The sequence below is a fragment of the Indicator indicator genome, chromosome 23, assembly GCF_027791375.1.
Source record: "Indicator indicator isolate 239-I01 chromosome 23, UM_Iind_1.1, whole genome shotgun sequence".
Lineage (NCBI taxonomy): Eukaryota > Metazoa > Chordata > Aves > Piciformes > Indicatoridae > Indicator > Indicator indicator.
In genome coordinates this window covers 16,475,337-16,609,773 of record NC_072032.1, presented here as the reverse complement: position 1 = coordinate 16,609,773, position 134,437 = coordinate 16,475,337, and the positions used below count along the sequence as shown (strand labels likewise).

At 49.2% G+C, this 134,437-nt stretch overlaps 2 protein-coding genes across 2 annotated transcripts; one reads left to right on the top strand and one right to left on the bottom strand.

Annotated features, from left to right (window-relative positions):
- Nucleotides 1-30,035: 30,035 nt before the first annotated feature.
- LOC128974880 (maltase-glucoamylase-like) lies at nt 30,036-103,305 on the top strand. The gene is made up of 47 exons (XM_054391635.1): nt 30,036-30,159; nt 32,671-32,744; nt 34,335-34,455; nt 35,294-35,403; nt 36,102-36,253; nt 37,629-37,800; nt 38,603-38,702; nt 38,881-38,993; nt 40,279-40,404; nt 41,193-41,324; nt 42,139-42,258; nt 42,606-42,719; nt 45,313-45,397; nt 46,331-46,448; nt 47,933-48,104; nt 48,837-48,953; nt 49,162-49,316; nt 50,617-50,701; nt 54,063-54,119; nt 55,888-56,012; nt 57,339-57,427; nt 58,337-58,386; nt 59,650-59,820; nt 61,627-61,776; nt 62,457-62,669; nt 68,413-68,567; nt 71,298-71,466; nt 72,913-73,009; nt 74,386-74,498; nt 75,470-75,595; nt 76,542-76,670; nt 76,755-76,862; nt 77,882-77,944; nt 79,045-79,179; nt 80,750-80,834; nt 84,637-84,775; nt 85,683-85,816; nt 86,945-86,979; nt 87,075-87,191; nt 88,232-88,380; nt 90,007-90,091; nt 90,237-90,293; nt 91,768-91,892; nt 93,823-93,911; nt 95,297-95,346; nt 101,483-101,653; nt 103,243-103,305. Exons 1-47 carry the CDS (start codon nt 30,036-30,038, stop codon nt 103,303-103,305), a joined length of 5,439 nt encoding a protein of 1,812 aa, XP_054247610.1.
- Nucleotides 103,306-113,282: 9,977 nt separating this feature from the next.
- Nucleotides 113,283-115,827, bottom strand: LOC128974761 (zinc finger protein 883-like). Its single transcript, XM_054391459.1, has 3 exons — nt 115,661-115,827; nt 114,938-115,417; nt 113,283-114,658 (listed from the first exon to the last, which is right to left on the bottom strand). Exons 1-3 carry the CDS (start codon nt 115,825-115,827, stop codon nt 113,569-113,571), a joined length of 1,737 nt encoding a protein of 578 aa, XP_054247434.1. The 3' UTR covers nt 113,283-113,568.
- Between the last annotated feature and the right edge of the window lie 18,610 nt (nt 115,828-134,437).

The following is a 134,437-nucleotide window of genomic DNA, read 5'->3' as shown; positions in this document are numbered from 1 at the left end:
CCTCGAGTTTTGGCTGGGTTTGGTGCATTTTTACTCTTTGTATTATTGTCTTCCCCCTTCTAATTCACTCTGCTTTGCTTTTCTCACCAAGCATATCTGTTGGAGGAGCTGTGCTCCTTGTTTGGCTAAACAAAATAAAGGACTTTTTGGTAACTTTTTTCCTCCAGAGTTCTTTCCTCCTAAATTTTCTGGAGCTTCAGGGGCAATTCCCGTGTGCAGAGTTGGCAGAGAAAAGAGTCCCAGCCCAGCAGTACTGCTACAAAAATCCAGCACTTACTGGACCCCCTGCTCCCCTCCCAGTACAGACTGGCCCCTTCCAGTACCAGTTGGGTCTCCTAAACCCCTCCTAGCACAAACTGTTCCTCACCCCAGTACAAACTGATCCTCTGACTCTTTCCCTACCAACTCCCTCCATCCCATGACATATTTCATACCTTGATCCCTCCTAGTACAGGGTGGCCTCATCCCAGTACAAACTGCAGACCCTGATCCCATCCCACTATAAACTCTCAGTCCAAACTGGGTCCCATTAAGCCCTCCACTTACAGACTTGGCCTTGTCCCAGAATAAACTAATTCTCCTGATCCCATCCCAGTATAGTCTGAGAGACATCCCAGAATAAACTGCAAACCCCAGATAGGTCTCAATATCAAATGAATCCCTCCCAAGTGCGAAGCCAAGAACACGAGCACCCTCCCAGTACAGGCTGTGCCCCTTCCCAGCAAAAACTGCACAGCCTGAGCTGCTCCCAGTGCAGCTGTGGCTTCCTCCCAGACCAAACTGCATCATTTTGCCCTCTCCCACCACAGTGTTGGTCCCACCCCAGTACAAAATGCATGCTCTGGCCCCCTCCTAGTACTGACTGCAACCATTCCAGTACGAACAGGACACCACCTTGCCCTCCCACTTTAGTCTGGTTCCTGACCCAATCCAAACAGGGACCCTTTAACCCCTCCAAGTAGACTTTAGGCCTGTGCCAATATGAACTGGATCCCCTTATCCCCTCCCAGTACTGACTGACCAAGGCTTATGTTAAACTTAACCTCTTGTCCCCTCCCAGTACAGAGCAGGACCCAATGCATTACAACTGCCATCCCCTTGATCCATTCCAGTAAACTCAGGACCTTGCCTAGTACAAACTGGATCTCTTGATTCCCTCCCAGCACAGCTGTGGCCTCATCCCAGTACAAAAGGATTGTTTTGCCATCTCCCAGTAAAGTCTGGGTCCCACCCTGGTACAAAGTGCATCCCCTGGGAACCCTCATTCCATCCCAGGACAGATTGGGCCCTGTTGCAGTTCAAGCAGATCACCCAATGCCATCCCAGTTCACACTGGGCTCTCCTCTCTCTACAAACTGCAGCTCTTTAACCCCTCCCAGTACAGACTGGGCAAGTCCCAGTGCAAACTGCATCCCCTGCTCTCCTCCCAGTACAGGCTGCGTCTGGGCCGAGTACAAACTGCATCCCCTGAGCCCATTCCAGTCTCAGCTGGGCCTTGTCCCAGAGCAACTGGGTCCCATTAACATCTCCAAGTACAGCCTTGGCCTTGGCCCTTGGCCCTGGTTCCACTCATCCCCTCCCAGTACAAACTGGGACTCAATTCAGTACAGAGTGGATCCCCACCCCTGTGATGGTTTGAAACTGTCTTTTTAATTTTTCCTTGCAAAGTTCAGAACAGAGAAAGTGAAAGAATGTAAATAAGTCACTATTGGGTGTAAGAAAGCAAAATAACGATTGTTCTAAACACTTCCATTGGATAGATAGAAATGTTTAAGAACTATTACCCAAAACAAAGTAGGCATTCTGCACATTCTGCGTTCGGCAGTGGGGGCAGTTGCTGGGCTGTCTGGCTGCTGTTTCTTCTTCTCTTCTGGCTGAAGATAACACACTGACCTTGGCAGCTAAGTTAACAACTTTCTGCTTAACTAACTCTGCTTCTATGTCCAGGGGGGTCTGGGGGGGAAGCTCCTGGGAGAGAGAGAGGCCCCTTTGGGAGGGTCCCCTTGGGGGGAAGCAAAGGGAGATCGGTTGTGCTTTTCTGTTGATTGTATATATTTGTGAATGTTGTGAATTTTGTATATTTGCACATATTCATTGCATTTCATCTGCTTGTAAATACAGCTTTTCATTTGCTTCCAGACTGAGCTAGCCTGGTTATTGTCGGTGTGGGGGGAATTTCAGCTCACACCGACACAACCCCCTTCCAGGAGTGGCTGTGTCCATTACAGTACAAACTGCACATCTGACTCCATCCCATTATGGTCTGGCTCCTGGCCCAGTCCTAGCAGTGTCCCTTTAAGCCCTCCAAGGACAGACTAAGCCTTGTCCCACTGTTAACTGGATGCCTTTATCTCCTCCCACTGCAGACTTGGCAACATCTCAGTCTGAACTGGGCTCCTTGAAGCCCTCCCAGGAAAGACAGGGCAGGTCCTGGTGTAAACTGAATCCCTTCCTCCCTCCCAGTACAGCCTGGACTCCATTCCTGTCCAAAGTGGATCCCATTGAAATCTCCAAGTTATCCCAGTTTCATTTGTTCATTTGATCCCATCCCAGTACACACAAGGCTTCAATCCAGTACACACTGGATCCCCTTCACCCTCCCAGTACTGACTGGATCCCTCCAGATGGATAATGGACACTCTGACCCAGTACAGACTCTACTCCTTCCCAGCACTAACTGCATCCCTTGGCACCATCCCCCTTCAGTCTGGGATCTTTTGAAGTGCAACTCAGATTTCCTTATCCCCTCCTAGTCTAGACTGGGCCGTGTGCCAGTAGAAACTGGTTTGCTTTTCCCCCTCCCAGGCTGGATTTGGCTCAGTACCACTACTGATTGCTGTTGTAGCCCACTCCAGGTACAGAATGGGCTTCCTCCCAGTCCTGACAGGATCCTTTGGGGCTTCCTACTGCAGTTTGTGACACCTCTCTGTAAAAGTGGACCCCGTGGCCTCTCCCAGTAAAGACTATCCCACTCCCAGTACATTCTCAATGCCCTAGTCCTGTCCCACACCAGGCCTTGTCCCAGAACAAACCTCATCATCTGATCTCCTCCCAGGAGATACTGGGACTTATCCCAGCACACACTCCTTTCATTTGCCTCCTCCCAGTACAGACTGAGTCCCTTCCCACAATAAACTGGATTGCTTTAACCTCTCTCAGCACAGCCTTGTGTGCTGGGGCTCACCCATCCTGGATGGGTCTGAAAAGAACCCAGCCCCAGGTGGACAAAAGAAACTTAATCCAGGGGGGACTTGGCCCCTCCCCTGCTGGGAGAAGGTGGTCCCCTGACTCAAAGGTCACTCCCCCTTCCTGTCCAGCAAGCCTATAAAAATGGCAGACAGGTTGCTGCTCCTCTCTCTGTCCTGTCTCGTCTGCTCGAGAAGATCTCCTGCTGCTGTTGCTGCCACTCCCTCCTGCACCGGACCACGTGGCTGGGGCCCTTTCTCTCTCCCAGCTGAATCCACCGACATCCAGGGGAACACAAGGCCATCCAGGCTTGGGTTTGTATATTTTTCTTCCCACTTACCCTCATCCCTCACCTCTGTGAACCCCCCCTGTTATTGCTATATATATATACAGAATTATTCTTCCTTTCCCTTTTGTAAAAAAGTAAAATTTACTTCTCCTACTTCCAAACCGACTTCAGGCTATTTCTTTCACGAATTTATTTTTTTTCTTTCCCCTACCCTTTTTTTTCCCCCCTTTCTTCTCTCTCTCCACCCTGCCAAGAGAAAAGGGAGAGGGGCAGGGGGAGAAATTTCAATCTATTATCATTTGAGCTCCTAAACTCAGAGCTCAAACCACCACACCTGGCCTCTCTCCCAATGCAAACTGCATTCTCAGACACCTTCCCCATACACACTTGGCCCCATCCCATTACAAACTGCATCCCCTGATCCCCTCCACTACATCCTGCTCCCCTCACACTCTTTCTGGCCAGTGGCCCCAAGCCTCACCATTACCCCCTGCTCCTGCCCTACCTCCAGGCTCCTGCTGTCACCCAAAGGAACTGAGCTCATTCCTCACCTCACCTCTTCCTGCTCAGCCCATCCCAAACCCACTCCTGCCCCTGTCTCTGCCTCCATTCCTCACCCTGGACCCAGCCTTTACCCTCATCACTGATCCCTTGGCTTTAACCCCAACCCAAGTACTGCTCCTCCAAGCTGGCCCTCACCTGAGCCCTGCCCAGCACCCTCAGCAGGACACCAAAGCCTCTCCTCAGCCTTGGCCTGAGTCACAGCCCTGAAAGGCAGCTCTGAGTCCTCAGCCCTCCCCTGGATACCTCAGCCCCAAACGTCCTTCCTGTGCTCTGACCTCTCACCTGCATCCCCTCCCACCTTTGAGTGACTCTGCTTGGCCCCTGGCACAGGGCAGGGGCTGGGAGCTCCCAGAGCAGCCTCATGGCTTTGGAAGAACAGCAGGAGGTGACCTGTGGCTGAGCAGCTGCTGGAGCCCAGGAGCAGATGGGTGGCAATGCCATGGGCAGCTCAGCTGTGCCTCAGCATCTCCTGCACAGCAGCAGGCACAAGGCTGTGCAGGGGCTGGGAGGTCACTGCTGGCTCAGCAGCTGCTAGGGCAGCAGCAGCAAGAGGGCAGCAAAGGCACTGGGAGGTCACTGCTGGCTCAGCAGCTGCTAGGGCAGCCCCTGACTCCTGCCTGGCCTCTGTGCTTTTGGCCTGCCAGCTGCCAGAGTCCCCAGCAGGCCAGCAGAGGCATGTGGTGGGCAAGTGACTTGTGGCACTCCCTGTCCCTAAGCAGCTGCAGCTGGCCCCTGCAGGAAGAGCCTTGCAGCTGGCTTGGCACCTGCCTGCCCCTGAGTGCCTGAGGGGACAGCAGCAGGGACAGGCCTGGGCTGTGGCCAATGCAGAAGCTGAGAGGCAGCAGCAGGGAGCTGCCTTGGGGCTTGCTTTGCAGCTGGAGCTTGTGCTGTGTCCCCAGGCAGAAAGGCCTCTGGCAGGGACCATTACCAATGGGCTGGGATGGAGCAGAGCCTGAGCACAGTGCAGAAGGCCAAGTGCAGCTGGGCTGTGGCAGGAGGAGTGTGGCTACCCAGACACAGGGGTTGTGCTCCCTGCACTCAGCACTGCTGTGGCCACATCTGGATTCTTGGTGTCTGGCTTTGGAAATTCTTCTTCTGGAAGAATGGAGAAGTGAAGAGGCTATGTGGTAGGGTATGTGCCAGGACTGGGGTGGAGACACAGAGGGCTCAGGGCTTCTGGAACCTTGTGAAGTGCAAGCTCAGGGCACAACAGTTGCAGTGTGCACCTGCCTGAAGGCTGCTGCTGATGGAGCTTTTGGTGTTGGTGGGAAGGGAAGGGAAGAAAACCTCCATAAGGTGCAACTTGTAAGGTTCAGAGTGGAGGTGAGGACAAAGAAAAGTCACTCCAAGGGTATCCTTGTGCTGTCTACGGCAGTTGCCTCTGCCACCAAGGCCAGGGAGATGAAACTTGACTTTGAGCCTCTCTGGCTCTGCCTGCCCAGGCTCTGTGGTCAGGGCTTGGCCTTTTTGCTGCAGAAACCAAAGCCAGTGTGTGGCACAGTGTAGGACAGCCTGTGGTGGACATGGCAATGGATGCTGGCAAGGCTCAAGTGCTCAAGAGATTCCAAGGCTTTGCGTTCTTGGCTGTGGCAATCATTCAGCACCAAGGAATGGGGGAATGGAACAAAGCTGGAAGTGGGGAGATTCAGGCTGGACGTGAGGAAGAAGTTCTTCCCCATGAGAGTGGTGAGAGCCTGGAATGGGTTGTGCAGGGAGGTGGTTGAGGCCCCAGCCCTGGAGGTATTTAAGGCCAGGCTGGATGAGGCTCTGGCCAGCCTGATGTAGTGTGAGGTGTCCCTGCCCATGGCAGGGGGGTTGGAACTGGATGATCCTTGTGGTCCCTTCCAACTCTGACTGATTCTATGATTCTATGATTCTATGTCTGGGATCAGGTACAGAGGCACATTAACAGCAGAGTGCTTACCAGCAATGTGGATGATTCTGGTCCACCTCAGGGGCCAGACTGGGATCCTAATGGTGAACATCATCCTAGAGTTTTAAAGCAATACGGAGATTGGATTAAGACAAGATTGGAAAATGCAATCTCCAAAGCAGTAAATTGGCCAGAACTATGCTCTGTAAAACAGGAGCCACAGGACTCCCCCACAGAGTTTGTAGAATGATTGCAAATTGCTATGAGAAAAGACACAACATTAGGTCCTTCCTGGGACATCAGGAGGCAACAGCTTATTTGCCTGTTCTTTGGACAATCATCCACAGAAAGTTGGAAAACTTAGAGAATGTGATGTAAAGGATGTAGAGAAACTGGTGGAACAGGCTTGGGGGGGTGGGTTAGCAATCAAAAGGTGATAGAGAGGGAAAAATGTGTAAAAGCCTCGGTGGTAGTTAATGTGGCAGCCCTGGAACAGCAGGGAGAGGTGAAAAGGGAAGGATTCAGAGGATGTGGTAGAGGGAAACTTTTGGCAACAGGGCAAATATGAGTGACTGAAAATGACAGCAGCTGAGGCATTGAAGAGTTGTGCCATATGTTAACAGCATGGTGACCCAACCTGAATTGGCTCCAGCAGCTTTTTGCAGGCAGTATTGTTTGGATAGTATTAAGGCCTGCACTCATGGCCTCCCCTGAGCTGCTCCTAGGAGCCCTTGGGAGCCTTTCTTGCTAATGACCCTCAGGGAGGCCAATCAATGCTTCAAGGTACTTTGTGTTTTCCTTCTGACTTCTTTAGCAGTTTCTTCAGTCTTCTCTCAGTACCTGAGGATCATGCAATGAGTCCCAAGTGTCCTAAGGAGCTGTTTGTGTCTCTGTTGTTTTCTTTGATGTCTTCTTCAAGATTTCAAAGTGCACCTCACAAAGCCAAATTCTTTATGTCAAAGATAAAAGATTTTATCAGTTTTCAGTTTAGAGCAGAGATGATAATTCCCCAAGTGACACTGCCCCAGGCTGTCTCTCCAGGACATCTGCACTTGCAGCAAAATCTGTGCTTCAGGTCTGACACTGAATGGACAACTTTGCTCCTCACCCTCCCCAGCCTCCCCATTCCTGGTCATTGCCCACCTGGGACTTCCATCACTGCTCCTTGCATCAGACTTCTGCACTGCTCTCTGCAGCTGGAGCTCACAGCTCCATGGCACCAGCTCCCCCCTGCTCTCCTTACACAACTGGCTGCACACAGCCACAGAAGAATTGTTGCTCTTTGCAAGCAAGGCAAAGCAAAGGCTGAGAAAGTTCCCTCAGCAATCCAAGCCCTCTGGAGCCATCTGCTCAGCACAAGCTGTCTCTCAGCAGCTTGCCTGTCCACAAGGATGAGGCAAAGCCAACAAGTTGTGAGCTGGCTGTGATTTCTCAGCCAGTCAAGAGTTCTTGAGAATGAGAAGGAGATGCAAAGGTTGGATCAGAGCAGCCCTTCCTCATTAACCACTTTGCAATTTAAAAAGCAACTCAGCAGAAGCCTCTGAATTACAGAGTGGAGAAGGACAAGGCTCACTCTGCCCCCTTGGTCCCTTTTCAAGCCTCAATGTATTTCTTCAGTGTCAATAGTGGACTGTGAGAAGTCTTTTGTCCTGTTTCTCCTGGTTGCTGTAGCAGGCTGATGAGATTCAGGGTGGTTGTGGAGGAGTTGATGGATTGCAGTGAAATTCATTGTACTGGGTGTAGGTTGTAGCTCCTGATAGAACATGTGAGCAAAGACACATCCTGGTGAGTAGTCACTGGTGCAGAGAAATTAAAATCACAGCAAATCATCACAGAGGAATCAGACAGACAGAAATTGAACTGATTGCTTCTGCTGTAAACTAAGTCATCCCTCAACATGGATCTGCAGGCTGTCCCCATGCAGACACAACCTTTCCCAACACATCTCACTATGGTTTCAGGAATGTCCTCTGAGTGGGTTCCAAGGGGGTCAATGTTTTTTCCCCATCCAAACAGATGTCTTGAGTTTCAACAGGATTGCTTCCCCCAATGGAACCTTGTTGTTCTTGCCCAGTGCAGGCATTTCCATCACTTCTGGGCTACTTCCCCTCCTTTGGATGCTCCCACACCCCATGCTCCCAGGGACAGAAGGGGGTTCCATTGGGATTCACTCCTAGGGCAGTAGCTGGGTCTGTATTGGGTACTGAATCCTTGTGTGTGGGGGGGACCCAGGGGACAATCTCATCACTTTCTGTCTGAGGTGGGAAGTTCATTGTGTCCATGGATGAAATGCTTCAATTCTGAAGGATTTTCCCATATCAGTTGAGTCTCAGCAGGCTGGGTTCCTCCATCCCCTGCTCTGATGATGGCTGCTCTTCCAGACTGTGGTGCTGGGACACAACTCAAGGCAGGAGAGGTGTTACCTTGGGGTTCTCCAAGGGCTTTGCTGATTGATTAGTGATCATTTTCCTCAATTTCTTCCCAGGGCAGTCTGACCTTGGTGCTAGGAAAGGTTCTGGAGCAGGTCACCCTGCACTTACAAGATAAGCAGGTGATCAGGCCCAGTCATGCAGGGGGTTATGAGAGGCAGGTCCTGCCTGCCTGAGCTGATCTCCTTCCACAATAAGGGTAGCTGGCTAGTGGATGAGGGAAGGGCCATGGACATTGTCTGCCTGGACTTCAGTGAAGCCTTTGACACTGTCGCCCTGTTACAAAGGAGAAAGAGCAGTCAGGAGAGTTATAAAAAACTCAGCCAGGTGGAGGTCAGGGACAACAGAGTGTACTGGGATGTGTTTGTGAAATGGCCTGGCACTTCAGAAGCCCTGAAGTACCGAGCTCTGGTGGACACAGGGGCCCAATGCACCCTAATACCATCAAGCTACAGAGGGACCGAGCCCATAACCATTCAAGGGGTCACAGGGGGCTCACAAGATCTGACTGTACTGCAGGCTGAGATAAGCCTGACTGGGAATGAGTGGGGAAAACACACCATAGTGACTGGTCCAGATGCACCTTGCATTCTTGGCATTGACTTTCTGCGGGAGGGATGTTTTAAGGACCCTAAGGGGCACAAGTGGGCATTTGGGGTAGCAGCTGTAGGGACTGCAGACAAGGAACAGCTGTCTGCCATGCCTGAGCTGTCAGATGACTCCTCCGTAGTTGGCAGCCATAAGGTGCAGGATTTGAAGTTACCAATTGCTTCTCACATAGTGCATCGCAGGCAATACAGGACCAACCGAGACTCTCTGCACCCCATACATCAACTGATTCGACGACTGGAGAGCCAGAAGGTAATCAGCAAAGCTCATTCACCTTTCAACAGCCCAATATGGCCAGTGGGGAAGGCAAACGGGGAATGGAGATTGACTGTGGACTACCGTGGCCTGAATGAAGTGACTCCTCTGATGAGTGCTGCTGTGCCAGACATGTTGGAGCTCCAGTACGAACTGGAATCGAAGGGGGCCAAGTGGTATGCCACAATAGACATTGCTAATGCTTTCTTCTCCATTCCCATTGCAGAAGAATGTAGGCCACAGTTTGCTTTCACCTGGAGAGGTGTCCAATATCAATGGAATCGTCTCCCCCAGGGGTGGAAACACAGTTCTACCATCTGCCATGAAGTGATCCAAACTGCACTGGAGAAGGGTGGAGCCCCTGAGCACCTGCAGTTCATTGATGACATCATTGTATGGGGTGAGACAGCAGAGGAGGTCTATCAGAAGGGTAAGAGGATAATCGATATCCTGTTGGAGGCTGGCTTTGCCATAAAGAGAAGCAAGGTAAAAGGGCCTGCCAGAGAGATCCAGTTTCTGGGAGTTCGATGGCAAGATGGCCGTCGCCACATCCCTCAGGATGTGGTGAATAAGGTAGCCACTATGGTGCAACCCACTAGTAAGAAAGAGACACAATCCTTCTTGGGGCTTGTGGGCTTCTGGAAAATGCACATTCCTGGGTATAGTCAAATAGTGAAACCCCTCTTCCATGTAACACGGAAGAAAAATAGTTTTGTGTGGGGATCTGAGCAACAGGTAGCATTTGACCAGATAAAACGAGAAGTGGTCCATGCTATGGCTCTGGGACCTGTTCGAAGTGGGCCAGAGATCAAGAATGTGCTGTATACTGCGGCTGGTGAGAGTGGTCCTACATGGAGTTTGTGGCAGAAAGCTCCTGGTGAGACAAGGGGCAGGCCCCTAGGTTTCTGGAGTAAGGGGTACAAAGGTTCTGAGGCCAACTACACTGCAACAGAAAAGGAGATCCTAGCTGCCTATGAGGGAGTCCGAGCTGCTTCTGAGGTAATTGGGACCGAGTCACCACTCCTTTTAGCTCCAAGGCTTCCAGTCCTGACTTGGATGTTTAAAGGGAGGGGCTCAACCCCACATCATGCCACAGATGCCACCTGGAGTAAATGGATGGCCCTGATAACTCAGCGAGCTCGAATGGGGAACTTTGAACGCCCTGGCATAGTAGAAGTGATCACCAACTGGCCAGAGGGTGCTGACTTTGGGATGCCACCAGAGAAGACAGTGACCCGTGCTGAGGAAGCTCCCCCATATAATGACCTCCCTGATAATGAAAAGGGCTATGCTCTATTCACAGATGGATCTTGCCGTCTTGTAGGGAGCAAGCGGAGATGGAAGGCAGCTGTCTGGAGCCCAACAAGGCAAGTGGCAGAAGCAAGGGACGGAGAAGGCGAATCCAGTCAGTATGCAGAGGTAAAAGCTGTCCAGCTGGCCCTGGATATAGCAAAACGGGAGAACTGGCCGGTGCTTTACCTATATACTGACTCCTGGATGGTGGCAAATGCCTTATGGGGGTGGCTGAAGGAATGGAAGAAGAACGGATGGCAGAGGAAAGGAAAGGCTATCTGGGCCGCAGACCTGTGGCAAGACATTGCTGCCCATCTGGACAAGCTGCCAATAAAGGTACGGCACATCGATGCACACATTCCCAAAAGCAGAGCCACTGAGGAACACCAGCACAACCACCAAGCAGATCTGGCTGCTAAAATCTCCCAGATAGACTTGGACTGGGAACACAAGGGTGAGCTATTCCTAGCTCGCTGGGCCCATGACACTTCAGGTCACCAAGGGAGAGATGCCACACACCGGTGGGCTCGGGACAGGTCAGTGGACATATCCATGGAAGCAATCTCCCAGGTTATTCATGAGTGTGACATCTGTGCTGCCATAAAGCAGGCTAAGCGCATGAAGCCTTTATGGTATGGGGGGAGATGGTCAAAGTATAAGTACGGAGAGGCCTGGCAGATCGACTACATCACCCTTCCTCGATCTCACAGTGGCAAGCAGTACGTACTGACCATGGTGGAGGCAAGCACAGGGTGGCTGGAAACCTACCCAGTACCTCATGCCACTGCCCGCAACACCATCCTGGGCCTGGAGAGACACGTCCTGTGGAGACACGGCACCCCAGAGAGGATCGAGTCGGACAATGGAACCCACTTCAAGAACCATCTCACAAGGGACTGGGCAAAGGAACATGGGATTGAATGGATTTACCATATCCCATATCATGCACCAGCTGCAGGGAAGGTTGAACGCTACAATGGCTTGTTGAAGACCACCCTAAAAGCCATGGGGGGTGGAACCTTTAGGAACTGGGAAAGACACCTAGCTCAGGCCACTTGGTTAGTCAATAGCAGAGGGTCTGTAAACCGAGCTGGTCCTGCCCAGTCCAACCTGCTGCAAACAGTGGATGGAGATGGAGTTCCTGTGATCAATGAGAAAAACCTACTAGGAAAATCAGTATGGGTTTTCCCTGCTGTTGGTGGGGGCAAACCAACCCGAGGGGTGGTCTCTGCTGAGGGGCCTGGTCACACATACTGGGTCATGCTAGAGACTGGGGATATTCAGTGTGTGCCACAACGAAACGTGACGTTGGCTGAAAAGGTATAGCCTCTGAAGGTAACACCAATTAATGTAATGTAATCACTGTATAATAGTTATAAGTCGTTGTAAGTTTTCTCTCCTAGTTTGATAACAACCTGGTGTCCAGGATCCAGCATGAACCCACCGCACACAAGCATCAGCTCAAAAGGACTTCTGCATCATCTCGCCTACACCTGCTCCTGCTTCCCATGCAGCAATAGACTGTTCCTGACTCCCCTTCAGAGGTGAAGATGGTTTCCTGTTCTCTCTTATTCTTCTCCACGTTCCTGCCCAGCTCAAGCACCACCTGCATCAACTGGCACCAGAGAGAGAGACTGCCCTGTGAGAGACACAGCTGGGATAAAGAGGGACTTACAACATGAACTCTAATACCACAACTCATGACTGGATAAAGAAACTGTGACAGGAAAGTGGAAGTGAAATAGAAGAGGTGGACTGTGCTGGGGCACACCCATCCTGGATGGGGCTGAGAAGAACCCAGCCCCAGGTGGACAAAAGAAATTTAATCTGGGGAGGGCTTGGCCCCTCCCCTGCTGGGAGAAGGTGGTCCCCTGACTCAGAGGTGGTCTATTCCACTTCCCCTTCCTGTCCAGCAAGCCTATAAAAGGGGCGGATAGCTTGCTGCTCTTCCCTTTTTTCCTGCCTCGTCTGCTCGAGAGGATTTTCTGCTGCTGTTGCTGTCTCCTGCACCGGACCACGTGGCTGGGGCCCTTTCTCTCTCTCAGCTGAATCCACCGACATCCAGGGGAACACAAGGCCATCCAGGCTTGGTTTTGTATATTTTTTTCCCACTTACCCTCATCCCTCACCTCTGTGAACCCCCCCCCCTGTTACTGATATATATATATGTAAAAAATTATTTTTTTCCTTTCCCTTTTGTGAAAAAAGAAAAAAAAAATTACTCCTCCTACTTCCAAACCGACTTCAGAATATTTCTTTCACAAATTTTTTTTTTTTTCCTTTCCCCTACCCTTTTTTTTTTCTTTTTTCTTTCTTCTCTCTCTCTACCCTACCGAGGAAAAAGGGAGAAGGGCTGGGGGAGGAATTTTTATCTATTATCATTTGAGCTCCTAAACTCAGAGCTTAAACCACCACAGGAGGCCTCAAAATTCAGGGGACCCAAAGCAAACTCCAGGGAGGTGAAGCTGCAACCTTCTGTGGGGCAGCACAAGGGGGCAGAGGCTGGGGGGCTGCCTGAAATCAAAGGGTACCCAAAAACATGAAGGGGGTTTGGGAATGGGGGGAGAGCCCCTGAAGTTTGGGGTAAGGAAATTCATTGGTCCCAAGTTTGGAGGGGAAATCCTCAATTTAAGAGGCCCCAAAGATGGGATGATTAAGAGGAGAAATTTGGAGGGTTTGGGGTCTGCAAAATGAGAGGTCCCCAAAATGGAGAAGGCCCTAGGGGACACCCCAGAATGGGAGGAAACTTGGGGGGAGGGGAGGTAATGGCGGTGAAATAAGAAGGGTCCCCACGGGGCAGGGGGTATGGTACAGGGGCAACGAAGGTGTCCCCAAATGGAGGAAGGTGGGGAGTAAGGGGAGAGGACACAAAATGCTGCCTCTTCCCCAACCTCTGTTGGATCTGCTGAGACCTCCCCTGCAGTGCTGGGGTACAGCACAGCACATCCAGGGACCTGCTGGAGCAGGGCCAGAGGAGGTCACAGCAGTGCTGGAAGGCTGGAAGCCCTCTGCTAGGAGGCTGGGAGTTGGGGGTTGTCAGCCTGGAGAGAAGGCTCCAGGAGACCTCCTGGTGGCCTTGCAGTGCTTGAAGGGCCACTCAGAATGCTGGGCAAAGAGCTTTGAGCAGGGCCTGTTGGGACAGGACAAGAGGGGATGGTTGAACCCAAACAGGGAGAGATCTACCCCAGATTTACACCCCTGGACTCTTTATTGGACCCCCCCCCCAGCAAGGGCAGCGCTCAAGGAGGTGTCCTGCAGCTTGTGCCCAGCTGAGAGTAGCTGAGGAGAAAGGAGAGAAGGCAAAGAGAGGGCAAAGAAGCAGCAGCAGACAGCTCAGCACCACCCCAGGCTCCAGCAGCCTGCATCAGAGCTCCCATCCAGAGGAGGCAGGGCCACTGCTGGGCTGGATCCTTGTCAGAGGCCCAGGCTCTGCTGGAAAGGGGCAGGAGAAAGCCTGACAGGAGCCCTGGGCCCTCTGGAATCTTCCATGGCCACTGCTGGGGCAGGGAAAGCTCCTTGGAAGGCCTGGACTGGCTGAAAAGCAGCAGGGCCAGGGGTGGGCACTGGACAGCCTGTGGGAACCCTTCTGGGAGGCAGCAGCAGCAGTGCTCAGCTGGTGGAAAGCTCAAGGGCATGCCCAGGCCCTCTGGAATGGAGCAGGCTCAGCTGTGGGGCTGCGGAGAGGCCACTGAGTGCCTCTGGGCCCAGGGCTTGCCTCGGATACTGCACAGCCCAGCAGTGGCCCTGCTGCCTTCCAGTGCTCCCAGGGCTGCCATCAGCCGTTCCAGTAGCCCTCAGGGGGCCCTGCTGGCTGCCAGCCTGCCTGGGCCTTCTGTTAAGCTTTTAGGTGGCCAACAAGTAGCCCTCAGGCCTTCCAGCACCCCAGCAGTGGCCCTGCTGCCTCCCAGGGGCCATGGGGCTGCCATCAGCTGTTGCCCAAGGTGTCCATGGACCCTGAGGTCCTGAGCCTCTGCTGAGTTGCCAGCAGCCCTGCAGTGCCATTGCAGCAGGCCTGAGGTCCTGAGCCTCTGCTGAGTTGCCAGCAGCCCTGCAGTGCCATTGCAGCAGGCCTGAGGTCCTGAGCCTCTGCTGAGTTGCCAGCAGCCCTGCAGTGCCATTGCAGCAGGCCTGAGGTCCTGAGCCTCTGCTGAGTTGCCAGCAGCCCTGCAGTGCCATTGCAGCAGGCCTGAGGTCCTGAGCCTCTGCTGAGTTACCTCCAGGCCTGCAGTGCCATTGCAGCAGTCCAAAGGCCCTGAGCCTCTGCTGAGTTGCCTGCAGCCCTGTAGTGCCATTGCAGCAGTCCTCAGGCTTCCTCTGGGATTTGCTTTCTCCCAGCAGTGGCACTGGAGGACTTGAGCTGGCCAGGAGCTGCCAGCAGGATTGCCAGGAGCCCACCAGCAGCCCTGCTGCAGTCCAGTGGGCCCAGAGCTTGTGCCTGGCATTCTGTGAGTGCCCATCCTGCCTGCCAGCAGCCCTGGGGCGTCCTGTGGGCAGGCCATGAGTGGCCCTGCAGCATTCCAGCAGGTCCAAGACTTCCCTTGGGCATTCTAAGAGGCTCCAAGTTCTTCTAATTGATTCCAGAGCCCCCAGGGATTCCCACAGGATTTCCCCTGGCCCAGCAGTGCCCTGCAGCACTCTAGCTGGCCTCAGGCTTCTCTCAGGCTTCCCCCTAGCTCAGCAGCAGCTCTGCTGCCTTCCAGAGGCCCTGGAGCTTCCATCCAGCACTCCTCTGTCCCAGCTGTGCCCCTCTTGTCTTGCAGAATCCAACAGCAGCCCTGATAACCTCCATGGAGCCAGTGGCCCTGCTGCCTTTAGGCAGTCCCAGGCCTTCTGTCAGTCTGTCCAGGAAGCCTGAAGTGCACTCATTGCCTTCCAGCAGGCCTGGGGTTCCTTCAGGCTTCCCAGGAGCCACCAGTGGCCCTCCTGCCTTCCAAAGAGAGTGGTGCTTAGCTTGGACTTTCCAGTGCCCACATAGTGGCCATGCTGCCTCCCAGCAGGCACAGGGCTCCTCTTGGGCTTTTTGGAAGCTCAGCAGCAGAGCTGATCCCTTCCAGCAGGCTGGAAGCTTCCCTGCAGCATTCCCAGCAGCTGCTCAGGGACCATGATGCATTCCAGCAGGCCTGAGGATTGCAGTGGGATTTCCATTCCCCCACCAGGAGCAGGGTGGCCTTCAGTGAGCCCTGGGCTGCCATCAGCATTGCAGCAGCCAAGCAGTGGCCCTCAGGGGTTCCAGCAGGCCTGGGCACTGTCAGTGGCTTTCTACTGCCCCTTCCTGCTGCTTCCTTCACGCCTGGGGATGCCAAGAGGCTTTCCACTGCCCCAGCATTGGCCTTGCTGCTGTACTGCAGCCCCTGGGGATTCTGCTGCCCCCCAGCCCCCAGAGCCCCTGATGGATTCTAGCAGCCAAAGGCTTCTGACAGGATTCCCATTGCACTCCCTGTGGCCCTGCTGCCTTCCAGCAGTTCCAGGGCTTCTGCCTTCCTTCCCACTAGCCCTGGGGAGAGGGGAAAGAAGTGCCCAGGCCCCTCAAGAAGGACACCCTCACCTCTCCCAAGCCCCTTTGCCAGCCCCATGGTGACACCAAGGAGACCTTTCTCCACCCAGCTCAGCCTTGCTGCTGCCTGGAGCAGGCAGGGCCAGGCCAGCACAGGAGATGGCTCTGGGACAGGCACCCACAGCCCCAGGGGCCCTCGTACATGGCAGCAGGCCTGAGGCTCCCAGCAGCATTCCACTCTCTGCCCAGTGCCAAGCTGCATCCCAGCCTGCCTGTGTGAGCACAGCTTTGTACCAGCCAGCACTGCCCCTCCTGCCTTCCAGAGCTGCCTTGGACAGAGGAATCTTGAGGTAGATCCTGGCAAGGGTTGGGCTGAAGCTGAGGGAAAGGACATCACTGCTGTGCCCCTGGCACCACTGCAGCCACTGCACCTTGGAGGCCATCAGGTGGGTAAGGCATGGCTGAGCCTTGGCAAGTCCATGTTGATGTTTCTGGGGCAGGCTCTGCTCTTTCAGGTGCCCAGAAAAGCCTCCCCAAAACGCCTCCCAGGTAGTGGCTTTCATTGCTCATCCAGCTGAGCTGGCACGGCCTGGGCTTCCCTGGGCTGCACTTTGGCCTCTCCCAAGGATGAGAGACATTGGTTTGTCCTCTCACAAGAGAGGTCTGCCAGTGCCAGGACATTCCAAAGGGCTGTCCCAAAGGGATATTGATCTCCTTCCTGAATCTTCCATGCACTGTCCCTTCCAGCACACAGTGCCCACCTCTGGAGTCACCTTTCCAGGTGCAGGCTGTCCAGCCAAAGGCCCTTTCCATCACTCCCCAGTTTGCCTCTCCCCTCACTCTTTGTTTATTCAGGTTCCTCTCTCCTGTGCTGTACTTGGACCTTCAGGGAGGCCAATCTGCCACTGTCCCCTGAGCTTCCTCTGTGATTGTTTTCCTCTCTATCCCTGGTGTCTACCTCCCTGAAACTGTGCTGATCAGATCCTGCCTTGGAGAGAGGCAACCTGCTGAGAGACAGCTTGTGCTGAGCAGCTGGTTCCAGAGGGCTCTGCTTGCTGGTGGAACTTTCTGAGACTTCACTTTGCTTTGCTTCTAAACTCCTCCTGTGGCTGTGTGCAGCCAGGTCCCTATGGAGAACAGAGGGAAGCTGGTGCCATGGAGCTGTGACTGCAGAGAGCAGGGGAGAAGCCTGATGCAAGGGGCATTGCTGCAAGGCCTGGGTGGGCAATGAGAGGAATGGGAGGCTGGGTTGTGAGGAGCAAGGCTGTCCAGAGTCAGGCCTTGCTGCTCCTGCAGGTGCAGATGCCCTGAGGAGAGAGCCTTGGTCAGAAGCACTTGGGGAATTCTCAGCTCTTCTCTGAGCTGAAGAGCAAAGAAATATTTATTATTGTTTGTCAGAAAAACCTCAAACAAACAAACAAAAACCCAACCCACAAAAAGACCTCAGAAAACCTCAAAGCCATTGGCTGACCCAGGCTCCATCTGGATTACCTCTTGCACCACAGCTCTGCTCTCTTAGGCCATTTCTTTTTCCTCAGCCCCAGGCTGAAGGTTCTCATCTGCTGTTTGGAGGTTTCCTTCTCTTGCATCAGCTCTGGCCCCATGCTGCAAGCAAGGGCAGGCTGAAGCTGCACTGCCCTGAGCTTGCACTTTCAGCAGGCTGAAGAATCTCAGGTTCCTTAGCTCCCTCACACCAATCCTGGCAGATCTCCTCTGGAGCCTCTCCAGCTCCTCCAGATCAAGGAACCCCACAGCTGGACACCAGGAATCCAGATGTGGCCACAGCAGTGCTGAGTGCAGGGAGCACAAGCCCTGTGTCTGGGTGGCCACACTCCTCCTGCCACAGCCCAGCTGCACTTGGCCTTCTGCACTGTGCTCAGGCTCTGCTCCATCCCAGCCCATTGGCAATGGTCCTTGCCAGAGGCCTTTCTGCCTGGGGACAGAGCACAAGCTCCAGCTGCAAAGCAAGCCCCAAAGCACCTCCCTGCTGCTGCCTCTCAGCTTGGCAGGCACAAGGGATGGCACAGTCCCCAGCCCAGCCCTGTGCCTGCCCATGGCCAATGGCACCAAGGGATTGGAGTTTGCAGTGCCCTCCCCCTCCCCTCCTGCCCATCTGCCTCCTCCTGCCCTAGAAACTTCTCAGCCATCCCTCAGCTCCCAATGCTGGCCCAAGCCCTCAGCCTGCTTGTGGCCTGGCAGCTGAGCAGCCACAAGAAAGCTCTGCAGGGCCTTGCAAGGCAGCTCCCTGCTGCTGCCTTTCAGTTTCTCCAGCATCCACAGCAGATCCTGAGGTACAGCTGAGCTGCCCATGGCATTGCCACCCATCTGCTCCTGGTGTCCATGAGCTCCTCAGCCACAGGCCACCTCCTTCTCCTCTTCCTCTGGCAGCTCCCAGCCCCTGCCCTGTGCCAGGGGACAAGGAGAGTCAGTCAGAGGTGGGAGGGGCTGCAGGTGAGAAGTCAGAGCACAGGAAGGAGATTTGGGGCTGCGGTGTCCAGGGGAAGGTAAGGGCAGGGCTTGGGGTAATGGGTAAAGAGAGTGTGAGGGGAGCAGGGATCCAGTTTGTACTGGGATGGGGCCAAGTGTGTATGGGGAAGGTGTCAGAGGATCCAGTTTGTACTGGGAGAGAGGCCAGGCTGTGCTGAGAGGGGTTAAAGCAATCCAATTTATACTGGGAAGGGACTCGATCTGTGCTGGGAGGAGGCAAATTAAACTAGTTTATTGTGGGTCAAGTCCCAGTATCTCCTGGGAGGAGATCAGAGGATGAGGTTTGTTCTGGGACAGGGCCTGGTGTGGGACAGGACTAGGGCATTGAGAATGTACTGGGAGTGGGATAGTCTTTACTGGGAGAGGCCACGGGGTCCACTTTTACAGAGAGGTGTCACAAACTGCAGTAGGAAGCCCCAAAGGATCCTGTCAGGACTGGGAGTGTTATAAACGATCCTCACACTTCACGATTTTAAGAATGAGGATATTTTATTTTGAGTAAAATAAGTAAAAGCAGCGCTGGGTGTCCGGGGGGGTTCTCCTGCCCCTCCTCCGAGACGCACCAACCAGACCCTGAGACCCCTTTCTATGGTGTGTGAATTTCACAGCATTAGCAGTTTTCTTATCAGTTCCTTTTTATTGCTCATCCAATTGGGCCTTTTATGATGGAAGCAGATGGTCTTTTTCAGATGTCTCTCTTCTGATCCTGGTCTGTGCACATGCTTGGTCAATACATCACGTAGGACTATGTTATGTGTCCTTGTGCCGCCTGGTACCGCTACCTAACTTGGCAGAAACCGTTCAAGATAAGATATACAGGGATTATGTCATGGGGCCCTGATGCTACACACAGCTGTACATTGTAACTAAATCTCTACAAAAACAAGCATGCTTTTTTTACATTTTAAGCTCTGCACTATATAATTAGCAAATAACTCTTTTCTTACTTATTACAGGAGGAAGCCCATTCTGTACCGGGAGTGGGCTACAGCAGCAATCAGTAGTGGTACTGAGCCAAATCCAGCCTGGGAGGGGGAAAAGCAAACCAGTTTCTACTGGCACACGGCCCAGTCTAGACTAGGAGGGGATGAGAAAATCTGAGTTGCACTTCAAAAGATCCCAGACTGAAGTGGGATGGTGCCAAGGGATGCAGTTAGTGCTGGGAAGGAGTAGAGTCTGTACTGGGTCAGAGTGTCCATTATCCATCTGGAGGGATCCAGTCAGTACTGGGAGGGTGAAGGGGATCCAGTGTGTACTGGATTGAAGCCTTGTCTGTGCTGGAATGGGATTAGGGGAACAAATGAGACGTGGACAAGGCCAAGTCTGTCCTTGGAGACTTCTATGGGATCCACGTTGGACAGGAATGGAGTCCAGGCTGTACTGGGAGGGAGGAAGGGATTCAGTTTAGACCAGGACCTGCCCTGTCTTTCCTGGGAGGGCTTCAAGGAGCCCAGTTCAGACTGAGATGTTGCCAAGTCTGTAGTGGGAGGAGATAAAGGCATCCAGTTTGCAGTGGGACAAGGCTTAGATGTCCTTGGAGAGCTTAAAAGGACACTGCTAGGACTGGGCCAGGAGCCAGACCATAATGGGATGGAGTCAGATGTGCAGTTTGTACTGTAATGGACACAGCCACTCCTGAAAGGGGGTGGGGATCCACTCTGTACTGAATTGAGTCCCAGTTTGTACTGGGAGGGGATGAGTGGAACCAGGGCCAAGGGCCAAGGCCAAGGCTGTACTTGGAGATGTTAATGGGACCCAGTTGCTCTGGGACAAGGCCCAGCTGAGACTGGAATGGGCTCAGGGGATGCAGTTTGTACTCAGCCCAGACGCAGCCTGTATTGAGAGGAGAGCAGGGGATGCAGTTTGCACTGGGACTTGCCCAGTCTGTACTGGGAGGGGTTAAAGAGCTGCAGTTTGTAGAGGGAGGAGATCCCAGTCTGTACTGGGATGGCATCAGGGGTGCAGTTTGTATTGTAACAGGGAAGGGAAGGGCTGGGGGGACTGGGTAGAGAGAGTGTGAGGGGCCAAGGCTGTACTGGGAGGGGATCAGGGGATCCAGTTCAGAATAGGATGGGGCCAAGTGTGTATGGGGAAGGTGTCCAGGGATTCAGTTTGTACTGGGAGAGAGGCCAGGCTGTGCTGAGAGAGGTTAAAGCAATGCAGCTGATAGTGGAAAGGGACTCAGTCTGTACTGGGAGAAGGATAGTGGATCTAGCTTGGGCTGGGACAAGTCCCAGTATCTACTGGGACAGGATTAGGGCTTTCAGAATGCACTGGGAGGGGGCCATGGGGTCAAGTTTCATTGAGAGGTGTCACAAACTGAACTAGGAAGCAGCAAGTGCTCCAGTCTATACTGGGAGGAAGCTGTTTCTCTACTGGGAGGGGGATAGAACATCCAGTTAGTAGTGGTAGAGAGCCAAGTGCAAACTGAAAGGGGAAAAGCAAACCATTTTATACTGGCACATGGCCCAGGCTACACTAGGAGGGGTCAGGAGATCAAATTTGTACTGGAACAGGTGCAGAGTGAACTGGGAAGGTGCTAAGGGATCCAGTTTGTACTGGGAGGGGTTCAAAGGATCAGGTTTGTACTGGGAAAAGGCCCAGACTATGGGAATGGGGCCAGGGGATCCAGTTTGTACTGGGACAGGGCCCAGGCCATGGGACCCTGTGTGGGCACTGGGGCTGGGACAGGGACAGGAGGCATGGAGATGTTGCAGAGGGGGACAGTGCTCCAGGAAGATGCAGAGCTGCTGCTGGATGGGGAAGGGCATTGAAGGCCAATGGCACAGCCTGGGGCTGTCAGGCTGGGAGCAGCCCTGTGGGAAGGGTCTGGGTGGGCAGGAGCTGGCCAGGAGGCAGCTGTGGCCTGGCAGCAAGGGAGGCCAGCAGTGTCCTGGGCTGTGTGAGCAGGAGCATGGCCAGCAGAGCACAGGAGGGCATTGTCCAGGGGACTGCAGCCACATCTCAGATGCCCAGAGCAGGAGAGATGTCCCCAGGCTGGAGGCAGGGCAGCAGAGGGTTCCCAAGCTGCTGAGAGGCTGAAGCCCTTGGCTGTGCTCAGAGCTGAGGGAGCTGGGCTGGTCCTGCCTGCAGAGCAGCAGCTCCTGGGGGAACAGGCAGCAGCAGGGCTCTGATGCCAGCAGAGTGGGGCAGGCTCATGGCCATGGCACAAGACACAAGGACAAGAGGCAGCAGGCTGGAGCCAGAGGCTGAGGCTCCCTCTAGAGCAACACTTGTGCAGCATCAGGAGAGTCTCTCCCTGCAAGCTCTTGGCCAGGGCCTTTGTGTCCACCCTGGCCCAGCAGACACTCTCAGCCTCTCCCAGGAACAGCCACATCCATCCCAGTACAAGCTGGATCCCCTGGCCCCATTCCCATAGTCTGGGCCTTATCCCAGTGCAATCTTGATCCTTTGAACCCCTCCCAGTACTGATGTGGCCTCATCCCAGTACCAATGGGATCATATAGCCACCTCCCAGTACAGCCTGGGTCCATCCCAGTACAAAGCACATCCCCCGCAGACCCTGATTCTGTCCCAGTACACACTGGGCCCTGTTCCAGTGCAAACTGGCACCCTGATGCCATCCCAGTTTGGACTGGGCTCCCTCCCTGTGCAAAATGAATCTCTTTGAGCCTTCCCAGTACAGACTGGGTCTTGTCCTAGTACAAATTCAGTCTCCTGGCCCCTCCCAGGGCAGACACAGTCTCACCCCAGCACAAACTAGATCCTTTTGCTCCATCCCAGTACACTCTGGGAGGGGATCAGGGGACTGAGTTTGACACCTTCCCCATACACACTTGGCCCCATCCAAGTACAAAGTAGATCCCAGATCCCCTCCCAGTACAGCCTGCTCCCCTCACACTCTCTCTTCCCAGTACCTCAAGCCCTGCCCTTACCCCCCTGCTCCTCCCCTGACCCCAGTCCCCTGCTCCCAAACCCACCTTTGACCCTGACTCTGCCCCCATTGCTCACCCTGGCCCCAGCCTCCACCCTTGGCATTTACCCCTTGGCCTTAACCCCAGCTCTCAGCCCAGCCCCAACCCAAGCCCTGCTCCTTAGAGCTGGCCCTCACCTGAGCCCTGCCCAGCACCCTCAGCAGGACACCAAAACATCTCCTCAGCCTTGGCCTGAGCCACAGCCCTGAAAGGCAGCTCTGAGCCCTCAGCCCTCCCCTAGACACTTCAGCCCCAAACCTCCTTCCTGTGCTCTGACTTCTCATTTGCAGCCCCTCCCACCCCTGACTGACTCTGCTTGGCCCCTGGCACAAGGCAGGGGCTGGGAGCTGCTGGAGGAAGAGGAGGAGGTGGTGGCCTGTGGCTGAGCAGCTCATGGACACCAGGAGCAGATGGGTGGCAATGCCATGGGCAGCTCAGCTGTGCCTCAAGATCTCCTGCACAGCAGCAGGCACAAGGCTGTGGATGCCTCCTCCCTGGGGGTGTTCAAGGCCAGGTTGGATGAGGCCTCGAGCAACCAAGCCTAGTTGAGAGGTGTCCTTGACCATGGTGGAGAGGTTGGAAGCAGTGACCTCTGAGGTCCCTTCCAACCTGAGCCATTCTGTGGTGCTTTGACAACCTCCAAACCCAGCCCTTAGCACCTTGCAGATGTCCCCAGCTGCTCCATGTCCACCACCATGCTTCAGACCACCACAGGCATGGTTCCCACAGCTCCTCACCCTACCTCAGTTCCTGTTTAGACTTTTACTGGTAATAAAAATACAAACCACAGATCAATTTGTTTCCTTTCTTACCTCTGGTGACAGAAAGGTCATATTCCACCCATGGCAGCTCCTCGTGACACCTTGAGACCTTCGCCTCAGCTTCCCACAGTGAGGCCACCAGCAGCAGCCTCTATCTTTAGGGCTCCAGGTGGAGTCCTTCCCTTGGTGACACAAGGAGCTGAGGAATTTCATCCACCTTCAGCCCCGCCTGACTCAGAAAGGTCAAAGTATTGAGGAGGGACTCAGAACAGTGAACGACTGAGGAGGGTCTTGGAAGGGTCAAAGGATGGAGGGGGGACTCAGAAGGGTCAAGGGATCAAGGAGGGACTCAGAAGGGGCATTGGGGGACATCTGGGACATTTGGGGACATTGGGAGGATATTTGGGACATTGTGGGGCATTGTGGGGACATTTGGAGACCTTGGGGACACTTGGTGACATGCTCTGCTAAGTTCTGCAGCCACTGCCCAGCTGAAGCCTCTCCAAGGTGTGGGCACCAAAGAGGGAGGAGCTGGAAGCCTCTGGGAAGTTTAGAGTTTATGACCTGAAGGCCACTACTGGGACCTGCTGGGATGAGTCCCATGACTGCAGTGAGGCTATAGATGGCTGCAGGCCCTTCATAAGGGACAGGAGAGGAAGGAGGGGTGGAGGGAGTTGTCCTCTAGGATTTTGGGTGGAAGAAACCTTCAAGATCGTTGAGGCCAACCATGAACCCAGTACTGCCAGAGCACCACCAAACCGTGGCCCTCAGCAGAGGGCTTTAAACATCCTCCAGGTATGGGGATTCCACCACTGGCCTGGGCAGCCTGGGCCAGGCCTGGACACCACTTTTGGAGAAGAAATTCTTCCTCATGGCCAACCTGAACCTCTCCTGGGGCAACTTGAGACCTTTTCGTCTTGACCTAACCCAACCTCACTGCAACCTCTTGTCAAGGAGTTGTAGAGAAGGTCAAAAGAAGGTCTAGAGAAGAGAAAGCAGGAGTTGGGTCCATCCAGGAAGTGTCTCAAGGTTCTGGGCCACTGCAGGAGGTAAAGGTCTGACAAAGAAGAGGGGAAGCAGGAGCTGGGTCCATCCAGGATGTCCCCTCAACAGCAGAGTGGAGAAGCCCCATGGCCAACACAGGAGCCTCCTGCCCCTGGATATCTAAACAAAGGCCATAAACTGCACCTGGCACATTCCAGCTTCTCCTTATCTCCTACCCTTTGAGCTTCACGCTGGGCACCCGTAAGGAACCACAGCTGCTAGCTCAGCCCTACTCAGCTGCTTCCATGCCTAGTGGGATCAAGGAAGGGCTTGGAAGGGTCAAAGTGAGAAGGAAACTCTTGAGTGGAGATAAAGATACCTGGATGGGGACACAGAAGCCACGTGAACCGAGGGAAGCAAACCAAGCAGATCCATCAGCACTTCCCATGGCCAGGTTGAGAAGGGTCAAAGGATTAAGGAGGTATTCAGAAGGGTCAAATGGTCAAGGAGGGACTTGGAAGGGTCAAAGGATTAAGGAGGTATTCAGAAGGGTCAAACGGTCAAGGAGGGACTTGGAAGGGTCAAAGGATTAAGGAGGTATTCAGAAGGGTCAAACGGTCAAGGAGGGACTTGGAAGGGTCAAAGGATTAAGGAGGTATTCAGAAGGGTCAAACGGTCAAGGAGGGACTTGGAAGGTTCATGGTGGTGACTATGGGCAAACCTTGCCTGATGGTGGTTTCCTATGACAGGAGTTACAACATCACTGGACAAGGGAAGGGCAGCTGAGGGCATTTAACCTGGGCTTGTGTGAAGTGTTTGACCCTGTCCCACATGACATCCTGGTCACCATGGACTTGAGGGGTGGCCCAAGGAAGTGGCTGGATGGTAGTACTCAGGGAGTTGTGGTCAATGGCTCAGTGTCCAGATGGAGACCAGTGATGAGTGGTGTCTCTTAGGGGTCTGTTTGACATCTTTGTGAAGAGTGGGACTGAGGCACCCTCTGCAGGTTTGGGGCTGACACCAAGCTGTAGACATGCTGGAGGGAAGGGATCCAGAAGGACCTGGACAGGCTGGAGAGGTGGGACCAAGCCAACCTCCTGTAGTTCATCAAGGCCAAGCGCAAGGTCCTACAGCTGGGTCAGGACAATCCCAAGCACAAATCCAGGCTGGGTGAGGAGTGGCTGAGAGCAGCCTGCAAGAGAAGGGCCTGGAGGAGTCAGGTGATGACAAATCAAAAATGAGCCAGCAATGGTCACTGGTGGGCCAGAAGGCAGCAGAGTCCTGGACTCTGGACAGAGTCCAGAGTCCTGGTATCAGAAGTGAGACCAACAGGACAGGGAGAGGATTCTTCCCCTCTGTTCTACTCTGCTGAGAACCCACCTGGAGCCTTGCATCCAATTCTGGGGCCCCCAGCCCAAGAAGGACCTGGAGCTGCTGGAGAGGGTCCAGAGGAGGCCACCAAGATAACCAGGGAGCTGGAGAACCTCCCCTATGAGGACAGGATGAGGGAGTTGGGGCTGTTCAGCCTGGAGAAGAGAAGGCTCCAGGGAGACCTTAGAGCAGCCTTCCAGTACCTGAAGAGGCTCCAGGAGAGCTGGGGAGGGACTTTTGAGAAGGGCTGTGTGCCATGATGTGAGAGACGGGATGCTGCTTGGTGCAAGCAAGATGTCAATTTATTGTACAAAGGTTAACATAATATCAGAAGGCAGCTTGCAATTGGTCATTAGTATGTCCAAGCTACAGTTGTAAATTCATGATCGGCTACAGAGAGAAAGTATCACGTGAACGCATATATGTTTTCCAAGGCTTAAGCAAGAGTCAGGCAAGAGATAAAGGATTCCATAATTCTACATTCCTCTAACCTAGCTTTTGCTTTGTTCTTGTTATCAGGTAACTGCATAATCCCTGCAGGTCACAGTGACCACTAGGGAGTCCACCTGTCTGTGTTTTCCTTTTACACAGCTGCACTCTGTTCCCAGGGTTTGCTACCCATCAGAGATACAATGTCTCCAGTGTCTGGGGTGCTGATCCCTAAATCAATTCCTTCAGCTGGGAGTGCCAGGATGGTTTGAAACTGGAGCAGGGGACATTGAGGTTGGGTATCAGAAGTTCTTCACTCTGAGGGTGGGGAGGCACTGGCACAAATTGCCCAGGGAGGCTGTGGATGCCCCATGCCTGGAGGTGTTCAAGGCCAGGCTAGATGAGGCCTTGAGCAACCTGGGTGGGTGGGAGGTGTCCCTGCCCATGGCAGGGGGTTGGAACTGGATCTTTGATGTCCCTTCCAACCCAGACCATTCTATGATAGAGTCCAGGTCAGCTGGGAGGTTGGAGGTGCTGGGAAGAGCTTCTTCTTGTCCTGGGTTTTTGGTGAAGTTGATGAATGAGTCTCGCCCTGAATTCCTGGAGAAAGGTTTCCATCACCTTGGGGTGAAAGAAACAGATTTCAGGGGTGTCCACGTGGCTCTAGGCAGCTGCTTTGGGTTTAAGGGTGGATCCAGGGAGGTCCAAGGAACCTATGATGAGTTGGAACCAATTTGTCCTTTAGTCTTTCACAGAATCACAGAATCCCCCCAGGAAGGAACCTCTGGAGCTCATCCAGTCCAACCCAGTCCAACCCTGCTCCAGCAGGGCACTGACAACAGCTTGCCCAGGAGCACAACGTCCAGGTGGGTTTGGAGCATCACCAGAGAAGGAGACTCTGCAACCACTCTGGGCAGCCTGCTCCAGGGCTCCAGGCACCCTCAAAGCCAAGATATTTCTCCTGATGGAACCTCCTGGGTTCCAGTTTGTACCCCTTGTCCTGGCACTGGGCACCACTAGCAAGAACCCAGCCCCATCCTCATGACCTTCACTCTCTGGGGCTGCTCTTCTCCAGGCTCAACAGCCCAGGGCTCCTCACAGAGCTGTTCCAGGCCCCTCAGCACCTTCCTAGCCTCCACTGGACTCTCTCCAGTGGTTCCCTGTCCACAATTCCTTTGTCTTCATCATCTGGCTTTTTTCAGGTGATGAAATTCCTGAAATCAGGAAGACCACTCCTGATCTTACAGCTTTTTTTTCACCCATTTTGCAACCTCTGGTGGAAAACTGACAGATCCAGCAGGGCAGAAAAACCTGAATCCATGGAAACTCCCCCTCCTGGCAGGCTCTGCACCATGAGCAAAACAGAGCTGGAAATCCTTTTTTTTTTTTTTTTTTTTTTTTTTTAATGAGGAATAATAAAAGAAAAAAAAATCCTGGCCCCAGCTCTGGGTGGCAGCTGGGATTGGCCACGCCTGACTGATAAGGGAAGCTGATAAAACCTGGGAGCTCCTGGCAATGAGCACACAGCTAGAGGAGGAGAGGGTCCTGCTCAAGGTGAGTGTGGATGAGCAGATCCTGGGATTCTGGATCTTTTTGGACTCTTTTGTTTTTTTCCCCTGGAGGGGTTGAGGAAAGATCTTGAATTTTGGAGTGGGAATAATTGAGAGTGAATGGTTTGAAATCAGAGAGAAGCTTGAGGTTGGATGTTAGGAGGAAGTTCTGCACCAGTTCTATTGGTGGAACAATGGAAGAGGTTCTGAGGGTGGTGGAAGAATGGAAGAGGTTCTGAGGGTGGTGGAATGATGGAAGAGGTTCTGAGGGGGATGGAATAACAGAAGAGGTTCTGAGAGTGGTGGAATGATGGAAGAGGTTCTGAGGGTGGTGGAATAACAGAAGAGGTTCTGAGAGTGGTGGAATGATGGAAGAGGTTCTGAGGGGGATGGAATAACAGAAGAGGTTCTGAGAGTGGTGGAATGATGGAAGAGGTTCTGAGGGTGGTGGAATAACAGAAGAGGTTCTGAGAGTGGTGGAATGATGGAAGAGGTTCTGAGGGTGGTGGAATAACAGAAGAGGTTCTGAGAGTGGTGGAATGATGGAAGAGGTTCTGAGGGTGGTGGAATAACAGAAGAGGTTCTGAGAGTGGTGGAATGATGGAAGAGGTTCTGAGGGTGGTGGAATAACAGAAGAGGTTCTGAGAGTGGTGGAATGATGGAAGAGGTTCTGAGGGTGGTGGAATAACAGAAGAGGTTCTGAGAGTGGTGGAATGATGGAAGAGGTTCTGAGGGTGATGGAATAACGGAAGAGGTTCTGAGAGTGGTGGAATGATGGAAGAGGTTCTGAGGGTGATGGAATGATGGAAGAGGTTCTGAGAGTGGTGGAATGATGGAAGAGGTTCTGAGAGTGGTGGAATGACGGAAGAGGTTCTGAGAGTGGTGGAATGACGGAAGAGGTTCTGAGAGTGGTGGAATGACGGAAGAGGTTCTGAGAGTGGTGGAATGACGGAAGAGGTTCTGAGAGTGGTGGAATGACGGAAGAGGTTCTGAGAGTGGTGGAATGACGGAAGAGGTTCTGAGAGTGGTGGAATGACGGAAGAGGTTCTGAGAGTGGTGGAATGACGGAAGAGGTTCTGAGAGCGGTGGAATAACGGAAGAGGTTCTGAGAGCGGTGGAATAACGGAAGAGGTTCTGAGAGCGGTGGAATGACGGAAGAGGTTCTGAGAGCGGTGGAATGACGGAAGAGGTTCTGAGAGCGGTGGAATGACGGAAGAGGTTCTGAGAGCGGTGGAATGACGGAAGAGGTTCTGAGAGTGGTGGAATAACAGAAGAGGTTCTGAGAGCGGTGGAATAACGGAAGAGGTTCTGAGGGCGGTGGAATAACAGAAGAGGTTCTGAGGGTGGTGGAATAACAGAAGAGGTTCTGAGGGCGGTGGAATAACAGAAGAGGTTCTGAGGGTGGTGGAATAACAGAAGAGGTTCTGAGGGTGGTGGAATAACAGAAGAGGTTCTGAGGGTGGTGGAATAACAGAAGAGGTTCTGAGGGTGGTGGAATAACAGAAGAGGTTCTGAGGGTGGTGGAATAACAGAAGAGGTTCTGAGGGTGGTGGAATAACAGAAGAGGTTCTGAGGGTGGTGGAATAACAGAAGAGGTTCTGAGGGTGGTGGAATAACAGAAGAGGTTCTGAGGGTGGTGGAATAACAGAAGAGGTTCTGAGGGTGGTGGAATAACAGAAGAGGTTCTGAGGGTGGTGGAATAACAGAAGAGGTTCTGAGGGTGGTGGAACGATGGAAGAGGTTCTGAGGGTGGTGGAACGATGGAAGAGGTTCTGAGGGTGGTGGATAACAGGAAGAGGTTCTGAGGGTGGTGGAACGATGGAAGAGGTTCTGAGGGTGGTGGAACGATGGAAGAGGTTCTGAGGGTGGTGGAACGATGGAAGAGGTTCTGAGGGTGGTGGAACGATGGAAGAGGTTCTGAGGGTGGTGGAACGATGGAAGAGGTTCTGAGGGTGGTGGAACGATGGAAGAGGTTCTGAGGGTGGTGGAACGATGGAAGAGGTTCTGAGGGTGGTGGAACGATGGAAGAGGTTCTGAGGGTGGTGGAACGATGGAAGAGGTTCTGAGGGTGGTGGAACGATGGAAGAGGTTCTGAGGGTGGTGGAACGATGGAAGAGGTTCTGAGGGTGGTGGAACGATGGAAGAGGTTCTGAGGGTGGTGGAACGATGGAAGAGGTTCTGAGGGTGGTGGAACGATGGAAGAGGTTCTGAGGGTGGTGGAATAATGGAAGAGGTTCTGAGGGTGATGGAACAAATCAATTCAAATTTAGAAAATTCCATAATTAGAGACAAAACTTTGGGGTGAAAATCCTGGAATTTTGGCTATTTCAGCTTCGGAAGAGGAGCAGGCCTGGGTGATGAATGATGATGATGTCACCACCAGAATCCCTTCTGGATCTGGGAATGAGGAGGCTTTGCCCTCAGAGCTCCATGGAGAGGTGCCCAAGAGCCTGAAATAATTTCCCAATTTCCAGCATTTTTTGCTCACCAGAAATGGTTCTCTTTTTTTATGGTTTCCTTCTACAGATGGGGTGGAAGAAATTCAGCAGGTTGGAGATCACCTTGATGGTCCTCTTCTGCCTGATGGTGGCTGTGGCTTGTGTCTTCATCGGGCTCTTGGCAACCAAGGACCTGCCATCAGAGGATGATGGTGAGTGGCTGATTCCCACCTGGAGATCTTTGAGGAAAGAAAAAATCCCAGATTTGTAGAAAATTCCAATATTTGGGATGTGTGGGTTGGGTTGGAAGGAACCTTCAAGACCAGAAGGTCCATGGGCAGGGACAGTTGTGCCCCTAGCCAAAGAAGGACACAGACGCTGGTGGAGCGAAGCCAGAGGAGGCCACAATGATGATCCAAGGGCTGGAGCAGCTCTGTTGTGAGCATAGGTTGAGAGAGCTTGGGGTGGTCAGCCTGGAGAAGACTCTAGGAGGATTTCAAACTGCCTTCCAGTACCTGAAGGGGCTACAGGAGAGCTGGGGAGGAACTTTTGACAAGGGCTTGGAGAGACAGGATTAGGGACAAAGGTTTGAAACTGGAGCAGGGGAGACCTAGGTTGGACATCAGGAGGGTGGTGACACTGGAAAAGGCTGCCCAGGGAGGTCATGGATGTCTCCTCCCTCGAGGTGTTCAAGGCCAGGTTGGATGAGGCCTTGAGCAACCTGGACTGGTAGGAGGTGTCCCTGCCCATGGCAGGGGGGTTGGAAGTGGATGATCTTGAATGTCCTTTCCAACCCAACCCATTCTATGAATCCAAGAGGAGTGTGGGCAGCAGGGCAAGAGAGGGGATTCTGCCCTTTGACTCTGCTCTGCTGAGACCTCACCTCCAATCCTGCCTCCAGTTCTGGTGTCCCCAGCAGAAGAAGGACACAGAGCTGATGGAGTGAGGCCAGGGGAGGAGCAGCTCTGCTGTGAGAACAGGCTGAGGGAACTGGGGGTGTTCAGCCTGGAGAGGAGAAGACTCCAGGAGGACCTTAGAGTTGCCTTCCAGTACCTGAAGGGATCCTGCAGAAAGGCTGCAGAGAGACTTTTCATGAGGGTGTCTGGAGACAGGACAGGGGGGAATGGTTTGAAGCTGTGGGAGAGCAGGTTTAGACTGGAGCTGGGGAAGAAGTTCTTCAGGATGAGGGTGGTGAGAAGCTGTGGATGCCTCCTCCCTAGGGGTCTTCAAGGCCAGGCTGGGTGAGGCCTTGAACAGCTGAATCTGGCTGAGAGGTGTCCCTGTCCATGGTGGGGAGGTTGGAGGAGATGACCTCTGAGGGCCCTTCCAACCTGAGCCATTCTGGGGTTCTCTGATGTAAATGTGGTGTCTTGTAGATGTGGTGTCCCTAGGGCTCAGTCATGGGGCCTGGTCTCTTTAAGATCTTCTGGTTCTCTGTAACTCCCTGAAGGGAGGTTGGAGGGATGTGGAGGTTGATGTCTTCTCCTTGGTGTCAAGTGACAAGACCAGAGGAAATGGTTCCAGGCTGCATCAGGGAAGGTTCAGGCTGGATGCTAGGAAATATTTCTTCACTGGAAGGGTTCTCAGACATTGGAAAAGGCTGCCCAGGGCAGTGCTTGGGGTCACCATCCCTGGAGGTATTCGAGCAGCTGTGGGCCTGGTGCTTAGGGCCATGGTTTGGTGCTGACCCTGCAGTGCTGGGTCGATGGATGAGCTGGAGGGCTCTGCCAACCAGATGTTTTCTGTGATTCTGATGGGTCCAGGGTTGGACTGGAAGATCTTGAAGGTCACTTCCAACCAGATCTGTTCTGTGATTCGGTGCAGGGTCCAAGATCCCTGGGGATGCTCAAGGCCAGGTTGGACGAGGCCTTGAGCAACTGAATCTGGCTGGGAGGTGTCCCTGCCCATGGTGGGCAGGTTGGAGGAGATGAGCTCTGAGCTCCCTTCCAACCTAGGCCATTCTAGGAGTCTAGAATTCTATGATCCCAGAAGATTCTATGATCCCAGAGCATTGTAGGATTCCAGGATCCCAGAGCATTTTGTGATCCCAGAGGATTCCATGATCCCCAACACCAAAAAACTCACTTCCTAATCTCAACTTCAGCCCCCAGCCCAGGTCCTTTAACTTCCTATAGGAGTCAGGAGCCTTCAAACCTTTGGAAAATGGAAAAACCTCATGGGTCCCCCCTCCTCCCCCACCCCGCCCCGCAATTAATAATTAATCAGTTAACAATTCCCTCTGCCCTTGGCCCTTTTATGGCTTTATGGCAGCTCCTGATGTTGCTCTCCTCCTATCAGCAGGCAAAGGTGAAGGCGAGCTGGGTGCTGAGCTGGGTGCTGAGCCGGGCACGGATCCAGGCACTGAGCCAGGCACTGAGCTGGGTGCTGAGCCAGGCCCCGCGCCAGGCCCTGCCATGGCAGGATTTGATCTCCTGCTCTTCAACCAAAGGCCAGGGTTAGGTCCTGTCTGAATAACAGCCATGTAGGAACAACAGCAGCAATGCTGCCGCTGCTACTGCGCTATTAATGTGTCTAATTTGTTACCATGGAATAATTTAATGCTGAGAATAACACAAGCAATAGAATAATCACATGATCTATAACGTGTACATCCCATAATAACCTATAATATCATATACTGTTCGACCATTAGCTATTATTATTATATAATTATTTAATTCTTTGCATTAACCTCTTCCTTTCTCTGCCTCCCTTCCCCCCAGACTTTTCCCCTACCTGCCCTTCCCTGGACACAGCCCAGAGGGTCGATTGCATCCCGGACCAGATCGCCACCAAGGTCTGTAAAGAGGGGGACAAAAGAGGCCAACCCCCTGATAATTAATAATTAGCTGCTAATAATGGAGTGGAATTAATTAATATGAGTTAATAATGTATGAGATTAGTTAATATGAGTTAATTAGTTAATATTAGTTAATAATGGTGTGGAATTAGTTATCAGGAGTTAATAATGGTGTGAAATTAAATGATCATCCAACACCAGCCTCGCTCCAGCCTGCTCTGTAGAGAGCAATGAGGTCTCCCCTCAGCCTCCTCTTCTGCAGACTAAACACCCCCAGGTCCCTCAGCTGCTCCTCGCCAGTGCTGAGCAGAGGAGACCCCCATGGAGAAGACCTTCAGATCATGGAGTCCAACCGTGAACCTAGCACTGCCAGGTCACCACCAAACCATGGCCCTCAGCACCACATCTCCACAGCTTCGAAGACCCTCCATGGATGGGGACTCCAGCACTGGCCTGGGCAGCCTTCTTTTGGAGAAGAAATTGTTCCTCATGGCCAAGATGAACCTCCCTGGAGGCAACTTGAGGTCATTTCCTTTTCTCCTGTTGCTTGCTCTTCAGGAGAAGAGCCCAACCCCCACCTGTCTCCAACCTCCTTTCAGGGAGCTGCAGAGAGCAATGAGGTCTCCCCTCAGCCTCTTCTTCTCCAGGCTGAACACCCCCAGGTCCCTCAGCTGCTCCTCCCCAGCCCTGTTCTCCAGACTCTTCCCCAGCTTCGTTGCCCTTGTTTGGACCTGCTCCAGCCCTCAATGTCCTTCTTGCAGTGACGACCCCAAAACTGAACCCAGAACTCAAGGTGTGGCCTCAGCAGTGACCAGGCCAGGAGGACAATCCCTGACCTGCTCCTGCTGCCCACACCATTGCTGATCCAGGCCAGGCTGCTGGTGGCCTTTTAAGCCACCTGGGCACCCTCTGGCTCATCTTCAGCTGCTGTCACCCAGCACCCCCAGGGCCTCTTCTGCCAGGCAGCTCCCCAGCCACACAGCCCCAAGCTGGAAGCCTCCATGGGGTTGTTGTGACCCAAGTGAATGACCCAGCACTGGGCCTGAGGACTATAGAACTAGGGGCCAACAAATGGACCTGAGGGCCACCGAATACACCTGAGCTCCGCCAGATAGACCTGAGGGCCACCAAACAGACCCAAAAGGCCCCCAAATAACCTGAAGAGAACCAAACAGACCTGAGGCCCACCAGATGGATCTGTGTGCCACCAAATGGACCTGAAGGTTGTCAAAAGGACCTTTGTGCCACCAAACTCTCCTGTGGGCCACCAAACAGACCTGAGTGACAGCAAATAACCTGGGGGCCACCAAATAATCTGAAGAGAACTAAACAGACCTGAGGCCCACCAGATGGACCTGTGTGCCACCAAATGGACCTGAAGGCCATGAAACAAACCTGTGGGCCATCAAAGAACCTACGGGCCACCAAATGGACCTGGGAACCATCATACAGATCTGAGGGCCACCAAATGGACCTGAGGGCTGTTCAGAGTTGGGATTGGGCTGGTTGTAGACATCACAACAGGCTTCTGGTGGTTGCATTCCAAGGTGGGGTTCACCTGTCCTAAAATCTCCTCTCTTGGGCCAGAGCCTCTGCTCCCGCCGTGGATGCTGCTGGAGCCCCTTGAGTGAGACCAACGTGCCCTGGTGCTTCTTCTCTTCAGACCATGGCTACACAGTGGATGGGGACCTGGTGACCACACAGCAAAGTGAGTTGGCCTCTCCCTCTCCCTCCCCCTCCCCCTTGGTCATGGTTGATCAAGATTCATGGCTGATCATTTCTTCATCACAATGATCAAGCTCATTGGCTTTGTAAGGTCTCTTCCCATCCAAACCAGTCTGGGATTCTGTGATTATATAGTCCATAGACACTTGGATGGCCTCCAAGATGTCCATGGTTGATCACGTTTCATGGCTGTCACAATTCATGATTGCTCAGGATTCATGGTTGGCCATCATTCGTGGTCGCTCAGAATTCATGGTTGGCCATCATTCATGGTCGCTCAGAATTCCTGGTTGGCCATCATTCCTGGTTGGCCATCATTCCTGGTTGGCCATCATTCCTGGTTGGCCATCATTCATGGATGACCGTCATTCATAGTTGCTCAGGATTCCTGGTTGGCCATCATTCCTGGTTGGCCATCATTCCTGGTCGCTCAGGATTCATGGTTGGCCATCATTCATGGTTGACCATCATTCATGCTTGCTCAGGATTCCTGGTTGGCCATCATTCATGGTTGGCCAGGGTTCATGGTTGGCCATCGTTCATGGTTGGCCATCGTTCATGGTTGGCCATCATTCATGGTTGCTCAGGGTTCATGATTGGCCATCATTCATGGTTGCTCAGGGTTCATGGTTGGCCATCATTCATGGTTGACCATCATTCATGGTTGCTCAGGGTTCATGGTTGGCCATCATTCATGGTTGGCCATCATTTCTGGTTGGCCATCATTCATGGTTGATCATTTCTTCATCACAGTGATCAACCTGGTTACCTTTAGAAAGTCCCTTCCCACCCAAACCCTGCTTGGTCTCCTTCCCCACCAGGGCTGCAGGCCACCCTGACCCGGCTTCCTTCGCCATCGCTCTTTGGCCATGACATCAACAACCTTCTCCTCACCATGGAGCACCAGACCCCAAACCGCTTCCACTTCAAGGTGAGCTTCTCACCCCCTCTTTGGAAAGCTTTTGACCTCCCTGCTTCATCAGGAGATGTTCCACAGGTGTCTCAGTTCTCCTGTGACACCACCCAGCCTTGCTCCTCCAAGGATTTTGACTAAAAGAGGCTTTTATACCCCAAACCCAGCAGGGTTCATGGTTGAGAAGCTCCAAAAAACCTTCAGAATTGGTTCTTCCACTGGCACTGGAAAAGAGTTTTGGGGCCAAAAGCAATTCTTTAGGTCCATCTCATGATGCTTTTTGGGTTCTGGAAGGTTCAAAGCTTGTGGCAAAAATAAATTTAGAGTAAGGTAGAAATTTCTCCTAAACGAGGCCAAATCCCCTCCCCTCCTCTCGCCTTTCCTCTCCTCTTTCCTCTCCTCTCCTTTTCCACCTCCTATCTATTTCCCATGGGGAAATCACCCTCAGATCAGGCAAAAGTGGGAAATGTTCTCTTTATCCAGCCAAGGAAAGAGGCTGAGCAGGTCTGCACAGGCTTCGTGTTGTCCTTGATTGGTGTTGAGCCTTTCTTGTTGTGAAGCTGTTTGGACAACAAGTGGGGATGGGATTTTTTTTTCGGTCATCAAGTGCAATTTGGGTGGTCCTGCTGGAAGGAGATACTAATTACTAAATGTCTTCTTTTGTCCTTAAAATCATTTTGTCCTTTGACCTCACTTTGTCCTCTCAACCCACCTAGATCACCGACCCCAACAACCGAAGGTTTGAAGTCCCCCATGAGCATGTGAAATCTTTCACGGGTCCAGCAGCCTCCAACCTCAACTACAAAGTTGAGGTCCAACACAACCCCTTTGGCATCAAGGTGACCAGAGCCAGCACTGGAAAAATTGTGTGAGTAAATTCAGGGAGTTTTTATCTCCAGCTGTGGTGGATTTCATCTTCATGATGATTGTTATCTCAGAAGGTGCTTTCTTGGGCATAGGAAATGTGGTCTGGATGATTGGGGAGTGAGGTGGAAGTCAACTGGTTGAAGGAAAGAAGTCAGAGACTGACAGGGACAGGGACTAGTTGGAGGTCTGTATTCAATGGAGACCCTCAAGGGCCATTACTGGGACCAGGACTCTTCACCAAGGACCTGGATGAGGGTTCAGAGGGCACTGCCAGATAGTTTGCTGGTGGCACCAAACTGGGAGGAGTGGTGGCACCTCCTCAGTCTGTGAATTAAATTGAATTAAATAGAATGGAATTGATTTAGATTCAGTTCTGTTGAATTGGATTAAATGAATGGAATGGAATGGAATGGAATGGAATGGAATGGAATGGAATGGAATGGAATGGAACAGAACGGAATTGAATGGAATGGAATGGAATTAGATACGAGACACAACATCACAGAACCACAGAATCATGTTAGGGGTTGGAAGGGACCTCCAGAAATCATCCAGTCCACCCCCCCTGCCAGAGCAGGATCACATAGAGCAGGTTACACAGGAATGCATCTGGGTGGGTTTGCGATGTCTCTAGAAAAGGAGACTTGACAACCTCTGCAGGCAGTCTAGTCCAGGGCTCTGGCACCCTCATAGTGAAAAAGTCTCTCCTCATGTCCATGTGGAAGCTCCTCTGGTCCAGCTTGCGCCCAGTATCCCCCATCCTGTCACTGGACATCCCTGAGCAGAGCCCAGCTCTGTCCTCCTGACACTGCCCTGCACATCTTTATCAACAGGAATGAGGTCAGCCTTCAGGCTCCTCTGCTCCAACCTTCAAGCCCCAGCTCCCTCAGCCTGTCCTCGGAAGGCCTTGAGATGTTTCACTGCCTTCAGCAGCTCTGTGGCTCTGCACTGTACTCTTTCAAGCAGTTCCCTGAGGTCCTTCTTGAACTGAGAGACCCAGAACTGGACACAAGATTCCAGATGTGGCCTCAGCAGGGCAGAATAGAGGGGCAGGAGAACCTCTCTCAACTTACTCACCACAGCCCTTCTAATCCACCCCAGGATGTCATTGGCCTTCTTGGCCACAAGGGCACATTGCTGGCTCATGCTAATCTTGTTGTCCATGAGGACATCCAGGTCCTTGTCCCCAGAGCTGCTCTTCAACAATCTCCCAACCTCTACTGACCAGTTTTGGCCAAGTGACCAAATAGTGTCAAGTGGTGGCCAATCTCTCTATGTAAAGGCTTGGATGTCTTGTGGGGGTGGCTTTTGGCTCTAACAATGGACCCAAACTTCATGATCACCATTGTTAATGTCACCTTCTGGTGTTTCCCCAGCTTTGACACCACCATTGGTCCTCTGGTCTATGCTGACCAGTTCCTGCAGCTCTCCATCAGACTCCCCAGTGGCAACGTCTACGGGGTGGGTGAGCACGTCCACAAGCAGTACCAGCACGACCTCAACTGGAAGATCTGGCCCATACACAACAGGGACACAGCTCCTTCTGGGGTAACTCTTTCATTTTAGCACATTTTCTTCTTTTATTCAGGCAAATTCTGGACTCCAGCCACGGCTGGAGCTTTAAGGAGATCTTCTGAGGCCTGGAGAAGAGAAGACTCCAGGGGAACTTTAGAGCAGCTTTCCAGTGCTTCAAGGGATTCCACAGAAAGGCTGCAGAGGGACTTTTCTTGAGGGTGTCTGGAGACAGGACAAGAGGGAATGATTTGAAGCTGAGGGAGAGCAGGGTTAGGCTGGAGCTGAGGAAGAAGCTCTTCAGGATGAGGGTGGTGAGATTCTTGAGCAGGCTGCCCAGAGAGGCTGTGGATGTCTCCTCCCTGGGGGTGTTCAAGGCCAGGCTGGATGAAGCCTTGAGGAGCCAAGCCTCGTTGAGAGGTGTCCCTGCCCATGGTGGGGAGGTTTGAGATGATTTCTGAAGTGCCTTCCAACCTGACCCTTTCTGGGGTTCTCTGAAATTTCCCCAAATGTTTAGGTAATTTCCTTCAGATTTGGAGATTTCCTCAAATTTGGGGCAAATTACCCCAAACTTTCAGGTGCATTTCCTCGGATTTGAGGTGAATTTCCACAATTTTTTAGCTGGAGTCCTCAGATTTGGGTTCATTTCCCCCAAATGTAGGCCTTCAACAGAATTTAAGCAACTTGAAGGCATTCCCATCAAGGAGAGAATCAACCCCCTGAGGTCACCCTGGGTGTTCCTGAGAAGCTGTGACCTCACTTGATGAATTTTTGTGCTTTTTTTATTTTGTGATTTTTTTTTTTTTAACCAAATTCATTCCTTTTTTTCCCCTTGAAGAATGTAGAAAATTTATACGGTGCTCAGACCTTCTTCTTGTGCTTGGAAGATGAAAGTGGAGCTTCTCTTGGTGTCTTCTTGATGAACAGCAATCCCATGGGTAAGGAAAACATGGGAAAGAAATAGACAGTTTAAGCCAAAAGAATTACTGGAAACCACTGCTGCAAGCTCTAGAACAGGTTTTGGGTTTCCTTGACTATTTCTGGTTGTTTCTTTTCTCTCTGGGGTTGCCATCAGAAGCCACTGGGGCTGTCCTCAGTTGATTTTGTTCCTCTCAGAGGTCGCCATGCAGCCGGCACCGGCCGTCACCTACAGAACCATCGGGGGAGTTCTGGACTTTTATGTCTTCCTTGGGGACACCCCTGAGCAGGTGGTGCAGGAGTATGTGAAGGTAGGTTGGGGAACACCAGCCCAAGGCGTCCTCTAGTCTTGGAGACAGTCAAGGACAATCCTGGGTGATGGAGCACTGAAACAAGCTGTGCTGGAGAGGTTGTGGAATCTCCTTCTCTGGAGACTCTCAAAGCTGACCTGGATATGTTTTTGTGTGTCCTGCTCTGGCAGGGGGCCGGACTGGATGATCTCTGGTGATCCCTTCCAACCCCTAATGTTCTGTGATTGTGTGATTCTGGGCAAACAGCTCTTGCTTGTGGTGCTCCAGCCAGGGCTGATCATTGAGTTGATGGTCTCCATCCTGTGCTTGACCTTGAGAAATTCTGCATTTTCCTCCATGTTTATGTTTCCCCTCCTTTATTTCCACCACTCTTCACTATTTTCATGGATACAAAACTGGAACTCACCAGTGGGATTTTATGGCAGCAAAGTACCCAAAACTCCACCCAGCTATTGAGGGCTCTGTGGCAGCTAATTCTTATCTCTATTTTTGATGAGCTCCACAGTTCAGGTGAGATAGGGAACCACTGGAGAGAGTCCAGTGGAGGCTCTGAAGATGCTGAGGGGCCTGGAGCATCTCTGTGAGGAGCCCTGGGGCTGTTGAGCCTGGGGAAGAGCAGCCACAGAGGGGATCTGAACAATGCTCAGCAAGTGTTGGGGGGAAGAGGCTGGGGCCAGACTCTTGTCAGTGGTGCCCAGGGACAGGACAAGGGACAAGGGGAACAAACTGGAAGCCAGGACGTTCCGTCTGAAGATCAGGAAAAGCTTGTTGGTGTGAGGGTGCTAGAGGCCTGGAGCAGGCTGCCCAGAGAGGTTGTGGAGTCTCCTTCTCTGGAGAGCTTTCAGCCCCACCTGGCCACTGTGATGCTGAGCAAGCTGCTGTGGGTGACCCTTTTTGAGCAGGGGTTTGGACTGGGTGAGCTCCAGAGGCCCCTTCCAACCCTCACCATGCTGGTATTCTTGGATAACGTATCATGAGATGATGAGGTGAGATATGAGATGAAGATGAAATAAGACAGGACAGGACAAGAAAGACACAGCAAGTCAAGACAAGACAGGAGATGAACCAGGGTCTTTATTGGTAACAGTGGATCCCTGAGCCTTGGCACTATTCACATTTTGGTTTTGGGAGTAAAAAGAAGATAGAAGCACACTTCCCTCGTGGATACTCCATGAATCAGACGTTATGGTTCTCAGGTTGAGTCTCTGATTTGAGAGAGAATTGGAGAATTTAGGGGATCAGACCCAAAGGAGGAGGCTGACACCACTCTGTTTGATCCCCCCAGTTCATTGGGCTGCCAGCGTTGCCTGCCTACTGGACCCTGGGGTTCCAGCTGAGCCGCTACGATTACGGCTCCCTGGCTGAGGTGAAGACTGTGGTGGAGAGGAACAGAGCCATCGGCCTCCCTCACGTGAGTAGAAACCTCAAGGGTTGAGCCTCCCCATCTAGGGCTGCTCGGACTGCCGGCGAGGTTGCTTCTCAAGAAGGTTTTATCTTGAAACTTCCATCTCAAGAGGCTTTTTGGCTCAAAATTTCCATCTCAAAATCTTTTGTGGATCAAAATTTCCATCTGATGAAGGTTTTTATGGCTTAAAATTTCCATCTCAATAAATTATTTTTGGCTTAAAGTTTCCACCTCAAGAAGGTTTTTGGCTTAAAATTATCATCTTGAGAAGATTTTTGGCTTCTAATTTTCATCTCAAGACGATTTTTAGTTTAAATTTTCTATATAAAAAAGAATTTTTGCTTAAACTCTCCACCTCAAGAATTTTTAGGCTTAAAACTTCCATCTCAAGATGATTTTTGGGTTAAAATTTCCATCTCAGGAAGTTTTTTGGCTTAAAATTTCCACCTCAGGAAGTTTTCAGCTTAAAACTTGCATCTCAAGAAAATTTTCGGCTCAACATTTCCTCCTGAAGAAGATTTTTTTTGGCTAAAAATTTCCACCTCAGCAAAGCAGCTCGACAGAGAAGGAGCTGCAAGGTGTGGTTGTCCACAGGCCAGCAGTGTCCTCTTTTGGCCACAAAAGGGACCCATTTAGTGAGGTTTAAAAACTACTTCAGGTGCCCACATCCAGCAAAGGGGGGAGGGGCGGGAGGATGGTGGCAGCTGCTTTTCTGAGCAGCGTGTTGAGAGGACCTGATGTGGCTGGACCCTCTCGTGTCCCATCTGAAGTCCTGTCTGATGTTCCTCTCCCAGGATGTCCAGCACACAGACATCGACTACATGGATGAAAAGAAAGATTTCACCTACGACAAAGAGAAGTTCAAAGACCTGCCCAGCTTCCGAACCTACATGAACGACCATGGGCAGAAGTACATCATCATCCTGGTGAGCACTCCCTGCTGCCTTTCCTCCTCCCTCCCTTCTCCCTCCCTCCTGCCTTTTTTTCTCCCCTCCTTTCCCCCCCTCCTTTCCCCCCCTCCTTTCCCCCCCTCCTTTCCCCCCCTCCTTTCCCCCCCCTCCTTTCCCCCCCTCCTTTCCCCCCCTCCTTTCCCCCCCTCCTTTCCCCCCCTCCTTTCCCCCCCTCCTTTCCCCCCCTCCTTTCCCCCCCTCCTTTCCCCTTCCCCCCCTTCCTTTCCTTTCCCCTTTCCCCCCCCTTCCTTTCCTTTCCCCTTCCCCCCCCTTCCTTTCCTTTCCCCTTCCCCCCCCTTCCTTTCCTTTCCCCTTCCCCCCCCTTCCTTTCCTTTCCCCTTCCCCCCCCTTCCTTTCCTTTCCCCTTCCCCCCCCTTCCTTTCCTTTCCCCTTCCCCCCCCTTCCTTTCCTTTCCCCTTCCCCCCCCTTCCTTTCCTTTCCCCTTCCCCCCCCTTCCTTTCCTTTCCCCTTCCCCCCCCTTCCTTTCCTTTCCCCTTCCCCCCCCTTCCTTTCCTTTCCCCTTCCCCCCCCCTTCCTTTCCTTTCCCCTTCCCCCCCCCTTCCTTTCCTTTCCCCTTCCCCCCCCCCTTCCTTTCCTTTCCCCTTCCCCCCCCCCTTTCTTTCCTTTCCCCTTCCCCCCCCCTCCTTTCCTTTCCCCTTCCCCCCCCCCTTCCTTTCCTTTCCCCTTTCCCCCCCCCTTCCTTTCCTTTCCCCTTTCCCCCCTCCTTCTCCCCCTCAGGCAGCTGTGGTGCCCCAGTTAACCTTTTCCTGTCCTGCTCTCTCCACCTCAGGATGCTGCCATCTGCATGGAGGCTCTATCCGACGGCTCCCCGTACCTGACCTATGAGAGGGGGCAGAGCAGGGGCGTCTGGGTGAACGAGTCCAACAGCGACACGCCATTGGTTGGCCAGGTAACGACCCCAGGGCAGAGACCCACCGTGGGTTTGGTAACATTTTACTCTTTTCAGGCTCTTTCCTGGGTTTTTGGTAACATTTCCCTCTTTTAATTCTGTTTCCTGGGCTTTTTAGATGAGGCCTTGAGCAGCTGAGTCTAGCTGAGAGGTGGCCCTGCCCACAGTGCTCTGGGAAGTTGGAGGAGATGACTTCTGAGGTCCCTTCCAATCTTGAGCCATTCTAGGATTCTATGATAATTTAATTTAGTTGAATATAATTTAGTCGAATTTAATTTAGTCAAATTTAATTTAACTTTATTTTAATTTAACTTAGTTAATGTAATGATTTCCCCCTTTGGTGGCAGGTGTGGCCAGGACAAACAGTCTTCCCAGACTTTACCAACCCTGAGTGCACGAACTGGTGGGTGGAGGAATGCAAAATCTTCTATGACCAAGTGCCCTACGATGGGATCTGGATTGTGAGCAAATCCTGGTTTGGGGCTTTTTTAGCAGAGTTTGATACACTTGGGTGAAATTTGTTTCTGTTTATTCCTATGTCAATGGGATTTTTACAGAAATTACATTAATGTGACATGTTGGATGCCTGCTTCTGTCTGTAAGAAGTGATTTAATTAATCATCAAATTTTATTTCATTTATTTTACCCAAGAAGCTGACCCAGACCATTATTATCACACTTAATTTAAAGAATAAATTTAAGAAAATGGAAATTTCAGAAATTTCAGAAGTTATAAAATTGAATTTCAGAATTAAAAAAAAATGGATTTCAGAATGTCTTTATAAAATTTCATTTCAGAAGTTAATGTCAGAGTTTATAATATTTACTTTTGGAATTTATAAAGTTTAATTTCAGAATTTATAAAATCTAATATCTGGTTTTATAACTTTTAATTTCATAATTTGTACAATTTAATTTCAGAATTGATACATTTTAATTTCAGAATTTTATTTTCAGAATTTAGAAAATTTAATTTTCTATTTTAATTTCAGAATTTATGAAATTCAGTGTCAGAATTCATCAGATTTTGTGTCATAATTTATTTTCAGAATTCATAAAACGTCATTGCAGAATTTCTAATTTCAAATTTTGTACAATTTCATTTCAGAATTTCATTTCTGAATTTATAAAATTTTATTTCAGAATTTAATTTTTTTTCCTCCCCTTTAGGGAGAAACTCTTTTCCCTCCTGAGAAAAGATGAAAACCCTTCATAGGACTTGGGATTTCAACACATTAAAGCCATTTTTCAACCTGGGCGGGCTGGGGATTTGGTCAGTGAGGAACCTCATGAGGTTCAACCAGGGCAAGGGCAGGGTCCTGCTCCCGAGGAGGAACAACCCCCTGAACCGCCAGGACAGCTTAGGGGGGTGGGGGGGGCCTGCTCGGAAGCAGCTTCTCGGAAGCAGCAGGGAGAAGGACCTGGGAGTGATTGGGGACAAGAAGTTGTCCATGAGCCAGCAGCGCCCTCTTGTGGCCAAGAAGGCCAATGGTGTCCTGGGGGACATGAAAGAAGAGTGTGGCCCAGAGAACCTCTCCTGTGCACCAGTGAGGCTGTATCTACAGTACCGGGACCCGTTCTGGGCTCCCCAGTTCAAGGGAGACAGGGAACTCCTGGAGAGAGTCCAGTGGGGGCTGGGAAGATGCTGAAGGGCCTGGAGCAGCTCTGTGAGGAGCCTTGGGGCAGTCCCAGAGGGGATCTTATCAAGACTGAGCAAGAGCCAGTTGTGGGGGGCCAGACTCTTGTCAGTGGTGCCCAGGGACATAGATAAGGGGCAAGGGGCACAAACTGGAGCACAGGAGGTTCCACCTGGGAGGGTGGTGGAGGACTGGAGCAGGCTGCCCAGAGAGGTTGTGGAGCCTCCTTCTCTGAAGAGTTTCCAGCCTCCTCTGGCCATTGTGATCCTGAGCAAGCTGCTGTGGGTGCCCTGCTGGAGCAGGGAGGTTGAACTGGATGATCTCTAGAGGTCACTCCAATGCCCACCATGGTGATCACCATGTGATGCTTTGCAATAGTGATCCTACAAGCAAGACCTTGGGCCATTAGGATTGATTATGATGATCAATAGATTATTAGTTATCCAGACTGGGTGAGATCCCAACATCCTTTCCAACCCCACCACACTGGGATTCATGTTTGAAACACAGGATTTGGGAAGATTGAGAGTGATTAATTCCCCCAATTTAGGTGGAATCCCACCACTGTCACTTGAAAATCAGCTCTTTTTGACACTCAGAGAGATGTTATTTAATTTTTCCCATTTTTAATCATTTTTTTGGTGTGTAGATGAATGTCCAGGTTGCTGGATGAGGGCTTCAGCATCTTATCAGTACTTTTGTGGAGGAGATGATCTCTGAGGTCCCTTCCAACTTGAGACATTCTGGAGTTCTAGGATTTAATTTAATTTAGTTTAGTTTAATTTAATTTTAATTTAATTTTAAGTTTAGTTTAGTTTAATTTAATTTAGTTTAGTTTAATTTAATTTAGTTTAGTTTAATTTAATTTAGTTTAATTTAATTTAATTTAGTTTAATTTAATTTAATTTAGTTTAATTTAATTTAATTTAGTTTAATTTAATTTAGTTTAGTTTAATTTAATTTAATTTAGTTTAATTTAATTTAATTTAGTTTAGTTTAATTTAATTTAGTTTAGTTTAATTTAATTTAGTTTAGTTTAATTTAATTTAGTTTAGTTTAATTTAATTTAATTTAGTTTAATTTCGTTTAATTTAGTTTAATTTCGTTTAATTTAGTTTAATTTCGTTTAATTTAATTTCATTTGAATCAATGTAATTTAATATAATTATATTTTATTTTAATTTAACTTAGTTTAAGTTAATTTAGTTTAGTTGAATTTAAATTAATTTCTGTTCATTTAATTTGATATAATTTAATGTAATTTAATGTAATTTAATTTAATTGGTTCCTTCCTGTGAAGTGGGTTTGTGAGAATGTGTTTGGCTGAAAGCCCAGGAAATGTTTTTGGTATGAAACAAAAAACCCCAAAAAGACCAATTTCTGAAACTAGAATTTGTGATTTATATTTTTCTTTTAGGATATGAATGAAGTCTCCAGCTTTGTCCAAGGCTCAAATAAAGGCTGTGAGGAGAATGACTTGAACTATCCTCCCTTCACACCACGTAAGTCCTACTGCCTTTAGATGTGGGGTGGAAAACCGAATAAAAAAGTAAAAAAAAAAAGAAAAAAGAAATAAAAAAACAAATTTAGAAGTTAAGCAAAAATGAAATAAAAAATAAACAAAAAAAACCCTAAAAGTAATACAAAATTTAAATAAAAATCTAAATTAAAAACTAAATTAAAATAATTTTTAAAATAAATATAAAAAGTAAATCTAAAATTAAATAAAATACCAAAAATTTTAACAAACATTTTAAAAAATAAGACATTACATAAAAAATACATCAAAAATTAAATAAAAAATAAATCTAAAATAATTTTTAAATTAAATAAAAAATGGTTTAAAAATTAAATTTAAAAATAAAATTAAAAAATATTTTAACCCCTAAAATTAAATACAAAAATATTTTTTTTAAAAAAAAGAAAAAAAAAAGAAGAAACAATTTAAAATCTTACATAAAAATGAAAAAATGTTATCAACCAAAAAGCAAATATTAAATTAATAGACATTTAAATTTTAAAAAAATCAAAATTTAAATTAAAAAATTAGTTAAAAATTCTGAAATTGAAAATGAACCCAAACTGAACTGAGTCTCCTCAGAGCTTTTCAGCCAAGCCTGGTGGCTGTGTTGATCTGCTTGAGGCTTTACAGTGGGACCCGGACAGGTGGGACCCGGACAGGTGGGACCCGGACAGGTGGGACCCACAGCCAAGGGAAGACCCAAGGGCCAAGGCTTATTGGATGAAGCTCACCAAGGCCAAAGGCCAGGTCCTGCTGCATTTTCCCTTCATTACATTATTTATTTTTTCCCCCAGAATTGTATCCAAAACATTGAAGAAATCTCTTGAATTTCATTTAATTTTATTTTTTCAAGTGAAAAAAAGAGTTGAGCCCAATGATTTTTCAATCTTCTTCTCAACCTTCTTCCTTCCAGATGTTGTTGACAGGCTTCTGTATTCCAAAACCCTCTGCATGGATGCCAGGCAGATGTGGGGACGTCAATATGATGTCCACAACCTCTATGGGTACTCCATGATCATCTCAACACAAAGGTGAGGATCAGGTCTGTGGCCAGTCGTGGTCAATATCTTCATTGGTGACCTGGAGGAAGGGATTGGGTGGACCCTCAGCAGGTTTCCTGATGATACCAAACTGATAGGGTGGTACCTATCAGATACCCCATTGGGCTCTGCTGCCATCCAATGAGATCTGAACAGGTTGGAGAGCTGAGTGAGGAACCTCATGAGGTTCAACAAGGACAAGAGCAGAGTCCTGCATCTGGGGAGGAAGAGCACCAGGTACCAGCACACACTAGAAGTTGTTCTGCTGGAAAGCAGATCCGTGGAGAAGGACCTTGGAGTGCTGGTGGACACCAAGTGCCCTTGTGGCCAAGAAGACCTGGGGTTCATCAAGAAGAGTGGCCAGCAGGTCTAGGGAGGTTCTTTTGCCCATCTACTCTGCCCTGATGGGACCACACCTGGAATGTTGTGTCCAGTTTTGGTCTGACCAGTTCAAGAAGGTCCAGTGGAGGTTATGAGGATGATAAAGGGGCAAGCATCTCTCTGTTGTGGAGAAAGACTGAGAGATCTGGGAATCTTGGCAGTTTGGGGTCAATGGTTGGATTAGGTGACCTAGAAGTTCTCCTCCAACCAAAACCATTCCATGACCCAGCACTAAGCCCTCCTAGCCCAGACCCAACCATCTCCTGGGCTGGTCCCCAGCAGTGTGGGCAGTAGATTCTGCCCCTTTGCATCGCCCTGCTGGGACCCCACCTGCAGTGCTGGGGCCAGCTCTGGAATCCTCAGCACAGCACAGACAGGGACCTGTTGGAATGGGGCCAGAGAAGGTCACAATCATGCTGGGAGGGCTGGAAGCCTTCTGCTGTGTGGTCAGGCTGAGAGAGTTGGGGTTGTTCAGCCTGGAGAAGAGAAGGCTCCAGGGAGACCTTCTGGTGGCCTTTCAGTGCTTCAAGGGTCCTCAAAGGAAGCTGGGGACAGACTTTTGAGCAGGGCCTGTTGTGACAGGACAAGGGGGGATGGTTGAAGCTAAAAAGGGAGAGACTTACACCAGATCTACAGAAGTGAGGGTGGGGAGATCCTGGCCCAGGTTGCCCGGAGAGGTGGGAGCTGCCCCATCCCTAGAACCATTGCCGGTCAGGTTGTCTGGGGCTCTGAGCAACCTGCTCTGGTTGGGGATGTCCCTGCTGACTGCTGGAGGATTTAAATGGATGAGCTTGAAAGGTACCTTCCAGCCCAAACCAGTCTGGGATTCCATGATTATTAATTTAGTTCAGAGACACTGGGTTGAGCTTTAGGATATCCCTGTCTGCATGGCCATGGTTGATCAGGATCCATGGTTGATGCTTTCTTCATCACAATGATCAAAACGGTTGGTGGTTGTGATCAGCCAATGAGCATCATAAGGACCTTTTCTCCTTCCAGTTCTGCTCATCTCCACAACTGCAGATTTTTGTCTTTTTTTTTTTTTTTTACCCAATTCCAACTGGGTTTTGTTTGTTTGCTTGCTCCACTTTCAGAGCCATTGAAGCTTTGTTTCCTGGAAAGCGCAGCTTCCTCCTTTCAAGATCCACTTTTGCAGGCTCAGGGAAATATGCAGGACACTGGCTAGGTGACAACACAGCATCGTGGGACCAGATGAAGTGGGCCATACCTGGAATGCTGGAATTTGGCCTCTTTGGAATCCCCTATGTATGGAAACAGCTGTCTTGGTACCTTCTCAGCAGGGGTGAATCCATAATGACAGGCAGGTGGAGGAGGCTCTGCAGGGAGATTTGGATGGGTTGAGGTCAGTGGGATGAGGTTCAACAAGGCCAAGTGCTGGGTCCTGCACTTGGGTCACAACAACGCCAAGCAACACTCCAGGCAGAGTGGCTGGGAACTGCCCAGCAGAGAAAGACCTGGGGGTGTTGGCTGATAGCAGCTGGAGACAAACCAGGCCAAAAAGGCCACCAATATCCTGGCCTGGATGAAAACCAGTCCAGCAGTCACCAGACATGACGGTACCCCTGTACCAGGCACTGGTGAGTCCACACCTTGAGTTCTGGGTTCTGTTTTGGGCCCCTCACCCCAGAAAAGACTTCTTGACTGGAAGAGTGGTCAGGCATGGGAACAGGCTGGCCAGGGAGGTGGTGGAGTCCCCATCTTTGGAGGTGTTCAAGTAGCTGTGGATGTGCTTCTGGACATGGTTTAGTGGTCATGGGAGTTGGGTTATGGTTGGACCTTATGATCTCAGAGGTCTTTTCCAGCCTTAGTTTCTATGATGCTCTGTAGAAATGGCCAACTCTTAGCCCTGGTCAACAGTGAGAGCTGAGCTGAGAGACACAAATTGATTCAATTTTGATTTTTTTTTGGAGGGTTCTTTTGGGGGTGAGCAGAGGTGCAGCTCTGCACACTAACATCTGCTCCTGCTTTTGTTTGAAGATTGGAGCAGACATTTGTGGCTTCTTTGAGAACACCACAGAAGAGCTCTGCCAGCGCTGGATGCAAGTCGGAGCCTTTTACCCCTTCTCCAGGAACCACAACACGGAGAAATGCGCCGTAAGTGGTTTCCTTTTGGGGATGGCATTGCCATTCAACCTCCAGTTCTGGGTGGTGTTTTTGTTTATTCCTTTGGCATAAACTACCTCTGTCCTTTGGCCTGAGCAGCTTGTGGCTCGAACTAGGACAATAATATAAATATCAACAACAATAATAACAAAAATAATAATAATAACAACGACAAGAAGAAGGAATGATTTCTTTTCAGCCCCAGGATCCAGCCTTCTTTGGAGCTAACTCAGTCTTGGTGAACACCTCAAAGCACTACCTGAACATCCGCTACACCTTGCTGCCCTACCTCTACAGCCTCTTCTACCGAGCTCACACCCGAGGGGACACGGTCCTGAGGCCTCTTCTCCATGAGTGAGCTCACCCTCACCAGGGCTTTGTGCCCTAAACACTGCCCAAAGTGCTTTGCTTGGTTTTGTTTTTCATTTATTTTATTTTGTCTTAGTGATTTTATTTTATTCTGTTTCTTTTTATTATTTTATTTTGTTTCATTTCATTTTCTTATTTGATTTCATTTGATAATTTTATTTTATTTTATTTATTTTATTGTATTTAATTGTATTTAATTTAATTTTATTATTTAATTCAGGTTTTTAATGTAATTATTTCATTTCGTTTAATTGTGGTTTATTTTATTTCATTTTATCATTTAATTTAAGTTTAAATTTTAATTCTTTTTATTTTGCTTTTTAAATTTTATTTCATTTCATTTCATTTTAAAATTTATTTTTTTAATTTAATTGGATTTTATTATTTCATTACAGTTTATTTCATTTCATTATTTTATTATTTCAATGTGGTTTACCTTATTTAATTTAATTTTTTTATTTTATTTGAACTTAATGGCTAGCAGTCATTTGAGGGGAGTCTCCTGGGTGCCATGAAGAACAGTGGGGCCAGCAGGAGGTTCTCCTGGCCTTTACTTTCTCCTAGCAAGGCCACATGTGTAGTACTGGGTCCAGTTCAAGATGGGCAGGAAACTGCTGTGGAGAGTCCATTGGAGGCTGGAAAGCTGCTGAGGGGCCTGGAGCAGCTCTGTGAGGAGCTCTGGGGCTGTTGAGCCTGGAGAAGAGCAGCCCCAGAGGGAATCTGAACAATGCTCAGCAAGAGCTAAAGGGTTGGAGGCCTGGGGCCAGACTCTTCTCAGCGGTGCCCAGGGACAGGACAAGGGACAAGGGGAACAAACTGACACCCAGGAGGTTCCATCAGCAGAAATTTGTTTGGTGTGAGGGTGCTGGAGGCCTGGAGCAGGATGCCCAAAGAGGTTATGAAGTCTCTTTCTCTGGACAGCTTCCAACCCCACCTGGCCATTGTGATGCTGGGCAAGCTGCTGTGGGTGACCTTTTTTGAGCAGAAGGGGTTGGAGTGGGTGAGCTCCAGAGAGCCCTTCCATGATGCTTTTCAAGAGAAAAGCAAGACCTTGGGCTATTAGGATTGATTATGATGATATTGATTAATAGATTATTCATTGTCAAGACTAGATGATCTCCAGAGGTCCCTTCCAACCCCACCATGGTGATCACCATGTGATGCATTTCAATAGTGATTCTAGACAAGCAAGGCCTTGGTCCATTAGGTTTGCTTACCATGGTATTAATCAATAGATCATTAATTAGCAAGTGCAATTAATGCCTCTGATTTCCTCCTTCTTTAGGTTCTACTCTGAAAGTGCCACCTGGAGCGTGGACAAGCAGTTCCTTTGGGGTCCTGGACTCCTCATCAGCCCTGTGCTCGATCCGGTAAGGTCTCACTTTCTCGATGCCTTCTACTGAGGTCACCTTGAGACCTCAGCCTCACTTTTTCTCCAGGGGATTGCTGGGAAAACCCCACTAAGTTGAATTTTGTGATTCTGAAGTCATCTCCCTCTTTTATTCCCTTGATTTCAAACTGCCTTCTTGGGCCCTCAACACAAGGGTGATGTGGACCTGCTGGAGTCGGTCCAGTGGAGGCCACCAAGATGATCAGGGGGCTGGATAACCTCTCCTGTGGAGACAGGTTGGGTGAATTTGGGTTGTTCGACCTGGAGAGGAGAAGGCTCACTTGGAGACCTTTAGAGCAGCCTGAAGGGGACCTACAGGAAGGCTGGGGAGGGACTGTTCAGGAGGACCTGTGGTGATAGGACGAAGGGCAATGCTCTCAAACTGGAGCAGGGGAGGTTTAGACTGGACAACAGAAGGAAGCTCTGCACAATGAGGGTGGTGAGACACTGGAACAGGTTGCCCAGGCCTGTGGTTGAGGCCCCATCCTTGGAGATATTCAAGATCAGACTTGATGTGTCCCTGGGCAGCCTGCTGTAGTTGGAGATGTCCCTGCTGACTGCAGCAGGGTTGGACAAGATGACCTTTGAGGGCCCCTTCCAACCCAATGCAATCTGTGATTTCCCCTGAAATCCTGCTCCTTTTTTTGTTTTTTTTTTTTAAAGCTAAAAACCAAGCAAAAAAGGGAAAAATAGGATTGTCCACTTCCTTGTAGAATCTTTGAAATGGACTCGGGTCCAATTTTAGCCTGAATTGGTGAGAACTGGAAAGAAAATCCCCCAAGAGCCCCTTTTGCATTCTCTTTATCTTCAGGAAACCCCTTTCTTAACATAAATTTTGATAATTTCCTTCTTCCATGTCCAGCTAGCCATTATTTTCTCAAACTTTTCTCCTTAAATTCAGGGGTTTTCTCAATTTAATTTGCTCCTTAAACTTCATTTTCTCTTCAAATGTCCATTTTTTAGTATATTATTGACATGTCTTGCTTTGGTTCCTCATAAACCATGGAGGAGTTTATTTATTTATCTATCTCATGTTTTGGTGAGAGAAGCCTACAACTTAACTCTGCCACCCCCCAACCTAAAACATCTGGGGTTTGTTTTATTTTCTGCTATTATTTTTATATTCCTTTTGTTTTCCCATCCTTTGGGAGTCTTATTCCTGAAAAGGAGGCTGAAGGGAGAGCTTCTCACTCTCTATACCACCCTGAAAGGAGGATGGAGAGGTGGGGTTGGTGTCTTCTAAGGAACAAGTGATGGAACAAGAGGAAATTACCTCAGGTGGCACCAGGAGAGGTTTAAGTTGGACAAAAGAAGAAAGTTTTCCACTGAAAGGGTTCTCAAAAACTGAAACAAGCTGCCCAGGGAGGTGGTTGAAGAGAAATATCTGAGAGAAAGAGGACAACGATCAGGGTTAGATGGGAGCCAGGATAATTTTCTGAACTAGAGGACCTGGGGGTGCTGGTTCACAGCAACCGGAGATGAGCCAGGTGAGAAGGAGAAGGCCACCAGCAGCCTGGCCTGGATCAGCAATGGTGTGGGCAGCAGGAGAAGGGCAGGGGTTGCCCCCCTGGACTGGGCACTGCTGAGGCCACACCTTGAGTGCTGGGTTCAGTTTTGGGCTCCTCAGTGCAAGAAGGACATTGAGGGGAAGCAGGTCCAGTGAAGGACAACTAAGCTGGGGAAGGGTCTGGAGAAGAGGGCTGGGGAGGAACAGATGAGGGAGCTGGGGGTGTTTAGCCAGGAGAAGAGGAGGCTGAGGAGAAACCTCATTGCTCTCCACAGCTCCCTGAAAGGAAGTTGCAGTGAAGTGGTGGTTGGTATCTTCTGAGGAACAAGTGATAGGAGAAGAGGAAATTACTTCAAATTACACCAGGGGAGGTGTAGGTTAGACATGAGAAAATATTTCTTCCCCTTGAGTGTGGTCAAGGCCTGGCTCAGGCTGCCCAGGGTAGTGGTAGAGTCCCCATCCCTGGAGGGCTTTCAGAGCCCTGGAGATGTGGTTTAGCCTCAGACAGGGTAGAGTTAGATAATAGCTGGGCTGGATGACCTCAAAGAACTTTTCCAACCAAAACAGTTCTTTGGTTCTCTTCCTTCACCTCCTCCCTGCATTCCACTCAGTCAGCTTCTTATTTTTTCCCCCGAGTCTTCTTCACCTTATTCTTCTTCATCCATTGGAACAAAGCCCCCTGAACCATCCCTTTCCCTGTTCCAAAACTCTGCAGGTAATGCCAAGGAATTGCCCTTACCTCCTTCCCTAGAGATTCACAGAATGGGTTGCATCAGATGGGACCTTAAAGATCATCCAGTTCCAACCCCCTGCCATGGACAGGGACACCTCCCACCTGCCCAGGTTGCTCAAGGCCTTATCCAACCCAGCCCTGAACACCTCCAGGGAGGGGGCACCACAACTTCCCTAGGTGACCTTCTCCAGTGTTCCACTACTCCCACTGCCAAGAATTTCTTCCTCCTCTCCAGTTCAAATCTCACCTCCTCAAGCCTCAATCTACCACCCCTCATCCTGCCACCACAAGCCCCGGTCAAAAGTCCCTTCCCAGCTTTCCTGGAGCCTCCTTCAGGTACTGGAAGGCTGCTCTAGGGTCTCCCTGGAGCCTTCTCTGTTAAGGGTGAACTCTCCAGCCCAAATTCTCTCAGCTTGTCCCCCACAGGGGAGGTTCTCCAGCCCTCTGATCATCTTTGAGGCCTCCTCTTGACCCTCTCCAGCAGTTCCATGTCTTTCTCATCCAAGTCAAACCCTTGCTGAAGTCTAGGAATCCTTCTGAGGGGAAGCCCACAGTAGCTGAAGGGAGGCTTACAAGAGAGATGGAGAGAAACTGTTTGCAAAGGCCTGCAGTGACAGGGACAATGGTTTCAAACTAGAGCAGAGCAGATTTAGATTGGATGTGAGGAACAAGTTCTGCACCATGAGTCTGCTGGAACACTGGAACAGGTTGCCTATGGAGGTGATTGAGGCCCCATCCCTGGAGATGGCTGGACAGGGCTCTGGGCAACCTGATCTGGTGGAGGATGTCCCTGCTGACTGCAGAGGGCTTGGCCTGGATGACCTTTGGAGGTCCTTTCCAACACAGACCATCCTGTGATTCCGTGAAAACCAAGAAAGAAACTGAAAAAAGCTGAGGCTAAACAGTGATTGGTTTCTTCTCATCATGGTATTGTGATATTTGGGGAACTTTGGGCTTTTTTTGTTGTGCTTTCTCTCCAGTTGAGGAGGGGGAAGTGAGAGAGCAGCTGGGTGAGCAGCTGGCAGCCACCCCTGGTCAGTTAACCTTGTTGGCTTGATGGAGGCTTGAGCGTGAAAGGAAGCTTGTGTGTTTCACTTGCAGGAGGTGGAAGTCATCGAGGCCTACATCCCTGATGCTGTCTGGTATGACTATGACTCGGTGAGTAAGGAAATAACTCAGGGGGGTGCTTCTTGATTGAGAGAGCAGCAGATGGAGACCTCACCTGGAGTCCTGTGTCCAGCTCTGAGCCCTCAACACAGGAAGAACATGGACCTGATGGAGTGGGTCCAGAGGAGGCCACAGAAATGATCAGGGGGTTGGAATACCTCTGCTATGGGGACAGGCTGAGGGAGCTGGGGGTGTTCAGCCTGGAGAAGAGGAGGGTCTGGGAAGACCTAATAGCAGCCTGCCAGGACCTGAAGGGGAAGCTGGGGAACAACTGCTTAGAAGGGCTTGTTGTGACAGGAGAAGGGCTTGTTGTGACAGGAGAAGGGCTTGTTGTGGCAGGAGAAGGGCTTGTTGTGGCAGGAGAAGGGCTTGTTGTGGCAGGAGAAGGGCTTGTTGTGGCAGGAGAAGGGCTTGTTGTGGCAGGAGAAGGTGCAGTGGTTTGAAACTGGAGCAGGGTAGATTTAGATTTGATGTTAGGAACAAGTTCTGCACCACGAGGGTGGTGGAACACTGGAAGAGGTTGCCCAGGGAAGTGATAGAGACCACATCCCTGGAGAATTTCAAGGTCAAGCTTGATGGAGCCCTGAGCAACCTGCTCTAGTTGGGGCTGTCCCTGCTTACTGCAGGGGGATTGGACTAGATGACCTCTGGAGGTCCTTTCCAACCCAGTGCAATCTATGATCCTATGATTGATGTCCAGATAACTGTGGGTTGAGTTGGATGAAACCAGAGCAGAGGACACAAAGTCAAATGTCAGTGAGAACACAGAAAGGCCTCTTGCCAATCTCCCACCCCTGGGCTTGGTGGTTGGAGCTGGTGGAAAAGGGACAGGACTCAGGTCAAAAATCCCAGCAGGTCTTGCTCTGGTTGGGTTGCTTCTGAAATGAATGATCTGGTTATTAAATGAATAATCTGAATGAAGGAATAATCTGGTTATTAGGTGTATAATCTGGTTATTGAGTGAGTAATGTGGTTAGTGAGTTAATAACCTGACTGCTACGCGAACGATCCGATGCTCTCCATCGGTAGCAATCTACAGCGTTCCGCTCTGCGGTGGTTTGACTTTCATCACCACCACCAGCACTGTGGACATTCACAGAGCTGAGATGGAAGGGGAGGTTCTCCTGCCCCTCTACTCTGCCCCAGTGAGGCCACATCTGCAGTACTGGGACCAGTTTTGGCCTCCCCAGTTGCAGAGAGACAGGGAAGCACTGGAGAGAGCCCAGTGGAGACTGGGAAAGGGCTGAGGGGCCTGGAGCAGCTCTGCGAGGAGTCCTGGGGCTGCTGAGCCTGGAGAAGAGCAGCCCCAGAGGGGATCTGAACAATGCTCAGCAAGAACTAAAGGAGCTGTGGAGGACAAGAGGCTGGGGCAGGACTCTTGTCAGTGGTGCCCAGTAGCAGGGTAAGGGTCAAAGGGCACAAACTGGAGCCCAGGAGGTTCCACCTGAACAGGAGGAAAAACTTCTTTGGTGTGAGGGTTCTGGAGGCCTAGACCAGGATGCCCAAAGAGGTTGTGGAGTCTCCTCTGGAGAGCTTCCATCCCCACCTGGCCATTGTGATGCTGGGCAAGCTGCTGTGGGTGCTCTGCTGGAGAAGGGAGGTTTGCCTGGATGAGCTCCAGAGGTTCTTTCCCAACTCCACCCTTCTAGGGCTCTGGGGTTCAGTGAAAAGGGGAAAATAAGAACTGGGAGAAAGCTCAGGAGCCACTAATGCAACCTCTTCCTCCTCCTCTTCCTCCTTTCTCACCCCTGTTAATTAGGGAGCAAACATCTGGTGGAGGAACCAGTGGGTGGAGCTGCATCTTCCTGCAGACAAGATGGGGCTTCACCTGAGAGGAGGCCACATCTTCCCTGTCCAGCAGCCAGCCACCACCACTGTGGCAAGGTAAAGCCTGCAGGCTCAGCCTGGCCTGCAGCAGACTGGGGTGAATCAGGGGTCAGGGATAGACATGAGGTCACCTGGCTGCAGGGAAAAAAAACCACACAACAAACATCATCATCCTCATCATCATCATAACTACAGCAATAATAGGAATAATAATAGTAGCAGTGACAACAACAACGGATTGGGCCAACCCCAGGCACAAATCCTGGCTGGGTGAAGAGTGAGATATTATTATTACTACTACTACTATTCCTATTATTACTGTTAACATCATGATCAACCACATCATTATTACCAACACTGTGATTGATATCAACAGTACAATCTTTATCATCTTTATTACTTCTTATGAGTAGCATTTATTAGTAGTATTAAATTATGGTACTAAGTATTATCTTCTTAGTAGCAATTTTGTCATTATTTATTATTAAGAATAAGTATTATTAGCAATGAGAAATATTATAAATTTAATATATAAACAATAATGAAATACTACTACAACTTATTATTACTACTATTCCTAATCTTATTACTATTAACACCATGATCAACAACATCATTATTACCAACAGTGTCAACAATATAATCATCATCTTTATAACTTATTAGTAGCATATATTAGTAGTATTATAAGAGTAAAATATTACATTCTTAGTAACAATATCGCTATTTATTAATAATAATTATTATTAGCACTGACAAATACTATTACTAATATATAACCTAACAATAATAGCAAACACTAATGAATTCTTTGTCTTCTTCCTCCTCTTCTTCCTGTTCTTCTTGTTCTTTTACATCTTATTGTTGTTGGTTTTGGTTTTATTGTTGTCATTGTCACATGAGGCTGGGGAGACTCTGGCACAGGCTGCCCAGGGAGGCTGTGGCTGCTTCCTGCCTGGGGGTGTTGAAGGCCAGGCTGGATGAGCCTTGAGCAGCTGACTCTAGTCGAGAGGTGTCCCTGCCCATGGTGGGGAGCTTGGAGGAGATGACCTCTGAGGTCTCTTCCAACCTGAGCTGTTCTGTGATTTCTTAATATTTATCGTTTGCACTCTGAAAATTGGGGTTCAGTCCCCCCACTGCCAGGGCTGCTGATCAAACTCATTTCATTAATGATGACCAGAGAGGTTTTTTTACTCTTCATGTAACATTTTCTAAGCTCCCCATTGATATTCTGTTATTGCATGAAAATCCTTGAAGGCAAAACCCCTTCTCCAACCAGGGATTAATGTAAGACAAATCCTCAAGGTTTTGAGACCTTGGTGGATGTTCCAGACTGCCCAGAAGCATCTAAAATTGTGGTGGTGATTTGGTTTTATTCCTCAGCCGTAAGAACCCCCTGGGCCTCATCATTGCACTGGATGACAAGGACGAAGCAGCTGGAGAGTTATTCTGGGATGATGGAGAATCCACAGGTGAGTCTTCATTGACTAAGGCCAAGGGGATGAGGTTCAGCAAGGCCCAGTGCTGGGTCATTTACTCGGGTCACAACAACCCCATGAGGGCTCCAGGCTTGGGGGAGAGTGGCTGGAAACTGCCCAGCAAAAAGGCCCTGGGGGTGCTGGGTGACAGCAGCTGAAGATGAGCCAGGGAGAGCGCTGGTGGCCAAGAAGCAGCCTGGCCTGGATCAGCAATGGTGTGGGCAGCAGAAGCAGGGCAGGGATTGTCCCCCTGGCCTGGGCACTGCTGAGGCCACACCTTGAGTGCTGGGTTCAGTTTTGGGGTCGTCACTGCAAGAAGGACATTGAGGGCTGGAGCAGGTCCAAACAAGGGCAACGAAGCTGGGGAAGAGTCTGGAGAACAGGGCTGGGGAGGAGCCAGGAAGGACCTGGGGGTGTTCAGCATGGAGAAGAAGAGGCTGAGGGGAGACCTCATTGCTCTCTGCAGCTCCCTGAAAGGAGGTTGGAGACAGGTGGGGGTTGGGCTCTCCTAAAGAACAAGTGACAGGACAAGAGGAAAAAGTCTCAAGTTGCCCCAGGTGAGGTTTGGGTTGGCCATGAGGAATAATTTCTTCCCCTTGAGTGTCGTTGAGGCCTGGCCCAGGCTGCCAAGGGCTGTGGTGGTGTCCCCCATCAAAGTCCTTGCTGAGAGCCATGGTTTAGTAGTGCTCTGGCAGTGCAGGGTTAAGGGACTCAATGATCTAAAAGTCTTCTCCAACCAAGAGGATTCTGGGATTCTGTGAAGTTCTGGTGACATTGATGTTTGCAAATTTGAATAATTGACCAAATTTGATGGAAGAGGCTCTCCTGGCTTCCCTTTCCTGCCCCCTCCCCCACACTGTCTCATTCTGTGCTGCATCTCTAATTCTTTCCTCCACATTTTAGGTACCATTAGCAGCAAATCCTATATCTCCTATGACTTCAGAGTGTCCAATGTAAGTATTTAGAATTTTTTTTTTAACGGAATCTAATTTTTATTAATAATTTTAATTAATAATAATTTCTCGGGATGTTTATCTTCCTAAAATCTGGTCTAAAAAATTCAATATTTGGCAAAATGCCATTTCCAAGGGGTGTCACTGGAGCAAGGCAGAATCTGATATTTGCCTTATTTTTTGTCCTGTTTCTCTTTAATATTCACAATTTCATATTTTAATATCTGAATTTGATATATCCACAAGTGAGGAGTCTCAACTTTATACCTAAATGTCTGAATTTTATATTTTAATACCTGAGTTTGATATGACCAACCAGGTCTAGTTGAGGGGTGTCCCTGCTCATGGCAGGGAGGTTGGAGATGATCTCTGAGGTCCCTTCCAACCTGTGCCATTTGGGGATTCTATGGTTTAGGGGTGGGCTTGGCAGTGTTGCGTTAATAGTTGGACTGGATGATCTTAAAAGTTCTCCTCCAACCAAAACCATCTTCCAGCACTGTTGTCTGCCAGCCCAGACCCAACCATCTCCTGGTCTGGTCCCCAGAGGCTCTGTTCTGCTGAGAACCCACCTGCAATGCTGGGGCCAGCTCTGGAGTCCTCAGCACAGCAGAGACAGGGACCTGTTGGGGCAGGGCCAGAGGAGGCCACAACCGTGATGGGAGGGGTGGAAGCCCTCTGCTGTGAGGTCAGGTTGAAAGAGTTGGGGTCATTCAGCCTGGAGAAGAGGAGGCTCCAGGGAGACCTTCTGGTGGCTTTAAAGGGGCTGAGAAGAGAGGTGGGGACAGACTTTTGAGCAAGGCCTTTTGAGACAGGGCAAGGGGTGATGGTTTTAATGTTTGACACTGAAGATGCAGAGAGCAGAAAAGACAGCAGAGAAGCTTTTTAGCCTCATGTCATCTGCTGGACTCAGCTGGCAGCCAGTTTCTGAAACATCTCAAACTGGCCCAGGTTGCCCAGAGAGGTGGGGGTTGTCCCACCCCTGGAACCATTCCAGATAAAGTCGTTTGGGGCTCTGAGCAACCTGCTCTAGTTGGGGATGTCCCTGATGACTGCAGGGGCGTTGGACTGGATGGCCTTGGAAGTTCCCTTCCTACCCAAACCAGTCTGGGGACTGACCTCTTGTTAGTCATGATCTCCAAGATCTCTTTGCTCCCTGCAGTGAACACCCCAAGATCTAAGAAGTAAGAACTTAGGGCACTTTGACAACCCTTTCATCTGCATGAGGAGACCTTTTGGCAATTCTGTGTGATTCTTGTTTCTCAGAATGTTCTGGAGATGAAGGTCACAAACAGCAACTACCAGGATCCAAACAACCTGACCTTCCAAGAGATCAAAATTCTGGGGCTGCTCCAGGAACTGCTCACCTTTACGGTGCTGCAGGACAGTGTGGTGCAGAATGCTGCTCATAGTATCAGCTATGACCCTGCAAATAAGGTAAATAACAGCAACAACAAGAATGCTAATGATAATAATGATGATAAGAAGAAGAATGATAACAATACTAATAATAGGAGGAGTGGTAACAGTAACAAATCAATAGCAATAACAATATAATAAATTATTATTATTAATAATTAATAATAAATCAATAGCAATACTAATACTAATAAATCAATACTAGTAGTACTAAATCAATGCTAAGACTAAGACTGACAGTAACACTAATACTATGACTATGAAATCAGTACTACTACTACTAAATCAATACTAACACTAACTTCAAAAAATCAATAATAACAGTAATAGTAACAGTAGCAACAGTAATAATAATAATTTAATCATAGTAATTATAAGGACGACAACAATAATAGCAAAAATAGTCACAATAGGAAAACATGGATTGGGCCAAGCCCAGGCACAAACCCAGGATGGGTTTGAAGAAAGAGCCTTGAGGGTGATGGAGCAGCTCCCCAGGAGCCAGCAGTGCCCTCATGGATCCCAGGAGGCAGCTGTGTGCTGGGCTGCAGCCAGAGGAGTGTGGGCAGCAGGGCAAGAGAGGGGATTCTGCCCCTTGACTCCACTCTGCTGAGACCCCACCTCCAATCCTGCCTCCAGTTCTGATGTCCACAGCATGAGAAGGACACAGAGCTGCTGGAGAGAGTCCAGAGGATGCCACAAAGGTGATCCAAAGGCTGGAGCAGCTCTGCTGTGAGGACAGGCTGAGGGAGCTGGAGGTGTTCAGCCTGGAGAAGAAAAGACTCTGTGGGGCCCTTAGAGCTGCCTTCCAATATCTGAAGGGGGCTACAAGAAGGCTGCAGAGGGGCTGTTTCCAAAGGCCTGCAGTGACAGGATGAGCAGAAATGGTTTGAAATGAGAGCAGTGGAGATTTAGTTTGGATGCTAGGAACACGTTCTGCGCCATGAGGGTGGTGGAACACTGGAACAGGTACTCAGGGATATGGTTGAGACCCCATACTTGGAGATACTGAAGTTCAGGCATGCCAAGGCACTGAGCAATCTGATCTAGTGAAGGATGTTCCTGCTGACTGCAGAGGGACTGGATGACCTTTGGAGGCCCCTACCAGGCCAAAACATGCTGTGATTCTCTCTGTCGAATCAATAATGTCAGGAATCATCCAAATTAATCTCATAACCTAAATAAAAATCTGATCATAAAAATAGTCTACAAAAATTGAATCATCTAAATAATGCTACAAATAAATTTATTTGTGCAAAGAATAATCTGAATAATTCCAATGACATAATGATCGATAGATAAATAGATAAATTAATAAAAATAACAATAATAATAAAAGACAATAAACAGAAACCACAATTTTTACAATCAGTTTCATTTGACTTAAGAAAGAGACTAAAGAGCCCCAAAGATTTTAAACCAAATTGATATTACTTAAAAAAGACTAAAGAGCCCCAAAAATTGAAAACCAATTTCATTTGACTTAAAAAAAGAGGCCAAAGAGTCCCAAAGTTTTAAAATCAATTTCATTTGACTTAAAATTGAGTCCAGGGTCCCAGTGTTTTAAAATCAATTTAATTTCACTTAAATTAGACCAAAGAGTCACACACTGCCCCTCACCCTGGTGGGACTCTTTGGGATGGGTGGGATCAGATCTTAGATCTTCCAGGCAGGAATTCCAGACTCTGAGGAGAGGCTGGTTGTGGGCAGGGCAATTTCTTCTTTAATTTTTTGAGGATTTGAACAAAAATTTGAGAATTTCACAGCGTTTTAATGTTTTAATCTATGAAGATCAATTGATGGCTTTAAAAATCGAACTCCCAGGTCGCTGTCATCCAAGGACTCCAGCTGGAACTGGGAAAATCCTACACCTTGAGTTGGACCCTGGGAAGCAACATCACTGAAAAATTCGACTGCTACCCTGGGATGGATGCTTCCAAGGAGAAGTGTGAAGAGCTGGGCTGTGCCTGGACTGTAAGCAACAAAGCTTCTGATAACCCAGTTGGGAAGAGGCAGAGACAGAACTTGGTTTTCATATTGATTTGTTTACTACAGTAGTGTGTCCAGCAGGTCTAGGGAGGCTCTCCTGGCCCTCTACTCTGCCCTGGTGAAACCACACCTGGAGTAGTATGTCCACTTCTGGCCTCCCCAGTGTAAGAGAGACAGGGATCTGCTGGAGAGAGTCCAATGATGAGTGTGAGAATGATGAAGGGCCAGGAGCATCTCTGCTGTGAAGAAAGGCTGAGAGCCCTGGGGCTGTTTAGTCTGGAGAAGTGAAGGCTGAGAGGGGATCTGCTCAATGACTACAAATATCTGAGGGGTGGGGGACAAGAGGAAGGGGCCCGGCTCTTTGCAGTGGCACTTGGTAATAGGACAAGGAATAATGGATATAAGCTAGAACCCAGGAATTTCCACCTCAACATGAGGAAAAACCTCTTTGTGGTGAGGGTGGCAGCATTGGAACAGGCTGCCCAGAGAGGTTGTGGAGTCTCCTTCTCTGGAGACTTTCAAAGCCAGATTGGAAGTGTTCCTGTGTGACCTGCCCTGGGTGACCCTGCTTTGGCAATAGCTTTGCACTGGATGATCTCTGGAGGTCCCTTCCAACCCCTAATAACCTGTGATTGTGTCTTCCCTTTTCACCTTTCCATCTTCAGGAGGACCCCTCCAACTCGGGTGCTCCCCCCTGCCACTACCTCAACGCTGACAACGGATATTCCATCACCGACGTGAGGTACATGGCGTCAGGCGTGAGGGCCAACCTCACCTTCAACAGGAGCATCAGAAAAGCCTTTGAGAATGCAACAGCACCCATCAGCACCCTGGGCCTGGAGGTGAAATACCACAACAACCACATGCTGCAGTTCAAAGTAAGGTGGAATTTCCCCTGGTTTGCGTTGTTCCACTGGTCAAAATTGTGGACTTTTTGGGGAACACAGGGTTCGAGTTGGTGTTGTGTGGTGCAAAAATCACTTTCTTAGACCAATGAGTTCCTCCTTTGAACCAAACTACTTTCATTGCTCTTAAATCAACTCATTCCAGCTTCTAAGGAAGAAAACCCGAAGGAAACATGAAGGAAAAAAAACAAAGGTCTTTTAATGTTGTCTAAAAATTCAACCAAAAAAGCAAAATTCATGAACGATACCAAAAAGATGAAATTTATTAACGGTACCAGAATTTGAATAGAATAGAATAGAATAGAATCAAGAAGGTTGGAAGAGACCTCAAGGATCATCGAGTCCAACCTGTCACCCTACACCTCATGCCTATCTAAACCATGGCACCAAGTGCCACGTCCAATCCCCTCTTGAACACCTCCAGGGATGGGGACTCCACCACCTCCCTGGGCAGCACATTCCAATGGCCAACCACTCTCTCTGTGAAGAACTTTCTCCTCACCTCCAGCCTAAACCTCCCCTGGCGCAGCTTGAGACTGTGTCCTCTTGTTCTGGTGCTGCTTGCCTGGGAGAAGAGACCAAACCCCCTCCTGGCTACAACCTCCCTTCAGGTAGTTGTAGACAGCAATGAGGTCTGCCCTGAGCCTCCTCTTCTCCAGGCTAAACACCCCCAGCTCCCTCAGCCTCTCCTCACAGGGCTGTGCTCAAGGCCTCTCACCAGCCTCGTTGCCCTTCTCTGGACCTGCTCCAGCAATTCAACATCTTTCCTAAACTGAGGGGCCCAGAACTGGACACAGGACTCAAGGTGTGGCCTAACCAGTGCTGTGTACAGGGGTACAATGACCTCCCTGCTCCTGCTGGCCACACTATGCCTGATGCAGGCCAGGATGCCATTCGCTCTCCTGGCCACCTGGGCACACTGCTGGCTCATGTTCAGGCGCCTGTCAACCAGTACCCCCAGATCCCTCTCCACCTGGCTGTTCTCCAGCCACTCTGACCCCAGCCTGTAGCTCTGCATGGGGTTGTTGTGGCCGAAGTGCAGCACCTGGCACTCGGGCTTGTTGAATGCCATCCTGTTGGACTCTGCCCATCTGTCCAGCCTGTCAAGGTCCCTCTGCAGAGCCCTTCTACCTTCTAACAGATCAACACCTGCTCCCAGCTTGGTGTCATCTGCAAATTTACTGATGATGGACTCAATCCCCTCATCCAGATCATCAATAAAGATATTGAACAGGATGGGGCCCAGCACTGATCCCTGGGGGACACCACTAGTGACAGGCTGCCAGCTGGATGTGGCACCATTCACCACCACCCTCTGGGCTCTGCCCTCCAGCCAGTTCCTAACCCAGCAGAGTGCTGCTGTCCAAGCCACAGGCTGACAGCTTGGCCAGGAGTTTGCTGTGGGGGACAGTGTCAAAGGCCTTGCTGAAGTCCAGGTAGACTACATCCACAGCCTTTCCTATGTCCACCAGGCTGGTCACCTGATCATAGAAGGAGATCAGGTTGGTGAGGCAGGACCTGCCCTTCCTAAATCCATGTTGGCTGGGCCTGATTCCTTGGCTATCCTTCAGGTATGCAGTGATTGCCCCCAAGACAATCTGCTCCATGATTTTCCCTGGCACTGAGGTCAGGCTGACAGGCCTGGAGTTCCCAGGTTCTTCTGTCCATCCCTTCTTGTGGATGGGTGTCACATTGGCCAGTTTCCAGTCTTCTGGGACCTCTCCAGTGAGCCAGGACTGGTGGAAAATGATGGACAGAGGCTTGGCCAGCTCATCTGCCAGCTCTTTCAGCACCCTAGGATGAATCCCATCAGGTCCCATGGACTTGTGAATATCCAAGTGACTCAACAAGTCTCGAACTAATTCCACATGGATTTCAGGAGTACAACACTGCTCCTTGACCCCATCGACCAGCTCAGGAGGCCAGTTATCCTGAAGTCCTCCTGCCTTACTGTTGAAAATGGAGGCAAAGAAGGTATTTAGAATCTCAGCCTTCTCCTCATCCTTAGTTACAATGTTACCCTCCATGTCCAATAAAGTGGAGGCTCCTCTTGCCCCTCTTTTTAGCATTAATATATTTATAAAAATGCTTTTTGTTGTCTTTCACAGAAGCGGCCAGTTTAATTTCTAACTGTGCTTTTGCCTCTCTAATTTTTCTTCTACATGATCTAGCAATATCCTTAAACATCTCACTAGTTGCCTCCCCCCCTTTCCAAAGGCGATAAACCCTCTTTTTTTCCCTTAAATCCTTCAGGAGCTCCTTGCTCATCCAGGCCGGTCGTCTTCCCCGCCGGCTCGTCTTACGGCATGTGGGAACTGCCAGTTCCTGTGCCTTTAGGAGCTCCTGTTTGAAGTAGGTCCAACCATCCTGGACCCCTTTCTTCTTAAGGGCTGTTACCCAGGGAACTTTCCGAATAAGTTGCCTGAACAACCTGAAGTTTGCCCTCCGAAAGTCCAAAGTGAGGGTTCTGTTACTGCTCCTCCCTATTTCCCTGCATATTGAAAACTCCACTATCTCATGGTCACTGCACCCTAGACAGCCTCCAACCATCACATCTCCCACCAGCCCTTCTCTGTTTGAGAACAGCAGATCAAGCAGAGCCTTGCCCCTGGTAGGTTCACCTAAGAGCTGCATCAGGAAGTTGTCATCCATGCACTCTAGGAACCTTCTGGACTGTCTCCTCTCTGCTGAATTAAGATCCCAGCAGATGTCTGGTAGGTTAAAGTCCCCCACAAGGACAAGGTCTGATGATCTTGAGACAGCTTCCATCTGCTTATAGAATATCTCATTGGCCTCCTCGTCCTGGTTGGGTGGTCTATAACAGCCTCCAACCAGGATGTCAGTTTTGTGTGGCCTCCCTCTGATTTTAACCCATAAGCATTCAATCCTTTCATCTGCAACCTCGAGTTCTGAGGCATCAAAGGATTCCCTAATATACAGGGCTGCCCCTCCTCCTCTTCTCCCTTGCCTGTCTCTCCTAAAGAGCTTATAACCCCCCAGTGCAGTACTCCAATTGTGAGAATCGTCCCACCACGTTTCTGTAATGGCAACTACATCATAGTCTTCCTGGTGAACCAAGAGTTCCAGTTCCTCTTGTTTGTTGCCCATACTGCATGCATTGGTGTACATGCACTTCAGCTGGGCTGCTGATTTCACCAGTTTGTGTGGTCCTCCCTCCTTTCCAGGGAGACTGGTTTCCACACCCACCCCCTTCAGACCTAGTTTAAAGCCCTCCCAATGAGTCCTGCCAAGCCCAGTGCCAGCACCCTCTTACCCTTTCTAGATAAATTCAACCCAACTTGGTCCAGCAGGTCAGGTGCAGTAAGAGTTGCCCCGTGATCAAAGAAGCCAAAATTCCTCTGCTGGCACCATCTCATAAGCCAGCTGTTGATGGTGTGGGTTTTCCTGTTCCTCTCAGTGTACACCACTGCTGCTGAGGGAACTGAGCAGAACACCACTTGAGCTCCTGCCCCGTCAATTGATTTCCCAAGGGCCTTAATTTCCTTTTTAATCTTCCTGGTGCTGCTCTTTTCCATTTCTTCACTTCCAGCCTGAATTACCAGCAATGGGTAATAGTCAGAGGGCTGGATTAGTTTAGGTAACCTCTGGGTGATGTCCTTCACCCGGGCCCCAGGTAGGCAGCACACCTCCCTATGGGATGGGTCAGGATGGCATATGGGTCCCTCTGTTCCCCTTAAGAGAGAGTCTCCAATAATTTCATTTCCAAAAATTCATTTCTGGCACCAAACAGTGAAATTAATTGATAGTACCCAAAAGGTGAAATTATTCATCATACCAAAAAGGCTAGATTCATTAACAGTGTCAAAAAAGGGAAAATCCATTAGTGGTACCAAAAAAGGTGAAATTCTTTTATTAAAAAAACAAAACTAAACAAAACAAACTCTAAGAAATTAAATTCTAAACAAATTCCATTAAACTTTAAAAAATTCAATTGAGCTCTACAAAAAAATGGAACTAAATTCTAAAATATTAATTGAAACTCCAAATAACTTTAAAAAATGAGTTATAATCTAAAAAAATTAATTAGACTCTTAAAAAAATTGAATTAGACTCTAAAAAATTAAATTCAGCTTAAAAAAAAAAAATTGAATTCAGCTCTTAAAAAGTGAAATTATTGATGGTACCAAAAAGGTGAAATTCATTTTCTGACCCCAAAATGGTGAAATTCTTTTATTAAAAATCTCAATTAAACTCTAAGAAATTAAATTAAATTCTAAAAAAAATCAGTTAAGCTCTAAAAATATCAGTTAAGCTCTACTAAAAATTTGAATTAGACTCTAAAAAATTTGAATTAGACTCTATAAAAAATTGAATTCAGCTATAAAAAAGGAGAAATTCATTGATGGTACTAAAAAGGTGAAATACGTTGATGATACCAAAATATGAAATTCATGAATGGTACCAAAAAAGGTGAAATTAATTTATGATAACAAAAAGGTGAAATTCTTTTAGTAAAAAAAAAAAAGAATTAATTAAACTCTAAGAAATTAAAATAAATTCAGCTAAGCTCTACTAAAAAATTGAATTAAAGGCTAAAAAACCTGAATTAGACTCTAAAAACTTGAATTAAACTAAAAAATATAATTAAATTCTAAAAATTTGAATCAAAATGTAAAATATTGAATTAGACTCTGAAAAATTGTATTAGACTCCAAAAAATTTGACTTCAGCTCTAAAAAAAAAGGTGAAATTCATTGATAGGAGCAAAAAAGGTAAAATACATTTATGTTATCGAAAAGCTACACTTGGACCAAAATCTTTGAAAAATCGTTCAACAAGTCCTTCCTGGCCCAAAAGAACACCTTCATTGCATCATTTTCTGACCCAAATATTTTGAAGGTGTTTGAAGAAAGGATGTTAAAATAAATATGCTTAGCTCAGCAAATGTTACTGACCTCCTGTTAAAGCTGTTTTCATGTCTCACCATTGTTGGTAAGAAGCAGCTGAACAGCTCCTAGGGAGCAACTTGGAGTCTCCTGCTCTGATGATGAATTTCTGGCAATGGTTTCACTCTTGAACCAGTAGAGGTGAGAGGCTGACCTCCTGGAAAGCAGCTCCACGGGGAAAGACCTGGGAGTCCTGGTGGACACCAAGTTGCCTATGAGCCAGTAAGGTGTCCTCCTTGCTCAGAAGGTCAATGGTGTCTCGAGGTGCCTCAAGAAGAGTGTGGCCAGCAGGTCAAGAGAGGTTCTAGTCTGCCCCGGCTGCCTTAGATATCTGCAACCCAGTTCTGGGCTCCCCAGTTGAAGAGGGAAAAGAAACTACTGGAGAGAGACTCCAGGGGAGGCTGGAAAGATGCTGAGGGGCCTGGAGCATCTCTGAGAACCCTCGGGCTGTTGAGCCTGGAGAAGAGCAGCCCCAGAAGGAATCTGAGCAATGCGAAAGGATGGGGCCGGACTCTTGTCAGTGGTGCCCCAGGGGCAATGGGCACAAACCCACCTGAACATGAGGAGAAACTTCTTTGGTGTGATGGAGGCCTGGAGAAAGCTGCCCAGAGAGGTTGTGGATTGCTCTGGAGAGCTTCCAACTCCCCCTGGCCATTGTGATCCTGGGCAAGCTGCCCTGCTGGAGCAGTGGGGTTGGACTGGATGATCTCCAGAGATTCCCTCCCACACCACCACCGTGCTGGGATTTGGTGAAAGGCTACCTTGTTCACCTGTGGACGTTCCACTGACCTGATGGTCTCCTTGCCCAGATTTATGACTACACCAACCCTCGCTACGAGGTGCCGGTGCCCCTCAACCTCCCTGCAGCCCCGGAGGGCTCGAGCCAGGAGCGCCTCTACGACCTGGTGCTGAGGAGCAAACCCTTCGGCATCCAGGTGCGGCGCAGAAGCACAGGAACAGTGATGTAAGGCCCTGCTGCTGTCATCTCCTGGCTTCATTTCACTTTGCTGATTCCATTTTTCCCTTCTCATCGCCTCAATTTTGTCTGTTAATGAAAATTTTTTATTAGATTTTCTAATTCAGTTTTCTCACTTTCCTCATTATTTCCTCACTCCTATCATTTTATTTCCTTATTTAGTTTCCTCACTTTGCTCATTTAATATCCTCCTTTAATTTTATAATGTAATTTCCTCTTTATATTTCCTCTTTACTAGTTTAATTTCCAAATTTATTTTTTCAATTTATTATTCTTTTTCTCCTTTAATTATCTCAATTCCCTCATTTAATTATCTCGATTTTTTTGTTTCATTTCCTCCTTTCATTTTCTTACTGATTTTTTCCCTTAAATTTGCATATTTCAGTATTTTCTCATTGAATTTCTTCACTTAATTTTTTTATTAAATTTCTTATTACACATCATTTCCTAACTGAACATTTCAGTTAATTTCCATATTTCAGTATTTTTTCATTTAATTTTCTCACTAATTTTTTTCATTAAATTTTCTAATTCAATTTTCTCACTTCTGTCATCTAATTTCCTCTTATAGTGTCCTCACTTTACTCATTTAATTTCCTCATTTAATTTCCTCAATTTATTAATTTAGTTTTCTCATTTAATCTTCTCAATTCTCTCATTTAATGATCTCACTCAATCTTTTTTTTTAATTTCCACATAATTTTTCTATTTAATTTCCACATTTATTTTGTCATTTAATTTTCCCTGTTTCCTCATTTAATTATCTCTTAGATTTTTTGTTTACTTTCCATATTTAAATTTCTCACTTTTTTCCCTTTATTTCCCATATTTTTTATCATTTAATTTTCTCAACTTCCTCATTTAATAATCTCAGCTTTTTTGCTTAATTTCCTCTTTCAGTTTCCTCAATTTCCTCATTTAATGTCCTCATTTAAATATCTCAATTTATCAATTTAGTTTTCTCATTTAATTTTCTCTGTTCCCTCATTTAATTATCTCTCACTTAATTTTTTATTATGTCATGTAATTTTCTCACTTTTATATTTTAATTTCCTCACTTTACTCATTTAATTTCATCATTTAAATTTCTCTATTTATTGGTTTAGTTTTCTGATTTAATTTTCATAATTTCCTTATTTAATTATCTCTCATAATTTTTTGTTTAATTTCCTCATTTAACTTTCTAAGTTAATTTTTTCATGTAATTTCCACATTTAAGTATTCCCTCCTTTAATTTCCTCTCTTAATTTTGTAATTAAATTTTCTCACTTTTATCTTTTAATTTCTTCATTTAATTTTGTTTCCTCATTTAATTTCCTCATTTAAATTTCTCAGTTTGTTCATTTAGTTTCTAAGCTCTGAGAAAATGCAACTCTAAAATAAACTCTAAAAATGTAGAAAATAACTCTAAACCCCAAATTTGATTCTAAAAGCATTACACTAAGCTCTTGAAGAAGTACATTGGATTCTAAAAATGTACATAGAAGTCTAAAAAAGCCTATATTAAACTCTGAAAAACCTAAAAATATGCTAAAAACTTTAGAACAAATATATGAAACTCCAAAAAATGTTCCTAAATGTTCCTAAAAATTAAATTAAACTTTAAAATTTTCAATTTAACTAGTTTAATTGAATTTTTATAGAGCTTAGTTCCATATTTTTTTAGAATTTAATTTAATTTTAACGAGTTTAGTTTTCATGGAATTCAAGTCTAAAAAACTTAAATTTACCTGTAAGCAACTGGTATTAAACCCTAAAAATGAAATTAAACTTTGGAAAAAAAATAGACTAAAAAATTTCAATTAAGCCTAAAAAACCCAAATTAAACTCTAAAGAATTTAATGAAAGTCTTAAAAAATTGAATTAAATGCTAAACAATTGAATTAAACTATAAGAAATTGAATTCAAGTCTACAAAATATAAATTAAACTTCAAAAAACATGAATTAAACTGTATGAAAATGGGATCACAGCCTAAGAATGAAAATTTAAAAAAATAAATCAGACTAAAACCTGTCTATTTAACTCTAAAACCAAATTAAACTCTTAAGAATTTAATAAAACTCTAAAAATATTAAATTAAATGATAAGTAATTGAATTAAACTCTAAAAAGCTGAATTATACTCTAAAAATATTACATTATATTAAAAAATTAAAACAATTGAATTCAATTCTAATATAATTGAATTAAACTTTTAAAAAAATTTAAACTCTAAGAAAATGGAATTAAACCCTAAAAATTATTTTAAATTTAAAAATGGAATTAGGCTAAAAAAGAAAAAATCAATTAAACTCTAAAAAAGAATCAAGTTAAACTCCAAAAAAGAATCAAATTAAACTCTAAAGAATTTAATGAAACTCACAAAATGGCATTAAACCAAAAAATTAACTTTAAAACTATTGAATTCAACTCCTACAAAAATTAAACTGTAAGAAAATGGGATTACACTCAAAAAAAAAAATTGAACTTAAAAAAAATGAAATAAGATTTAAAAAATTCAACTAAACTCTAAAAAATTGAATTAAACTGTAAAAGAGTGAATTAAACTCTAAAAATTTCAATTCACCTCCAAACCATTCCCAATGCTGGTGAAGTTCTGCTCAGCACCTCGCCAGTTCCGTCCCAGCTGCCGGCTGCTGAGGTTCTTAGGGGCAGGACTTGACCCTAAGGGGTGAGCCCAGCCCCTACTGCCCCCTCACTGTCTTCTCCTGGCCCAGCTGGGACTCGCAGCTGCCCACCTTCACCTTCAGTGACCAGTTCATCCAGATCTCCACCCGCCTGCCCTCGCAGTACCTCTTCGGCTTTGGGGAGCATGAGCACAGAGCCTTCCGGCGGGACATGGGTTGGCATACCTGGGGCATGTTCACCAGGGACCAGCCTCCTGGAGTAAGTGCAGAGCAAACCCCCAACATCTCTCTTTTTTTTTTTTTTTTTTTCTTTTTTTTCCTTCTTTTGTTCAGAAGTTTCTGCTTTTGGGTTGTCCTGTTGATTGGTTGTGGAGACAGCCAGTCCTGGACCTGGAGCAGAAGAACCCCGATGTCAACAAAGAGTGAGGGGTGATGGGCTGGAGAGCTGCCCTGTGGAGAGAGGGGTTTAGGGGTCTTGGTTGATGAGAAGCTCACCACGATGAGTAGAAGTGGAGCTGAGGGACATGGGTTAGTGGTGGGCTTGGCAGTGTTTGGTTTATGGTTGAGCTGGATGATCCAAAAGGTTTCCTCCAACCAAAACCATTCTGTGATTCCATGACCCAGCACCATAAGCTCCCAGCCCAGACCCAGCCATCTCCTGGGCTCGTCCCCAGCAGTATGGGCAACAGGGGGAGGGAGGGGATCCTGCCCCTCTGCTCTGGTCTCCTGAGACCCCACCTGCAGTGCTGAAGCCAGCTCTGGAGTCCTCAGAACAGGACAGACATGGACCTGATGGAGCAGGTCTAGAAGAGGCCACAGCAATGCTGGGAGGGCTGGAAGCCCTCTGCTGTGTGGTCAGGCTGAGAGGGCTGAGGCTGATCAGCCTGGAGAAGGTTCCAGGGAGACCTTCTGGTGTCCTTAAAAGGGCTAAGAGAGGTGGGGACAGACTTTAAGCAGGGCCTGTTGTGACAGGCTAAGGGGTGATGGCTTGGAACTCCAAGAGGGAGATTTCAACTGGAAAGAAGGAAGAAATGTTTGACACTGGGGGTGGTGAGACCCTGGCCCAGGTTGCCCAGAGAGGTGGGAGGTATCCCATCCCCTGAACGATTCTGGATCAGGTTATCCAGGGCTCTGAGCAACCTGCTCTGGTTGGGGATGTCCCTGCTGACTGCAGGGGGTTGGACTGGATGACCTTGAAAGACCCCTTCCCACCCAAACCAGACTGGGATTCTCTGATCTGTCCTCTTGTGTCACATCTTCTGCAAAATTCTCCAACTTTGGGGGGATTGAATGGGGACTTCAAGAGTCAATGAATAGAGAAATTCAAATATTTCAGCAGAACAAAAATATCTTGGGGATCTGTGGTGCTGCCTTGGAGCTGTAACCTGAGGATTTTGGAACAGTTTGGGTCAGGAAAACTAAGAGGAAGCCACCAGCTGGTCTTTGCTAGAGGCCACCTGGAAATATTTGGAGGGGAAGTTTGAGCAAATTTTGGAGCTAAAAATCCATTTCCATACAATTCCTACCTTGAGCAGTCAGGAACAGATTGACCTCAAAATGGGAAGGTGAAAATGGTGGCTCCTGGTCACCATTTCCAGTTGGATGTTCAACATGGTGTGAGCTCCATGGGTGTCTACCTCCTTGGTGGTGGAGAAGTTCTTGGTGGATGAGTTGGTGCAAAAACATTGTGATTTGTATTTTCCAGTACAAGCTGAACTCTTACGGTTTCCAGCCCTTCTACATGGGTCTTGAAGAAGATGGCAACGCTCATGGGGTTCTCCTGCTCAACAGCAACGCCATGGGTAAGTAAAAAAACCTAAAAAACCCGAAAGTCACTTCATTTCCACTCTTTGTGGTTCTTCAAACTTCACTTTTCACCTCCTTCAACTGTTGGTCCCCATCTTATCCTCCAACCCTTCTCCAGATGTCACCATCCAGCCCACCCCAAAATCCACTGTAGTTCATATGTAGCTCAGGTTGGAAGAGACCTCAGAGGTCACCTCCTCCAACCTCCCCACCTCTTAACTAGACTCAGCTGTTTAAGGCTTCATCCAACCTGGCTTTGAACATGTCCAGGGAGAAGGCATCCACAACCTCCCTGGGCAGCCTATTCCAGAATCTCACCACCCTCATCCTGAAGAACTTCTTCCTCAGCTCCAGTCTAACCCTGCTCTCCCTCAGCTTCAAATCATTCCCCCTTGGCTTATCTCTAGACACCCTCATGAAAAGTCCTTCTGCAGCCTTCCTGTAGGATCACTTCAGGTACTGGAAAGCTGCTCTAAGGTCCTCCAGGCTCAACAGCTCCAGTTCTCCCAAACTATCCTCACAGCAGAGCTGCTTCAGCCCTTGGATCACCTTTGTGGCCTCCCCTGGCCTCACTCCATCAGCTCTGTGTCCTTCTTCTGCTGGGGACACCAGAACTGGAGGCAGGATTGGAGGTGAGGTCTCAGCAGAGCAGAGTCAAAGGGCAGAATCCCCTCTCTTGCCCTGCTGCCCACACTCCTCTTGGATTCATAGAATGGTTTAGGTTGGAAGAGACCCCAAAGATCATTCAGTTCCAACCCCCCTGCCATGGGCAGGGACACCTCCCACCAGTCCAGGTTACTCAAGGCCTCATCCAACCTGGCCTTGAACACCTTGAGGGAGGAGACATCCATGACCTCCCTGGGCAGCCTTTTCCAGTGTCACCACCCTCCTGATGTCCAAGGGGGGAGACCTACCCTGCTCCAGTTTCAAACCTTTGTCCCTCATCCTGTCTCTCCAAGCCCCTGCCAAAAGTCCCTCCCCACTTCTCCTGTAGCTCCTTCAGGTAGGCTTCTCTATATTCTCCCTGGAACCTTCTCTTGGGACTCAACAGCCCCAGCTCTACCTCAGCCTGTCCACACAGGGGAGATTCTCTAGCCCTCTGATCACTTTCGTGGCCTCCTCTAGACTCTCTCCAACAGCTCTGTGTCCACTCTGCTGGGAACGCCAGAACTGGAGGCAGAATTGGAGGTGGGGGTCTCAGCAGAGCAGAGCCAAGGGTCAGAATCCCCTCTTGCCCTGCTGCCCACACTCTTCTGGCTACAGCCCAGCCACACAGCTGCCTGCTAGGATCCATGAGGTCACAGCTGTCTCCTGGGGAGCTTCTCAATCTCTTGTTCATCTCCACTGAGCTCTTGGTCACCACGTTCTCCAGATGTCACCTTCCAGCCCACCCCTGCTCTGACCTATCGCACAACTGGGGGGATCCTGGACTTCTACATGGTGCTGGGGCCGACGCCGGAGCTGGTGGTGCAGGAGTACACCGAGGTGCTGCTGCTGAGGCAGAGGGGCTTGGGGCTTTGGGGCTTGGGGCTGTGGCTTTGGGCCAGTTTGGGTTGGGATTTGTTGGGGTTTGGGTTTGCTTTTGGGGTTGGATTGAGGTTTTTTATTGGTTTTGTTTGTTTGTTTTGTTGTTTTGGGGTTGGGTTGTAGTTTTTTGTTGGGTTTCTTTTTGGCTTAATTAGTGTGGTTTGGGGGTTGGGTTGGGGTTTTTTTGTTGGTTTTGGTTTTGCTGGGTTGGTTTTGGGGATGGGGGTTTTCTGTTGTTTTTTGAGTTGGGTAGGGGCTTTTTTGTTAGTTTTCTCTCTTTTTTTTGGCTTGGTTTTGAGTTGGGTAGGAATTTTTTTTTTTGTTTTTATGTTTAGTTTTTTTGGGTTTGGGTTTTTCTGTTGTATTCTGCTTTGTTTCTTTGGGTTTGGGGTTTTGGGAGGTTTGTTGGTTTGGTTTGGGGTTAGGGATTTTTTGTTTCTTTTTTTAGGTTTGATTTGTGGTTTTAGGGCTTTGGATTCAGGTTTTTTCAGGGTTCTCTTCTGGTTTTAGGGCCTTTGGGTTTGTTTGTAGGGGTTTTTTTGATAGCTTTAGGGCTTTGGGAATTTTTTTTTTTTAGGTTTGATTTGTGGTTTTAGAACTTTTGGGTCTGGGATTTTTTCAGGTTTGATTTGTGGATTTAGGGCTTTTGGGGTTTGTGTGTGTGGTTTTAGGGCTTTTGTTTTGCGTGGTTTTAGGGATTTAGTGAAGGTTTTTAGGTTTGATTTGTGGTTTTAGGGCTTTGGGGTTGTATATTTTTGTTTGTTTTGGTTTGCAATTTTGGGGGCTTTGGGTTTTTTGGTGAGGGTAGGAGCCATTGCTTCAGATCTTTGCTTCTTTTGGTTTTTGGGGTTTTTTTTTGGTATTTTTTTATTTTCTTATGTCCTGTTTTCACCTGTTTGCAATAAGATTCCTTTCTTCCATGTTTTCAGGTGATTGGGAGACCTGTCATGCCTGCCTACTGGTCACTGGGATTCCAGTTGTGCCGCTATGGATACTCAAATGACAGCGAAATTGCCCAACTGGTGGCGGACATGAAAGCAGCCAAGATACCTCATGTATGTTGAGAGCCATCAAAACTGGAATTTCACTACAATTTCACTGGCTTTGGGGCATTTTCTAATTGAAAGCAGCAAAATTAATGCTATGGTTGATGCCATAGTTCAGCTTTTTCTGCCTTTTAAAGAGAAACCCAAAGGAAGAAATTAAATTAACTCTGAGGAGGAGCAATCCCCTGCACCAGGACAAGTGAGGGGTGACCTGCTGGAGAGCAGCTCCATGCAGAAGGACCTGGGAGTACTGGTGGACAATAAGTTTTCCATGAGCCAGCAGTGTGCCCTTATGGCCAAGAAGGCTGATGTGGTGATGCATGCTTGAGGTGCATGAAGCAGAGTGTGGCCAGCAGGTCAAGGGAGGCCACATCTGGAGTGCTGGGTCCAGGTCTGCACTCCTGGGGAAGAGCAGCCCCAGAGGGGATCTACTCAATGCTCAGCAACAGCTAAAGGGGCTGTGAGGGGACAGGGCCAGGCTCTTCTCAGTGGTGCCCAGTGACAGGACAAGGGACAACAGGCACAAACGGGAAGCCAGGAGGTTCCACCTGAACGAGAGGAGACAATTCTTTGGTGTGAGGGTGGTGGAGGCCTGGAGCAGGCTGCCCAGAGAGGTTGTGGAGTCTCCTTCTCTGGGAAGATTCCAAACCCAGCTGGACATTGTGATCTTGGGCAAGCTGCTTTGGGTGCCCCTGCTTTAGCAGGGGGGTCGGACTGGAGGATCTCCCTTCCGACCCTCACCATTCTGGGATTCAGGGTGTCTGTGTTTGCCTCAGCTTCAAGCTGCAGCAGATTCCAATTTTACAGTTGAAGGAAACCAAAATTAAACTAAAATAAATATTAAAAAAGAGGAGTTTTGTCTAATTTTGCCAATGGTTGAAGCTGCCGGTAGATGACATCATGCAGATGATGAGAACAAAGCCCTCTTACAGTGTCTTGTGTGTGTGAACTGCAGGATGTGCAGTACTCAGACATCGACTACATGCTGCGGCAACTGGACTTCACCCTCAGCCCACACTTCAGTGGCTTGCCAGCTCTGATTGAAAAGATCCATGGAGAAGGAATGAGGTTCATCCTCATCCTGGTGAGTGTCCAGGCCTGCTTTGAGGTGACATCATAGTGTAACAGGAAAGAAAACCCATAAAATTGTATCCCCTTTTCATTTCAGGACCCAGCCATATCCGCTAATGAAAGCGATTACCTGACCTTCACCCGAGGCCTGGAGCAGGATGTCTTCATCAAGTGGCCCAACAGCAATGACATTGTCTATGGAAAGGTGCTGCTTTGGGATGCTGCCTCTTTTACCAGAGCGTCGTTCATGTTGCAAAAGACCTTGAAGATCAAGTCCAACCTTCAACCCAACACCACCGTGGCCACCAAACCCTGTCCCTAAGTTCCATGTCCACAGGTTTCTTGAACACTTCCAGGATACGGTGACTCCACCACTTTCCTGGGCAGCCTGTTCCAAGGCCTGATCACTCTTGCAGAAAAGAAATTTTTCCTAATCCCCAACCTAAACAGCTCCTGGTGTAACTTGAGGCTGTTTTCCCTTGTCCTATCACTTGGTTCTGGTTGGAAGAGACTTTTGAGGCTGATCATTAACTCCAACCATGAACCTAGCACTGCCAGGTCACCACTAAACCATGTCCCTCAGCACCATATCTCCATGGCTTTGAAACAACTCCAGGGATGGGGCCTCCATCACTGACCCAGGCTAGGTTTAGACAACACTTAAGGGGAAGTAATTGTTCCTCATGTTCAACCCAAACCTCCCCTGGGACAACTTGAGGCCATTTCCTCTCATCTTCTCTCTTGTTCCTGGGGAGAAGAGCCGAACACCCACCTGGCTCCCGCCTCCTTTCAGGGAGCTGTAGAGAGCAATGAGGTCTCCCCTCAGCCTCCTCTACTTCAGGCTGTAAAATTCCAGCTCCCTCAGCTTCTCCTCCCCAGCCCTGTTCTCCAGACCCTTCCCAGGCTTGGCTGCCCTTGTCTGGATCTGCTCCAGAGCCTCAATGTCCTTCTGGCATGAGGGGCCCAAAACTGACCCCAGGATTTGAGAATAAAATAATCCAAATGCTGATAACTAACACATCAGGTTACATGTTGGGGAGAGGACTTCTAGCACCACTTCTTAACCCCAGATTTAGTTGACACATTGAGCGTTGGTGATGGCTCCAGCTTGGGTTGCCACTAGTTGCTGTTGTGGAAAAGCTTTCTTTATGTTGACATTTATTTTAAAATATGGGGGGTTTTTTGGAGTTTTTTTTGGTTGTTTTAACATCTTCCCCCTCGTAGGTCTGGCCAGATCTTCCCAATGTAGAAGTCAATAGCAGCCTGGATGTAGAAACTCAGGTGAAGGTAAGGAAATGTTAAGATCTTTAGGTGACTGACACAAACAGGGAGGGAGCAGCAAAGTCGTGAAAGGACATTTGACATGATGGAATTGGCTGAAAAAAATTTGATCTTAGATGAAAAATCAGAAGTTGGATGCAAAAAGAGACCAGTTTCCCACCTGAACTTGTTGAACCTCATGAAGTTCTCAGAAATGAGCCAGTGGCAACAGCATGAGGTTCAACAAGTCCCAATGCAAGGTACCGCAGCTGGGTCAGGCCCATCCAGGCATGAATCAAGGCTGGCTGCAGAGGGGGGGTTGAGAACAGCCCTGAAGAAAGAGACTTGGGGGTGTTGGTTGATGAGAAGCTCCCCAGGAGCCAGCAGTGCCCTCATGCAGCACAGCAGGCAGCATGTGCTAGGCTGCAGCCAGAGGAGTGTGGGCAGCAGGGCAGGAGAGGGGATTCTGACTCTGCTTTGCTGAGACCTCACCTCCAATCCTGCCTCCACTTCTGGTGTCCCCAGCAGAAGAAGGACACAGAGATGCTGGAGCGAGTCCACAAAAGAGATCCAAGGGCTGGAGCAGCCCTGCTGTGAGGACAGGCTGAGGGAGCTGGGGGTGTTCAGCCTGGAGAGGAGGAGACTCCAGGGGGACCTTGGAGCTGCCTTCCAATAGCTGAAGGGATCCTGCAGGAAGGCTGCAGAGAGACTTTTCATGAGGGTGTCAAGAGACAGGCCAAGGGGGAATGGTTTGAAGCTGAGGGAGAACAGGGTTAGACTGGAGCTGGGGAAGAAGTTCTTCAGTAGGAGGGTGGTGAGGCTCTGGAATAGACTGCCAATAGACTGTTATGGATGCCTCTTCCCTTGGGGTGTTCAAGGCCAGGTTGGATGAGGCCTTGACCCTTCCAACCTGAGCCATTCTGGGATTCTAACACCAAGAAATCCTAAATAACATTGGAGCGAGAGGCAGAAACTCTCCAACATTTCTGCCAGAACATCTACAAACTGCAGGAAAATTATGAACTTCGAAAGAAAAAAACCAGATTTCTGTTTGTTTTAAGAGGTTAAATGAAAATCCCAACCCTTTGGTCCTGTCTCAGTGCTTTGTTTCTCTTCTCCTTCCACAGCTCTACCGAGCCCACGCAGCCTTTCCAGATTTCTTGCGCAATTCCACCCAGGAATGGTGGGAGAGGGAAATTGCTGAGGTCTACTCCAACCCACGAAATGCATCCCTGAGCATGAAGTTTGATGGCCTCTGGATTGTAAGTGTGAAAAAAATGACTCAATTCCTGAGATTTCTCTGTGTCTTTTAACCCTAAGACTGGTTGGCAACACCTCAAAACCTTACCAATTCCCTGAGGCCACCAGAATGGTTTTGTTTGGAAAAGATGTTTCAGATCACCCAGTCCAGCCATTCTCTAACTCAACCAAGGCTGGTGCTCAACCATGGCCCTCAGCACCATATCTCTGAAACTTTGAAACAGCTCCAGGTATTGGGATTCAACTGCCTCCTTGGGCATCCTGTGCCAGGCTTTGAGAACCCTTTCAGTGAAGAAGTTTCTTCTGGTGTCCAAAGGTTCTTCTGTAATCCAAAATTATATCCTTTGGACACCTTTCTTTGTAAGAAGGATTTTTTTCACCTTGTTGTACAATTAAAACACCTCAGACTTTCTCAAATCATTATTTCCTTCTGACCTGCCTGTTGGCTTTTCTGCAGTGGTGACGTTCTTCATGGAATCAGAGACTGGGTTGAGTTGGGAAGGACCTTCAAGATCATCTAGTTCCAAGCTCCTACCATGAGCAGGGACAATCTCTTACCAGACCAAGTTGTGGAGTCTCCTACTCTGGGGAGATTCCAAATCCACCTGGACATTGGGATCCCGGGCAAGATGCTGTGGTTGACTCTGCTTTAGCAGGGGGTTTGACCGGATGATCTTCAGAGGTCCCTTCCAATCCCACCATGCTGGGATTCTGGGATTTCATCATTTTCCCTTTCCCTGTCTCTGATGGATTGTTGTAACCACAGGACCACCAGCAGCCGCAAGGCCAAGAGCCTTCATTATCAAGTTCAGAGATTTCAGTAATTTATAGAATCCAGAGAATCATCTGGATTGAAAAAGCACTCTGAGATCATAGACTGCAACCATAACCCAACAGCACCATGGCTATCACACCATGTCCCCACATGTTTCTTGAATACCTAGAGGGATGGGAATTCCACCACCTCCCTGGCCAGCCTGTGACAGTCTTTGAGAAAGCTTTTGGTCAAGAAGTTTCTTCTCATGTCCAGCTTAAACCATCCTTGGAGCAACTGGAGGCCATTTCCTCATGTCCTATCACCTGTTACCAGGGAGAAGAGACCAACCCCCACCTGGCTGCAGCCTCCTCTCAGGGAGCTGTAGAGAGCAATGAGGTCTCCCCTCAGCCTCCTAGTCTACTCCAGGCTGTGAAACTCCAGCTCACTCAGCTGCTCTTCCCCAGCCCTGTTCTCCAGACCTTTCCCAGGCTTGGTTGCCCTTGTCTGGACCTGCTCCAGAGCCTCAATGTCCTTTTTGCAGTGAAGGGCCCAAAACAGATCAACAAAGCCACCTAGTTTGGTGCCAGTTTCCGTACCTGGAGCTGGGTTCAATTGATTTCACTTTTTCACAGAGGCAAATCTGCCCTCATCCAGAAAGAGAGTTGATAAAGAAAAGCTCCAGGTTCTGCCTCCCATACCATGCTTACCAAGGGACAGAGAAAGCAGGAGAAAAAACTGAAATCAGCCCAAAAAGGAACAAATTGCCTGAATTTTAGAGAAAATTGTTCATTTGGTGTTCCCCTTCCTCCTTGCAGGACATGAACGAACCTGCAAACTTCATTAGCGGTGCCGTTGATGGCTGCAGGAACCAGAGGCTGAACTTCCCCCCCTACATGCCACGTGAGTCTGATGCTTTGGGTCACTCTGGGATGGGAGTGGACTTGATGACCTTAAAAGTATTTTCTAGCCCAAAAAATCCTGGGTTTATTTAGAGCCTAGATGGGACAAAAAAGATCAAAGGTAGGCCTCCAAATCTGAACTTGAACCTCTACTAGAAAGTCCACTGCAATTTCTGAACTTAGGTTTCAGAATTTCTAAATTTCTGAACATCAGCTTCAGCATTTCCTAAATTTCTGGATTTAAATTCCAGAATTTCCTAAATTTCTGGATTTAAATTCCAGAATTTCCTAAATTTCTGGATTTAAATTCCAGAATTTCCTAAATTTCTGAATGTAAAATTCAGAATTTCCTTAGTTTCTGAACTTAAATTTCAGCATTTCCTACATTTATGAATTTAAATTCCAGAATCTCCTCAATTTCTCAACATCAATTTCACGATTTCCTAAATTTCTGGACTTATATTTTGGAATTTCCTAAATCTCAGATCATAAATTACAGAATTTCCCAAATTCCTGAACATGAATTTCAGAATTTCCTAATTTACTGGACTTAACATTTTCACATTTCCCAAATTTCTGAACTTAAATTTCAAAGTCTCCTAAATTTCTGAACACCAATTTCTGAATTTCCTAAATTTCTGAACACAAATTACAGATTTCCTAAATTTGTAAGTGTAAATTTCAGAATTTCCTAGATTTCTAAGCATAAATGAGTTTCATGAATTTCTGAACTTAAATTTCAGAATATCCTAACTCTCAGAACATAAATTACAAAATTTCCTAAGTTTCTGAACTTAAATTTCAGAATTTCCTGCATTTCTGGGCTTATATTTCAGAATTCCCTGAATTTCTGAACTTAACCTTCAGCATTTCCTAATTTGCTGAGATAGAATTTCAGTCAATTCGGACTTTCTGAAGCAGAATTTCAGCACATCCTAAACTTTCAAATCCATTCTCAACGTTTGCCAAATTTCTCAAACAGAATTTTGAATTTCTAACATCTCTGAAATTAAATTTCACATTTCCAAAACAGCTGAAATCAAATCTCAGCAATTCCTATATTTCTGAAACTCATTTTGAGCATGTCTGTAATTTTATAAATAGAATTTTGGAGTGCCTAAAATTTTTTAAATAAAATTCTATTATTTCCTAACTTTCTGAAATAGAATTTCAGTGCCCCCAAAAATTCTGAAATAGAATTTTTGTCATTTTCCAAATTTCTGAAATAGATTTTTAAAATCATTTTCCAAATTTGTGAAAGATAAATTTGGAATTTCTGAAATCAAATTTCACAGAGGCCTAACACCAGGCACCAGGACAGGCTAGGGTGATCCTGTTGGAAAGCAGCTCCCTGGAGAGGGACTTTGGAGTGCTGGTAGACAGTTCTACATGGGACAGCAATGTGCCCTTGTGGCCAAGAGGACCAAGGGCATCCTGGGGTACAGCAAGAAAAGTGTTGCCAGCAGGTCTAGGGAGGATCTCTTGCCCCTGTACTCTGCCTTGCTGAGACTACATCTGGAATACTGTATCCAGTTTTGGGCTCCTCAGTTCAAGAGATCTGCTGGAGGGAGTCCAACAGAGGCTAAGAGGATGATGAAGGGACAGAAACATCTCTGCTGTGAAGAAAGACTGAGAGCCCTGGGGCTGTTCAGTCTCATGAGGAGAAGGCTGAGAGGGAACCTCTTCACTGTCTATAAATACCTGAGGGGTGGTTGTCAGGATGCAGGTGCCAGGCTCTTTGGTGCCCAGTCATAGGACAAGGAACAACAGGTACAAGCTGAAACCCAGGAGGTTCCCCAAGAGGTTCCAGCTCACCATGAGGAGAAATTTCTTTGGTGTGAGGGTGCTGGAGCCCTGGAGCAGGTTGCCCAGAGAGGTTGTGGAGTCTCCTTCTCTGGAGACTTTCCAAACCCACCTGGATGTGTTCCTGTGTAACCTGCCCAATGGCAGGGGGGTTATCACTGTATGATTTCCAGAGGACCCATCCAACTCCTAACATTCCATGATTTCCATGACGTCTGAAATAAAATTTCAAATTTCAAAATTGACTTTGAAATGTCTGGAATAGAATTTTGGGGCATTTCCTAGATTTCTGAAATAGAATTCTGTGATTTCCCAAATTTCTGAACTCCAGCTGAAGCATTTCCAAAATTTCTGCAAATTCCTAAAATCCAATTTCATCGTTTCCTAAAATTATGCAACAAAATTGGTGAACTCCCAGAACTTCTAAAAGAGAATTTTGGCATTTTCTAAATTTCTGAAATAAAATTCTGGATTTTCCAAAATTTCTGAACTTTGGCTTAAACATTTTCAAAATTTTTGGAGTCAAATTTCTAAAATGCAATTTCAGCATTTCCTAAAAATATACAACAAAATTGGTGAACTCCCAGAATTTCTAAAAGAGAAAACTGGCATTTCCCAAATTTCTGACATCCAGTATGAACATTTCCTCGATTTCTGCAACTCATTTTTGGCATTTCCTTGATTTATGAAATAAAATATCAGAAATGTATCCATTTATGAAGTAAAACTTTCCAAATTCCTAAGTTTCTGGACCTGAATTTCAGCATTTCCCAGATTTCTGGACCTGAATCTCAACATTTCCCAATTTTTTGAGATTCAGTTTCAAAAAAACAAAAAAGTTTTAATTTAAGTAGAAAAAAAACATAACCACAGAAATATATAAGAAGAGGAGACAACCAATCAAAATAATGCAAATTGAGCGGCAGTGTTGTTCTGCTGGAGGGTTAAAGGCTCCACAGAGGGACCTGGCCAGGCTGGATCCATGGGCTGGGGCCAATGGGATGAGGTTCAACATGGTCAGGTGCTGGGTCCTGAATTTGAACCATGAAGGTTCCAAGCTTGGGACAGAGTGGCAGGAAACTGCCAGCAGACCTGGGGGTGTTGATCAACATCTGGTTGAAGATGAACCAATGTGTGCCCAGGTGGCCAAGAAGGTCACCAGCAGCCTGGCCTGGATCAACAATAGTATGGCCAGAAGAAGCAGGGCAGGGATTGTCCCCCTGTGCTCAGCACTGGGGGGACCACACTTCAAATATTGGGTTGAGTATTGGACCCAGCTCCAGGTATGGAAACTGGCACCAAAGTAGGTGGCTTTGTTGATCTGTTTTGGGCCCTTCACTGCAAGAAGGACATTGAGGCTCTGGAGCAGGTCCAGACAACGGCAACCAAGCCTGGGAAAGGTCTGGAGAACAGGGCTGGGGAGGAGCAGCTGAATGAGCTGGAGTTTCACAGCCTGGAGTAGACTAGGAGGCTGAGGGGAGACCTCATTGCTCTCTACAGCTCCCTGAGAGGAGGCTGCAGCCAGGTGGGGGTTGGTCTCTTCTCCCTGGTAACAGGTGATAGGACATGAGGAAATGGCCTCCAATTGCTCCAAGGATGGTTTAAGCTGGACATGAGAAGAAACTTCTTGACCAAAAGCTTTCTCAAAGACTGTCACAGGCTGACCAGGGAGGTGGTGGAATTCCCATCCCTCTAGGTATTCAAGAAACATGTGGGGACATGGTGTGATAGCCATGGTCGTGTCAGGTGGTTGGTTGGAGTCTATGACCTCGAGGTGTTTAAAAGCCTCAGAGATGTGGTGCCATGAGGACCATCCATGGTTTAGTAATGGTCTTAGAAGTGGATGATCTCCAACTACACTTGGATGATGTCCAAGTAGTTTTGGATGATCTCAAGGTTCTTTTCCAACCAGCAGGGTCCCATCATTCTGTCTTTTCACAATCCCAGCCTGGTGGGCTGTGACTTTCCCATTGCAAGTGTCCCCTCTCCTTGTCCCACAGAGCTGGGCTCGCCGTGGATGGGGCTGAGCTTCAATACCACCTGCATGGAAGGAGAGCAGCACCTCCCAGACGGGACCCCAGTGCGGCACTACGACGTCCACAACCTCTACGGCTGGTCAGAGACCAAGGCCACCCTGGTGTACGCTGGCATTCCGCTTCTGCTCGCTGCTTCTGGCACAAACAGGAGGGAAAGTCGAGGCTGGAGGCTGGAGTCTTGTGGCAGACAGTGGCACTCCTTTATCTGCTTCGCTCTGTGTCTATTCCTATTATTTCTATTTCTAATTTCCATTTCCAATTTTTGTTTCTATTTCCATTTCCATTTTTATTTCTATTTCTGTTATTTCTATTTTCTATCTCTGTTATTTCTGTTTTCTATTTCTATTTTCTATTTCTATTAGTTCTCTTTTCTCTTTCTATTTCTATGATTTCCATTTGCATATCTATTTTCAAATTTCTATTTCAAATTTCTAATGATTTCCATGCAATTCATAATTTATGATTTATTGCTAATTTCTCGTGTGTTCTTGATAATTTATAATTCCAGAATTCCTAATTTATAATTTGCAATTCATTCACATTTTAGAATTTCTTAACACTCTTGACCTCCTCTTGACCTGGAAGAGGGTTCCAAGAGAAATTGTGGAAGTTCCAAGCCTGGAGATGTTCAAGGCCAGGTTGGAGGAGGCCTTGAGCAACCTGGTCTGGTGGGAGGTTTCCCACCAGAAACCTGGGGGTGGGAACTGGATGATCTTGAAGGTCCCTTCCAACCCAAACCATTCTGTGATCCTAAGTCCTCCACTGGGCTGCTCTTTTCTCAGCCTTCACTGGAAATCCTTCATTTGGTGCCTCCACCTTTGGCCAATCCATTTTTAACCATGGATTGGCTGACACTCAACCCTGTGGAGCACCGTGGATCCCAAGAAAAGGCCCCATCTTGGTTGGGTTTGTGGCTGCTCGTGCTCTTGAGGACCAGCTTTAGTTTTGGAATCATGCAGAAGACCTTTCACAATCATCTTGGTTCTCATCCTGTTGGTTTCTTCTCCCAGAGCTCTGCAGAAGGCCACAAAAGAGAGAGGAATCATCATCACACGCTCAACCTACCCCTCCAGTGGAAGGTGGGCAGGACACTGGCTTGGGGACAACACTGCAGCTTGGGACCAGCTCTATAAATCCATCATTGGTAAGCTGGCACAACCTGTCACCATGGTTCTTCTTGCTTTCCTCCTCAGTAATCACATTTTTTGGGAAAAAAAATAGGCTGCTCAGTTGGGCACCCAGAACTTCCAGTCACTTTCTTCTGGAGCAGTTTTGATCTTAAACATTTTTTGACTTTGTGAAGTTCAACTAGGGCAAAGGCAGGGTCCTGCCCCTGGGGAGGAACAACCTCCTGAACCCAGCACCAGTGAGGAGGGGACCTGCTGGGAGGCAGCTCAATGGAGAAGGACCTGGAAGTACTGGTGGACAAGTTGTTCATAAGCCAGCAATGTGCCCTCATGGCCAAGAGGGCCAATGGTGTCCTGGGGTGCACAAAGAAGAGTGTGACCAGAAGGTTGAGGGAGGTTCTCCTGCCCTTCTACTTTTCCCTAGTGAGATCACACTTGGAGCCCTGGGTCCAATTCTGGACTCCCTGGTTCAAGAGAGACTGAGAACTGCTGGAGAGAGTCCAACAGAAGCTGCAAAAATGCTGAGGGGCCTGGAGCAGCTCTGTGAGGAGACCTGGGGCCATTGAGCCTGGAGAAGAGCAGCCCCAGATGGGATCTGATCAATGCTCAGTAAGAGCTAAAGAGTGGGGGGCAAGAGGATAGGGCCAGACTCTTCTCAGTGGTGCCCAGGGACAGGACAGGACAAGGGGCACAAACTGGAACCCAGGAATTTCCATCAGGAGCAGCTTGTTGACTTTGAGGAAGGTAGAGCCCTGGAGGAGGCTGCCCAGAGAGGTTGTGGAATCTCCTTCTCTGGAGAGCTTCCAAACCTACCTGGCCATTATGCTCCTGGGCAAGCTGCTGAGGGTGCCCCTGCTGGAGCAGGGAGGTTGGACTGGATGAGCTCCAGAGGTCCCTTCCAACCCCACCAGTCTATGATTCTATGAATTCTTAGCACCCCCGATGCTGCCTTCAGGAATTGGACTCAAATTCAGTCACTGTCACCTCCCTGCCTCAAATCTGCTGCTTTGCTCCTTCAGAACCATCATGCCTGAGGGAATTCTGGATATACTTCTCCCTGTCTCATTCTCCATCTGCTCACCCCTCCCCAAACCAAAACCATTTTAATTATTGAACTCATCTCCTTGTTCTTTTTTTCCTTGCAGGAATGCTGGACTTCAGCCTCTTTGGAATATCTTATGTAAGCTCCTGATTTCTTGCCTTTTATTTATTATTTTTTTGATTAACAAAAGTGTGCAGCTTTGTCAGTGGCTGCTGTTGGCTTCACCCTTTCAGACTGGAGCAGACATCTGTGGCTTCTTTGGAGACTCTGAGTACGAGATGTGTGCTCGCTGGATGGAGCTTGGTGCTTTCTACCCCTACTCAAGGAACCACAATGAGAACAAAAGGAGGGTGAGAGTTGTTTATTTGGTTTTTTTCTTAATTTCCCTTTCCCCCCCATTCCCCATATTTTGTTAGTCACTATTTTTGGTAAAAATGCCAGATCCAGAAATTTAAAATAAAGTCAATTTTTCACATCTTGCAATTCTACTTAATCCAACCACCTCTACATGACTAAACTTCAGGGACAACTGCATGAGTGCCAACAAGTCCAAGTGCAAGGTCCTGCAGCTGGCTCAGGCCAGCCTCAAGCACAAACCAAGGCTGGTTGCACAGTGGGTTGAGAGCAGCCCTGAAGAAAGAGCCTTCAGGTTTTAGGTGATGAGAAACTCACCATGAGCAAGCAGTGGCCTCAGCCCATGGATCCAACCTGGTCAGACCACTGTAGAATCTTCCTACCCTCCAGCAGACCACCCAACTTAGTGTCACCTGCAGATTCACTGAGGTGGCCTTGATCCCTCATCCAGATCATTGATAATGATGTTAAAGAGAATTGGCATCAGCACTGAGCCCTGGGGAACACCATGGGCAACTCCAGCCACCAACTGGAGTTAACTCCAGCCCTCACCACTCTTTGGGCCTGGCCACCAGCCAGTTTTTCCCCAGTGAATCATCCACCCACCCAAGCTATGAGCAGCCAGGTTCTCTAGGAGGATGCTGTGGGAGGCAGTGCCCTGGTGCTCAGGACTGAAGCCCAGGTAGACAGAGCCACAGCCTTTCTCTTGGCCACCAAGATGGTCACTGCTGTGAATTTATGGGTGGTGTATAAGGTGAAAAGAAGACAGTGGGCATGAGGGCTTTTATATCCCCTCTCGTCTCGGCCTCCTCTCGTCTCGGCCTCCTCTCGTCTCGGCCTCTTCTCTTCCCGGCCTCCTCTCGTCTCATTCTCTTCTCGGCCTCCTCTCATCTCAGTCTCTTCTCTTCCCGGCCTCCTCTCGTCTCAGCCTCCTCTCGTCTCAGTCTCCTCTCGTCCCATCCCACCCCATGTCATCAGTTCATCTCTTCCCATCATATTAATCCTGTTCAAAAATTGACTTATTTCTCTTTTCCAGAGGCAAGATCCTGTCTCCTGGAATTCAACCTTTGAAGACCTCTCCAGGACAGTACTCAACATCCGATACAGCCTCTTGCCCTATCTCTACACCTTGATGTTTGAAGCCCATGCCCATGGGAGCACCGTGATCCGTCCTGTCCTCCATGAGTAAGTGTGGTCTTTCCTTCTCCAGACGTCACAGAATCCCAGCATGGTGGGGTTGGAAGGCACCTCTGGAGATCACCCATTCTAACCCCACTGCTCCATCAAGAGCACCCACAGCAGGTTGCCCAGGATCTCAATGACCAGGTAGGTTTGGGAGCTCTCCAGTGAAGGAGACTCCACAATGTCTCTGGGCAGCCTGCTCCAGGCCTCCAGCACCCTCACACCAAAGAATTTTCTCTTCCTGGTCAGAAGGAGCCTCCTGGGTTCCAGTTTGTGTCTGTTGCCCATTGCTCTGTCCCTGAGCACCATTGACAAATCTGGTCCAATCCTCTTGCCCCCTGCCCTCTTGACCCCTTACCTTTTGATGACCACTTAGAAGATCTCCACTGACAAGATTCCAGAATTTCCACTGAAGACCACAGGATTTCTGTGTTCCTCATAAAAAGTTGGGTTTTTTTTCCCCCATTCCAGTGATTTTTCTGTTAAAACAGCAAAAATCAGTTCTGGAGAACAGGTCTGGTGAGGAGCAGCTGAGGGAGCTGGTGTTGTTTAGCCTGGAGGAGATGAGACTGAGAGAAGACTTCATTACCCTCTACAACTCCCTTGAGAAAAGTTTGGAATGAGGTTGAGGTTGGTCTCTTCTCCCAAGGAACAAGTGATAGGATGAGAGGAAGTGGCCTCAAGTCTTGCCAGGTGAGGTTTAGGTCAGACATTAGGAGAAATTTCTTCTCTGAAAGGTTTGTTATGACTTAGATCAGGCTGGCCAGGTCAACGGTGGAGTTCCCATGCCTGGAGGGCTTTAAAAGCCATGGAGGTGTGGTGCTGAGGGCCATGGGTTAGTCCCAGCCTTGTTAGAGTTAGAGAATGCTTGGACTGGATGATCTTAGCAAACATGGTATGATTGGTAGGAGGTCTTGCTGCCCATAACAGGGTGTGATGGTTTGAAACTGTCTTAATTTTTCTTCTCAAAGTTCAAGCAGAGAAAGCAAAAGAGTGTAAATAAGTCACTCTTGGGTGTAAGAAAGCAAAATAATGATTGTTCTAAACACTTCCATTGGATAGATAAGAATGCTTAAGAACTACTACTCAAAACAAAGTAGGGACAGCCGGGGCAACTTGCTGGGGTGTGTGGCTGCTGCTTCTTCTTCTTTTCTGGCTGAAGATAACACACTGACCTTGGCGAGCTAAGTTAACAGCCTCTCTGCTTTTTAACTTCTCTGCTTTCTACCAGGAGGGTCTGGAGGGGAGGCCCCTTGGGAGGTCCCCTCAGGGGAAGCAAAGGGAGCTTGGTTGTGCTTTTCTGTTGATTGTATATATTTGTAAATGTTGTGGATTGTGTCTATTTGTACATATTCATTGCATTTCATCATAGATTGTAGATTTGCTTGTCAATACAGCTTGCATTTGCTTCCCAGACTGAGCTAGCCTGGTTATTGTCAGTGTGGGGGAATTTCAGCTCTCACACTGATACACAGGGGTGGTGTTGCAAGCAGATGGTCTTTAAGGTCCCTTCCATCTCAAGCCATTCTTGGATTCTATGATCTCAAAGGTCTTTTCCAACCAAAGCAATCTGATCATTCCATGAAAGTCCAACCTTGAGGGTCTGACCATGCTTCTGTCCCTTGGCAGGTTTGTGGAAGACAAAGCAACGTGGGACATCTACCGCCAGTTTCTGTGGGGCCCAGCGTTGCTCATCAGCCCTGTGCTGGAACAGGTGAAGCACTTGGGAACAGAAATAGCCAAGAAGTTGGGGGGGAAATTGGAGAAAATAGAAAAAACCTGATGAAAATACTGGAAGGGACTTGAGCTATTCTCCAGTTTTTGGCTTTGACCGAGGACTAACCCAGACCTATTTGCAGGGGGCCAGAGAGGTCAGTGCCTACCTACCGAACGCCCGCTGGTACGACTTCCACACGGTAAGGACCTGCAGATGGGGCTGCTTGCTGGCAGCTTTTCATAGAATCATAGACGCCAAAAATGGCTCAGATTGGAAAGGACCTTAGAGGTCCTCACCTCCAATCTCCTCACCATGGTCAAGGATGCCTCTCAGCTAGACTCAGCTGCTTGAAGCTGCCTGCAACCTGGCCTTGAACATCCCCAGGGAGGAGGCAGCCACAACCTCCCTGGGCAGCCTGTTCCAGACTCTCACCACCCTTGTACTGAAGAACTTCTTTCTCAGCTCCAGTCCAACCCTGCTCTCCCTCAGTTTCAAACCATTCCCCCTTGTCCTCTCTCTCGACACCCTCATGAAAAGTCCCTCTGCAGCCTTCCTGGAGGATCTCTTCAACTATTGGAAGGCAGCTCTAAGGTCCCCCTGGAGTCCCCTCTTCTCCAGGCAGAACACCCTGTAGTAGGTTAGAATCCCCCTCCCATGACTGACAATGACCAGACTAGCTCAGTTCAGAAGTTTGGAAGCAAATCAAGCTGTGTTTTACAGGAAAAACTTAAATCTATGATGAAATGCAATGAATATGTACAAATAGACACTATTCACAACATTCACAAATATGCACCATCAACAGAAAAACACAACAAGGTCCCCTGGCTTCCCCCTAAGAGGCCGCCACCTTCTTCCCCCTGCTCCTTTTTCTTCCCCCCCACAACGTTTCCCAAAGCTGGCATGCAAAGAGAGAGAAAAATAAACCCAGGAGGCTGAGAGGCTGCTAGACTTAGCTTGTCAAGGTCAGTATGCAGGGGTGGGTGTTATGTTCAGCCAGAGGAGAAGAGCAGAGCAGAACAGAAAGACTGAGACTGCCAGACTTTGTTTTGAATACTGATTCTTAAACATTTCTATCTCTCCAATGGAAGTGTTTAGAATAATCATTATTTTGCTTTCTTACACCCAGTTGTGATTTATTTACATTCTTTCACTTTTCTGAAATTAAGAAATTAAAGACATAGTCTTAAAACCATCACACACTCCCAGGACAGGCACCCCCAGACTCCCTCAGCCTGTCCTCACAGCAGAGCTGCTCCAGCTCTCTGATCACCTTTGTGGCCTCCCCTGGACTTGCTCCACAGCTCTGTGTCGTCCTTCTGCTGGGGACACCAGAACTGGAGGCAGGATTGGAGGTGAGGTCTCAGCAGAGTCAAGGGGCAGAATGCCCTCTCTTGCCCTACTGCCCACACTACTCTGGCTGCAGCCCAGCATACAGCTGCCTGCTGGGCTGCATGAGGGCACTGCTGGCTCCTGGAGTTTCTCACCAACCAACACCCTGACATCTCTTTCTTCAGGGCTGCTGTCATACCCCTCTGCACCCAGCCTGGATTTGTGCCTGGGGTTGGCCCAAGCCAGTTGCAGGATGCTGCACTGGGACTTGTTTTTAAAGGGTAATTCAAAAACTATTTATTTTATTTCAAACTGATTCTATGTTTTTTAATCATTTACAGGATGAATATGTTGGGTTTAGAGGACAATTCAGGACTTTACCAGCTCCTCTGGAACACATCAACCTGCATATCCGTGGTGGTTACATCCTTGCCCAGCAGAGCCCTGCCAGCACCACATTTTACAGGTATGAGCAGAAGAATGGCTTTAGTTTTCTTTTTCCCCCTCCCCCAATTTTTTAGAGCAGATTTTTCAGTCAGGAATCTGGCAGAACTCATCTGTCTTAAATTTTTCTGGGCTCCTATGAAAGGAAAATTTGGGGATTTAATGTTCATGGAGCTTGAGAGTATCTCCTGTAGCCCTGGAAAAAAATCTATGTGTGGGAGCACCTTAAATTTAAGGCATTTTTTTATCTTTTTGTTTTCTTTGATTTTTGTTGTTGTTGTTGATATCTTTATCAATGACCTGAATGAGAGCATCAAGGGCACCCTCAGTGAAGTTTGCAGATGACACAAAATTGAGTGGCAGTGTTGATCTGCTGGAGGGTTGAAGGCTCCACAGAAAGACCTGGCCAGGCTGGATCCATAGGCTGAGGCCAATGGGATAAGTTTCAACAAGGTCAAATGCTGGATCCTGGCACTTGGGTCACAACAACCCCATGAAGGCACCAGGCTTGGGGAAGAGTGGCTGGAAACTGCTCAGCAGAGAAAGACCTGGTGGTGTGGGTCAATGGTCAGCTGAAGATGAGCCAATGTGTGCCCAGGTGGCCAAGAAAGCCACCAGAATCCTGGCCTGGGCCAGCAATGGTGCAGCCAGCAGGAGCAGGGCAGGGATTGTCTCCTGTGCTCAGCATTGGTGAGGGCACAGCTTCAGTCCTGGGTTTGGGTTTGGGCTTCTGACTCCAAGAAAGACATTGAGGGGCTGGAGCAGGCACAGAGAAGAGCAATAAAGCTTGGGAAGTGTCTGGAGGACAGGGCTGGGGAGGAGCAGCTGAGGGAGCTGCAGGTGTACAGCCTAGAGTAGAGGAAGCTGAGGGGAGACCTTCTGGCTCTCTACAACTCCCTGAAATGAGGTTGGAGACAGGTGGGAGTTGATCTCTGTAGCAACAAGTGACAGGATGAGAGAAGTGTCCTCAAGTTACCCCAGGGAAGGTTTAGGTTGGACATGAGAAAAACTTCCTTGACTAAAGGTTTCTCAAAGACTGTCCCAGGCTGCCCAGGGAGGTGATTGAATGCTCATCCCTGATGGTATTTAAATGTCACAGAAATGTAGTGCTGAGGGTTTGGTAGGGCTAAGTAAAGGTTGGACTCGATCTTCAAGGGCTTTTCCAACCTAAACAGTTCAGTGATTCTTCCCATAGCCTGCATTAAATCACAGAATGGGTTGGACAGGATCATTAAAGGTCATCTTTGATGAGAAGCTCCCCAGGAGCCAGCAGTGCCCTCATGCAGCGCAGCAGGCAGCATGTGCTAGGCTGCAGCCAGAGGAGTGTGGGCAGCAGGGCAGGAGAGGGGATTCTGACTCTGCTCTGCTGAGACCTCACCTCCAATCCTGCCTCCACTTCTGGTGTCCCCAGCAGAAGAAGGACACAGAGATGCTGGAGTGAGTCCAGAGGAGGCCACAAAGGTGATCAGAGGGCTGGAGCAGCTCTGCTGTGAGGACAGGCTGAGGGAGCTGGGGGTGTTCAGCCTGGAGAGGAGGAGACTCCAGGAGGTCTTTAGAGCTACCTTCCAATAGCTGAAGGAATCTTACAGGAAGGCTGCAGAGGGACTTTTCATGAGAGTATCAAGAGACAGACCAAGGGGGAATGGTTTGAAGCTGAGGGAGAACAGGGTTAGACTGGAGCTGAGGAAGAAATTCTTCAGTAGGAGGGTGGTGAGACGCTGGAATAGGCTGCCAAGGGAGGTTATGGATGCCTCCTCCCTGGGCGTGTTCAAGGAGAAGTTGGATGAAGCCTTAAACAGCCAAGTCTAGCTGAGAGTCATTGCTGCCCATGGCAGGGAGATTGGAGGAGATGACTGCTGAGGTCCCTTCCAACCTGAACTATTCTGTGATTGTCTCAAATAAGTGCTGGTGCTTGAGGAACACAAAAAGTGATCCCCTCTTCGTCTCCACAGCCGGCAGAACGCCCTTTCCCTGACTGTGGCCCTGAGCGACACGCAGCTGGCTGCCGGGCAGCTGTACTGGGATGACGGCGTCCGCATCGGTGAGCACCAGTGGCAGGGCCCTGTCAGTGAGGGGTTCCTGAGTCACCATCCCAGAAAGATTTAATTTTGTTGTCTGCCTGTGCAGCACATGATGGGAGCCTGAGCAGGAAAAGGGACAGCAAAATGGTTACATTTAATTAATCAAAGTTAAGAATGTAGAAAAATGTTTAAACGTAAGGAATTAAAATAACAGCAAATTTGTTGCACTGAATAAATTCAACTAAAATGAGAGTAAAATTGTTGAGCAGAATTAATTTGTGAAATTACAGCAAATTAATTTCATTTAATAATTTAAAATAAAATATGTGTACCTTTAATAAATGAAATCAAAATATTTCTTGCATTTAATAAATAATCATAAAATATTTATTACATTTAGTAAATCAAACTGTTTATTACACTCGATAAATTAAACTGAGTAAAATTGCCAAACATAATTAAAGAAATGCAAATCAATTGCATTTATCAAATGAAATTGAAATATTTATTAATTTGTTAAAATAAAATGACAGTAAAATTGCTAAATTAATTCAAGAAATTACAGCAAATTAATTGCATTTAATAAATTAAACTATTTATTACATTGAAAAAAATAACATTGCAGTAGAATTGCTAAGTAGAATCGATTCAGCATTAAAGTAAATATGTTAATATATTAAATTAATAAATCATTAAATTTAATTAAATTAATATAAAATTACATTTAATAAATTAATCTAAAATTATTACACTTGAGTAATCAAAACTACAGCAGATTTATTACATTAATAAATGAAACTAAAATGACAGCAAAATTGTTAAAGAGAATAAATTTAACAAATTACAGAAATTTTGTTTAATTGAACTACAGCAAAATATTAATTCAGCTAAAATGAAAGTTCCCAATGTTACATCAAATTTAATATATATAAATTACAGTTTAAGGATTACATGTAATAGAGGCAAAATCAACCAAAATTAGGGTAAAATCAATTAAAATTAAGGTAAAAATCACTAAAATTCAGGTAAAAATATTTAAAGTTAGGTCAAATCTACTAAATTCAGTGCAAAATCAATTAAAATCAAGGTAAAATCAACAAAAATCAGGATAAAATCGCTTAAAGTTAGGGTAAAATCAATGAAAATGAAGGTAAAATCAATGAGAATTAGGGTAAAATCAATTACAATTAGGGTTAAATCAACTGAAATTAATGTAAAAATGTAAATTAAGATAGAATCAACTAAAATTAGGGCAAGATAAATCCAAGTTAAGGTAAAATCAACTAAAATTAAAGTAAAAATCAAAATCAAGGTGAATTCAACTTAAGAGAGAAATAAAAACTGAGGTAAAATCAATTTAAATTGGGGTAAAATCAACTAAGTCCGACTTTATTCTGCCTAACAGATGCCTATGAGGATGGCGTCTACCTGCTGACCTCATTCACTGCCACCCGGGTACGTCGCATTGCCATAAGGGTTTGGTGCCTGGGGGGGTTGTTTTTAACCAAACTGCTTTGATTTCCCCTTTTCCTCAAGATTTTGTGTACCGCCCCAAACCTTCAGTGCTGGGTGAGCTCTTCTCTGGCATGGTGGGAAAGGTGGAATTGGGGATTACAGAGGGGAAAAAAAACCAACAACAATTAAAAAGGGATATTTGGAACAGGCTGGGGGCAAGCTGAGGGGGCAAGGGAGTAGGGCTCTGGAGGGACTTGAGTGGGGCCAGTCCACAGAGCTAAAAAAGGATGATAAGTTTATATTAATTTGTATTGATTTTTAGCACTCTATTATTATTTTATTAGATTGCTCTGTTAGATGTGTCTCTATTGTGTTATTAATGTGTTGTGGGTTAAGGACTAACTGTCCTACCGTAGAGAGAAATTCCTTCAGGGGCAAGCAGTCCATCCCAGGGGGAAGCCTAGGCGATTGTCATTTGTTCTTCCATCCCATATCCTCTATTTCTGTATGTAAAAGACAACACTTCTGCAGCTAGGTCCTTGTCTCTCTCCTCTCTGCTCCAGGCATGGTGCAGCTGCTGCCATTGCTTTGGTTTGTGTGGGAGTGAGGCCCAGCTGACGAACTATTTCTTGCTGTGTAGCTCAGGCCTACTCTGGGCCTCTGTGGTAGTGGGGGGAGGCTTGACCAGTTGAGGCCTAGCTGAGGCCTGGTTTCTGTGCCCCAGCTGGGAAGCTGGGCCAAGGCTGATTCTGAGTATGTAGATTGTCCCAGTTTGAGCTGGGTGCCTTTAAAAAGGAACCACAAAGCAGACCTCCAGAAGGTATAGAGTGTCCAGCAGCTGTACCAGAAGGTGGAATCTTTGTGTTTCCTCCCATAAATCCTGCATCTCTAGAAATTTGGTTGCAAAGTTACTTGCAGCCTAAGTCTTTCTCTTTCTTCCCTTTCTCCTCCCTGCACACAGTGAGCTCCCTTATCTGGGGTGGGGGGAGGATGGTTCCAGTCTTATCTGTGGCCTTCAAGGCCTGACTAATTTTTGCAGGACAATCGTGGTCTGTTTGGGCCTAATGCCAGGAACCAAGGGGAGGCAGCTTCAGGCCTGGCCAGCCTGAATCCAACCTAGCAATGGCGGGTGTAACAGTGTGAGAGCTGAAATCCCCCTCCCACACTGACAGTAACTAGGCTAGCTCAGTCTGGAAGCAAATGAGGCTATATTTACAAGCAAAACTACAATCTATGATCCAATGCAATGAATCTGTACAAATAGACACCATTCACAACATTTACAAATATGTACAATCAACAGAAAAACACAACCAAGCTCCCTGGCTTCCCCCTCCCCTCGAGGGGCTGTGCTTCTTCCCCAAGGGGCCTTTCCCCAAGGGGCCTCCCCCCAGCCAGAAGGACTCCCCCCAGACTCCCCTGGCAGAAGGCAGAGTCAAGAAGCAGAGAGGCTGTTCGTGTCAGTGTGAGCTGAAATTCCACCCCCCACCCCCCGTCAATAACCAGGCAAGCTCAGTCTGGAAGCAAATGAAAGCTGTACTTAGAAGCAGAATCTACAATCTATGATGAAATGCAATGAATATGTACAAATATACAAAATTCACAACATTTATAAATATATACAATCAACAAAAAAGCACAACCAAGCTCCCTTTGCTTCCCTCCAAAGGGGATCTTTCCCAAGGGGCCTCTCTCCTAGGGGCCTCCCCCCAGACGCCCCTGGCAGAAAGCAGAGTTAGCTAAAGCAGAAAGTTGTTAACTTAGCTCGCCAAGGTCAGTGTGTGATCTTCAGCCAGAAGAGAAGAAGAAAACAGCAGCCACACACCCCAGCAAGCTGTCCCGACTGCAGGTTGCAGAGTGCCTACTTTGTTTTGAGTAATAGTTCTTAAACATTTCTATCTATCCAATGGAAGTGTTTAGAACAATCGTTATTTTGCTTTCTTACACCCAATAGTGACTTATTTACACTCTTTCACTTTCTCTGTTCTGAACTTTGCAAAGAAAAATTAAAAAGACAGTTTCAAACCATCACACTGTTAGACTTAGCTTGTCAAGGTCAGTATGCAGGTGTGTTATCTTCAGCCAGAAAAGGAGCAGTCAGACAGAAGCCGAGCAAGCTGAGACTGAGACACTTTGTTTTGAGTAGTGATTCTTAAATATTTCTCTCTCTCCAATGGAAGTGTTTAGAATAATCCTTATTTTGCTTTCTTATGACCAATAGTGATTTATTTACATTCTTTCACTTTCTCTGCTTGAACTTTTTGAGAAAATTTTAAAAAACAGTCTTAAAAGCATCACAGGGGGTAAGAAAGAGCCCTGCGATGTATGTTTAAACCCCAGGTGAGGAGAAAAGGAGTACTGGGTTTTCGGTCTGCTTTGGTGGAGGTTTTGTATGAAGTCTTTTAGTTTAATGAGCTTCTGTGTTAAGCCCAGATCATCATTCCTTTGTGTTTTATATGCTTTGCTATGCTCACCACTATGCCTTGTAACGTTGTAATATTGTAGCTTGTGAACAGACTTTCCATTTAAACTCTCCGATACCCCAGTCCTGTGTGTGAAGCAGTTTTCGTTTGCCCCAGGGCCATTAGAGCAATCTGTCCTGCTCTAAACCATGACAGATACATAGATATAAATTCTGTGTGTTATTTACTCCTTTGGGGGTAAATTCTATGTTTCTGTCCTGAGCCAGAGGCTCAAACCAGGACAATATGTTGTATCACAGAATTGTCAGGATTGGAAGGGACCTCAAGGATCATCCAGTTCTAACCCCCCTGCCATGGGCAGGGACACCTCACACTAGATCAGATTGCCCAGAGCCATATCCAGCCTGGTCTTAAAAACCTCCAGGGATGAGGCTTCCACCACTGCCCTGGGCAACCTGTTCCAGTGTCTCATCACCCTCATGGTGAACTTCTTCCTAACATCTAATCTAACTCTCCCCTCCTCTGGCTTGAGTCCATTCCTCCCAGTCCTATCACTACCAGACACCCTAAAAAGTCCCTTCCCAGCTTTCTTGTAGATTCCTTCAGATATTAGAAGGCCACAATAAGGTCTCCTGGGAACCTTCTCTTCTCCAGACTGAACAGCCCTAACTCTCTCAGCTTGTCCTCACAGAAGAGGAGCTCCAGCCCTCTGCTCATCCTCATGGCCCTTCTCTGGACACGTTCATGTTATATGTAATATCACATATCAGATTATATTATGTTATGTCATGTTACATAAGCAGTGTGCCCAGGTGTCCAAGAAAGCCAATGGCATCCTGGCTGGGATTAGAAATGCTGTGTTCAGCAGGAGCAGGATGGTGAGTGTCTCCCTGTACTCGGTGCTGGTAAGGCCACACCTCAACTAATGTGTCCAGTTTGGGGCTCTGCAGTACGAGAGAGATGTGGAGGTGCTGGAGCCAATGCACAGGAGGGCAAGGAATCCGGGAAGGGCCTGGAGAATAAATCTGATGAAGAGAAACTGAAGGAGCTGGGGATGGTTAGTTTGAAAAAAAGAGGAGACTGAGGGGGAGACCTCATTGCTCTCTACAACTACCTGAAAGGACATTGTGGAGAGGCTGGTGCTGGTCTCTTCTCACAGGTAGAGACAAGACAAGAGGAAATAGCCTCAAGCTGCGATTGGATAGGTTCACACTGGACAGTAGGAAGAATTTTTTCCCAGCAAGAGTGGTCAGACGCTGTAATGCGTGGTGGAGTCATCAGCCCTGGATGTGTTTAAAAGTCATTTGGATGTGGTGCTTGGGGACATGGTTTAGGGATGAACCTTTTAAAGTAGGCTTCTGGGCTGGACTTGATCTGAGTGAGGGCCTTTTCCAACCTGAATACTGATTCTGTGATATTATATTATATATCATACTATATCCATTCTGCCTTCTGGGCTGCATGAGGACACTGCTGGCTCATGGTGAGCTTCTTTGGGTAGCAAGCGGGAATACATTATACTGTACCACAGAATCACAGGATGTTAGGGGTTGGATGGGACCTCTGGAGATCTTCCAGTCCAACCTCCCTGCCAGAGCAGGACCATAGAATCTAGCACAGTTCTCACAGAAACACATCCAGACAGGGCTTGAAAGTCTCCAGAGAAGAAGACTCCACAACTTCTCTGGGGAGCCTGTTCCAGGGCTCTGTGACCCTTACAGTAAAAAAGTTGCAGCCCAGAAAGCCAACCAGATCCTGGGCTGCATCAGGAGAAGTGTGGCCAGCAGGTCGAGGGAGGTGATTCTCCCCCTCTACTCCAGTGAGACTCCACCTGGAGTACTGTGTCCAGTTCTGGAGCCCCTATTGCAAGAGGGAAGTGGACATGTGGGAAGGTGTCCAGAGAAGGGTCATGAGGATGAGCAGAGGGCTGGAGCACCTCTCCTATGGGGACATACTGAAAGAGTTTGGGCTGTTCAGTCTGGAGAAGAGAAGGCTCTGAGGTGACCTTCTTGTGGTCTTCCAGTATCTCAGGGGGGTTACAAGAAAGCTGTGGAGGGACTTTTTAGGATATCAGGTAGTGATAGGACTGGGGGGAATGGAACAAAACTGGAAGTGGGGAGATTCAGGCTGGACATAAGGAAGAAGTTCTTCACCATGGAAGTGGTGAGACCCTGGGAGGTGGTTGAGGCCCCATCCCTGGAGGTGTTTAAGGCCAGACTGGATGAGGCTCTGGCCAGCCTGATCTAGGGTAGGGTGTCCCTGCCCGTGGCAGGGGGGTTAGAACTAGATGATCCTTGTGGTCCCTTCCAACCCTGACTGATTCTAAGTTCTTCCTCATGTTGAGGTAGAACTTCCTATGCTGTAGTTTCCATCCATTGCCTCTTGTCCTGTCACAGGGCACAAATGAGCAGAGGCTGTTCCCTCCTTCCTGACCCCCAGCCCTCAGATATTTATAGACACTGATCAGATCCTCTCTGTCTTCTCCTCTCCAGACTAAACAGCCCCAGGGCTCTCAGCCTCTCCTCATCAGGCAGTGCTCCAGTCTCTCAATCATCCTTGTAGCCTTCCCTTGGATTCTCTCTAGCAGACCCCTGTCCCTCCTGAGTTGGGGAAGCCCAGAACTGGATGCAATATTCCAGGTGGAGCCTCACTAGGCCAGAGTAGAGGGGTAGGAGAACCTCCTTTGATCTGCTGGACACAGTCTTCCTAATGCACCCCAGGATCCCATTGGCCTCCTTGGCCACGAGGATAGTTTGGGATTGTATATCCTTATCCTGGAAACCATTAGTTATTTCATTTTATTTTGGAAATAAGCAAAGGCATGGGAACTCGTAGAACATGTGAGGCTGATAAATCCAGGCAGCAGAAGCATCAGTTGGTGCCACTTCAAGGAACACACTACTTTTTACCCCTGAGCACTTGATTCTGTAATGGCTTCAGCTGGAGCAGAGCAGATTTAGATTGGATGTGAGGAAGAAGTTCTGCACCATGAGGGTGGTGACGATCAGGGTGCCCAGGGGGTTAGTTGGGACTCCATCCCTGGAGATATTCAAGGTGAGGGTGGACAGGGCTCTGGGCAACCTGATCTAGTGGAGGACGCGGAGGGGGTTGGACTGGATGACCTTTGGAGGTCCCTTCCAACCCAGACAATTCTATTCTATGATTCTCATCACCCAGCACCCCCAAGTCTCTTTCTTCAGGGCTGGTCTCAACACCCTCTGCACACAGCCTGGATTTGTGCCTGGGGTTGGCCAGCTGCAGGACCTTGCACTTTGACTTCAATTAGGCAAATAATAAAGCAAATTTAGCAAAATTCCCACAAGACTTGAGCAATAACCTGAGGAGGCACAGAAATCTTTCCACTAAATTCAGGAATTTGGGAAATTTCAGCAAATTAAGAGGAAAATTATTAAAAAAAAAAAAGTTGGAATTATGAAAATGTGTTGGTTTAGTCTTTTTTTTCTTTTTATTCCTCTGTCAAATTGACATAAGGACAAATTTATTTAATAACCAGCTGGAAGAGTTGGGAAGAGATCTGGAAAGGTGGGAAAAATGGGAATATCAAAGAAATTACAACATTTTGCTTATTATTTTTTTTTAATGGAACAAAAGAAAAAAAGAACTTTGTTAGCCTCAAGTGGGATGGAAAAAAAAAAAGGCCAATTTTTTTGCCAAGGAGAAATGACTGACTTTTCTTTGTCCTCTCCCTTCAGAACATTTTAGAGATCAAGGTTCTGCACCATGGCTATGTGGATCCAAACAACTTGAAATTCACTCAGGTGAAGGTTTTGGGGGTGACCTCAGCTGCTCACAACGTGACAGTGTCACAGAACGGCCAACAGATTCCATCTCCTCATGCTGTGACCTACAACAGCCAAAAACAGGTAAATCAGAACGGTTTGGGAAACACCCTGGCCTTGAAAGAGGGGAAGGAAGGGATTCTGCCCCTTTTTTTCACCCTTCTGAGACCCCACTTGCAGTGGTGGAGTCCTCAGTACAGACAGGGTCCTGTTGGAGTGGGGCCAGAGAAGGCCATGGAGATGGGCTAAGGTTTGGAAGCCTTCTGCTGTGAGGCCAGGCTGAGAGGGTTGAGGTTGCTCAGTCTGGAGAAGAGAAGGCTCCAGGGAGGCCTTCTGGTGGCCTTTCAGTGCTTCAAGGGTCCTCAAAGAAAACTGGGGACAGACTTTTGAGCAGGGCCTGTTGGGACAGGACAAGGGGTGATGGTTTAAGCTCCAAGAGGCAGATTCAGAGTGGAGAGAAGGGAGAACTGAGGATGGTGAGATCCCAGCCCAGGTTGCCCTGAGAGGTTGGGGTTGCCCCCACCTCTGGAACCATTCCAGATCAAGTTGTTTGGGGCTCTGAGTAACCTGCTCTGGTTGAGGATGTCCCTGCTGACTGCAGGAGGGTTGGACTGAGTGGCATTGAAAGGTCCCTTCCCACCCAAACCAGCAGGGTTTGGAAAGTCTCTAGAGAAGGAGACTCTACAGCCTCTCTGGCAGCCTGTTTCAGGGCTCCAGCACCCTCACACCAAGGAAGTGCCTCCTCATGTTAAGGTGGAACCTCCTGTGGTCTGGCTTATTTCTCTTGTTCCCTGTCCTATCACTGGGCAAAGGTTGGAAAGCTGGGTGAGGAACCTCATGAAGTTCAATAGGGACAAGAGCAGAGTCCTGCATCTGGGGAGGAACAACACCAGACATCAGGACAGACTAGGGTGGTCCTGCTGGAAAGCACTCCAGGGAGACCTTGGAGTGCTGGTGGACAGCAAGTTCTCCATGGGACAGCAATGTGCCCTTGTGGCCAAGAGAGCCAATGGCATCCTGGGGTGCAGCAAGAAAAGTGTGGCCAGCAGGTCAAGAGAGGTTCTCCTGCCCCTCTTCTCTGCCCTGCTGAGACCACATCTGGAATACTGTGTCCAGTTTTGGGCTCCCCAGTTCAAGAGAGACAGAGACCTGCTCAATAGAAGCTACGAGGATGATGAAGGGGCAGGAACATCTCTGCTATGAAGAGAGACTGAGAGCCCTGGGGATGCATAGTCTGGTGAGGAGAAGGCTGAGAGGGGATCTGATCAATGTCTACAAATGTCTGAGGGGTGGGTGTCAAGATGAAGGTACCAGGCTCTGTTTGGTGGTGCCCAGTGATAGGACAAGCAACAACAGGTGCAAGCTGGAACCCAGGAGGTTCCAGCTCACCATAAGGAAAAGCTTTTGGTGTGAGGCTGCTGGAGCCCTGGGGGAGGCTGCCCAGGGAGGTTGTGGAGTCTCCTTCTCTGGAGACTTTCCAAACCCACCTGGTTGTGTTCCTGTGTGACCTGCCCTGGGTAGCCCTGCTATGGCAGAGGGGGTGGCAAAGAGAAAGAACCTGGAATAAGAACCTGCTGTCTTCTCTGAACTCCAGCAAACCTCTGGGACCTTCAGAACAGGGTCACTCATCGCTTTTTATTTATTTTGTTTGGTTTTTTGTTTGTTTTTCAAAGGTCCTGGAAATCACCCACCTGGAACTTGAGCTGGGCCAAGACTACAAGTTAGAGTGGAGCTAAAAATGCCTCCTGAGATTGCTGGCCAGAGAGCAGGAGCTGAGACCTTCACAAATTGTTTCTTCCCTTCTCCTCCTGCCTCTTGGACTTCTTGAAACACTTTGCACCATCACACAGTTGGTGTGGCAGGAAGGAGCTGTGGTTTGATTACAGCCTGCCCACACCTCAAAGCACTCAATCAGAGAATCACAGAAGGGGTTGGGTTGGAAGGGACCCAAAAATTCAGCCTGTTCCAACCCCCACCCTGCCATGGGCAGGGACATCTTCCATTAGACCAGGGTGGTCAGAGACCTCATCCAACATGACCTTGAACACTTCAAAAATTAACCAATTTTGGGTTTGTTTTCAACCCAGCATGACTTGGACTTTCAAAATGAAAACCATGGATGCGAAATGGAGGGATCTGCCCAGGTGGAAGTTCTATTTGGTGTCCTCCTCATTGCCTTCTATGAAAAGATGGAGACATATGAAGGGCAACCGCCGGGATTGATTGAAAATGAGAAGATGCTTGGGTGGCTGCTGATCCAGGAAGCACTGCGGCACTCCCAACGACCTCAGGGGTGATTTGTAGGACCTTCAACTGGGACATGAGTTCTCCAACGTTTGACCTGAAGCTCTGTGGAATTAAAATTGGTGTTTCCACACTAACCCTCCCCCCAGAAATGGTCTTGTCCCTTTATTGAGGCTTTGATGGAGTTTTCATGTCATGGAAAGAAAATCTTGTTCTAAGTGTGCTGGGAGAGAGGTTCCAGTTAAAGGCTTTTTCTTAGCCTTTAGCAGTCTTCCAAGGGCTGGAGCAGGTCCAGAGAAGGGCATCAAAGCTGGGGAAGGGTCTGGAGAACAGGGGTGGGGAGGAGGAAATGAGGGGGTTACTTAATCTGGAGAAAAGAAGGCTGAGAGGAGACCTTCTGGCTCCCTGACAGGAGGCTGCAGTGAGGTGGGAGCTGTTCTCTTCTCTCAGGGAACAAGGGATAGGAGGAGAGGAAGTGGCTTCAAGATGCACCAGAGGAGGTTTGGGTTGGATATCAGAAGAAAAGTCTCCACTGCAAGGATTCTCAAAGCCTGGCACAGGCTACCCAGGGCAATGGTTGCATCCCCATTGCTGGAGGTGTTTCAAAGATGCAGAGATGTGGTGCTGAGGGCCATGGGTTAGCCCCAGCCTTGGCAGAGTTAGAGAATGGTTGGACTCAACGATCTTAAAGGCCCAACCAACACAATTCCACAGTCAGCACTGTTCCATGACACACTGCAAGACATAAGTAAACATCCATGATGTCCAAGGGCTGGAAGCTCTCTGCTATAAGACCAGGCTGCTGTGTGGCTTCCTCTGGACTCACTCTAAGAGCTCTGTGTCCTTCTTCTGCTGGGGACACCAGAACTGGAGGCAGGAGGTGAGGTCTCAGCAGAGCAGAGTCAAGGGGCAGATTCCCCTCTCCTGCCCTTGTTGCCCACATTTCTCTGGCCAGATGAGTGGTTTGAGTTGGAAGAAGCAGCACCCTGAGACTAACAGATAATGCAAGAAGTCATAGAGCCTGCAGTCCCAAAGGCTGAGAACCTTCTTGCCAAGCAGACCCACAAGGATGTTGGCTGCCCTGCCTGGTGGACATGGCCTTGCCTTTCTGCGTCAGAGGCTCCTCTGGCCACAAGACTTCAGATGAGATGAGCAACATCTCAGGAGCAATTCAGTCACACAGCCACTATCTGTCATCTAGGAACATCCAAGCAGCGTGGGGCAGTGGAGCTCTTCTCAGCAGGTGAGCAGATGGGATGCATGAACTTTGAAGACCCTCAGCTTCATAGTGTGGTAGCTGGAGGCTGGATAGATGCTACCTCAAGCACCAGAAAGGTCATCAAACAGCAGTGTCTAGGCAGCAAACCCACAGAATTTCTAGTGGGACAGGTAAATAGTGCCCTAAACCTCACAGAGGAGGCTCCTACTGATAGCCATGGGAGCTGAGTTAAGCAGGACTCAGAGATTCAGCCACCTCCGTGTCCAGGAGAAACCTAACGGTGGCCATGACCTCTGTCTTGCATCAACAACCAGTTCAGAGGTGCTGAACACTGCACGCAGGTTCTGCTTCTTGAATTTGGAGGCAAACTGACACTTCCTAAGAGGTTCATCACATCCATCTCAGCCCCTGGTTTTAGATATGGAGGAGTCCTTCAGGGAGTCCCCTTTCCTTCCCACAGAGCCAGTTAAAAACTGGCTGCTCATGGCTTGGGTGGGTGAATTCTTCCCCTGATAAAAATCTGGCTGAAGGCAAGGCCCAAAGAGTGGTGGGGATGGAGTTAACTCCAGTTGGTGGCTGGTCACCAGTGCTGCTCCCCCGGACCCAGTGCTGGGGCCAGTTCTGTTTAACATCTTCATCAATTATCTGGATGAGGGGATTGAGGGCATCCTCAGTAAATTTGCAGATGACACTAAAATGTTGATCTGCTTGAGGATTGAAAGGCTCTGCACGGGACCTGGATTGCCAGGCTGGATCCATGGGCAATAGAAATGAGGTTCAACAAGACCCAGTGTTGGGTCCTGCATTTGGGTCACAACAACCCCATGAAAGCTCCAAGCTGGAGCAGAGTGGCTGGAAAGTTGCCTGGTGGAAAAGGACCTGGAGATGTTTGTCAGCAGCCAGCTGGAGACGAGCCCAGGTGCATCCAGGTGGGAAAGAAGGCCACCAGCATCCTAATCTGGATCAGCAATGGTGTGGGCAGCAGGAGCAGGGCAGGGATTGTCCCCTGTATGGGCACTGATGAGGCCACACCTTGACCCCTGGGTTGAGTTTTGGGCCTCTCAGTCCCAGAAGGCCATTCAGGGGCTGGAGCAGGTGCAGAGAAGGGCAACAAAGATGGGGAAGGGTCTGGAGAACAGGACTGAGGAGGAGCAGCTGAGGGACCTTGGGGGTGTTTAGTCTGGAGAAGAGGAGGCTGAGAAAAGATTTTATTAATGCTTATCATTTCCTAAAGGGTGAGGGTGAAGAGGATTGGGCCAGATGGAGCCTTTCTTCTTCACAGAGGTGCTCCAGGCCCCTTTATAGCCTTCACTGGACTCTCTCCAGCAGTTCCCTGTCTCTCTTGAAATGGGGAACCCAGAGCTGGACCACCCAGAACTGAACCTAATACTGCAGACGTGGCCTTACATGGACAGAGGTGCAAGAGATCCTCCCTTGACCTGCTGTCCACACTCTTCTTCCAGCACCCTAGGATACAATTGGCCTTGGCCATGAGGGCACACTGCTGGCTCATGGTGGTCACTTGGCAGTGACCATGTTGGGAGGATCTCACAGATAATGACATCCTCGTGACACTCAACATCCAGACTGTAATTTCCCCATCTGTGGTTAGTGGCTTCTACTTCCTTGTTCGCTGCCTCTCCCTGCCCCTCTCACCATAGAACTCAGGTCAGGCAGATGGAGAAAGCAGGACAGAGCCACCAGGCAGCAGGCTTCTCTCCTGGACAGGCTGGAATAGAGCCCTGAGCACCCCATGGCCATGACCATCCACCATCTCATGACACTCCTCAGTGAGTCTCTCACCCCCACTTTGCCTCTCCTCTCCCTCTCCTCTCCCTCTCCTCTCCTCTCCCTCTCCTCTCCCTCTCCTCTCCCTCTCCTCTCCTTCTCCTCTCCCTCTCCTCTCCCTCTCCTCTCCCTCTCCTCTCCTCTCCCTCCCTCCCCTCCCCTCTCCCTCCCCTCTCCCTCTCCCTCCCCTCTCCCTCTCCTCTCCCTCTCCTCTCCCTCTCCTCTCCTCTCCTCTCCCTCTCCTCCCCTCTCCTCTCCCTCCCCTCCCCTCCCTCCCTCCCCTCTCCCTCCCCTCTCCCTCCCCTCTCCCTCCCCTCTCCCTCCCCTCTCCCTCCCCTCTCCCTCCCCTCTCCCTCTCCTCTCCTCTCCCTCTCCTCTCCCCTCCCCTCCCCTCCCTCCCCTCTCCCTCCCCTCTCCCTCCCCTCTCCCTCCCCTCTCCCTCCCCTCTCCCTCCCCTCTCCCTCCCTCTCCCTCCTCTCCTCTCCTCTCCTCTCCTCTCCTCTCCCTCCCCTCTCCCTCCCCTCTCCCTCCCCTCTCCCTCTCCTCTCCCTCTCCTCTCCCTCTCCTCTCCCTCTCCTCTCCTCTCCCCTCCCCTCCCCTCCCCTCCCCTCCCTCCCCTCCCTCTCCCTCCCCTCTCCCTCCCCTCTCCCTCTCCTCTCCCTCCCTCTCCCTCTCCTCTCCCTCTCCTCTCCCTCTCCTCTCCCTCTCCTCTCCCTCTCCTCTCCCCTCCCTCTCCCTCCCCTCTCCTCCCCCTCTCCTCCCTCTCCTCTCCCCTCCTCTCCCCTCCCCTCCCCTCCCTCCCCCTCTCCTCCCCCTCTCCTCCCCCTCTCCTCCCCCTCTCCTCCCCCTCTCCTCTCCCTCTCCTCTCCCTCTCCTCTCCTCTCCTCTCCCTCTCATCTCCCTCTCCTCTCCCTCTCCTCTCCTCCCCTCCCCTCCCCTCCCCTCCCCTCCCCTCCTCTCCCCTCCTCTCCCCTCCTCTCCCTCTCCCCTCCTCTCCCTCTCCCCTCCCCTCCTCTCCCTCTCCACTCCCATACTCTCCCTCTCCACTCCTCTCCCTCTCCATTCCCCTCCTCTCCATCTCCCCTCCCCTCCTCTCCCCTCCCTCTCCCCTCCTCTCCCCTCCTCTCCCTTCCCCTCCCCTCCCCTCCCTTCCTCTCCCCTCCCCTCCCTTCCTCTCCCCTCCCCTCCCCTCCCCTTCCTCTCCCCTCCCCTCCCCTCCCCTTCCTCTCCCCTCCCCTCCCCTCCCCATAGTGATTTATTTACATTTTTACTACTTTCTGTTCAAGATCTGTGAAAAAAAATTTAAAAGCATAGCCTAAAACTACCATAGGCCTCCTCCCAGAACAAACTGGATCATCTTGCCCTCTCCCACTACACTCTGGGTACCAACCAGTACAAAACATATCTCCAGGCCCCCTCCTAAGACTGACTGCATCCATTCCAGTACAAACTGGACACCTGATGCCCTCCCAGTACAGCCTGGGTCCCATCCCAGTACAAAGCACATCCCCTGCAAACCCTGACTGAGCCCTGTTACAGTGCAAACTGAGCCCCTGATGCTGTCCCAGTACAGACTGGGCTCTCCTCCCTGTACAAACTGAATCTCTTTAACCCCTTGATCTTAGAAGTAAGTTCTTCACAGAAAGAGAGACTGCCCACTGGAGTGGGCTTCCCAGGTGGGCTCAACATCCCTGGAGGTATTTAAGAAAAGCCTGGATGAGGCACTTAGTGCCATGGTCTAGTTGATTAGTTAGGGTTGGGTTGGACTTGATGAACTTGGAGGTCTCTTCCAACCTGGTTGATTCTGTCATGTTCTGTGAAGTCCCAGTACAAACTGCATCCTCTGCTCTCCTCCCAGTACAGACTGGGGCTGGGCTGAGTACAAACTTCATACCCTGAGCCCATTGCAGTATCCATTGGGTTTTGTCCCAGAGAAACTGGGTCCCATTAACATCTCCAAGTACAGCCCTGGCCTTGTTCCACTATAAACTGATTCCACTGGTCCCTGGCCCCCGGCCCCCTTCCAGGAGTGACTGTGTCCATTACAGTACAAACTGGACACCTCGCTCCATCCCAGTACAGTCTGGGCCCTGTCCCAGCCCTAACAGTGTCCCTTTAAGCCATCCAAGGACAGACTAAGCCTTGTCCCACTATTAACTGGATCCCTTTTTCTCCTCCCAGTGTAGACTTGGCAACATCTCATTCAAAACTGTGCCGCTCCCACCCCTCCCAGTAAAGACAGGGCAAGTCCCAGTTTAAACTGAATCCCCTCTTCCCCTCCCAGTACAGACTGGACCCCATTCCAGTACACACCTGAGCCCCTGGTCCCATGCCACTACAGTTTCAGCCTCACCTCAGTACAAACTTGACCCCTGATACCCAGTAAATACTGGATCTCTTTAAACCCTCCCAACACAGACTGGGCCCCTGTCAGAGAACAAACTGGATATCCTGACTCCCTCCTAGTACAGTCTGGGCAATGTACCAGTGCTGACTGGATCCCTCCAAATGAAAAATGGATACTCTGACTCCTCCCAGTGCACACTGTACTCCCTGCCAGGACAAACTGCACCCTTGGCACCATCCCAGTCCACTCTGGGACCTTTTCTAGTACAAATCAGATATCTTGACACCCTGCAAGCCTAAACTGGGCCACGTGCCAGTATGAACTGGTTTGCTTTTCCCCCTCCCAGTTTGGACTTGGCAATCTACCACTACTAATTGATACCATAACCTACACAGGACAGAATGGGCTTCCTCCCAGTACTAACAGGATCCCTTGGCACTTCCTAGTGCAGTCTCTGACCCCTTCCAGTAAAACTTGATCCCAAGGCCTCTCCCAGTAAAGATTGCCCCACTCCAAGTACAATCCAAAAATCCTAATCCTGTCCCAGTACAGACTGGAACTTGGCCCAGTATAAACTATATCCAATTGCCTCCTCCTAGTAGAGACTGAGTCTCTCCCAGTATGAACTGGATTGTTTTAATGTCTCTCAGTACAGACCAGCCTCTCACAGTAAAAAATCAATCCTCAGACACCTCCCCAGTACATACTTGGACCCATCAATTAGATGCTGGATCCCCTTGGCCCCTCCCAGTCTCTACCCAGTCCCCCTCAAGCCATACCCCAATGCCCTGCTCCTTCTCTGACCCACTGCCCTGCTCTAACCCAAAGGAGCTGAGCCCATCCTCACCTCACCCCCTCCCAGCTCAGATGCTCCCAAATCTACCCCTAGCCCTGACTCTGTCCCCATTGCTCACACTGGCCCCAGCCTTTATCCCTGTCATTGACCCCTTGGATTTAACCCCAGCCCTCAGCCCAGCTCCATCCCAAGCCCTGCCCCTCAGAGCTGGCCCTCACCTGAGCCCTGCCCAGCAGGACACCATAGCCTCTCCTTAGCCTTGGCCTGAGCCACAGCCCTGAAAGGCAGCTCTGAGTCCTCAGCCCTCCCCTGGACACCTCAGCCCCAAACTTCGTTCCTGTGCTCTGACCTCTCACCTGCATCATCTCCCATCCCTGACTGACTCTGGATGGCCCCTGGCACAGGGCAGGGGCTGTGATCTTCCAGAGGAGCTGCATGGCCTTGGAAGAGGAGCAGGAGGTGTCCTGTGGCTGAGCAGCTGCTGGAGCCCAGGAGCAGATGGGTGGCAATGCCATGGGCAGCTCAGCTGTGCCTCAGCATCTCCTGCACAGCAGCAGGCACAAGGCTGTGCAGGGGCTGGGAGGTCACTGCTGGCTCAGCAGCTGCTAGGGCAGCAGCAGCAAGAGGGCAGCAAAGGCACTGGGAGGTCACTGCTGGCTGCAGCAGCTGCTAGGGCAGCCCCTGACTCCTGCCTGGCCTCTGTGCTTTTGGCCTCCAGCTGCCAGAGTCCCCAGCAGGCCAGCACGAAGGCATGTGGTGGGCAAGAGACTTGTGGCACTCCCTGTCCCTAAGCAGCTGCAGCTGGCCCCTGCAGGAAGAGCCTTGCAGCTGGCTTGGCACCTGCCTGCCCCTGAGTGCCTGAGGGGACAGCAGCAGGGACAGACCCTGGCTGTGGCCAATGCAGAAGCTGAGAGGCAGCAGCAGCAGGGAGCTGCCTTGGGGCTTGCTTTGCAGCTGGAGGTTGTGCTGTGTCCCCACACAGAAAGGCCTCTGGCAGGGACCATTGCCAATGGGCTGGGATGGAGCAGAGCCTGAGCACAGTGCAGAAGGCCAAGTGCAGCTGGGCTGTGGCAGGAGGAGTGTGGCTACCCAGACACAGGGATTGTCCTGCCCTTGCACTGATGTGGCCACATCTGGATTCTTAGCGTCTGGCTTTGGGACTTGTGGTCTGAAGGAGTTTTGAAGACCATGAGAGGCTTCAGAGGAGATCTGCTAGTATTGGGGTGGAGAGCCTGAGGGACTGGGGCTTCTTTAATGTGGTGAAGTGCAAGCTCAGGGCACTACAGTTGAGGTGTGCTCCTGCTTGAAGAGTGGTGATTGTGGTGCATTTGGTGGTAGAGGAACAGGAAAACAACCTCTGAAAAGTGCAAATGTTAGGGTTCAAAGCAGAGGTGAGGAAACAGAAATATCACTCAAAGGGTTGCCTTTTGGCTGAAGAGGTCATGGCTTTGTGTTTCAAAAAACAGCCAGGGTCACAGCTTGTAGGGACCAAGATCATTAACTGTCATTAGGTATTACTCTGCTGTGGCTAACCTTGGATATTGAATCATCCTGGTGTTTTCTGTCAGTTGCACTGACCCTGAATTTTTTGGCTGTCTAAGTTTTTTATCTCCACTCTGTTGGTAGTGATCCAGATACAGATGCACTGAGCTGTCAGCATCCAGGTACAGATGCACTGAGCTGTCAGCACCCAGGTACAGATGCATTGAACTGTCAGCACCCAGACACAGATGCTTTGAACTGTCAGCACCCAGACACAGATGCTTTGAACTGTCAGCACCCAGACACAGATGCTTTGAACTGTCAGCACCCAGGTAGAGATGCACTGAGCTGTCAGCACCCAGGTACAGATGCACGGAGCTGTCAGCACCCAGGTACAGACCAGGTACAGATGCACGGAGCTGTCAGAATATGACAAACTCCCAAACTAAAGGGAGAGCATTGCAAAGGTGGGAAATTGAGGGCCCAGCATGCCAAGGAGACCTTTCAGTGTTCTAGTTCTGTTTTTCCCAATCCATATCTGGCGGAAGGGGCATGGTATCAGCTCTCACATGGCTTTGAGTGACAGGGGGACTGTGCCACCACAATGTGCCCTATTACTGAAGTCCATTTATCTCACCCAGAGAGCAGCTGTGTGGTTGCCTCTTGCCTGTAGACAGAGAATGCTATCATCCAATCAGAATGGGAAGGAAATTCAGTAGTCAAGTGGTGTCTGACGTCTTCTTCAATGTGGTTCAGTGACATCAAGCACACAAGAAACATTTACGATGGGCAATGTCTGCAGCAGTGTGACTTGCTTGGCCATCCCCCAAATTCTAACACACAAAGTAGTATCAAACAGCAAGCACAGAGCAGAGCAGGCAGTAAAATCAGTGAGGAAGGGAAGAGACAAAACGTGAGCCTCCCACAACTGCGAACCAAAGCACAAAAGGGCCTCATCCCTGCCTGGAAGCAGGGAAAAAGCTCCAAAATTCCAGAAAATGAAACTTTCTAAACTTTAGAATACACTCCAGCCACGTAACCTCTTTCAGCTCCAGCCAGCCTTTTCCTCTGCAGTGAGCATGGCATGGAATAACTCCCTGCCCTCATGGCTTGTTATCAGTGTGGGGGTTGGTGCCCACCCATCCCCTCTCCCTTCTAGTGGGCCCATGCAGCTAAAACCAACCCCATCTAAATATCCATGTGTAGACAGAAATCAATCTGTCAATATAGAGAGAAATCCAGAGCTGCATCCAGAGCTCTCTGTCTGTACATTTTCTAATATCTATTGATATGGGGCTCCTGCAACAGGAATAGCATGGAGTGTTGGTGGAAGGGCTGCCCTGCTCCCATGTTTGGGGAGTTTGAGGGATTTCAATGAGGCTGTCAGCGTTTGTTTCCTTCAGCTGTGGTGGCCACATCACAATGCTCCATCTGCTCATACAGATGCAGCTGAGCTGGCAGCAGTGACAGCTCTGGATACTTCCATGTTTATCCCCAAGCCCAGGCAGCCCACCCCCAAAGGGCTGTGGATGCTCTGCTGAGATGTGCCTCAAAAACAGGAGAGGAGGTCTCAGGGTTGTTATCCACCCTTAGTGCCCTGGACCCCCTCACCTCCCCGACTAGAGTCCCTGACACCCCTTCAAAGACTGCCCCCAGAACTCCCTAAGTTTCCCCCAAGAAACCTTCAAGACCTTCCCAAAACCTCAGGCTTCCCACCAAGACTTCCCTGAACTGGGCCCATGGCTCCAGCCCTGGCCCTGAGAAAGAAATGCCCCCAAAAGTAGCCCTTCTGGAAGGAAATTACAAAGAAAAAACAGAAAGACATCATTTTATTAGGTTTGGGGTTTTTTCATTACAGTTGGGAGGAAACACAAAGTGTTGGGGAACAAACAGCCAAATCCCAGTCCACCTGCAGTGGTGGCACTGGCTGTGCTGACTAACTGCAATTATTCTCATCAGCACTAATTAGAGCTCAGAGGGCAGAGGAACATTTGCTTCTGAGAAAAGCAGGAGTAAAAGAGATGACTTCAGTTCAATCTGGTGGAAAACGACCCCCGGGGGGGGTGACGCTTACCTGACAGTGCTAGGGTCAATGTATTTCTGTGTGCCCTGGTGTGGGCTGGTCACCTGGTGTGGATTTGAATATGCCGGCCTAGATGGGATCTGTGGCTGAAGCTCTTACCACAGTAGGCACAAGTGAAGGGCTTCAGACCAGAGTGGGTCTGGCAGTGCCGGATGAGGCTGGACCTCCAAGCGAAGGTTTTACCACAGTCACCGCAGACATATGGCCTCTCACCTGTGTGAGTATGGCGGTGCTGGGTGAGGTCAGACTTATGAACAAAGCTTTTATTGCAGTCACCACAGATGTATGGCCTCTCACCAGTGTGCACACGCTGGTGCTGCCTGAGGTTGAAGTTGGAGCTGAAGCTTTTTCCACACTCAGCACAGCGGCACAGTTCCCCACTGGTGTGGATGTAGCGGTGCTCGGTTAGTTTGAAGCTCTGAGTGAAGCTTTTGCCGCAGTCAGTGCAGGTGAAGGGCTTCTCACCTGTGTGCACACGGTGGTGCTGCGTGAGATGGAATCTGCTGCCGAACCTCTTGCCACAGTCAGCACAGATGAAGGGTTTCTCACCAGTGTGGATGCGGCAGTGTTTGGTGAGAGACGAGTTGTCAAAGAAGCTTTTGCTGCATACACCACAGATGTAAGGCCTCTCACCGGTGTGGGTGCGGCGGTGCCGAGTGAGAAGGAACCTGTAGGTGAAATTCTTGCCACAGTCAGCACACTGGTGTTGCTTTTCACCAGTGTGGGTGTGGCGTTGCTTGGTGAGGGTGGACTCGGAGCTGAAGGTCTTGCCACTCTTAGCACAGTGGTACAGCTTCTTGTTGGTGTGGGTCCGGTGGTGCTTGGTGAGGGTTGAGCTCTGAGTGAAGCTCTTGCCACAGTCGCCACATACATAGGGCCTCTCACCAATGCGAACACAGCGGTGCCGGGTGAATGAAAATTTCCGAGTGAAGCTCTTGCCACAGTCGCCACATACATAGGGCCTCTCACCAATGCGAACACAGCGGTGCTGGGTGAATGAAAATTTCCGAGTGAAGCTCTTGCCACACTTACCACACTGGAATGGCTTTTCCCCAGTGTGGATTCGGTGGTGCTGGGTGAGGTTGAATTTGGAGCTGAAACTCTTGCCGCAGTCGGTGCAGCTGTATGGCCTCTCACCGCTGTGGGTCCGCATGTGCTGCACCAAGGCTGAGCGTTTGCTGAAGCTCCGCCGGCACTTGCCGCAGGCATTGGCAATAATTTTGGGAACTGGTGGCTTCTCCTCCCTGCTGCACAGTCCATGACCCTTGGAGAGGTGGTCAGAGCTGCAGCTGAAGCTCTTGCTGCTGTCACTGCATTTGCACAGCCTCTCACTGGTGTGGACATGGCGGTGCTGGAAGAAGTGGGAGACGTGGCTGAAGGTCTTGTCACAGCTGGTGCAGGCAAAGGGCTTCTGGCCACTGTGGACACGCCAGTGGGTGATGAGCGTCTTGCTCCAACGGAATCTCTGACCACAGCCGGCGCAGCAGTACGGCTTCTCTCCGGTGTGGACGCGGCAGTGCCGGAAGAGGTGGCAGCTGACGCTGAAGCTCTTGCCACAGTCAGTACAGGTGAAGGGTTGCTCGCCAGCATGGACAAGCCAGTGAGCGATGAGCAGGGAGCTCCCCTGGAAGCTCTTGCCACAGTCACCGCAGACATGCGGCCTCTCGCCAGTGTGAATACGACGGTGCTGGAGGAAGCTGAAGCCATGGCGGAAGCTCTTACCACAGCCGGTGCAGGCGAAGGGCTTCTTCCCAGTGTGGCTGTGCCAGTGGGCGATGAGCATCAGGCTGCGAGTGAAGCTCTTGCCGCAGCCAGAGCAGATGTACAGCTTCTTCCCGTTGTGGACCCTGTGGTACTGGGTGAGCTTGGCACTGAGCTTGAAGCTCTCCCTGCCATCACCACAGACGAAGGATTGCTCATCAGGCTGGGGGCAGTTGGACTTCACTGGCTCTGAGCTGGGTGGGAAGCTCTGCCCACACTGGGGGCACTGATTCATCTGCTTGGGTGGCAAAGAGGGGAATGATATGGCTTTGCCTTCTTCCTCGTCATCCTCCTCATCTTCCTCTTCATCCTCCTCCTCCACCACATCATCTTCCTCTTCTTCCACATCCTCCCCTTCATCCTCCTCATACTCATCATCATCATCAAGGTCCTCCTCTTCATGTAATTCATCCTTGTCGTCCTCCTCATCCATATCTTTGTCACCCTCTTCTCCCTCAGAGCTGCACTTTGGCTCCTCCAAATTATTCTTCAGATAGGTCTCCTCCAGGATTTTGTCCAGGTCCTTCTGGGTGGCCATGTTGCTGGGGGGAGGGGCAATCCCTGTGCTGCTGGGCAAGTCCTTGGGGACCACGTGACTGAGAAGAGAAGGACAATGTGTGTGACTTCTTGCAATGGAAGCATCAGGCCCTTCATCCTTGTGCTGAGTTCCCTGGGGCCAGTGCTAGGTGGCTGAGACCCCCAAGTACTTACCCATCCCAACCCTCCTTCCCTGGCTATGCAACTGACCCCAACTGCCTGAGGGTCAGGGGACTGAGCCCCAAATTCCCAGCAGAACCAATGACCCTCAAAGTCCCACGAGGGGTGAGATGTGGTAGGGAAGCAGGTCTGGAGGGGGTTGGGAGGTACCCAGAGGTTAGCAGGGGCCTGAGGTCTTGCTGCTGTCCTACAGCTGGGTTCTTCACCCACCGAGCTGTTCCAAGGAGCAGATCTGCAAACTCTGCTCTTCCTCAGCCTAGAGAGGCAGGGATGATGGAAAGAAGGACACAGCCCCTGCTAGAGATAATCAAAGGACTCAAAAGTCTGCCCTGCAAGGGATGGCTGAGCACTGCCCAGGACCATGCAGCAGAACTAGGCCTTGCTGGGGGTAGCTCCCAAGCCCAGCAGCACAGGCACAGCAGACAGGAAGGGCTGCTAAAGATGGGAGGTCGGAAGAAGCAGAGACTCAGCTCCTTGCCCAGCACACAACCCCCAGAAGACAGCTGCAGGGCAGCACCACAAGAGAGGTGCTTCCAACCAGCCTCTCCCAGGCCTTGGCTGCAGGCTTCTCCCAGGTCCATGCCCATGGCTTTGCTGCCTGCAGCTGCATTTGCCAAGAGATGTTGCTCTGGCCCCAGGTCTCCTCTACGGCCCTGCTGACAGAGCCCACTCCACCTCACCCACTCCTGTCCTCAGCTCTGCCCTGCTGACATACCTGCCAGCAGGGCCCCGCACAGGGCCATCTCTGTGCTAGCCACTACTCAAGAGAAAATCAGAGAAGCCCCGAGGACACAGAGAATGGGATGTTCATGCTCTCTGGAGATGCAGGAAAGGAGGATCAGCTTCTTGCATAACCTGATGCTGGAGAAGTCTCTCCTTGGCAAACCTGACACATACCTCCAGCACCATACACACACAGAGGCAGCCTAAAGATCCTTATTTGAAAGGCTTTTAATTCCTTCCCTCCCTGCCCATTTCTGTCAGTTTTCTCTCTGGAGTTCTCCTGGTGCTCCATTTTAAATCCCCAAGAGAAAATGAGGTTTGATGTGAGGGCACAGTGCCCAGGGTCTGTTGGTAACCTCCCAACTGACACATGCAAAGGCACAGGAGAATTCACTCCTTTTAGCTCCTGAAATGCTGCCAGATTTTGGCAATTCCTGCACACACATTTTTCAGCTGGGCCCTTGATCCTGTCCCCTTTTTGAGGGGACAAGGCCTAATTCCTGCCTATTCCCAGACCCTTCCCCCATTCCCAGACCATCCATGTCCCTCGTGTCTTTGCTGTCCCATGGCCCTGTGTCCCCCCACCTCCACTGCCACTGCAGTTGAAAGGGTGGAGTGGAAAATGTTGTGGCTGGGGAAGCACCTAAAGAACTGGGCTGAAAGCAGGAGAATGGAAATGGAAGGGTCCTGAGACTAAAGGATGGGATGAGCTGGAGGGCTGAAAGAACCAGCAACAAGCCAGGGTGGGGAGGTACAAATGAGGGGTGGGGAGGGACCCTGCAGCCACCCCATGCAGGAATTGATGAAGGGGGACAGAGAGGGAGTGAAAGCTCAGGTGAATTCTACCCTGGGGTATGGGATGGGCTGTGTAGGCAGGACCCCAAGTGCCTGTTTGGGTGGTGTTAGCTGTCAGGAGGTGTCAGGAAACCGTCCTGACCCAGGCAAGATTGGATGTTTGAGCTTCTGGGGTCAGCTGCTGCCACCACCACTGTAGGTAGGAGACAGCCAGAGCCACAGAGCTGCTGAACTAACCCCTCCCACCCGCCTGCAGCCTTGACCCTTTGTCTGTCCATCTGTACTCACACTGTGTCCTTCTAGAGTTCCCAGGGCCCCACCAAAGCCCCAGGGCTGATCCAGAGCCCCAGCATGGCCCAACAGAAGCCCCCAGGTGAGAGCATGGAGAATACCCTGGAAAACAAGTTGGAGCAGTTGAAGTGCAGCATTGAGGAAGATGAGGAGGAGGATAAGAGAGAACAACATGTGTATAAAAACAATAACAACGACAAGGAGAGAACAAATCTGCAGTGGCCCTCTTTGTGATTGAATGGCAGTGCCCATGTCCTGACAGAGCTTCTCACCCAGTTCAAAGCCAGTGCAGCACCAGTGTCCCCATCCTGGTACTGACCACTCCCGTTCAAAACCCTTCCAAAATGTTTAATAAAGCTTAAAACCAAGTGAAAAAAAATCATCAAAATCCCTTCAAAACTTGACAAAAGCCCTTAAAAATTCATTAAACGCTCTTAAAAAATAATTTTGAAGTGACTGTAGTTAGTTTCTAGGCTTATTTATGTGTTTGCCACACTTCAAAATGCTTAAAAAGGTTTACAACTCACCTGAAAACCATCAACATCTCTCCAAAACTCCTGAAGGCCCCCCAAAATTTCATTATTCTCAAAACTGTTAAAAGTTTCTAAACCCACCTAGCAATGAATTAAAATCTCTTTAAGAGTGTTGGAGAGATTATATCAAGTTACAGGTTTTCCAAACTCTTCAAATATGCCTGAAAAACCACCAAAATGTCATAAAACACCCTTCAAAACTCTTAAAACTAATTTTGTAGAGATTTTGATGACTGAGGTTAAGGTCTCCACACCCTTCAAAAATGCTTAACAAGGCTTAAAACCAACCGAAACATCATCAAAATATCTTCAAAACTATTTAAGTCTCTTCAAGTCATTAAAATCTGTTAAAACCAACAAATTTTAAAGTGATTTTTGTGAGTTTCTAGACTTAACTGTTCAATACATTTCACAAATAAGAATGTTTAAAAGTGCTCAAGAAACCAATAAAATTTCTTTGTAACTCTTATAAACCTTGCAAAAGCTAATAAACTCTCTTCAAGATTCTTAAAATCTTTGCAAAATTATTTTTAGTGAGTTTCTGGGGTTCTTTAAGCCTTCAACATCCTTGAAAAAGGCTTAAACAGGCTTAAAACCACATTAAAAAAATTAGCAACATGTTTTTGAATCTCTCAAAGGCCCCAAAAATCCAATTACAATCTTTACAAAACTCCCAGAAGTTTGTCAAACCACCCAAACACGCATTAAGTCTCTTTTAAAGTGTTGGAGAAATTTTCTGGAGGTTTTGTGCTCTCAAAACTTCAAATTTTCCTGAAAATCATCAAAATGTCTTCAAACAAAACACCTCAAAAACATCTTCAAAAGTCAGCAAATCCCTTCAAAACTGTTCAACAACTCTGGAAATTTCATTAAAATCTCTTAATAACTCTTAACAATTCATAAAAACTAATCCTGAAGAGGTTTTAGTGAGTTTGCAGGCTTATTCATGCATTTTGTCATTCTTGAAAAACACTTCAAAAGGTTTAAAATTGCCTCAAAACTCTTCATCTCTTCATAATTCTTAACCCCCCATAAATGCTCGTTAGAATATTTCAGAAGTCTTAGACCTTCCTAAAACCATCAAAAGATGCATTAAAAAATCTCTTTCTTAAGATTGTTGCACAGACTTTAAATCAGTTTTGGGTTCTCAAAACTCTTCAATTATGCCTAAAAATTCATCACAATATCTTCAAAGCTTTCCCAAACTCACAAAAATATCTTAAAGACTCAAAAACCCCCACAAACTAATTTTGAAGAAGTTTAAAGCTTTTTTGACTTAGCCATGCCTCCGCCCGCATCCGTAACCAAGATGGCACCGCACTGCCTGAGAACTACAACTCCCAGCAAGCCTTGCAGAGTGGAAGGGACACAACTCCCAGCAATGCCCCACGCAGCCCCGGTGTCCCCCAGGGAGAGGGCCGCAGCTCCCAGCATGACCGCACGCTCCCTTTACCCCACACCTAAAAGGTCACAACTCCCAGCAGTGCCCCACGCAGCCCCGGTGTCCCCCAGGGAGAGGGCCGCAGCTCCCGGCATGACGGCACGCTCCCTTTACAACACACCTAAAAGGCCACAACTCCCACCAACGCTCCGCGCAGCTCCGGCGCCCAGCAGGCAAAACGATCCCGGCTCTCAGCATGCTCCGGGGTCCGCCAAGACCCTTCCCCGCTCCGCTCCCGCAGCGCTCAACGCTCCCCGTCCCCCCTCAGCCCCTCCCGCCCCACCACAGCTCACGGCTCGGCAGCTGCCGCTCAGCCCGCCAGCACCTCCGGCTCTTCTCGCGCGCTCCGGAGCCGCTGCTGCGACCCACAAGGCAGGAAAAAAAATTGGCGGCAGCGCTCGACAGCTGCAGCTCCTCGTCTTGCCTCGATAGCGGGAAGGAGATGCCGCTCCACCCGTGCCTCTGATTGGACGTCGCTTCCCAGTTTGGGCGGGACTTACTTTCCGGACCGGGCCTCGCTTCCGCTCGGCAGGGACGCGGCCACCGCAGTCGGCGAGGCTGCGCGAAACCTACTTCCTAGCTCTCTACTCGCCCGGGCCACCACGACCTTGCAAGGGCTGGTGGTCGGCACCTTCCTGTGCGCACAGCTCTTCCTTAGCTTCCTGCTCTCAGGTGTGCTGGGGGGGAACCCCTAGGGCTGAGGGGGGGATCCTGGGGCTAGGCATCCCGTGGGGCTGAGCGTGAGTTCCTTCGGCTGCGGAGGGGTCTGTAGGGTTGGGTTCCATAGGATGTAGGGGCGTGTGCTTATGGGGAGGTCCAGGAGATGGGGCTCGTGGGGTTGGCGTCTCTGGGGCTGGGAGCAGCCGGGGTGGGAAGTGTTATGGAAGGGGCCGTGGGATTGGAGCCCATTGGGGGGAGAGTCTGTGGGGTTGGGAGGGAGTCCCTGAGGCGGGGGGGGAGGCTGTGGGGTTCTGTATGGTTGGGGTCTGTGTGCCTCTGGGGGGGGTGCGGGGGGGGTCCGTGTGTTTGAAGGGGGGGGTAAATCTGTGAGTTTGGGGGGGGTTGTGGGGAGTTACAGCCAAGTCTGTGGTTGTGCGGGTGGTCTGTGGAGTTATGCAGAGGCTCTTTGGGGTTGTAGAGGGGTCTGTGATGTTGGGGGGGGTTCTATGGAGTTGGGGAGGGGTCCATGGGTTTGAGAGGGGGGAGGAGGGAGTTAGGGTGGAGCTTTGGGGGTCTGTAGTGTTTGGGAGTCAGTGGGGCCCGGCCCTGCCTCCCGCAGTCTCCTGCGGCATTGCTGAGGCTGCTGTGGCCACAGGCCCTGCTGGGTGCCTCCAGCCAGGCCTTGGGCAGCAGGGCCCAGCCAGGCCCTGCTGCTGCATGGAGGGCAACAAGCAGGCCCGAGGAAGGTTCAAAGAGTCTTTGATGGCTTTTGCTGCAGGTACCAGGAGGGTCATGGGGGAAGTTCAACCCCTGACCCCTTGTGTCCCCCAGTGCAGCCCACACTGGCCCCTACCACAAGCAGGAGCACAGCCCAAAACGTCTCCTGGATCTCAAAATGTTCCCTTGAAACGCCAAAAGAGGACCCTGAGGTGAATCCCAGAAAACCCAAAATAGCAGCCTTTGACCCCGAAAAGCTTCCCCAGGAGTTACCATCTTAGCATCTTGAAACTGCCTCCAAGGAACCCAAAATGACTCAGGCATCTGGGAAGGATCCTTCCTCACAAGAGCTTCTCTCTCCACCTCCCCTGCTCATGGCACCAGCCCTTGCTGGGGGGCTCCATGGTGGTTCTGGGGGGCAATGTCCATGGCAGCACCATTCTGGACCCTTCCTGGCCTGGGCAGGCAGGAACATTTTGGGACCCTCCCATTCTTCCCTCTCCACTCCAACTGAGGTCCCCTCCATTGCCCCCCTGATTTTGAGACACACCCCACCCTTCTCTACTCTCCCTTGCTTCTTTCCAGTTTGGGGACACCATTTTCCTGGGAAAAAGCCCCTTCACATTCTGGCATTCCTTAAGCAGTCAGTTTTGTTCTCAAATGGGGCTCCTGCCCCTGAGGCCACCCCAGCCCCTGGGCTCACAGATGAGGCCAGGTCAGGTCTGGAGGTGCCCTGTGGTCAAGCCAAGGTAAGTCCACTACCAAGCACTGCTGGATTTCCCTGGACTCTTTCTTGGACCCCCCCAACCAAAGGCAGCACTCAAGGAGGTGTCCTGCAGCTTGTGCAGGGCTGAGAGCAGCTGAGGAGAGAAGGCAAACAGAGGGCAGAGAGCACAGCACCACTCCACAGTCCAGCAGCTTGCAGCAGGGCTCCCATCCAGGCTGCCAATGTGCTGGGCACCCACTGGGCTTGGCAGTGTCCAAAGGGCACCGGGGTGCTGAGGGCAAGCTGGGCACAAGGGCCAGAGGCCACCCAGCACCCCCTGAACCCAGCCCAGGCTGCAGGGGCCCAGCACCAGCAGTGCCCTCAAGGGCAGTGCCCCCAAACCCAATGGCAGCTGCAGTGCCCAAGGCCTGCTCTGTGCTGCCCATGCTCCTTAAGGGCCCCCAGGGCTGCAGTTGGCTCAATCCTCACACTGAAGCTGCTCTTGCTTCAGCCCAGCTCAGGCTCCTAGACCAGGCCTGCCAGCAACCACTTGCCAAGTGTGGGCACCTCTGCCCAGCCAGTCCCTGCACCCTGGGGCTGCAGCACCAGAAGGTGCCCACTTGTGTCTCCAAGGCCTTCTCCTACCCGCTCTCAGCAGCTTCAGCTGCACTTTGCAAACACAAAGCCCCTGGAGTCCAACCTGGGGCCTGCTCCTGCTGCCTCTGCAGCCTGCAGAGCAGCTCTGCCACTGCCAGCCACAGTCTGCCCTGTCCTGGTGGGGGCCCAGCCTGTCCCCAGCTGCCTGCCTTGGGCCTCTATAGCCCAGCCAGGATGGCAGCAGGGAGCTCCTGCATCTTCCAGCAGCTGGGATGCTGACCCCAACCACCACATTAGCCCTTCCCAGGACTTACGGCACCAGTGCAGATGCCCAGCCTAGGAGGGATGGCAAAGGAACAGCTCTGGGCAAATGCAGCCTGAAAAGAGGCTGCAGGGACAGCTAGGACCAGAGGTGCCACCCCCTCACCCAAGAAAACAATTAAGACACCACCCCACAAGCCCCCAGGGGTCATGTTTGGGATCCAGGGAGATTATCCTGGGGTCTCTGAGGGCAATTTTGAGATGCCAGAAGGGAAACTAAAGAGTCCAGGGAAGGCCTTTTAGGGTCCCAGCCTGCTATTTGAAGTTCCTTGGGAGCCATTTTAGGCTTTTGGGCAGGACCCAGAGGGGCACTTTTGGGTCCAGTTTTAGTGTCCACTGCTATAATGACCTGGAGGTCAATGTCCTCCACACCCAGAGGGTTCCCTTAAAACTAAATGGGTTCCCCAAACCCGGTGGGTTCCTTCTCAGAAGTCAAAAACCCAAAACTAAACTCCCTGGGGGACAAACCGGAACCTGACATGGAGCAGTACAAGGGGCAGTGGGGTTGGGGGGAGATCCTCCAATTAGAGGGTCCCCAAAGCCATGCAGTGGGGTTGGGGGTCACTTAAATTATGGTGGCAGCGCAGGACTTGGCACACCAGACCCCCACAGGAAGTGGGTGGGGGGCACAGAGGCCTTTCATGTCACCACCCCCAGCAAAGCCAAACCACCCCACAGCTGGCAGCAGCCCCGGGCGTTCCTAAGCTCAGGTGCAGCACAGCACCCACGGCTGGCACCCCCACGGCAGCCAGGGCACAGCTTGGGCTGGGCTCCTCCCCTGGGCCTGGCCCTCAGGCCAGGTGCTGCCCTTTAGCCCAGCAGCCGCCCAGCACCTGGCAGCACAAAGTCTCCAAACCGCCAGGGCTCCCCCAGAGCCCCCCACAGGAGCCTCTGCTGCCATCCAGCCCCCACGCTGCCCCCGACCTCTCCTTGCCACAGCAGCCCCCAGAGCGCCGCTGCCAGGGCAGCAGTCAGCAGAGGGGGACACGGACAGGGCCAACCCCTGCAGAGGCACCAATGGGCTCCGGCTGCAACAGAGCAGCAAAGGGAACTTGCAGCTGCCCTTAGCAGGGGGATTCAGCAGGAGAACAGCACAAGGAATCCCCGAACACACCGACCCCTCTCCAACCCCACCAATGTCCCCAGAACCGCATAGACCCCTCCCAGAACAGACGCCACCCACCGACCCTACACACCTCTGCCGTACCCCACAGACACCCCCCACAGCCGCACAGACCCCCAAGAACTCCCCAGACCACCCCCCAAGACCACAGACCTCCGCAGTTACCCACAGACTGCCAACAGCCCCACAGGGGTCCCCATAATCCCACAGACCCCCCCCCCCAGACCCGCACAGATCCCCTCTCAGAACCCCAGGACTCCCCACTCCAAGCCTCACACCCCTTCCCCCCCCAACAGCCACGCAGAGGCTCCCCCAGCATCACCAACTCCTATTACACAAACTCTCTACCAACCCAGCGGACCCCGCTAGACCCCACGGACCCTCCCGCTCCCCCCACCCCATAGACGTCTCCCGGAACCCCACAGACCCCTCCCCTAGTTCCAGGACACAACACTCAGCCCCCAGGGATTCCGATCCCCACCTCAGGATCTCCTCTTCAGCCCCAAAGACTCCCTCACCCCACCTGGAGCCGGGACAAAGGGGACGCAGAGCAGGACGCCGAGGAAGGGTTCGGCGGACAGGAAGGTGCCGGGCGCCGGCAGGCTCCCGGCGACCTGGGAGAGCCTTAACGCAGGGCTTGAGCAGCGGCTGCCTGCCCTCGCAGCAGAGGCCACGACTGGCAGGCTCAGACTCTGCCTTCTGCTGCCACAACTCCTTGAGCGAGGCAGCCAGCAGCCAGCCCGGAACCTGTTCCTCACCGAGCTCCAGCCAGCGCGCGTCTGCTGCCAGTCCCGCACCTCCTCCAGCCGCAGTCTGCACATGGTGCGAACGATGTGGCCGCGTACAGTGCCCTCGCCCGGCCCAGACCACTGAGGCGGGACCGAGCTGCTGATTGACTGCAGTGCCGAAGGGGCGGGGCCCGCTTGGCTCTGTGACGTCCATTGTGTCCTGGCGCCGCAGCATGGGGGGTGTGCAGGAGCCTGACCTTTCATGGATGGCAGATAAAGCTACAGACCAAGGCAGCATGAGCCTGCTCACTTCCACGCTAATCAAAAATAGGCAAAAACTCTTCTGGAAGCAGTGGGGCATTAACAAAAAACTCAACAGAAACAAAAGCAGCAAAAAGATTATTACCCATGGACAGGAAAAAGCTACAGATTGCTGCTGCAAAATCAAAAAGAATTTGGCTGTTACTCTCTGTTGGAGTGACACAGCATTACACAGCAAGCAGAAAGAGAAGACATGAAAACGAAAGCCTGCAGACACTGGTGCTGCTCTCCTCCCTTGCAGCACTCAAAGCCATCACAGTCATGAGGACTCCCTGCAAAGGCTCCTTCCCTGAATTAGCAAATCAAACCAAAACAGACCCCACTTGCTCCTGTGAGCATGCTGAGGCTTACACCAATTGCTAGCATGATGGAAATTCATCTGCTTAGCTAAGGCAGGAACTGCTCACCTGGCAGGAATTCTCTGAGATTTTCTGCCTTCTCACAGAGCTGTCAGGGGAATGCTCAGGCCATCCCCAATCCCTTCTGTGTTCTTTCCTGGAACTTGGAGCTGTGCTTTTCAGACTGGTACTAAATCTTCAGTCTCAGAGAGGCTTTAGGAGCTCGTGGAGCAGATGTTCAGGAGATCCTTCTGCTTTTGTTATCTATTGGCTGGAAGAGTCAGAAATTCCAGCCTTGCACACACACTCAGACCCTTCCTTGCAGGGGCTGAACAATCCTGCTCTCACCTCACACCAAAATCCAGTGGCTGCCTGTAGAAAACTTCCGTTCTGCCCTCTGCTACCCAGACAACTCCCTTGGGGCAACTGCTTCTGCAGTATCCCACACCCCTTCTGTGCCAAACTCCAGGGGAACAGGGACTGCTACAGCAACTGGAAACAGCTGCCTGGCTACAGTGCCTGTGCCAGCTCTGTGCTTTCAGGTCAATAACTCACTGCCTCACCTTGTGGCATCTCTCCCTGCCCTACCTCACTTGCTAAGTGCTTCTTCAGGGTCACTTGCTCAGCCACAACATCAAACACACTGCTAAGCACTTCAGATATGAAGAAAATTTCATATTGTGCACACTGGAACCCTGGCCAAGTGTCTGAAGAAAGCCTTGGAAGGCCAAGAGCAGAACTGCTGAGGAACTGAGCGAGTCCTTCAGCTCAGCCTTCACTGTTGTGGCACAGTCCCCCTGTCACTGAAGCCCACCTGATGCAATTCCACCGTGTCCCCCCGCCATGCCCTTTTCCTAGGCCTCAAACCAACCCAGGGAAAGAACAAGGACACTAAGAGGTGTCCTTGCTGTGATGGGTCCCCACTTTCCCAAGCCCAGCACTGCTCTATCAAGGAGTCAGTTACCTCCTGACAACCCAGTGCCTCTGCACTTGGGTTGTGATAGCCCTGTGCCTCTGTACCTGAGTTGTAGCCAACAGGGGAGGAATATCAAACTTTGGAAGCCAGCAAGTTCTGGGGCTTTGCAACTGGCAGAAAGCATCACAACACTTCAGCATCTGAGATGCCACAGAATGGAAAATGCCTGACAAAAGTCAATTACTGAGCCCCTATGAACTGTGACCCCAAGGCCAGACCCTTGGAGCTCTCCTGCACCATGGTGCAACATCTCTCAGGCAGGACCAAGTCAGGGTTCTCCAGGCTCAGTTCTCAGTCCTTGAGAATGCCAAAGCTTTGCAAGTGTTTGCTCTGAACTGAACAACAAACAAATGTAACTCCAGGCCAACCTCTGCCAGCCACCTCTCCACCTCTGTGTGTTTGGACAGACACGCTTGCTGTGATCCTGTGGGTGCCTGTGTATCCCATTGGATCCAAACAGCTCTGTGTCTGTGTGATCTGTATCTCTGCATGTACACAGATCCATCAAGGATCCCCTGTAGCAAGTTAAGTGTGACTCTTACCATTGTCAAACCTGTAATTAAGTTGCTGGTTTCACCATAACATATCATACTGAATCACCTTGGTCATTTTCAATTGGGTGCTCTTAAAAAGCAACCTCTTGATCCACCTCTCACTATCAACACATCTTAAATTGCTGCTAAGTCAGAAATGTTTCAGTATCTTCACCTGCAGCTGTCAGCATGCAAGCCCTGCCCGTCTGGGGACTGCAAGAGGGAGCAGCAGCATCTGCCCCTCTGGGCAGCACAACTCCTCTTGGCTCTGGAACTTCTTTGCTGGGCAACCAATTTGGCAATCCCCTTGGTGGTCTCATTTGCAATTGCTCCAATATGGTAAAATAAACTATTAGACCACCAACACCAGTGAGTCATTAAAAGCTTTACACCAGAAAATGCCCTTCCCTTTCCTTTTCTCTTCACCCTTTTCAGAAGCAGGTGTGTCCTTCCAGAGCAATCACACTAAATCATGGCTGATTTGCAGCAGGGTGACTGCTCTGCCTCTCCCTTTCCAAACTGGAGTGAACCATTTCTAACAGCCAACAACCAATCTGCACCCTCATTCCTACAAATCCAGATCCAGGTAGGAAGGCAGGTCAATTTCCATGATACAGGATCACAACAGGAACCTCAGCTGCTGCCAGTTTGGTTGGGAAAACACCAAAGGGCTCACTGCTCCTCTCAGAAAGCAGCACAGTGACCCTGCTGCAGGGCAGCTGCTGTCCAGGCAAGGGCTTCCTGCAGAGCAGCCTGGGGCTCTCCCTGCTGTAACCAACTGCTTCTGCTCTCAACAAGCACCACTGCAGCCTTCCAGCCAGCTCTCTGCACCTACCATTTGTTTCCACAGCTCTTCTCCAAATAAAAGGAAAACGAAAAAGCTCTTTGATGAACACTCAACTTCTCACGGGGTCAGGGAGGGAAATATTTACAGCTTCTCCTGAGAGGCCCCATCCCTGTGTCCCTGGTTTTGGCTCCTGCTGTAGTCTGCAGTGACAGGAAATACAGTGCTGAGCAGCTCTGGTGCACTGTAAGAAGCATTACTACAGTTTCTAAACTAAGTGAAGAATGCAGAATGTACAAAAACTCTATAAGCTTTTGTCATTTTTCAGGGGGGGAGAGTGGAAAAGCATTAAAGGCAGAGCAAAATGTGGGGAAAAAACATCTAAGACAAGTTATTAATCAGAGATACATGAAAAAAAGAACAAGAGAGATGTGACCTAAAGTTCTGAAGTCCTGCACACTGCCCTTTGGGAGCATCACTTAATGTCAGTACCTGGTTCCAAACAACTTCTCCACTCATAAGGAAAACCCCCTCACCTCTGAGGATGAAAGTGCCTTTGTAAAGCCAGACTCTGACAACTTCAGGCATATCTGCCACCAGCTCTGAGGTGGATTGGAAGCATAGGTCACGGAGAGGGAGAGGTTTGCCAGTCATGGCCAGGTACTTCCCCCCTTCTAAACAATTCCATTGGCTGCTACTATCATTTATCTAATCTAAAATAATATCTACAACCATGTGTGAATAAAGCTCATAGTCCATTCCGGCTATTTCAGATGTAGATGATTCAAAAGAGTCAAATCACAGGAAAAACAGCAAACAGCTTGTTTCCTCACAGATGGAGCGAAGGAAGGAACAGGGACTCTCAGGTGACTCAGGGCTCTCAGGGCTCCTGCACCGTAGATCTCATGAACTCTCCTCCTGGGCGCAATGCTGTATCTGCACAACACTCTGAATTTAACCTCTCTCAGCCAAAGTTAGATTTCTTTGTGGAATGCACTGAATTTCACCATTTTCTTGCATCACCCAATAGGTGTGACCAGGACCTTCAGCAGAAACCACCCCTCGGACAGGTTTGGCCTCTCCTGAAGGAGAAAATACCCAAACAGTTTTGCCTAACAGATTCTTTTCTCTGATAACAGGAACTCTATCACCTTCTTCCTTTTGCAACAAATCTGATTGGGCAGGTCCAGCTCGATTCACTGACCCTCTACTATTCACCAACCAGGTTGCTTGTGCTAAATGTTTCTCCCAGTTTTTCAAAGATCCACCCCCCATGGCTTTGAGAGTGGTTTTCAGCAAACCGTTGTAGCGTTCGATCTTCCCTGCAGCTGGTGCATAGTAGGGAATGTGGAATATCCACTCGATGCCGTGCTCTTTGGCCCAGTTTTTCACAAGATTGTTCTTGAAATGAGTTCCATTGTCTGACTCAATCCTCTCTGGAGTTCCGTGTCTCTACAGGATTTGTCTTTCCAGACCAAGAATGGTGTTAGGTGCAGTTGCATGAGGAACTGGATAAGTTTCCAGCCATCCAGTGCTTGCCTCTACCATAGTCAGCACATACTGCTTACCAGATGGAGAACGAGGTAGAGTGATGTAGTCAATCTGCCAGGCCTCACCATACTTGTACTTGGACCATCGGTCACCGTACCACAAGGGCTTGATCCGCTTTGCCTGCTTAATAGCAGCACAAATATCACAGTCATGGATGACTTGTGTGATAGCATCCATGGAAATGTCAATGGATCTGTCACGAGCCCATCGGTAGGTTGCATCTCTGCCTTGATGTCCTGACGAGTCATGGGCCCACCGAGCTAAGAACAGCTCACCTCGGTGTTTCCAGTCAAGATCAGGATCAGGATCAGAGTTTGTGTCCACCTGGGAAACTCTTGCAGCTAGATCTGCCTGATGGTTGTGTTGTTGTTCCTCAGGAGCTTTGCTCTTAGGAATGTGAGCATCGATGTGTCTCACTTTCACTGGGATTCTCTCAATGCGAGCAGCAATGTCTTGCCACAGATCTGCAGCCCAGATTGGCTTTCCTTTCCTCTGCCAGCCATTCTTCTTCCAGTCTTTCAGCCAACCCCACAAGGCATTGGCTACCATCCACGAGTCAGTGTAGAGATAAAGCTTTGGCCATCTCTCACGTTCAGCTACGTTAAGAGCTAGCTGGACAGCTTTTACCTCTGCGAATTGACTGGATTCTCCTTCTCCATCTCTCGCTTCTGCAACTCTGCGCGTTGGGCTCCACACTGCAGATTTCCATCTCCGCTTGTTCCCAACCAGACGACAGGAACCGTCTGTGAACAAAGCATATCTCTTGTCATCATCAGACAGATCACTGTAAGGAGGAGCTTCCTCAGCACAAGTTACTCTCTCCACTGGAGGTTTAGCACAGCTTGTGCCTTCTGGCCAGTTTGTGATCACCTCCACCAAACCAGGCCTTTCGAGATTTCCCATTCGAGCTCTCTGTGTTATCAGAGCCATCCACTTAGACCAGGTAGCATCTGTTGCATGATGTGGTGAAGAACCTTTGCCTTTGAACATCCAATTCAGAACTGGCAATCTAGGAGCTAGAAGAAGTTGTGACTCAGTTCCAATCACTTCAGAAGCAGCTTTCACTCCTTCATAAGCAGCTAAAATCTCTTTCTCTGTTGGAGTGTAGTTTGCCTCTGAGCCTCTGTAGCCACGACCCCAGAAACCAAGAGGACGTCCTCGTGTCTCCCCTGGAGCTCTTTGCCATAAGCACCAGGTTGGACCATTGTCACTCGCGGCCGTGTACAGAATGTTCTTAATGTCTGGACCAGTTCGGACAGGTCCCAGACCCATCGCTTGGACTACCTCTCGCTTGATCTGGTCAAAGGCTGCTTGTTGCTCAGGACCCCATTGGAAACTGTTTCTCTTTCGAGTCACATCATAGAGAGGTTTCACAATCTGACTGTATCCAGGAATGTGCAGTCTCCAAAATCCCACTATGCCTAAGAAACGCAGAGTTTCTTTCTTGTTGATGGGATTTGCCATGGTGGAGACTCTGTTTATCACATCCATTGGGATGTGACGGCGACCATCTTGCCACCGCACTCCCAGAAACTGGATTTCTCTGGCAGGTCCTTTCACCTTGTCTCGCTTGATAGCCAAACCAGCTTGCAAGAGAATGTCAATGATTTTGTTACCTTTCTCCAAGACTTCTTCAGCAGTCTCACCCCAGACGATGATGTCATCGATGAACTGAATGTGTTCTGGAGCTCCACCTTTCTCCAAAGCATCATGGATCACTGCATGGCAGATGGTTGAACTGTGAATCCACCCCTGGGGCAAACGATTGAATGTGTACTGAATGCCTCTCCAGGTGAAAGCAAACTGAGGCCTGCATTCCTCTGCTATGGGAATAGAGAAGAAAGCATTAGCAATGTCTATGGTAGCATACCATTTGGCCTGCTTGGATTCCAGCTCATATTGGAGCTCCATGATGTCTGGTACAGCTGTACTCATGGGTGGAGTTACTTCATTCAAGGCACGGAAATCAACTGTCAGACGCCACTCTCCATTCTGCTTTCTCACAGGCCAGATTGGACTGTTGAAAGGTGAATGAGTTTTGCTGATGACCTTCTGACTCTCCAGCTGACGAATCAAGTTTTGGATGGGCACCAAAGAGTCACGGTTGGTTCTGTATTGTCTGTGATGCACAGTTTGAGAAGCAACCGGCAGCTTTACATCCTCTATCTCATGTTGTCCCACAACTGCAGATTCATCTGAAAGCTCAGGTCTAATGGACAACTTCAATTTTCCTCCATCAATTTCTACAGTTGCTATTCCAAAAGCCCATTTGTAACCCTTAGGGTCTTTAAAACGCCCTTCTCTCAGAAAGTCAATTCCCAAAATACAAGGTGCATTAGGACCTGTTACAATAGTATGTTTCTTCCACTGCTTCCCAGTTAAGCTTATATCAACCTCTATCTTAAACAACTCTTGAGATCCACCAGTGACTCCCTGAATAGTTATAGATTCTCCCCCTTGATAATTTGATGGTATGATGGTGCACTGAGCTCCTGTGTCAACCAAGGCCCTGTACTTCTGAAATTTTGAAGTGCCAGGCCACTGGATGTACACATCCCAATAGGTTCTGTTATCTCCATTATCCCTTACCTCCCCCTGGCGGAAGGCAGGGCACCCCTAATGGTGGGGATTACCTCCACATGTACAGCTGGCACAACGTCCAGCACCAGAATTAGGATCACTGTTGGAGCTATCAGAGTTGTTCTGGGAAACTGAGGAAGCGACAGCTACCCTCCTGGTATTGCTACCTCGGGATCTGCCCCTCTGCAGCTCCTGTAACCTCTTGAAAAGATCAGAAGTTGGTTGACCATCCCATCTGTTCATGTTCTCACCAAACTGATCACGCAGAGTTATCCAGATACTGCCACGTGATTGCCTCTGCTGTCTGTTTTGGTTTGACCTATTCTGGAATGGCCTTCTTGGAGCACGTCTGTTCCTAACAGCTGAAACTTGTATCCATCTGGAGGAAGAGGAATCAGAATCATCCCCCTTCATCAAGTTGGATATGGAGGTTTTAAGTTCCTCCTTCAGCTCTTTCATGCAATTCTCCATCTTTCCAGACAGAGTTTCAATGGCTGAAACCAAAGAAGTACGTGCAAGACTATCCTCCAACTGCCTCATTTGGTCAGTGAAATGGCCAACAGTGGGAGGTGCTCCACCATAATTTCTTGCCACAATCCTGCTTGCCAGAATAGCAGCATAATTAGGAGGAGCAAGCTTAATGAGCTTTTTGGCAAGGCCTGTTCCAACAGGAATTTCATCAGGATTCAGAGTCTTATGATCTCCATACATTACTTCTCTCACAGCAAACTCTCTCAGACGCTTGATTCCCTCAGCTATTGTGGTCCAAGGCTTAGGGTTCCATGGTAAATCATCTCTGCTGGGGTACCTCAGCGAGACTGCCAGTAGGAGGCGTGCCCACAGAGAAACTTTACCAATGCACTTGCCTAGGTGCCTGTCTATGCCTGTATCCTTTGAGAGCATCCCCAACTGAGAGGCCGACTTGTCACCTACCACCAATGCTGGGGCTCCCATATCAAAACACCTGGCTAGCCAAGACAGGACTGGCTCATTATCTCCTCTGATGTAATCCTTCCTCACATGTCTAATTTCCTGTCTGGGTGCATTAGCTGACTGTATGTCATCCTCATCCTCATCCTCATCATCCTGAGGTCGCTGTCCCCATAATCCTGTTGTAATCCTCCGTTGAATTTCCTTGAGTTCAGAGGCACTGCCTGCAGTTGCTAATCTACCAGGGTCTACATCCTGACCTACATCTCCATCATCCATGTGGGGTCTCAAGAGGTCTACCAGAGTTTTAAGGCTAACCCTCTCTTCCTCATCAGAAGGATCTTTCTTAACAGAGGGACCCTGAGTAGAAGGACCCTCATCTCCATCTGCACCATCTCCTGCAGCATCTGCATCTCCTCCTGCAGCTCCTTTGCGCTTTCTGGTGATAGTGGCAACCAAATTTACTGGCTTGGTTTTCACATTCACAGCAGAGTTGGAAGAGCAAGTAGCCTTATGTCTTTCTTGACACAGTGCTATCAGTAGCCATATGATTATTCCAAGAAGCAACAAAATTAAGGCAAGCACAAGATATCTGGGGTACCACTGGTTCCAAAGACCCTCTGTAGTTGTAAGAGGAGTAACAAACTCATATGTGTCTGCTAGCAGATCCATAGTTGAGTTACCATAGCTTCTTAGCCCAATAAGACCACAACAGAATTCACCAACATTCAGTAGCTTATTCTTAACCCAAAGAAATGACTTATATGCCACATATCTCACAATCTTGTCTATCATGCAGGAAACGGCCCATCTCTAAACAATCACACTGATAATAGATGAAATAGAATGACTCAGAATCCAAAACAGCTTCATTTTGCTTCCTAATCTGAGCAGAAATAAATCACAAGCAATCGAGCCCCACGTTGGGCGCCAAAAATAAAAAGTGTGTCGGTGTGAGCTGAAATTCCCCCCCCACCAACAATAACCAGGCTAGCTCAGTCTGGAAGCAAATGAAGGCTGTATTTACAAGCAGAGTCTAAAATCTACAATGAAATGCAATGAATATGTACAAATATACAAAATTCACAACATTCACAAATATATACAATCAACAGAAAAGCACAACCGATCTCCCTTTGCTTCCCCCCAAGGGGACCCTCCCAAAGGGGCCTCTCTCTCCCAGGAGCTTCCCCCCAGACCCCCCTGGACAGAGAAGCAGAGTTAGTTAAGCAGAAAGTTGTTAACTTAGCTGCCAAGGTCAGTGTGTTATCTTCAGTCAGAAGAGAAGAAGAAACAGCAGCCAGACAGCCCAGCAACTGCCCCCACTGCCGAACACAGAATGTGCAGAGTGCCTACTTTGTTTTGGGTAATAGTTCTTAAACATTTCTATCCATCCAATGGAAGTGTTTAGAACAATCGTTATTTTGCTTTCTTACACCCAATAGTGACTTATTTACATTCTTCCACTTTCTCTGTTCTGAACTTTGCAAGGAAAAATTAAAAAGACAGTTTCAAACCATCACAGGTTCCAAACAACTTCTCCACTCATAAGGAAAACCCCCTCACCTCTGAGGATGAAAGTGCCTTTGTAAAGCCAGACTCTGACAACTTCAGGCGTATCTGCCACCAGCTCTGAGGTGGATTGGAAGCATAGGTCATGGAGAGGGAGAGGTTTGCCAGTCATGGCCAGGTACTCCTGCTCCAGCTCTGCTGGGTTTAAACCCCCTTGGGCAGCTATCAGCAGCGACCTCAGGTCCTTCTTCAGCATCGCCATAAGCTGTGC

Excerpts from the sequence above, each read along its gene's own strand:
- LOC128974880 (XM_054391635.1), top strand. The coding sequence starts at position 30,036 with ATGGGGTGGAAGAAATTCAGCAGGTTGGAGATCACCTTGATGGTCCTC. Across the intron at positions 35,404-36,101 it reads CAAACCGCTTCCACTTCAAG|ATCACCGACCCCAACAACCG; the intron begins GTGAGCTTCTCA and ends CAACCCACCTAG. Across the intron at positions 79,180-80,749 it reads AGTTTGATGGCCTCTGGATT|GACATGAACGAACCTGCAAA; the intron begins GTAAGTGTGAAA and ends TCCTCCTTGCAG.
- LOC128974761 (XM_054391459.1), bottom strand. The coding sequence starts at position 115,827 with ATGGCCACCCAGAAGGACCTGGACAAAATCCTGGAGGAGACCTATCTG. Across the intron at positions 115,418-115,660 it reads GACCTTGATGATGATGATGA|GGAGAGCTTCAAGCTCAGTG; the intron begins GTATGAGGAGGA and ends TGGTGATGGCAG. Across the intron at positions 114,659-114,937 it reads CGTGTCCACAGTGGCCAGAA|GCCATACAGCTGCACCGACT; the intron begins GCCCTTTGCCTG and ends CAGCGGTGAGAG.